The 131,580-nt window shown below is 37.0% G+C and overlaps 9 protein-coding genes, 1 long non-coding RNA gene and 1 other non-coding gene across 15 annotated transcripts; 5 read left to right on the top strand and 6 right to left on the bottom strand.

The window, feature by feature from the left end:
* Positions 1 to 2,409: 2,409 nt before the first annotated feature.
* Positions 2,410 to 44,850, bottom strand: LOC111072102 (tubulin polyglutamylase TTLL5). Its single transcript, XM_022363739.2, has 5 exons — positions 44,766 to 44,850; positions 9,196 to 9,241; positions 4,768 to 5,544; positions 4,488 to 4,701; positions 2,410 to 4,417 (listed from the first exon to the last, which is right to left on the bottom strand). Exons 2-5 carry the CDS (start codon positions 9,231 to 9,233, stop codon positions 2,669 to 2,671), a joined length of 2,778 nt encoding a protein of 925 aa, XP_022219431.1. The 5' UTR covers positions 9,234 to 9,241; positions 44,766 to 44,850; the 3' UTR covers positions 2,410 to 2,668.
* LOC111072101 lies at positions 19,871 to 44,850 on the bottom strand. The gene is made up of 2 exons (XM_022363738.2): positions 44,766 to 44,850; positions 19,871 to 23,542 (listed from the first exon to the last, which is right to left on the bottom strand). The coding sequence occupies exon 2, from the start codon at positions 23,418 to 23,420 to the stop codon at positions 20,067 to 20,069; it is 3,354 nt and encodes a 1,117-aa protein (XP_022219430.2). The 5' UTR covers positions 23,421 to 23,542; positions 44,766 to 44,850; the 3' UTR covers positions 19,871 to 20,066.
* On the top strand, positions 25,622 to 32,099 carry LOC111072105. The gene is made up of 2 exons (XM_022363745.2): positions 25,622 to 25,683; positions 31,417 to 32,099. The coding sequence occupies exon 2, from the start codon at positions 31,691 to 31,693 to the stop codon at positions 32,090 to 32,092; it is 402 nt and encodes a 133-aa protein (XP_022219437.1). The 5' UTR covers positions 25,622 to 25,683; positions 31,417 to 31,690; the 3' UTR covers positions 32,093 to 32,099.
* A 21,590-nt stretch (positions 44,851 to 66,440) lies between the features above and the next one.
* LOC111072094 (plasminogen activator inhibitor 1 RNA-binding protein) lies at positions 66,441 to 81,815 on the top strand. Its single transcript, XM_022363732.2, has 2 exons — positions 66,441 to 66,966; positions 80,942 to 81,815. Exons 1-2 carry the CDS (start codon positions 66,531 to 66,533, stop codon positions 81,517 to 81,519), a joined length of 1,014 nt encoding a protein of 337 aa, XP_022219424.1. The 5' UTR covers positions 66,441 to 66,530; the 3' UTR covers positions 81,520 to 81,815.
* Positions 80,326 to 80,397, bottom strand: Trnae-cuc. The gene has a single exon. It is a non-coding gene; the product is annotated as a tRNA-Glu (tRNA).
* A 9,002-nt stretch (positions 81,816 to 90,817) lies between the features above and the next one.
* On the bottom strand, positions 90,818 to 92,290 carry LOC111072069 (molybdopterin synthase catalytic subunit). 2 transcript variants are annotated; one of them, XM_022363694.2, is made up of 5 exons: positions 92,162 to 92,290; positions 91,775 to 92,081; positions 91,389 to 91,676; positions 91,070 to 91,326; positions 90,818 to 91,000 (listed from the first exon to the last, which is right to left on the bottom strand). In XM_022363694.2, exons 1-5 carry the CDS (start codon positions 92,288 to 92,290, stop codon positions 90,884 to 90,886), a joined length of 1,098 nt encoding a protein of 365 aa, XP_022219386.1. In that variant the 3' UTR covers positions 90,818 to 90,883. The 2 variants fall into 2 exon arrangements, with proteins under 2 accessions (XP_022219386.1, XP_022219387.1); XM_022363695.2 differs by having other exon boundaries at positions 90,818 to 90,994.
* A 10-nt stretch (positions 92,291 to 92,300) lies between these two features.
* Positions 92,301 to 92,674, bottom strand: LOC111072070 (molybdopterin synthase sulfur carrier subunit). Its single transcript, XM_022363696.2, has one exon. It carries the CDS (start codon positions 92,559 to 92,561, stop codon positions 92,301 to 92,303), a length of 261 nt encoding a protein of 86 aa, XP_022219388.1. The 5' UTR covers positions 92,562 to 92,674.
* A 1,137-nt stretch (positions 92,675 to 93,811) lies between these two features.
* Positions 93,812 to 99,309, top strand: LOC111072071 (nuclear export mediator factor NEMF homolog). Its single transcript, XM_022363697.2, has 5 exons — positions 93,812 to 94,081; positions 94,146 to 94,887; positions 95,887 to 96,776; positions 96,836 to 97,954; positions 99,046 to 99,309. The coding sequence occupies exons 1-5, from the start codon at positions 94,026 to 94,028 to the stop codon at positions 99,242 to 99,244; spliced, it is 3,006 nt and encodes a 1,001-aa protein (XP_022219389.2). The 5' UTR covers positions 93,812 to 94,025; the 3' UTR covers positions 99,245 to 99,309.
* A 336-nt stretch (positions 99,310 to 99,645) lies between these two features.
* LOC111072072 (FERM domain-containing protein 8) lies at positions 99,646 to 108,815 on the top strand. 3 transcript variants are annotated; one of them, XM_022363699.2, is made up of 11 exons: positions 99,646 to 99,817; positions 101,141 to 101,493; positions 101,553 to 102,181; positions 104,787 to 104,953; positions 105,028 to 105,374; positions 105,441 to 105,602; positions 105,654 to 105,842; positions 106,919 to 107,048; positions 107,138 to 107,236; positions 107,313 to 107,463; positions 108,167 to 108,815. In XM_022363699.2, the coding sequence occupies exons 2-11, from the start codon at positions 101,144 to 101,146 to the stop codon at positions 108,295 to 108,297; spliced, it is 2,355 nt and encodes a 784-aa protein (XP_022219391.1). In that variant the 5' UTR covers positions 99,646 to 99,817; positions 101,141 to 101,143; the 3' UTR covers positions 108,298 to 108,815. The 3 variants fall into 3 exon arrangements, with proteins under 3 accessions (XP_022219391.1, XP_022219390.1, XP_041449492.1); XM_022363698.2 differs by having other exon boundaries at positions 99,647 to 99,999; positions 108,167 to 108,814; XM_041593558.1 differs by lacking the exon at positions 99,646 to 99,817 and adding an exon at positions 100,008 to 100,022.
* LOC111072073 lies at positions 106,694 to 107,607 on the bottom strand. 2 transcript variants are annotated; one of them, XR_002607545.2, is made up of 3 exons: positions 107,285 to 107,607; positions 107,077 to 107,220; positions 106,694 to 107,004 (listed from the first exon to the last, which is right to left on the bottom strand). It is a non-coding gene; the product is annotated as an uncharacterized LOC111072073 (long non-coding RNA). The 2 variants fall into 2 exon arrangements; XR_002607546.2 differs by having other exon boundaries at positions 106,695 to 107,004; positions 107,077 to 107,152; positions 107,221 to 107,605.
* Positions 108,816 to 124,159: 15,344 nt separating the features above from the next.
* LOC111072086 (protein distal antenna-related) lies at positions 124,160 to 125,955 on the top strand. The gene has a single exon (XM_022363723.2). It carries the CDS (start codon positions 124,286 to 124,288, stop codon positions 125,549 to 125,551), a length of 1,266 nt encoding a protein of 421 aa, XP_022219415.2. The 5' UTR covers positions 124,160 to 124,285; the 3' UTR covers positions 125,552 to 125,955.
* Positions 125,956 to 131,580: the final 5,625 nt, after the last annotated feature.

The raw sequence follows: 131,580 nt of genomic DNA, 5'->3' as shown, positions 1-131,580 counted from the left end.
GGTTCTGAGAGTAATTGAGAACTAGTAGTTCGGTTCATGGTTCCAAATTAAACGGACGTGTTAGCAACAAATGTACCTCTTTCGGCAGACTCTGGGTAAATGCAGGGCCGCAACAACAACGTCGCGTTACCTCTGACAACACGCGTTACTACCACCTACTGGTCGCTCTTGATTCGGAGATGTCTGAGCAAACGGATGTTCTGATGGAGCCACCAGACTCCAATAAATATGACCAATTAAAGGCGACAATTATAACACTACCCGACACTATTTCGTCGCTTCGAACCAAACCAACTATTTTTTATGGATTTGGGGCTTTAAACATACATTAGGCTGTGGCCCAAAATGCGTTTTTCTTATAGATTTCGGAGTTTAAAAAATGTTAACGAATTATGATTTATTTTAAAGAATTTTTTTAAATCTGGTATTTTTAATGTTTTTTTTCAGAGGTAGTGCTTTTATTTTTCACATGATATAAGTATCTTATATTTGGTTGCATAGAACTTATCAGTTCCTAAAAGCTGACAAATGCAGCTATAAATCCGACCCAGTCACTTAGTATCTGCAGCTTAACGCCTGGAAGATATTAAGCTTTCAAATTCAAATTTCATCATTTTTTGAGGTATTTTTTCCCGTAGTTTTTACTTTTAAAACTCGGGAAAAGTCGAGAGAAAAATAATTCTTGGCATGCATTTTTAGTTTTAGATAGACGCATTAATTCGGCGTCGTTTAAGGTATTGTACATTAAAATCTATGGATAAACGGTGGAGCTAATTCGGAGTCTGGATCGGATTTGCATTTGTCAGCTTTTTAGAACTGCAAAGTTCTATGCAACCAGATATAAGATACTTAAGTTATGTGAAAATTAGAAGCACTATCTTTGAAAAAAAAAACATTAAAAAAATACCAGATTAAAAATAAAAATACATCATAAAAAAACCATAATTCGTTAAAAATAGTTGAACCCTGAAATCTATAAGAAACAGTTATTTTGGGCCACAGCCTAATTCTAGTCTTGACTAGTGTTATTAAAAAAAAAAATTATTTATTTTGCACTTCTTAAGCTGATAGCACGAAAAGTTAACGTCCAAACAAAGGCAAGTAAAAACATTGAAAAATTTAACGTAAAATAATGGAACTGTCCTGCTATCGATTTTTTTTAAGATTTTGCATCATGAAACAGAGATGCAATCGAAGCGTTTTTAAAAACTGTGCAAGAAAAGTCTTCCCAGCAAATGGCTAACATAAGAAAAGCGACAAAACGCAGATTTGTTCAACTTGCTGTTAGCTTCCCGGATGAGTGCCGTTCCGGACTTAAAAGTAGTATATTCCTTTGAAATGGTTGCCCGATTTGAAAATAGAGAAAATTGCTTCGTTAAATATAAAAATATTTAATTAAATGCATATGCATATATGTGTATAGGAAGGGGGCCAATGTAATTTGAATGTTTTTGTTAATTGTTAACTAGTTAGAATTTGAAGCAAAGAATATATTGAGCAACATCTCTGCAGCGTTCTGTAATGGCGGACTACGTAGGGCCGTTTAGTTAGCATGGGATGAAATGAAAATAACTAAAATCTCCTAAAAGGTGCAACTGGCAATGGTTTTTTCTTTTGTTTGTTTGCTGAATATCGCAACTATTTTTTCGTGCAGTCGAATGCTTGGCCAAATATGGCCTTTTTTATATCCCGCTAAAAATTAAAATTAGTGAACAAAAATACGTTTCTTAAAAAATGTAATAAAATATAATCGCAACAAATATTTCCTTTGTTTTTTAATTCTTATTTTAAATTTGTTCATTAGATTAGGAAAACAAAAATTTTCTCCTAGCTTGAGTACTTTTTGTGAAAAATACATTAACCTTTGCTTTTTAAGCACGGTTTTCTAAATTTAAAAAAAAACAGACCAGAAAATAAAAATGGTCTAACTTTAAACATTAATTATAAAATTTGGGTTTGAATAGCTTCATCAATTCCTAATTGAAGTGTAACAAAAGTTTGGCCAAATTCAACAACGCGATATCCGACTTGACCACACTACACAGAAAACGAAACACTTAAATTTGTGTACAAAATTTACATCAATTTTTTCGCACTTCAAAAACAGTCCAGATCCAAACCAGAGACCTCTCACCTACCGTTTACTTTTCTTAAATGGAAATTGCTGACCTTCAAATATTCACAATGTTTACAAGAAAACAAGAACAATTTTTCTCTGCACAAACAGAGTTTGTTGCCAAAATAAACAAAGGATGGCCAATCAAATCTGTTTTTATATTTTAATTCAGTGTGGAAAAATTTATAAAGGTTAAATGGATTATGAATTCGGCATGAGGACGATCGTAAGAAAACACGTCAGGTATTATTAGGTATTAGCATGATAGAGAATAGTGAAACCTTGAAAGTTTAACCGAAAATTATAAACCCTTCAGATTTCGAGAAACAATTGGTGCGTTTCGCATTTATTTTTGAACTTTTGATTTCATATATCTTTGGCGTACAAAGTATGGCTTAAGCAAAGAGGTAAATATGATTTTTTATCATTGTGGTTTGTTTTATAATTTAATTTAAAAGTTGCTTTAATTTAATAATTTTGAATACCAAAATAGTTCGACTGGCTTACCACCATATCCTTCATCATTGATAAGTAGATTAAACAAAAAATTATTCAAAATCGCCTTGAACTCCTGGGCCTTATAGATATATCTTGTACATTTTCATAATCCTTGTCAATATTTCTGAAATATCCATCATATTTGCTAACTTCTCTAGCTATACCCGAAGATGATACCATCGACGGAAGAGCTCTTAAAAACCCATGCAAGCCGGACGGAATGGGTGGCGTAGGTGGCACTGATAGCCCACAGCGATTATATAAAAAGGGCATAATTCCAGTAACATTAGTATGTAGAGTGAGCACTGCTTCTAAATCCGACTCTTGAGCGTGCGTTAAAAATTGATTATAAGCACTAGATGGTATCATACCAAAATGATCAAATGAGTCCACATATGCCTCTGTGTCTCTTTTATAATTTTCCAGAAAGTCTCCAAGAAGCTTAGCTACCATTGCTGAACGGGCTTTACTTATAACTTTTATGCTTTGAGTATTTCGAAATAATACAGGAGGTTTCACGGATCCTCCAAACTTGTTTAAAAATTTTAGAATAATTTTTTCATGATTGTCTCTGGGATCTTGGGTTAAGCGTCTTAAAACAGATTCCAGGTACAAACTGAAAGTTTGCCGCGCTTGAAACTGGGTTAGTTCCGAGCCAGTTCCAATTTTTTTAATCATCAGCTTTCGTTGCCTTCTACCTTCCTCTTCGGATTTCTCTACTGCAGGCTTCTTTACAAATGGGATTTCAGAACCAGTCTCCAAAGCTCGTTCGTATTGCTTAATACGATTTTTTTCTAAATTATTATCTATATCACTCGTATCATGGCAGTATAAATTTGAGTGAAGCATTTGGTTATAGTTATGCTGCATAATTAAAGTTTGGAATGTCTGTCCTTGTACGTTTGGAGTAGAGATCGGAATACCATTTGTAGAATCTAAAAAGTTACCATACCGCTGCATTGAGTCATCTGTAGGAAATATGCGTTCAAATCCTCCTCGACGGGAATATTGCAAGCGAGCATTTCGTAATATGCGCTGTTCTTCACCAGTTAAATCAGTGCTGACGGATCCTTTTTTTTTATTCTTTTTGACTTTATGCGGGCCACTGGGAACGTTAAGATTCCTTTGACAACTAGAACTGCGGAATCGCGACCATTTGCTGTCATAATGTGATCTCATTTCTGGACTATATGCTGGTATACCAACGCAAGTCAATAAATCAGCAATTAGACATGCCTTTACTTTTGTATCTAAGGGACTATCTACACCCATAGATGGCGAAAGATTCGCTTCCAGTAACCAAGGCTTAAGCGCATTGTCGATTAGAATATCAAATCCATAAAGTTCAAAACAGTTATTTCCATTGGGAACGAACATTCTGCATGCGGAAATAATGGTTTGAGCACAGGCAAGAATAGCTTTTATTATTAAATCTTCTATATTTAGCATTAGCTGATGAGTATCACAGCCCTGCATTTTGAGGTGCCTCAAGAGAGCCGATAATGTCCATTTATGGCCCACATCCTCATCTTGAGCATCTGAGGATCTTATGTAGTCGGAATGGTATTTATTGATGCTGTAATTGCAAAGATGCATACACGGATTCCATAGATTATCAGCGTGTCTATCGTATCTGACTGTGGCTAATCTTACAATACCCTCTTTGTAAAGGTAAATAATAAGAGGATCAAAAGATGTAACTAATACATATACTCGTAAATCACACTTGTGTCCATCAATACAAAGCGGGTCAACAATATACTTGGATACAAGCACTTGTTCATCCTGAGGAATTTGATCTGGCTGAAAATAAAAATAAATAAAAACCCGATAAGTGTGTGTGGTAACTATTGATCAAATATATTAATATTACCGAATTTACAATGAATATTCCTCTTCCTCTACTCGATGCTGCTGGTTTTACTATCCATGGGCCACGGTGTTTATTGTGCGCTATTATTAAGTCTCGTGATTCCAACGGAAGAATAAAAGATTGTGGCACAATGTCAAAATGTTTCATTCCACGAAGATGTTGCATACGCTCGATATTTTTATAGAGCCTATCTTTCCGGGTTAACTCGTAGGATCTAAGGAAGAAAAATCATATTTATTTCAATTATTTTTTTTTTTTGCTTCATTTTTTATAGAATTACCTAGGGAAATGGTTGACTCTTTGATACGGGGCTAAATTTCTTAGTATATCCAATTTCATATGAACCCCAGTCCATAGCAAATTGAAATTATTATCACCCTCAACTTCTCTAAGGCCATGCACATCAAATATCTTTCTTAGCAATTTTGTTTCAGTTTGAATAAACTTATAAGTGATTTTCAGTTTATATGCCGGCATAACAATACCACATTCTTCGTCGTCCTCGGTAACACATTCATCTTCCTCACTTGCGCTGATGTTCGTTATTGATTTGGTAGGTGTTGTGGAATCGTAACCACTTTCCTTTCTTACAGCTTCTGCTAAGTCAGTTATTTTTTCATTCGGATTCTTTTTTAGCTCCCGAAATTTATTTTTTATATTTTGTGTGGGTTCCTCTCCTTCGCTTGACATAGACGCATCGCTTGAAGAATACTGCTTATTGATCTTTTTTGCAGTGCTTTGAAAGTCCGAAGTTTGATTAATATTGACAGAATTTCTAATGGATACATAGATCTTTCGCTGTTTTGAACCGCTCAAGGCATCGTTACTGCAAGATGGTAGCGATAAAGAACTTATATCATGTTCACCTTTTCGGCACACAATAGTTTCCTCCATATTAGATCTGCTCTGTGACAATACTGGCGATGAATAGCTTTCCGATAAATTCTTTCTAGTTTTTGGATTGAGTATGTTTGTTCGAAACACCAGAACTGCTTCCCTTGAACCCATTCTTCCACTTGTAATCCAATCATCATTTTTTTGAAATTCTAAACTTTCTCTACAATAAAACAACATAAAGGGAAACATATATAATTAAAAGTCAGGTGGGGAAAATTTTGTTTAAGAAAGAAAAAAACCGGCTTCGGGGACCAAAGCTTTTAAACTGTTCTAGTCATCAGGAATAAAATTAAATCGAATTAAAAAAAACTCGTGTCAAGGTGTTTGTGTAAAAACTCTTTCCAAATGGCTCGACCGATTTATATCTATATTTAATAGGGGTGCGAATAGGCTATTACCCACCATTTTTTATCCAAATAGTAGAGTAGAATGAACAGAAGAAGAAATTGAACATGAAAACGAACATGTGCGCGTGATCATGTAGCATTAGCGTGAATCTCAATAACAAGACTCACGAGATGAACGAAATCAACAACGAAAATTTCAACAAAGACAAGCACGCCGGTACATAACTGTCAGGATATGGAACACATATGTATGGTACATCGAGTATTAACATATGCTTCCTTTCTTCGCCTCGCATTCGAGTAAGAGCAAGATTTTGAATATTCCGGACGTCCGAAAGTGCTGATTAGTGCTGTGGATTAATAATGTCCACTTTTTCATGCGCTCAAGCATAAACATTAGTCAAATGGTGTGTTGAACATAATGCAAAGTGCAACGGCGGCCTGCTTGGCTCTTTGGTACAGTCTGTTTTGGCTCGGGAATCGACTTGAACCCACTAAGTCGGTTAGTATATACGAATTAGAGCCCTCCATGAACGGGCATCCGAATCGATTTGGAGGCATTTGGTGTTCGCTTCGTCCGATCCGTTTGAATCAGCTTTCTCATAACTTTAAGACGCTCGCTCATTTTTACTGTTTCAGATCCGAACAGTTCGCTTTTGTTTCTCTCTCACTCTCCGCTTAATTTTCTGGTAGAGAGAACGAGAAAGCAATACACAAATTTACTGGTTTTGTGCTTTGCCCTCTGCCTGAAAATCGTTATTTGTGTGAGTACGTACGTTTTGCTGCTATACACTGAACCATTTTTTTCAGATTTAACAAGAGAATTTTCGTTAATGCGAACGGAAATTACTGATATTAATAATAAGGCAGTGCTCGGGTTCGGGGTAATTCGAATCTGACTGAAGGCAGGATTCGTAATGATTGAACGCATTGAAGGGGCAGTTATTTTATAAATCATGTGGATTCATGCAGAACTCGAAAACAGAATGCAATGCAAGTTTATGACTAATGTAACTTATATAACACTAGTCAACCCTAGTCAAAATTACTTTTTCTTATAGATTTCGGGGTCTAAAATATTTTAACGAATGTTTTTTTTTAAGGGTTTGGTTTTTTTTTAAAGAACTAATTTTTCTGGTAGATTTTGGGATTTAAAAATGTTTGTAGTACTTTTTTTTATGGTTTAATTTTTTTTTTTTTAAGAATTTTAAGATCTGGTATTTTTCATGTTTTTTCATAGGTAGTGCTTCTTTTCTTCACATAACTTAAGAATCTTATATCTGGTTGCAGTTCTAAAAAGCTGATAAATGCAGCTATAAATCCGACCCAGACACTTTGTGGCTGCAGCTTAACGCCTGGATGATATTAAGCTTTCAAATTCAAATTTCATAAAAATTTTAAAACTCGGGAAAAGTCGAGAGAAAAATAGTTCTTGGCATGCATTTTTAGTTTTAGATAGACGCATTAATTCGGCGTCGTTTAAGGTATTGTTCATTAAAATCTATGGATAAACGGTGGAGCTAAAATTCGTTAACCAAACCTCAAAAGTGAAAAAATAGACAAAAAATATTTTTTGGAAGGTTGCGGACCCAACTGCCAATTGAAAACAAAGCAAACCAAAAGGGGTTGAATTTTGGTACCTTAACGTGTTCCTTAGGCATTGGACCAGCAACGATATTTGTCAGTTGAATTATGAAATTTGAATTTGAAAGCTTAATATCTTCCAGGCGTTATGCTGCAGCTACAAACTGTCTGGATCGGACAGCATATAGCTGCATTTATCAGCTTTTCAGAACTGCAAAGTTCTATGCAACTAGATATAAAATACTGCAATTATATGAAAAATAGAAGCACTACCTCTAAAAAAAAACCTGAAAAAATACCAGATTTAAAAAAAAAAAAAAAATTAAACGATAAAAAAACAAAGTACTACAAACATTTTTAAATCCCGAAATCTACCAGAAAAAGTAATTTTGGTCCACAGCGGAAGGAAAAAGTTCAATTTTGTCGAGTAGTCTTTAATGGGATTGTGGTAGACGGCAAAGAAGACCAAGCATCTCTCAAAATTTAGCTTCCACTTGTCATGTGAGATGAGGGAATGAGAGGAAAGCGTCATGTATCGAATCAAAAATCAAATATACCCCTTTACTGAGCGTAGCGGGTATAAAAGGTCTGGCATCTGGCTTTAAACAGGCATTACTGGCTATGAGACTCCATCTCCGCTCAATTCCAACAAAACTCCAATATTTGTGTAAATTTATGTATAAGCCTGCATGAAGAGACAACCAAATCAGCTCGCATCCTTTGGTCACTTCGCTCACCTGCTTAGCTTTGCCTTTTGTCTAAAACAGCGATGCAAAAAAGATGGTGGTGGAGCCCAAACAATTCCTTGAGACTTCTGTAAATAATCCTCCACCATTGTAAAGCAACAAGTACTGCTCCGATGGGGCTAACATAGTCGTTCTTCAAATAACCACTGGAAACTGGGTTTCTTGTTAGAAGACTCAAGCTTACTCCTACGAGAAATATGGCAAACTACAAAATATTTGCACTTAATTTTACTCAAAAATTCCAGCTTTGAAACTCTATTTAACCACTTTTCACAACTAATAGATAGATAGATTCATGTTAGGATGTTTGGATAACTGTGTTCAGATTCATGTGATTTCACACTGAATAAAGTTTGTTCCTAAATTTTGCCACGCCTTTACAAGGGACGAAAGTCTGTGATATCCAACATTTTAAAGATACGAGAAAGCGAAAAGCGCTGTATTGTAGCGAATGACCATATCTACAAGATTGCCAAATATGGATCAGCTCGGATGATTATTATAGACCGAATGAAGATATTAATTTTCAGTTGCTAATCCCATCCCCTTCAGCGATGCAGCCTCTGTCGGAGGAGATGACTGACCGAGTGCGTCCACAGAAGCGACTCACACTTTCCTTCTCATTATATCTACATATCTTATATGTCTGGCTACTAGTCAAGCTATTTGATTATTTCCTTCTCTGCGTTACACACATCCACTTTTACCACAAATACAAAATAACTCTTAACTCTTTTTGAGTACGGGTATAAAAATTGTAAACTATTATCTTTTTAAAAATTAAACAAATTATAAGCTCACTTATACACTGACTGAGTACGCATATAAAAGATGAGTCGCGGACACTGCGACTCACAACGTTCCCTCTCGCTTATAAATATCTGACGCTAACATCTAACATCTGACGCAGCCCGATTTAGTTATCGATACATCGGAATGAAATTTGTTACACATAACAGAGGCAACACAACACTAAATTGTGCGCTTACAGGTATATGACACAATAAAACATATCGACAAACATTTTCGAAAACGGCAGTACCTTAAAACGAAAACAAACCGTTTTAGTTGAAAACGCAAACATAGGTGAACGCCGCCGGATTTAGATGGTATTTAAATTGATGTACAACTTACGCGGAATTTTGTATCGCTTCACATAGTGAAGAAGGCATCGTAAATTCTGAAACATATAAATAAAAATGTTAAAAATTTTCAGAGTTTTAAATAAATTTGGCATGAGATATATTTGAGCTTATGATTAATGTACATGGTTAGGTAAGGTAGAGGCTGTGTCAGGCTTACAAGGAACCTGACCAGTTTCGTCCCGTTGTGGTACCGCTTGGATCTTTTTCAATTCTTCCTTGTGAAACGCGGTGTAAACAGTTATCCAATCTGGAAGCTGGATTCAACCGTCTCCTCCTCTTCCTCCTCTCTACAGAAACTATGTTGCCTTCAAACCCCTCCTGTCTAATAACAAATTGCTAAACTATCTCAGGAAGAGATTTGCGGCAGTTTTCCACGGTGGCAGAATTGCATGAAATCTCATTTAATGATTTCATCGCATCTTGGCTGTCGCTAAAAATGTTTAATTGAGTTGCTGAAACGGCAACTGCTTGAGTCTGGGATTAGGGCCCCTTCCGAGCCTGATAGTCCTACGTGCCAGTCTTCTCTATGAGAGATCACTATCTGTGTAATACTTTGGAACGCAGCAATTAGCCAAACACTTGGTTAAGAAAGCGTCGCAGCATGAGCTCTACCTTTGACTGGATGTCCGATGTCTCTTTACTTTACTCTTACCATGTCCGCGTTAAAGTTCATAATATTCTTTGCAACCCTATAACACATAACACTATGAAACAGTGAAAACTTTGGCATCGAACGTGAGGCACGTATCCAACATCAGTCCCAAGGTTCTTATTTTATCGAACTTGATAGCCGATACATTTTTTATACCCGTACTCAAAAAAGAGTAAAGGGGTATATTAGATTTGTGGTAAAAGTGGATGTGTGTAACGCAGAGAAGGAAACGTTTCCGACCCCATAAAGTATATATATTCTTGATCAGCATCAATAGCCGAGTCGATAGAGCCATGTCTGTCTGTCCGTCTGTCCGTCTGTCTGTCTGTCCGTCTTGTTGAGCGCCTAGATCTCAGAGACTATAAGAGCTAGGGCAACCAAATTTGGTTTCCACACTCATGTGATATCACACTGCTACAAGTGTATTTCAAAATTTCGCCCCGCCTCCTTCCGCCCCCACAAAGGACGAAAATCTGTGGCAGGCACAATTTTAAAGATACGATAAAACTAAAAACCTTTATCTACCAGATTGCCAAATCTGAATCAGATCGGATCATAATTACAGAATGAAGAAATTAATTTTCTGTTGCTTCCCCTGCCCGCCCTCCCGCAAACGATATCACAACTCATTTTCCTTCTCGCTCGCACACTCTGCCGCGTTCAGTGCGCGAGCAACCCCTAGCGGAGGAGATGTAGAATCTAATTGGAACATGTACAATCTACATGTTAGATGTAGAATATACATTGTATATGTATATGTAGATGATAGCATATGTAGCAAAAAAATGTAAAATGTAAAATTTTTTTTTTTTTCGAAATTCTTAAAAATCATAAGCTCAAAAATGTATATACTGACTGAGTACGGGTATAAGTAGAGTCGCGTCCCCAGAAGCGACTCACACGTTCCTTCTCGTATTTTTTTTGGTACTGATCATGTTCCTTCGGCCTTAAATTTTGTTGACAGTTACTTTAACCTAATACCTAATATAAGGTAATGATATAGGTACATAACTACCTGTTCAGGTCAAATGTTGACCTTTATTTTTTCACAACTGCTGGTCCCCACGAATTAGATCTTGTCGCGACTGCGTAATCATATTTTAATAAAACAAAAGTAGTTGCTTCCCCCGGCTCCTACAGCAAGAGACCCACTACTCATTCTATTTGTCGCTCGAACACTCTGCTTCTGTGAAGATGTAGATTCTAAATGGTACATGTATAATCTACATGTTAGATGTAGAATATACATTGTAGATGTAGATGTAGATATCAGATGTAGCAAAAAAATGTTAAATGTAAAATTTTTTTTTTTGCGTTACACACATCCACTTTTACCACAAATCTAATATACCCCTTAACTCTTTTTTGAGTACGGGTATAACAAGTCGACCTCGATTGCTTTGTTTTTTTTTTTAATTCTTATTTTTGGTTAACGAATTTTAGCTTTAACGTCTCTTCATAGATTTTAATGAACAATGAGGCCAAAGTAAAAAAGTCGTAAAAAAAAACAAAATGTAAGAGTTATGTGAAAAAAGAGGCGCTATAACTAAAAAAAAAAACAGTTAAAAAGAAATTAATAAATTTAAAATTCTTCAACAAAAAAAATATCATCAAACAATTTCTAAGCCCCAAATATTTCACGAAAAATGTTGGTTTCTTTCACAAAAAATCTTGGTTTGTTTCCTTGAGGAAAAATCGTGTCGGGTAGTGCAATCGAATCAAATAACTTTGAAAAACCAAAATTAAAATCGACGTCGCTCAGTAGCTCACGAATTCCCTATGCACTACATTAAAATTCATAAGGTTTAACGTCGCCCATCGCGTTCAAATCATATTCACCAAATTTGTCCATTCTCCTCTACAGTAATTTGTCACTGTCGAGCCTCAGTCAAAATTCTTCAAAGTGCATGTCAAGATCAATTTGCGAGTGTTTGCGAGTTAATTAAGAACTATGTCATCAATTACACTAGTCAACACGACATTTAGGCTGTGGCCCAAAATGACTTGTTTTTTGTTTAGTTTAGTTTTTTTTAAGAATTTTTTTAAGTCTGGTATTTTTTTAATGTTTTTTTTTTAGAGGTAGTGCTTTTATTTTTCACATAACTTAAGTATCTTATATCTGGTTGCATAGAACTTTGCAGTTCTGAAAAGCTGACAAATGCAGCTATAAATCCGATATTGTATCTACAGCTTAAAGCCTGGAAGATATTAAGCTTTCAAATTTCATCATTTTTTTGCGGTATTTTTTTGACTTTAAAAACTCAGGAAAAGTCCGAAAAAAAATCTTGGCATGCATTTCAGAGCTGCAAAGTTCTACGCAACCAGATATAAAATACTTAAGTTATGTGAAAAATATAAGCACTACCTCTGAAAAAAACCATGAAAAAAAACAGCTTTTAAAAATTCTTAAAAAAAAAATTTAACTATACAAAAAAATAAAGTACTACAAAAATTTTGAAATCCCGAAATCTATCAAAAAAAGTCATTTTGATTCACAGCGCAAAGAAAAAGTTCAATTTTGTTGAGTAGTGTAATTTTTTTTGCGCTGTTTTTTCCTGAAATTTTTATTTTAAAAACTCAGGAAAAGTAGAACAAAAATATTTCTTGGCATGCATTTTTAGATAGACGCATTTTAAGGTATGTTTAAGGTTTAAGGTGTTTAAGGTATCGTTTGTATGAATCGATGAATAAACGGCCAAGTTAAAGCCGTTTGACCAAAACGACTACGGCTCAAAACTCATTTTATCTGAAAAAATACGCAAAAAACGCATTATTGTAGAGAATGACCATATCTACCATATTGTCGAATCTGGATCGGATCGGATAATTATTTTAGCCAGAATGAAGAAATTAATTTTCTGTTGGTTCTTCCGCCGCCTCCTGCCAGAGACCCGCTACCTATCTCTTTCTATCTTTCCTATCTATCACAGCTGCAAATGCTGTCACCTGCAACAACACTAACATATCTAATAAAACATCAATAATACTCGGACTCGGATAAACAACAAATGCAACTGAAACTCACAAAAACGCTCTCATCCCAGCACTTTCCAACAAACTAAACATCATAAAATGCTTAGCCAGCCCAAGGTTCAACTGCAACACCCACACTCTCCTAATAACAAATGCAATACCTATTTCTAAAAAAAAGCTACTATGGACTACAAATTTATGGACACACACAAAAAAGTAACCTAAATAAATTAAACTCCACATTTAACTCTGCAATACGAATAACACTAGGAGCATTCCGCACTATCAAAAACCAACTATATGAAACAAAAACACCAACAATATAACCAAAACGAGATCACATAAAAAATAAACTCTTTAAAAGACAACCCCATTCACAACTTCACAAAACCAAAGAGCACCAACTATACAACGTATAATAAAAGAATGTAGTCACTATAAAATACCCTACCAACACAAAAGAATCCACAAATTAAAACCGCCTTGGCAATTACAAAAGAATCCAAAAAATACATCACTACACATCCACACCAAAAATAACACCACCCGATATATACCAACAATTATTTAACGATATAAAATACAAACTAAAAACCACAAATTTATTTACACGGATCACAGCACAACTCTATTACAACATACGCAAACACAACAGAAACATATATACATAGTTCAACATGGAAGTCTACCAACTTACTCCTCAACACAAACAGACGAAATTATAGCCATCCTCGATGTGACAAAATTAATCACAAAGAAGAGAGCTAAATTCGTAATCTACAATCGAGGCAATAAGCAACCAGCATCCATCCAAACAATCCTCATAGCACATAACCCCAAAATAAAAATTCTATGGACCCCGGGGCACAGAAAAATCAAAGGAAATTAAAGGAAATGAATTAACGTTAAATATGCCACTTATATACCCCTAGAACACAAACATAAATGACATTAACAGATCTTTAAATCACCAACTAACCAAAAACACAAACAGCCTACTCACTAGATGCAGTACTTGGTATAGAATTATAAATACCAACAACACACACACCATACACTACTCAAATTTACCACAGCAAACAAACAAAACGACTCGACCAAATAAAAATCAGCAGACATGGTCATTCTCTAAAATATTGCGTTTTCAGTTTTATCGTAAAATTTAAAATTATGCCTGCCACGGGGCGAAATTTTGAAAAACACTTGTAGCAGTGTGATATCACATGAGTCGGGAAACAAAATTTTGTTGATCTAGCTCTTTTAGTCTCTGAGATCTAGGCACTCATCAAGACGGACATGGCTATATCGACTCGGCTATTGATGCTGATCAAGAATATATATACTTTATGGGGTCGGAAACGTTTCCTTCTCTGCGTTGGACAATCCATGAATTAGGCTACAAATTTACCCTCACCCACCCTGTTCTCTAGATTTAGTCCCTAGTGACTGTCTTTTGTTTTTAAACCTCAAAAAATGGCTCGGTAGAAAAAGATTTGAGTCTAACGATGATCCTATTTTTTGGAAGGGACAAAAAAATGGCGGAAAATGTATATTGAGCTTTAAAAAGATTATGTAGACAAATAAAAAATAATAGTTAAAAAAAAAGTATTTTTTTCTTAGATGGGTCGACTTTTTATCAGAACGCCCTCGTATGTACATATAAAGAACTCTATAGTCGATGGCCCTGGCAGCTAGCACTATTAAAAACACATGTCGGACTTAGCAGTGCAAGCGGTTGCTGACACCGCTAGATGTAGATGACAGATGCATAAAAAAAAAACATTTTAAATGTAAAATATTTTGGCCCATTCCTAGCCATTATACCCAAGCGAGTACAGAAAAAGACAGACAGAGAACTACGGTTGTTATTATTGAGCTTTCTTCATTGGTTCAGTAAATGTTTGGCTCTGTAAAAAGGGTGTTGCGTTATAATTGGACAATTTTAAGAAAAATATTCGTTTGTTTGTTTATATACGCACAGCCCAAAGTCTATTAAATTTCAAAAATATTTTTTTGTACTTTTAATTTGAAAAGTTTAAAATTAAGCCAAGTTAAAAAATTTAAGATCACTAAAAAAAAATTCCTCGAAATAGCCAAAAGTCCTGTATGACGCCCCTTTGTGCCATTGTACCAAACCAAAAAATAATATTAAAAGAAAACAATGCGTTTTTTTGTAATGATATTATATTTTTTTTGAGTTTCTTATGTTCCTCTTACTGAAATAACATAAATAAACACACTCGGCTCTTAATGGTTTAATATTTTACATAAATCATAAGCTCACATATTTATAAACTGACTGAGTACGGGTATCAAAGTAGAGTCGCGGCCACAGCTGCGACTCACAACGTTCCTTCTCGTTAAAAATTGTTTCAGTACAAAAAAATATCGTCGTAGCAAAAACTAAAAACAATATATGTTATAATAACATGGGGAAGATCAAAATTCTGCAATGAAACCCAACATTGGAAAAATTAAACAAATCAAAAATTAAATACGTAAATCTAGCTATGATTAAAAAGCCGTTAAGAAAATTGTTCGATAGCCGGAAGAGGGTTTTACATCAATATATATGGGTATTACTTTTTCATCTATCGTAGTTTACCGATCCGTCTCTAATTTCGTAATAGAAAAAACACATCAGGCCATCCTGTTCCCCAAGACAAGTGCCTCCGCTCTATTTTTAGGTACTCCTTGTTAAACGGATGTCTAGGATGTCTCAAGCGCTGCGAGGAAGCAGAGCGGCTGGTAAGTGCCCAGGCCCAAGGAGCCCTTGGGAACCCTGGCAGATGGCGATACCCAAATGTGAGGATTAGATTCGATTAGAATAATAAATAAACAAAGCCTAATTATTAAAAAAAAAAATTAATCATGAAATTCGCTCAATATTTCAATACGCTCAATACTTTTACGAAAACATGTTCAGATTGTAGGCGACTATTTTTTGTTGCAAGTGGCGAAGCTTTGAACATCGATAGGTTCTGAGCGGATTGTATTTACTAAGTCGCGAAAGTAAGGCATGCATTAAAGCAGGGATCGGCCCGCATACACTCTCATGCTTTAGTGCGTTTGTGTGCGAAGACAACAGATACGAATATGTTACTTATTTCTCTGCCGCTTCGGAAGACGAGCAATTCTCTGTCGAGCCACACGAAGCTTTTATGCCGACTGCGCTGACCGAAATTCACAGTCCATATGACTCTACCGGAACCTGCATTAGAGCCCTGCATGAATCTACATGATTCATAAAATCAGTATTCCCATGCCCCTGCAATGTGTTTGATCATTACGAATCCTGCCGCCTTCAGTCAGATTCGAATCACCCCGCCGACTCACTAAAAACCGAGTCCGAGCATTGCTGAAATTAGCTAGCTTCTTTCCCAAGTCTCAGAATTGACTCAAATCATGCTGAGGAATTGGGCGAGCGATTCGAAGTTATAAGAAAGCCGAATCGCTGATTCAATCGGATCGGTCGAAGCGAATACCGCATCCCTCCGAATCGGTTGCCCTTTCATGCAGGGCTCTAGAATGCATCATAGGCGTTTACCAGAACTCAAAACATGATGGATGAAATCTATCTATCCATCGTGGTGAACGCGCCAAATGTATCATGTATCCAGAAAATGTTCGTACTATTTTTAGTATCGTAATATATCCATCATTTATCGTAGGCATTAGAGTCATCAAGAGTATACGTATTTACGTTTCTGGCCTAACGATGAAAAAACCAACATTGGTGGTTGAAAACGGTTCTATCGGTTTGAACATCGCTCTCCTGGAAGTTGAAAGTAAAAGGTGGGGTGAAAGTAACCTTCTTGACCGACAAAATGCGCTGGTAGCGCAAAAAAATTATTGGTGAATATGGTCCAGGGCTCGGCACGGCCCATCTAATGGGTATAGGAAAGGGCGCTGCTGCCGCCCACATACACGTGTATTACAGTGGTTGGCATCAATACCATCTTCCGTTTTTCCTGCTGTCTACGCACACAAACGCATTGCAAACCATGTGATTGCAATACAATACGCAATACAGTGATTCTCCTTCTTTTTTTTTTTACCAATTTTTGCTTTTGAGCTGTTTGGCATTATGTTGCGTATGGAAAAAGACTATTTTCGATCTCTCATAAAACATAATTTTTTAAGAGTAAAAACAGCGAAGGAAATCAAACAAAAATTTGGTTAAATAATATGGGGCTAATACTCCTACCGATTACAACGTAAAATATTGGTTTCGAGAGATTCGTGAGGCCCTCCTATTCGGTTACCCAAGAGAATGTAAAAAAAAAAAACCAATATATGATCGGAAAGTGAAGGTGCGCGAGCTAGCAGATACCACACGGATTAGTACTGAGCGCTCTTATTTTGGACGAGATTTAATGACTCCGGACCAAAAACGCGAAAACGAGCGCACTTCTAAAGTGTTTGGCCATTCTGATGAAGAATCAGGCGGACTTTTAACGTCGATGGTATTAGTTGATTAAACTTGGATTCAGAAACTGCTCCATAAAACATAATGAGTACAAGGGCTCCGAAACGGCCGAGGGAGACTTAATGGGTCGGAAAGGTCATAGCGTCGGTTTTCTGGGATTGCCATGGCATACTCTTCTTGTATTACCTCGAATAAGGACTTTATTTCACTATTAGAAAATTCAGCTCGCGAGAGATCATCTGCGTCGCGGAGAAGTATTTTGAAGATCTTTCGGAAAACTACGTTTCGCACGGGAAAAAATTGGAAGCGATGGAATAAGTGTATCAGTGTATTTTATTTTTTCATTCCCAACTTTTCATCCCACCTGCTTAGTATCTCTAAAACAAGACTTAATCAGCCTCTTTCGGCGTCAAAAACATTGAACAATCAATTTTTTGTATAGCTGGGAACAAAAAGATCCCATTCGATGTGAGGACATTTCTGCAAGGCAGATGACCCCTTGATTCGATGTTTCGGATGCTCAACAACTCTGTTGAGTGGGGCGATGTGTGAGAGGTCGGATTGTGGTATTAGAGTACAATCCGTATTTGTAGGTTAGTTTTCCACAATTATCGTAAGGCCATAAAATAGGTTTTTGCCACTCAGAATTTATCTTCCTACATTTCTCTATCAAAAAGGTTGTGAAATCACCAGTTGCTGTTGACAAGTTCCCGACCAAACAGGCGACCACTTGATTGAAAATGGTTCGTTGCGAATGCTTTTGTCGTAATTGGTATGCGTCACTTATGTAGATGCTATACCTAGTTTTTAAACCACCACGATCATATTTTTATATAGTTTTCTTACAGCAATCGACACGAGACCCTTTTAAGCCGATTTTTCAATTGTGTGGGATCCCACGCGAACACACCTTTTGTACAACGAGGTGATGGGTGATGATCGATTGTTTCGCGCATGCTTCCAACATGGTAGAAAATCGTGACACAGAAATGTGCATGTGCTAATTTCAATTTCAATGTCATGTGTTAATTTGAATTTCTATGTTATTTCGAATCCGCGGAGTCTGCACATGATGGCTGGATCTTTTTGGCTTAAACGAAGTTTGAATCACCTCTTGCAAAAGGACTTCTGCGAGGCTGAAATCAATGATCATATCAATTTACAAGCCATTCATCCAACCTGACCTATCTAATTTTGAGGCGCTTGTGTCCCAGGCTGGACGTCCAGACCAATGCAATTATATGGCTTTCAGGTGGTAAGCACGGTCGGGAAAATATCTACGCGAGATCGCCCGTACATTATTTTGAGTCAGGTTAACCAAGACATTGGGCGCGTTCATTAGCACAACTTGATCAGCGCTTAGTAATGGATTTCATCCATCATATTTTGAGTGCTGGTGAACGCCTATGATGCATACCATACTATCGCGACGTCGGAAACACAATCGGCTCAGAGCATATCGATATTGCCTTCATGTATGATTTTGTATTACTCTTGCTAAGTTTTTTACTTTTTATTCGCGATTTAGTGCGTATTGTAATCGAAATGCCAACTATCGACCTATAAGCAAATTATCTCTGCAGGTGCTGGTATGTGCTATACAAATTTTTCATCGACGAAATCTAATGTGGAAGGAAGGCTTAATACATCGATGTCAACTATCGATCCAGGCCAAAGGCAATCCATAATGTTTTGAAACAATGGAGTGTACTATTTGTAGATAGCCTTGACTTTTTGAGCCGCATAAGCTTAACGATTCCTATTAGACCAACTAGAAACGTTTCCTTTGTCCTCTATACTTTGTAGATCGATTTATTCCTTGCATGAACCGTTTAGGGTGCTCGGTTTAATGCTCGGATTATAATTCCCTCTACCATATAATTTCCAATACTAATTGACTTCCTCTTCTTAAATCACTAATTTGTACTAACATACTTTTCCCGTAATTAGTATTATTTTTTGTTAGTTTTGCATGTTTAGCTCATTTAGCTGTGTTTAGCTCTAATATTAGTATATATCCTGCATGTTCGCGACCGATTTGGTTACACGCGTCTTTCGTCAGCGCCCCTCGGTAGGTTTGGAGGGAGAAGGTATACATCTCTGCCTGGGATTCGCGAGTAACAGTCTTCGGCTTGGTGTTGAATGTGACACTTGATGGTGCAGTCATTGCAACGTCCATAGAAGTAACCTTTACAACCAAAAACGAACGGAAAACATTGAGCCGCGGCCAACGCGTCGAAATTTTGGTGCCGTGTATGAATACAAAGCATTGCTTGCCTATACTCGGAGCAATTACAAAAACAAAAGAGCTCGCGGAGCAATGGGCTGGGCAGCCCTGTCCTATATTCTCTTAGAACTAGGCAAAAAACCAGACGGACAGACAGGCCCATGGCTATATGGCTTTTGATGCTGATCAAGAATATATGTATGTATATATACATATATGTAAACTCTTTCTTCTGTGCGTGACACAGATCCAATTCAACCACAAAAGTAAACTCTTCGGCTATCGGGTATAAACAATGACAAGTGGCAGAGCTGTTTTTCTATACAGTTTTTTTAACAACAAAATAAGCATAACAACTTGTGGTATTTTTTTTGTATGTTTTTATTATTTAAATGAAGATTTTATATATTATGCCACTCTTGCATAAGTTAAAAACCATTTTTTTAACATTAAATATTTGTATTTACATTACACTAACATTTTTTTGATTATTAACTAGTTGAAGTAGTACTTCGACAATGAATAGATTTAAACCAGCTTCGTTTAGAAAATCTAAATTGTTTGTAAATTACTATTGTTTTAAATGTGTCTGTTATTCCTCTGGTGCTGATCGCATGGGAAAAAAGAAGAGCGATTCATAGAGTTTTGCATAGTGTTGCTCTGATTCCTCGTTAATGCAGCGCTGTCAAACTGATTATACTGATATCCATCCAGTCCAAATCTATGTCGAAACGAAAATTCGTTCGTGGGGTTAGGAGGATTAAAGGTTGTATTATTCAAGTGAGCAGCATTGGCAGAAGAGTTATCACCAGTCAAATTTCTTATGGAGTTTTGTGTCAACACGTTGTTATTATGACTTGAGTTATAAACCAAATTTCCTGGTTGAAATGTCTGCGCTGTATTTTCCATTATGCCAGTATCTAAATTTTCGAATTCATCCAGACGTTTTTTTTTCTCAATCATAGAGTACACATGCAGTATTTTTTGAAGTTCATCCCTGTTTATAGATGTTTTGCCTTGAGAGATCAATGAAGAGGCTAGCTTTGCTGCTAGTTCTCTCTTATCAATGGGCGCTTGAACATTATATATATTTTTGATACCCATATGATTATCTATCTTTTCAGTTATTTGATGAACTGAGTTAAAGTTCTTTGAACTTAAATTTATGGTGCTTATTGAATTCTCTACGTTTTTAAGTACGGCTTCGGTGTCATTGATCGCTTTTTTAATGGCTCGTTCCTTGGCAGGATCATATATTTTGGAAATTAGTATTCCTGTAAATTTCTCTTTTGCCGTTTCTAATATGGCACAATTCTCAGATGTTAGCAATAGATTCTGGACATTATCTGGATCAGCCTTCTGCGTCAGCAATGCTTTAGTTAACATTTCTGTGATCGAAGGTCCCAAACTTCCTAAAAATTCCTCGAGAGCAGTTAAAAGACGAAGTACGTGAATAATCTTTGTGTTGTCATCGTCAGCGTGATTGTCCAGAAATACCTTAGATGTTCCCATGGTTTCCATACTAATATTCATTTTCTCAGGTGTACGAACGTGATAGTTTGTATTCATCAATTCGTCATTAGTCATTGGCAAACACAACCTATCTCGACATTTGAGTTTAATATTCTCCATGTCACGATTGTACAATTCTTCAAGACGCGCGTTAAAGAAAATAATCCATTCATTTTGAAAATTATAAGACCGATGGTTGATTCCCGACAGTATAAGCTCATCTTTGCGTCTCTTCCAGAAGGTTTGCCACTCTTCTTGATAAAGAGGATGCTGTTCCGGATCAGACTTGTACACCTCAAAAGATACGTTCAACTCGCGCACTTTTTGATCAACCATGTGTCGGTACGCCTGCCAAATATCACCATCTCTTAGCGGGGATAGTGATAACGATCTGCGTTCTGTGTTGTATTGCCTTTTCAGTTCTGGGCTAGGAATTTTCTTCCATCGCTCTGATGAATGAGACCGCGATCGAGCTCGTTTCAAATTTCGAGATTGCTGTTTCGATGAACCCAACGATTTCCTGGTATCTCTTAAAAAGTTTTCAACCAATCGTTTGTGTGTTTCATCATCAACGGTCTCCGTAAAAGGTGTTTCAGCAAACTTCGTGTAGTTAAAATAGGCGTTCGTTGCATAGCTTGCACCCTGAGATATATTTATGTTTTGAGATTCACATAAAGTGGCATTCGAGTTAACAACATTTACTGTCTGGTTGCTTTTTTTTCGAGCATTTTCCAATAGTTTTTCAACATCTTTCGAATCGATGACATGCGTAAACGTCGGTCCATTTTTTTCTGAGAAATGCCGTCTATTATAAACTTTTCCGACTACAGCTGGACGATTTTTTTTATAAAAGTTTTCATAGCAAAGGAAGGCTGTTTCCCGACCATGATGCTTCTCAACGGCCGTTGCTAGTTTATCTAATATGGGAATCATTACTTTACATACATCACTTTCAGGAACTTCCGAGACATATAGTCGGTACTGTCGCATGGCTGTAGGAAAATGCTTCTCAAAATATTTGAGGCGGTGATTGTAGCCAAGTAAGTGGGTATGCATCGTAGCCTCGTCAGAATTAATCTCACATAAGCTGCATTGATATCTGGCATTCTTATCATTTACGTTTCCTACTACTTTTATAACGTATTCGACGCCTACAAGTCCCAAAATTTTGTTTGGATTTTTCTTAGATTCAAAGGTAAAAACACTTGACCCTGATGATGATGTTTTTGACTCCTTTAAGCGAGAAGCTATACCTATAACCGGTATTATTTCATCAATCTTATCTAAGCATTTTTTGTTTGCGATTATTTCAACATTCGATAAGGATTCTTTTGTGTTCTGACCTTGTCTAATATTATTGTGTGCATTTTCTCTTTTGTTACTCTGTTTAGCTTCCTCCTCCTCCTCTATAATAATGACATCGCTTTTACCTTTACTTATTTCGTTGGACTCGGCGGCACCAAGAAGTTTTGCAAGCGGAACACACGAAATTTTCGTAGATAGTGGATTTTTGACTATGCTTGGTATATTCAGATTATTCTGGGACACTGGCGCTTGACTTTGTCTTATATTCTGCACCGTTTTCGTAGTTTCCAGACAGGGTTCTACTTCAGCAATCCCTTGAGAATGTGGTACTTCTTCAGAAATTGACTTGAGCGCGGAGTTTGACTTCTTGCTATCATTTTTCGGACCATCACAAAATATTGTCGGGTTTAGTGAAGCCGCGGGCGTGTTTTCTGTTGTGACTTTTTTCAAAGAATCTACAACTGTTCCCGAATTCTTTTTTTTCGGTATATTGTCATTAATAATTGGACTTGTTTTAGATTTTAATTCATTGGACGAATCCGTACTGTCTTTACTCTCGCATTGAACATTTTTTGCGTTTGTAAAACTTTTTGAGCCACTGCTTGTGTTCTTTATTATTTCCGCATTTGGAAATGCATTTTTTTTAAAAAGTTGATGTTTTACTTGCGATTTTGACATTTTTGAATTACTATTAGTGGGTGTAGTACCAGGGGTTAGATTCAAAAGTTTTTTATTTGCAACAGAAGAACTTTTAACAAGGCCTTTGTTATTTACGATAACGTTTGCTGCATTCAGTGATATTGAAGAGTCTGATCTCAGTGGAGTAGTAATTCTGTTGCGTATTTGGAGTTGTTTTATACTGGTCATGAGTAAGTTGTGCTTTTTTCCACACAGATGACTGAATAAATTCTTGTCTCCGTACTGAACAACGTTGCAAACATTGCAGAGATACATCTTCTTTAATGGGTTCGGACATACTACCATGATTTCCCATTTGTCTATTGTTTTTCGACGAAACTCAAAAATTAATACCTCTTCCAATGATATGGTTGACAACATCTCCAGAAATTGTGTCCCATCGATGGGCTTATGGGTTCTAATGTTATTGGTACTCATCTTTCGCTTGCAATACTAGTACACAAAGTGATATTCTGCGTATGGCTCACAGCAATTTTGAAAGTTATATTCAAGTTGTTTATTATTTGTATCTATTGATATTAACTTCAGTTATTGAGTTGCTATAAAATTGAAGGAAAAAATACTTTTATATAAAATTTAAACATTAAACAACCAATCTTAAACTTATTTATATTAATATTTCATTCGGTTCATAAATCTATATTTATAGTATAAACATTTCAATAACAAAAATATCTGTAATTACATATGCTATTTTTAAGAGTACTCGAACTCCATCATTCTGGCTTCTCAAATGATTTTTCCTAATTATATTAGGGTATGAAGTAGACAAATAACATTCACAATGGGCGAACAAATTATGGTAATATTGCCTGGGATAATTTCGTTTTGGATTCTACTAGAACTTAGAAATAAATCATAAGGTATCGATTTCTTTAATAGATCGTTAGAGGAAGCAACTAAAACTAAAACTGGCCTGTACTAGCTTTACATTTTCTTTTCTAAGTCTCTATTAATACGAGAACTATCTTTCGATAATTCGTCACTTTCTGATTACAATTTGAAGCTTCTTTTGATAAGATCATAACACGTCAATTCTTAACACTGAGAGTCCGAAAAAAAACATTGTTTTATAAACATAATGCAAAGGGGACATAAAAAGCAATTACATTTTTTTGTTTACTCTTTGGTTCTGTTTTTCGCTGACCATCGACCCATTAAACCAATAACACGGGCGAAGAGGAAATGCTTTTCGGGTCTGTGGGACCAGCTGTGCCTGGTTATTTTTTCAGTTTTTTCAGTGAGCTGATCACGGTGGAAAAATGGGTTCAGATTTATTTGAAAGCTGTAGTTTAGACAGACAACGAATCAAGCTATATATTAGTGTCACTGATGTCAAGAATTTGAACGCACTAAGAGATATTGCAACAAATTGTATTGCACAGAATGCAAGATAAAAGATTTCGCTCCAAAATGTGCAAACTGTCTTTGCTCTAAAAGCAGGATTATGAAAATGCAAGAACAGATCCTTAACATCCTGCCAGTCATCAATCTTGTCCTTGCGAACAATAAAGTTTCTGGACTCGACTGATAACCGCATCAAAATTGATTCCTTGCAAGGCAATTATGTTTCTGGTTGCATTATTCAACGCCATCCTTCGCATCGGTCACTTCACCACTCAGTGGAAGTGCGCCCTGATTGTGATGATCTTAAGCCAGGCAAACAAGCGACAGTTCTTGAGTCGTACAGACCCACAAGACCCATACGCAGAGTGTAGGCAGAGAGTGGCGTAAAGGAAGCATTCCACTGCACCAATTTGGATTTCAAAGGCAGCACGGGACTACTGAACAAGTACACAGAGTTGCTCATCACATTCTCAACGCTTTTGGATCAAAACAGTACTGCTCAGGTTTGTTTTTAGATGTCAAACAAGCTTTCGATAAAGTTATACAAACTAAAGATTCTCTTACCCGCCCCGAAGTATTCAGTTTTGAAAATCGTTCCTGACTCAAAGAACATTCATCAATTTAATCAAGGATTAGATTTCTGATATTAAAATGATCAGAGCCGGAGTTCCTCAAGGCAGCGTTCTGAGGCCAATCTTGTTTACCCTATTCACATGCGACATGCCCTTACCTCACATCAAATTTCTGGTCGCAACTTAGGCAGACGACACGACACTTCCATTCTCTCATCTTCCACATGCTACAATGCCGTTGCTGATCAACTTCAAATCTACATCGGATCCGTGGATAATTGGGCAAAAAAATGGAATATAACCATAAATGAATCAAAATCAGTGAACGTAATTTTCACTTTGAGAAGTACGCACCCACCTGACCTAACATTTAATGGAAAAACTATTCCGCGCAAGACAATCCACTGCTACCTCGGTGTTCACTTCGACAGAAGACTGCCCTGATGACCACACATTAGAGCTACGGTCAATAAATGCCAAATACCACTATGCTGAAAGAGATCTCCACATCCCAAAAATTGGGGATTTGATTCGACAGCCGATCATTATCGACTGCTGTAAACCATCACAGCATCAAACCATCGGCTGTCGAATCAAATCCCCGTAGACTTAAAAGTCTACAACCAGTAGGCTTAAACGTCAACACCCATCTAACATAAAATGTAAAAAAATTTGTTAAGAGAAAATTTGTTTTTTAACCAAATTTTGTTTTTACGTATACAAACGCATTGCTTGGATAGCACCACACACCAGGAAAGCCCGTAAAACTTGCATTTTAAAATTGACCAGCCAAACCATTTTTTTCTATCAAGTTGACTGCATTGCCGACGCAATGCTCGATACTATATTTACATTTTCTCAGTCAACAATCCACAGCCACAGTTGGCTCCAGTGACATGATTTTTATACCCGTACTCAAAAATAGTTATGGGTAATTTGTGGTAAAAGTGGATGTGTGCAACGCAGAGAAGGAAACGTTTCCGACCCGATAAAGTATATATATTCTTGATCAGCATTAATAGCCGAGTCGATATAGCCATGTCCGTCCGTCTGTCAGTCCGTCCGTCTGTCCGTCTTAATGAGCGCCTAGATCTCAGAGACTATAAGAGCTAGAGAAACCAAATTTGGTTTCTAGACTCATGTGATATCACACTACTACAAGTGTATGTCAAAATTTCGCCCTGCCCCCTTCCGCCACCATAAAGGACGAAAATCTGTGGCAGGCACATTTTTAAAGATACGATAAAACTAAAAACGCAGTATCGTAGAGAATGACCATATCTACCAGATTGCTGAATCTGAACCAGATCGGATAACTAGAATGAAGAAATTAATTTTCAGTTGCTTCCCCCACGTCCTCCAGCAAGAGACCACGCTGCTTATTCTCTTTCTTTTCTTTATTCTCCACCTACCTCGTTCAGTGCGTGAGCGACCGCTAGCGGAGAAGATGTAGAATCTAAATGGTCCAATTAGAATATACATGTTAGATGTAGAATATACATTGTAGATGGAAATAACAGATGTAGCAAAAAAAAAATGTAAAATTTTGTAAAATTCTACATAAATCATAAGCTCAAAAATGTATACCCTATGGACACCTATTGGTGTGCTTTTTTTTTCTTTTTCAAAATAATGGCGGATATAGCGGGTATTAGCTGCCAGGCACTCAATTGAATATAAAACAAGACCTAAAATAGTGAAATATTGATTTAATTTAAACATTTATCTTCGTACACCTATTATTGTGTCCAGACAAAATTGACGGATTTAAGGAAATATTTAATTTTCTTGTAAATTAAAGGGTTTGTGAAACTGTTTTTACTTTTTCTTTAAAGACAATTAATATAAGTTTTGAAAAAACTTTGATTTGCTGAGATTGAAGAAGATATTAACTAGAAATTAAAAGTTGAAGTTATTGTGTCCAGACAAAATTGACGGATTTAAGGAAATATTTAATTTTCTTGTAAATTAAATGGTTTGTGAAACTGTTTTTATAAAAAGAAGGTATAAAGAAAGGTATAAAAGTAGAAGTTTTACGCACACGAATGCTTTTCTTTGCTGCAACAACTTTATTTATTTTGTCACACATCTCCTTTAAAAAATATCAGCGAGTGAAGCTACTAAGGGCTTGCTAGTTAGATCATAGTTAAATTTAAAATAAAAATGGTGCATTTTCGTTAGTATTGCTGGTTAGTTGATTCACCCACACACAACTGTTCAAATCAACCCAATTTATATCATATAAAATACCGATGCAGGGCTGGTTAAGAGCATTTTTCAGGACATCAGATTTATGTTTGATAAGGGTCGCCCAATTCCTCTGCGGTAGTGAGTGTGAGGGAGGCATATTTAGAGACAAATGGAAATTGTGTAACGAGCAATAACTGTCTCAGAGCTCTGGTTTTCAATATCGAGAAAGTAGTCGCGTTTGAGAGTTTGCCCACACCACGAGCTGCTTTGTCAAAATGGCCGATCCGTCAGGAAAATAAAAATCCAACATATACAATTTCAAAAAAAGTGTGTTGGATAGGTCGTATTTTCAAATATGAATGTGTCCATCTATGGCAAAAACTTTTTGTTGACTTTTAGTTGACTTGAGTATTGCGTTTCAGCTGCGTTCATTCGATTTTCTGTGTATTTCTGCCCTTTTCTGCCTATCATGGGAACTATCACCATAGGCACATTTATAAACAGTTATTGATATGACAAATAGAGAGTGTAGATAAATATGCATATAAGCTGTGTTCATTGAAATAGTAGTAGTAGTTTCTAGACCACCAAATTAAACAAGTGATACCTTTTTAGAATCCCATTCCATTTGCAGGAGGTATAGGAGGTATAGGGGTGTATGTGAAAGTCAGCGTATACATTACATTCCAGTTGAAAAATGCTTCTAACATGATTTTCTAACGGGATAATGATGCCAAAAACTCCCAAAAGCTAGCTAGAAATTGTGTTTTCTTGAAAAAGATCGACGTTTTGCATGTCCAACTCAGTTACTCAAGAAACATGGAGAAAATGTAACCTCGGTTTAAGTTTTGCTGTTTTTTTTTTTAGATTTTCTTAGAACTATTGCTATACTATTTCAATGAATAGCAGAGTTTTTGGGTATTTGCCAAAAGTCATGAAAACAAGATGGCATGCAAATGTAACGGGATTTCTTCGGGTTTCTAATGCTTATATTCTAGGCAGTCAAAAGGGGTATCACTTCTTCAATTTGGAAGAATAGAATTTGGAAAATAGTATTCCTTAAAAAAAATACATATGCCTTGTGATACGAAACTAACAGCCCGACAAAATATCTGCGAGGTTCGACATGCAGGCTGAGCGAGCTGTAGAAGAAATTGAGGTGGACAAAAATGATTATTAGGCTCGTTAGTACTATTCCTTGCAACTATCGCAAACAAAATAAGCAGACATGCTCCGGTTATCGGAAATCGAAATTTTGACTTAAAACCATCTGCTAATATATGTAATATATATAATAAATTTATAATCACACCTCATATTGCGAATTCCCGTTGACACACAAAACATACAGTATATATGTAGATGTGCTAGTTCATACAAAGAATCGGTCACATTGAAGTTTGCGTGGAGAACACCCAAGGTCTTTGAGTATTATGACACATACAGTTGCGAAAAAAAATAATAGCACCACCACAATACATTTTGTTCTTGATAAAAAAAATGCGTTTACTCTTGCGATTTTTTTAAATTTAAATTTTTTTTATATATTGCTTGGTATTCCCCATAAACAAAAACAGTGCTACCGCTCTTTAAATTTCTGTCTATATATTTTTTTCGGATTTAAAAACAAAAACCCCCCCAAAAATAGCGAAAAAACGAGAAGGAACGTGCGAGTCGCTTCTGGGGACGCGACTCTACTTATACCCGTACTCAGTCAGCATATACATTTTTGAGCATTGAATTTTTTAGAATTTTTTAATTAAGAAAAAAAAATATTTACATTTTAAATTTTTTAGCTACATCTGTTATCTACATCTACATATATTATGTATATTATACATCTAACATGTAGATTATACATGTACCATTTAGATTCTACATCTCCTCCGCAATGGGTTGCTCGCGCACTGAACGCGGCAGAGTGTGCGAGCGAGAAGGAAAATGAGTAGCATGGTCGTTGGCAGGAGAGGGCAGGGGAAGCAACTGAAAATTAATTTTCTTCATTCTGGCTATAATTATGATCCGATCTGATTCAGGCTCGGCAGTCTGGTAGATATGGGCATTCTCTACGATAATGCGTTTTTAGTTTTATCTTTAAAAATGTGCCTGCCACAGATTTTCGTCCTTTGTGGGGGCGGAAGGGGGCGGGGCGAAATTTTGAAATACACTTGTAGCAGTGGGATATCACATGAGTCTGGAAACCAAATTTGGTTGCCCTAGCTCTTATAGTCTCTGAGATCTAGGCGCTCATCGGGACGGACAGACAGACATGGCTATATCGACTCGGCTATTGATGCTGATCAAGAATATATATATTGATGCTGATCAAGAATATATATACTTTATGGGGTCGAAAACGTTTCCTTCTCTGCGTTATACACATCCACTTTTACCACAAATCTAATATACCCCTTAACTCTTTTTTGAGTACGGGTATAAAAAATAGCACCATTAGCCATTTTTTTTAGTGAATCACCTGTTATTCGCGGAATCGCGATTTTTAATTTTTAATTCTTGAGGAACCTATTTATAGAAAAGTACCAATTTGTTTTTGCAAACGATGCCACATTCTCTGGCTATCATACAGCATGCAATTTGCTGATAAAGCCGCTTACACAGATTTTTTCCTACAAATTGATGGTATAGATACACTTAATATGTACAGTTGTATTCAATGAAATAGTAGTGCCGCACCTCACTACTCTAAAAACTCATTTTGAGAAATTTCTAGCCTTTCAAATTGAACAAGTGATACCTTTACGGAAAGCCTGGAATGTAAGAATTAGAAACTCGAAGAAACCCTGTTACATTTGCATTCCATCTTCTTGTTTTTCATGACTTTAGACATCTACCCATGTTATCTGTTGTTCAATCAAATAGTAGATCTGGGTTTAATAAATTTTTAAAAATAAAAAAACAAAACAAATTTATTTAAATAAGCTCAGTTTCGAGGATGGTCGGCGATGGTCAAAGGCAAGACCAGGCCTTCAAAATCCCCAAAAATTATGAAACAAATTTTAAATTGCTCTGTCAGTGATGTGACAGTTCGTAGACGGTTGATTACACTAGTCAACACTAGAATTAGGCTGTGGCCCAAAATTTAGATTCTTATAGATTTCGGGGTTTAAAATTTTTTAACGAATTATGGTTTTTTTTTATGGTGAAGTTTTTTTTAAAAGAATTTTTAAAAATCTGGTATGTTTTTCATGGTTTTTTTCAGAGGTAGTGCATCTATTTGTCACACAATTTAAGTATCTTATATCTTGTTGCATAGAACTTTGCAGTTCTGAAAAGCTGACAAACGCAGCTACCATATAATACAACTTTACTATCATCAGTCAAAAGTATTTTTGTCACTGTGACACAGGTCATTCCACATGCGTTTTTCCAAACTGAAGTTCTGCACCCATGTACTACTCTCAGATCCAAACTCGGAGCTTTCTGGGTTTTCTTGCATTCAAATAATGTGTAACACTACTCGACAAAATTTAACTTTTGATTTAGGCTGTGAAATTACTTTTTCTGATAGATTTCGGGATTTACAAATTTTTGTAGTACTTTATTATTTTTTTATGGTGTCATTTTTTTTTACGAATTTTTAAAATCTGGTATTTTTTTTTTGTTTTTTCAGAGGTAGGGGTTCTATTTTTCACATAACTTTAGTATCTTATATTTTGTTGCATAGAACTTTGCAGTTCTGAAAAGCTGACAAACGCAGCTACAAATCCGACCCAGACACTTTGTATCTGCAGCTTAACGCCTGGAAGATATTAAGCTTTCAAATTCAAATTTCATCATTTTTTGCGGTATAACTTTAAAAACTCGGGAAAAGTAAAAAAAAAAAATTATTCTTCGCCAACATTTTTGGTTTTGGATAGACGTATAAATTGGGCGTCGTTTAAGCTTTAACTTTCCGTTTTGAAGGTAAATCAAAAATCAATCACCTGCCTGATGATTTTAAAATTTGTGCGCAAGTAAATCTGTATAGAGTTTTCGTACCTCAGCATTTAGTTATACATCAATTAATGTATATATTCGCACAAATATAGAAAGTAAACAAATTTGATGTTTTTTTTTTATTAATGTTTTACTATTCGATGTTAGATAATGGTGGTATGGCTAAAAAGACTTACACTTATACATGTACAGTTGCGAAAAAAATAATAGCATACATTTTGTTCTTGATTAATTCGAATACTCTTACGATTTTTTATAAATTTTAATTTTTTTTATATGGTTTGTTATTCCCCATAAATAAAAACAGTGCTACCGCTCTTCAAATTGGTGTCTATATATTTTTTTAGGATTTTGAAAAAAGCCCCAATCCAGAATCTCACACAGAGAGTCCAGTTTCTAGAAAGTAGGCTGGGTGAGACTCAAAACCTTACAAAAAAGGTAGAGGATCTGGAAGCCCAGCTTTTGTTAAAACTCGATGCACAGGCTAAGGCCAATATCGCATGCGACCTGAGGATCCATGGAGTTCCGTACGTCGAAGGTGAAAAGCTGAAACATATCTTCAACAACTTGTGCCTCAGCCTAAATCACACGCCTGCGCCTGCTATTAGGGATATCTATCGTATGAGGCCGAACAAAAATCTTCCCCACTCCATCGTTGACCCCATCATCATTGTCAAGCTGGAACGGGTGCGCGACAAAGCGGCATTACTGCGCAACATCGGTATGTACAGGCGGGAAACCAAGCAGCCCCTAACTCTGCAGTTACTCGGCCTAAACTTACCAGCCCCAGTATATGTCAACGAGAAGCTTACCAGGGAAAACTACCAGATTTTTAGAGAAGCTCTGAAAATGACGAAGCATCGGAAGCTGCAATCCGTGTTTACGCGCAGGGGTATGGTTCACGTCAAAGTAACCCAAGAAAGTGAGATATGGGAAGTTCTCAAAATTGAGGATCTGAGAGAGATGCAAGCTGCTACTGAGAGCCCTGCAGCTGGAGACGAGAATAGCTCGTTTCGTCAATAATAGAACTATAGGCAAATTTTTCATGTTAGCTATAAGTATTACCAATCTAACCACCTTCCTGTATTTTATTTTTAAGTGGGCCCCTAACTGTACTTACTGTAATAAAATTTTTCGTTGTGTTAAAACACACTTGATATGGACGGTTCATTAGAAATAACAAATGTGAATACATCTCAGGTCCTCAGAATTCAGGTGAAGCAAAAATCGGGTCTGCAAATCTGCCATATCATATCTGCCATGCCATATCACAAAGCTTGACAAAAAAAATTGACGAATTCAGACATATGTTTATCGACTCTGGTGTGGATTTTATATGTGTGTCCGAGACTTGGTTTGTCCCTGACTTAAGTGACTCGTTAATTGAATGTAGAGGATACAATGTATTTCGTTCTGATCGTGTAGGGCATGCCGGGGGCGTTGCAATATATATAAATAACAAGATATCCGAAAAAATCCTCTGTAAGCAACGACCAGATAGTGCCATAGAATACATATTTCTAACGATCACCATATATCGACCAAATCGAAACATTGACTACTCAGACCTGACATCACTTATTACTGACATTTCCTTGACTTATACAGACGTAATCCTAGCAGGTGACTTTAATTGTTATATTCTTAGAGAATCCTCATTAGCAGATAGCATGTTGAGCCCTGACTTAAATATAGTGAACCACCAGCTCCCCACACACTTTACAAAAACAAGAAACACACTACTAGACCTATTCTTTGTCGACAGTACTGACAAAATTCTACTATATGACCAACTCACAGTACCAGGGTATTCAAAACATGACCTTATTTTCTTGACCTATGATTTTAATCCTGACTACGATAATTATGACACCTTTTACAGAGACTTCAAGAACATTGACCTTGAAAAACTACACACTGACATTAGCATTCTTGACTGGACATCAAAACATTATATGTTGTCTGTAAATTCTCAGCTTGCCCAACTTCAATCAAACATTGACTATCTTTACTGTGAACATGTACCTATTAAGAGAAAGACAGTCAAACGAACAGATAACTCATGGTTCAACCCGGAGATAAAGCTGAGTATCATCAAACGAAATGAGGCTTTTAAAAAATTTAAAAGATATAAGACTGAAAGCCACTTTAATATGTACAAATCATTAAGATCAGACGTAACTAAACTAATATACTCTGCCAAGAGCGCCTTCTACTCGTCAAAGTTTAACAACGCTCTGTGTAGCAAGCAGAAATGACAAGTGATTAAAAGTATAGGAATTGGCAAAAAAAAACAAGAAACTCACTAGTTGACATGGACGTAAATGAAGTTAGCAAACAATTTTTGCAATTAGTTGTACCGGGCCCACCACCAACCCTGAACTTGACATCAGCGCCCTATAATTATACTGTTCCTAGCTTTAGTTTCTGTTGTGTTAGTCCTTCTGATGTTCTAGAATCCATTCTTAAGATTAAATCAAATGCTACTGGCCTAGAACGATATGAACCCGAAATTTTTGAGAATAATACTCCCTACAATCATCATGCACGTTACTCACATTTTCAACACAGCCATTACATCAACGTTCCCGGAAAAGTGTAAGGAGGCTAAAATAATCCCTATCCCAAAAGCAAACTCTGCAGAATATAGGCCAATATCCATACTCCCGACCCTGTCAAAAGCGTTCGAGACCTTGGTAGCTAAACAAATAAATTCATTTCTTACAGAGCACACATTACTAAACAACAATCAATCTGGATTCAGAACAAATAGAAGTTGCACAACTGCAATGATAAAAATTGTAGAGGATATCCGTGAAAGAATAGACGACGGAAATGTAACGTTCCTAACTTTTCTTGAATACACTAAAGCTTGACCATCGCATCCTCATCGCAAAGCTTCGCGAATCCTACGACTTCTCTGACTCTGCAGTACGGTCGCTATCATCCTATCTGCTAAATAGGAGCCAGGCTGTTGTTGCTGAAAGGAAAATGTCGTCCTTTGCATATGTTAAGTGTGGTGTCCCACAGGAATCAGTACTTGGCCCGATATTGTTCTCCATTGTACGCCGTACAATGTACACATGTACGCCGACGACGTCCAATTATATGGTAGTCGACCGTTAAATCGAATAGATGAGTGTATAAATGTTACCAATAGAGAGCTTGAGAAAATTAGTGCGTGGGCAACCAAAAATCGTCTATGCCTCAATCCAACGAAATGCTTGATTATATACAAAAACAAGAAAAAAATAAATGAAACTATATTGAGACGTGTAGAAATATCAAACACTCCCATTAGCTACATAGAGAAGACAACTAATTTAGGCTTTATAATAAATAGTACTCTGTCGTGGGATGATCATGTGAGCAAAGCAGTTGGAAAAACATATGGGATCTTAAGGGCACTTTATATTACCAAGCAATTTATACCAGTTAGCATCCGGATGCAGATAGCAAAAGCATACCTAGTACCTGTACTCACTTATGGGATTGAGGTATTTGGAAACTGTGGCTACGAAAACAGGCAAAAGTTGAGCGTGTGCTTTAATAATATAGCTAGATACATATTTAGATTAAGGCGCAGCGACAGAACCTCTGCATTCTCATATAAAATTTTCGACATGACTCTTTTCAAATGGATTGACTATAAGATGCTTACGTTCCTACATAAAATAATCCTCACCAGACAACCATAATATCTGTATGAAAAATTAAGATTTACCAATTCCGCAAGAACGAACAATATTATCACCATACGATATAGATCACTAAACTCTGAGAGACATTTTTTTGTGAATATTATTCGCATATGGAATCATCTTCCACATCACATGAAAAAAATACGAAACCTTTCACAATTCAAAACACAGTTAAGTGCCCACCTTACACTAGACTAAGATTTAAAAATCAAATTCAATTTAAAATAAAATAACACGAACATTAGCATAAGAAAACAAATCAATATATGTAACCACTTATTAGTATGTATATACTATATTAAAAGATTCATTTAGATCTAAGTTTAATACCAAACTAATGTGACACCTAGTGACTAGTGCTCTAATTATAAGCCCCTTGCTTGTAGCACTAGGAAATACAATAAACAAACAATACAATACAATACAAAATAGCAAAAGAAAATCACCATTAGCCCTTTTTTTGGTGAATCCCCTGTATTTCGCGGAATTTCCTTTGCAGAATACACGTGCTCATAAGTTTCGACTAAGAACTCATTGTTTCTATCATAAAAGTTAAAAATAGTAATTACAATGGTACGTGGAAAGCACTGCACTGCGGAGAAGCACGATCTTATAAAAAAAATTGAGACATCCCAAAAATGGAGAAATATTTTATGGTCAGATGAGTCCAAAGTGGCTATGTTTGGTGGAAAGGGATCTCGATCATACGTTAGACGTCCAAAGAATACTGCATACAAACCCCAGTACACCACAAAAACTATTAAGCATGGAGGGTGTAGTGTAATGGTATGGGCCTGCTTCTTCTACTATGGAGTAGGTCCAATACATTGGATAAAAACCATCATAGATCAGAACGTGAACGTGAATATCATGGAGACAGTAATTCTACCCTTTGCAGAATATGGAGTGCCGCTCGTATGGGTCTTTCAACAGGAGAATGACCCCAAACACACCAGCAAGAAAGCAAAGGAATGGTTCAGGGCAAACTCTGTGAACGTTTTTGAGTGGCCTGCTTAGTCGCCTGACCTGAATCCCATCGAAAATTTGTAGTTCGACGTCAAGAAGGCAGTTGCTGCTTCCAAGCCAACCACTATCGGATCACTTTGGGAAGATATTAAAGAGTCCTGGTCCAAAATTCCCCTACAACGATGCCAGGACTTAGTTGCTTCCATGCCAAGACGCTGCGCAGCTGTTATAGATTTAGTATTAATAGTTCAAAATGGTCAACTAATGAATTCGTTACATATTGCTTATTTTTTAAATTTTAAAACCATTTTTGAAAAGTGGTGTTTTTTTTTGCCTAGTTTTATGAATTTCAATAAAGTTCCTTAAATAATTCAAAAACGTTACCAAAAAATTTGATTTTTTTGTTGTATTTCCAGGTTTGTTAGTCTCCCATTTCGAAAAATGTGCTTAAAGTTTCCTTAAAGAAAAAATGTGAGTTTGGCAATTATTTCAAAATTGCTTGTGGTGGTGGTGCTTTTATTTTTTTTTCACAGCTGTATGTATTTCGAATGTACCAAAAAAATTAACAGGAAAAAATAAACAAAATGAACAAAAATTTAGTGACACGTTCAGTTCACTAACTGAAGTGAACAACTCTTTTTTTGTTTACTCACTCATTTGCAACCTAACAAACTAACTAATTATATTCTCTGTATTCATACTTAATTTCCTATTAATATGTATTAATTTAAATATAAGATAGCTACTTAGCTACCTGTGCACACACATACTTAGCATGCATACATACGTACTTTAAATATCTTTGCTTATTGACACGTCGCACCTTGACTACACTAACGGACAATTCTTCGAATGTGAGGTCAATTATGATAGGGGAGTGTAAGGTATCGTAGCTTGTAAGGTATGGTGGCGGATTTGTCAAATCTGGCATGTAACGTCACATCTGAAACGTATTATCACTGTGCGATCACATGTCTTTTATCGTGATGACATTTTTTATGCAGTAGTATTAATGGGGGGACGTGTGCTTTGTACTTTCAATAAAAAAAAGTACTGAAAAAAAAACCAAAAAAGGGTTATTGGATATGTGTTTTAACTGTTGCAGAGTGAAGATTTTTTGAAAATTTAGTCAGGCAAGTGGCAACATATGTGCGCTCGCACAGGTTGTACTGGCTGTACCTGCGACTCAGGTGTCCGTCGAAAGAGCATTTTAAGCGCTTCATTTGAGCGAGAAACGTAGTTCTTTAAGTGCAGAAACTTTAAATTCCTTATTAGTTGTTAAGGTTAACCAAGAATAAATAATAATATATATGTATGTATTATATTCAAGATTTAAAGACCGTTCACGCCCACCCGCCAGCTAGGCGACGCGCGCTTGGTACATAAGGCAGCTGCAGACACTACAAAAACAAAATAAAGACAAAAAAGACCGTTTATGCTGAGCCTATTATTTTTCTGCTCTTCTGGTGACTCTTAATGCGCGTGCGCTCAGTCGGATCGCTCTCTATGAGTTTGTTATTGAACTGAGAACCATCAACCGAAAACCAAAACGAGGACAAACGAAGGGTTATGCTCGGAGAGAGCAAGCGTGCATGGGTTTTTCGGCTATGCTCGTGAGCAGACCGCAAAGGGAAAAACGGTCTACTGTTATTTGCGAGCTCTGGTTTTAATAAATGATTTTCACATTTACAATATGTTTTAGTTTCATACTCCAATACGCCACCATACTTTTCAACTTTCGAAAATGAAACGAAAAGGAACGTGTGAGTCGCTTCTGTGGACGCGACTCTACTTTTATACCCGTATTCAGTCAGTATATAAATTTGTGAGCTTATGATTTATGTAGAATTTTAACATGTATTACATTTTTTTTGCTACATTTGTTATCTTATCTACATCTACAATGTCGATTACACATCTAAAATGTAGATTATACACCGCAAAGGTCGCGCATTGCACAGGGCAGAGTGTGTGCAAGCGAGAAAGAGAATGAGTAGCGTGGTTTCGTGCTGGACGAGGTGGAGGAAGCAACTGAAAATCTGATTCAGATTCGGAAAAATATTGATTTTTGAGAGAGAGAGATGCAAAGAACAAAGTTTTCGAATGTTTTTGAATTTATGACTGCCAATTGTTTATATTCTTAAAGATTACAGTTTTGCCAAATATTTAAATCAAAAATGAAAGTTGTGAGCACCCTTAATTTAATTCTAAGCTTAAATTTGTGCTGGCTGTGCATATTTAATGTGGTCAAAATAATAAGTACACTGGAGGTATTTATGAATTTTTAAGGATTTAATTGAGATTTGGTCAAAGGATTGTTGGTTTTTATTGACTTCTTGCATATTAAAGTACATGAGAGTTAAACAAATTTCACTATATGGGCCGAAAAAGCATTGTTCTGCTGAAGAAGTGATGATTGTCTTGAATCTTAAAAAATAAGGGAAAAGTCTTCGGGAAACTGCGAAGTCTTTGACGCTTGGTCTATTTGGATCAGAATGCCTTAAATTTAAGATTTCCCACTGAAAATCGAAGAAGGAAGAAGAAATCTTCACAAGCAACGAACACCCGCATCGCCAGTCTTGCAAAAAATTATGCGTTCATGTCCTTCAAAGCCATTTCCGCTCAAATTGGCAATGAAATATCATCTCAGACCGTTCCTCGTAGGCATCAATATTCAGACTTATTAGAACGTATAGCCCGAAAAGGTTCCTTACTCCGAGAAAAAAATTTGGAGATGAGGCAAAAATTTGGCGAAACAAATTTTGCATGCTCTGAGCCAGATGGGTCTGAAAAATGAAATAATATATTTTAGAGCGACTAAACAAAACCAAATATTTTTGGTAATGACTACAGGAGATGTGTACGACGCCCCAAAGGCAAATAATTCGACGTCCAGTACAACAAAAATGTTTAACCACCGAGGCGGTTGCCTTATGGTCTCGGGCTGTTTTTTTTTTGCATGGCGTTGAACCAATACATCGTAAAAATGATCCTATGACCAAATTCAGGTATAAAAACATATTGACTGACATTATGCAACCATATGCTAAGGAAAACATGTCCTTGAGGTGGGTCTTTCAACAGGACAACGACTAAAAACACACCGCAAGGCTGGTCAAGGCTTGGTTTACGGAGGGCAAGGTAAACGTTTTGAATTATCCAAGTCAATCTTCTGACTAAAACGTCGCGTTGGCACAAATACATTTTGAAACTCCGAAGAATTATGAGAATTTGTCCCAAAAACTTGGTATGAGATTCCAGTAGAGACTTGGCGCAAAATTATTGCTGGTATGCCAAAAATAATCGCCAAAGCTAAAGAAAATAAGGGTGGTTATTTCAGATAATATCGTAGGATTACTAATAATAAGAAAAAAGTGAAAAAATGTTGATATTCTTTGAGTTTTTAACTTTGTAGAATTGCTGTATTTATTCATTTGACCGCCCCTTGTTTATGTTTTTTAGATAAAATTGATCAGAAACCCTTCATTTGAAGCGAAAATTGCGTATGTTAAATTTTTTTATATTCTACTGTAGGTTAGTAATCTTAAAGTTAAGTGAATTTTTTCTTTCTGTTTTTTAAAAAAGTTTTACGAGACGTGAAAGAAAGCTCATGAGCGTGTACTTATTATTTTGACCAGTAGTGTACATTATTTGTATATTTACATATTTATATCCATTTATCCATATATTAAGGCAGGCTCCGGTTTTCACACTCACTTTACGTTCTACTTTTCAGCTAAAAGTAATAATTTTAAATTTTTAGGCGATCTGGAATCCACAAAAGTGAATTTGTTTACTCCCTGTACATTTAAGCTCAAATTTTACTGCTGTTATACCCACGCGTTAGTGCCAGCTCATACAAAAAGATGTATCGATAACCAAATCGGGCTGCCACAGATGATCAGAAGAATTCAGTATTTTTTGTTGGACAGACCCATTTTTTCAGATCCAATTTTGAGGTTGGTTTAAAAAAAATTATTTATAAAAAGTTCACAAGCTCAGTTTCACTGGTAATGGTGTCAAATGCATGTCAATGCATCATTAAGTCATCTGTCAAATTTTCGAGTTCTAATGTATGCTGATGATGTGAAGTTATGTCTTTCCTATATGTGGTCCCCTTATTTCTTCAATATGATTTTTACGCCCTCAACAATTGGTGCTTAATAAACATGCTTTCTCTTCACATTTCCAAATGTAACGTCCTGAAATTCCATCGCAGCATATTTGATACTTAATTGATATTTAATTGGGACCCTTCTCGACATTTTCCTTTTATGAGAGTAGGCTGCGTCTCATTAATATCTACTCTTTCGTAAGCCGTAGGATCTCCACAAACTTCTCTCTGGTGAGGTCGATTTCATTGTCCTCCGTAGCCTTATTATTGCTGTCCCGCCCGACTAGGCATTACTTTCCTCTCCATCTACAACTCTTACTTATTACTCTGCCCATTAATCTTTCCGTAGCTTTTGCCGTAATTGTTGTTACACTTTTCCACTTGTTTTCCTTCAATACTTTTACTATTAATGTCAAATCTTCGTTAATTTATAATTTAATTTAATTTATTCTTAAATTTATAGGCTATCGTCTAGTTTTGACCTTAGAGGTGAACACGCACTAGCAAAAATTCCTAAAGATATTAGGCGAAGGTAGTCGAGTTGTTAGTCGAATTGTAAGGATATACTAGCCGGCATGAGTTGCGGGAGATAGCTCGAACTTTAGCCCCCTGTCGCTGGCTCAAAATTCCAAAGACAAAGAGTCGCAGTTCACGCTCATAGGAAAAGAGAGGAAAATGTATAAGTTACACATAAGTCCTAATCTGATCAGCTCTCGCCAAAATGTGACCCGTATACACAAATAGAGTATGTATATTATTACAAAAAATCTATGTCGGTGCTTCTTAAATATATAATGAAAAAGTTGAATGCCTTGCAGTGAATTCTGTCGTAAAACATTTGGCTTATACATAAATATTTTCATTTGAATAAGCGGTTTGCTATTTCAGACATATTCAAGTTTCGAGGATAATGGCTTCTTGTAAAGGGCAATCTGAAAATATTCATGTTGACAATGTCCAGACCCTTTTTGTTCCGAATTAATCTGAGTACTTTTCCACTATTAGAAAGAAATCTTTGCAATTCACGACTCAAATCTCAGTTTTATAGACAACTAGCGGACCCGGCGAACCTCGTTTCGCCCCAATTTAACACCTATACATAAACTTCAGTGATAATAAAACATAAATAGTTCAAATTTCAATATGATTATTTAAATGGAATCTAAATCAGATCTTCATTGAACAACAAGGTCGTTCTACATACACAATTTTTTGTTTTTTTATCAGGCGCAAGAACAACGTACAACTGGCCATGAGAAAAACATAGGTTTTTTTAAGTTTAGTCCACAAACAGTCAAGGATTGGCCTTGTGATTGATTTATCGTCATGGCAAAGGCAAGTTGAATCGGGAACTGAATTAGTTTAAACTCAATGGGTATATCCGTTTGGATCATTGAAATCCTCGGAATAAGGACTAACTCATCTTTAAATTTTCATTTGAGTATCGTCGCGTAAATCACATTACTCATCAGTTCCATTGTATAGTTTTGGTGGGTTTAGATTTCGAAGCATGATGACTACCGAGCCCGCCCTCAGTTTTAATTCAGTTCTATAATTAGTGGCTGCTGTGGCTGATTGGAGTGCATCAACGATTTGATTCTGAAATTTAAAGCTTGCGGGGCGAAATTTTGAAATACACTTGTGGCAGTGTGATACCACATGAGTCTGGAAACAAAATTGTGTTGCTCTAGCTCTTATAGTGTCTGAGAACTAGGCAGACAGACATGGGTATATCGACACGGCTATTGATGCTGATCAAGAATATATATACTTTATGGGGTCGGAAACGTTTCCTTCTCTGCGTATAAAAATCAAAAACTATGAAAATCAGTCCAGCCGTTCTAAAATTGCGATATAGATTTTGAATTGCTGAAGTTGCAAAAAGCTACATTGACTAAAACCATATAGAAATGAGTACATGATAAATCTTTGACAAAAGTGCACAGTAAATATATTTTGGTCCCGCCAAGCAGACGTGCACGTGGGTTTGTTTTTCTTGGCCACTGTGTGTCGTTTAATTTTTTATCACCATGGTAAATCGAATCGATCTAGCCATGCCCACTTGCATGTTTTATGTGTGTACATATGTACACATATCTGCATTCTTCGCAGATTACAGTAGTCAACACTAGAATTAGGCTGTGGCCCAAAACTTAGATTCTTATAGATTTCGGGGTTAAAACTAAAAATTTTTAACGAATTTTGGTTTTTTTTATGGTGTAGTTTTTTTTAAAGAATTTTTTTAATCTGGTATTTTTTTTGTTTGTTTTTTTCAGAGGTAGTGCTTCTATTTTTCATTAAGCTTTATTTTATACTCGTTGCATAGAACTTTCAGTTCTAAAAAGCTGACAAACGCAGCTATAAATCCGACCCAGACTTTTTGTATCTGCAGCTTAACGCCTGGAAGATATTAAGCTTTCAAATTTCATAATTTTTTGTTGTATTTTTTTTTAGAAATTTTTACTTTAAAAACTCGGAAAAAGTCGAAATTATATTCTGTAACCTCTATTTTTTTGTGTATATGTGCATTAATAAGGCGTCGTTTAAGGTATTGTTAATAAGAATCTATGGATAAACGGTCAACTTGCAGTCGTTTGACCAAAACAATTCAAAAATAATTTTACCTGAAATTAAAGCTTTTATTTTTCACATAGCTTAAGTATCTTACATCTGGTTGCATAGAACTTTGCAGTTCTGAAAAGCTGACAAATGCAACTATAAATCGTACCAAGACACTTTGTATCTGCAGCCTAACGCCTGGAAGATATTAAGCTTACAAATTCAAATTTCATCATTTTTTTCGGTATTTTTTTTTTCGAAGTTTTGACTTTAAAGACTCGTAAAAAGTCGAAAGAAAAAAATTCTTCTTTTTTTTTTCTTTTTCTATTTTTTCACTTTTGAGGTTTGGTTAACAAATTTTAGCTCCACCGTTTATCCATAGATTTTGATGAGCAATACCTTAGACGACGCCTAATTAATGCGTCTATCTAAAACCAAAAATATTGACCAAGAATTATTTTTTTTTTCGACTTTTCCCGAGTTTTTAAAATCAAAAAAATTAACGAAAAAAAAATACCGCAAAAAATAATGAAATTCGAATTCAAAAGCTTAATATCTTTCATGCGTTAAGCTGCAGATACAAAAGGTTGGTCGGATTTTAATAGCTGCATTTGTTAGCTTTTCAGAACTGCAAATGTCCATGAAACCAGATATAAGGTCTAGTTATTGAAAATAAAAGCACAACCTTCTGAAAAAAACCATGAACAAAAATTCCAGATGGTTTAAAAATTCTTTAAAAAAAAATTGCACCATAAAAAAAATAATAAAGTACTATAAAAAATTTTAAATCCCGAAATCTATCAGAAAAAGTCATTTTGGTTCACAACCTAAATAATAAGTTCAATTTTGTCGAGTAGTGTTATTGGACAGCCCATCCGTAAATCGAGCTATCCCTAATCACCAATTTGGGTTTAGGCTGAGGCATGGTACCCCGGAGCAGCGGCATAGGGTGGTGGAGCATATCTTGGATGGCTTCCACAGGAAGCAGTTCGTCGTAGCAGCGTACCTGGACATCCAGCAAGCATTCGACAGAGTTTGGCACGACGGTCCTTCCTTTGGAAGGATCCTAAAGGACAGAACGTTTCAAGTCGCACAGTGCGGAGCAGTTTCCACGGTGAAGGTGATTGAAGCCGGAGTCCCGCAAGGCAGCTGTAGAGCCTTTTCACGCGCGACATGCCTAAAGCTAGCGTTGACAATACGTCCCAGCCAATCGATGTGCCACTTTTGCCGTAGACACGGCAGTCCTGTCACGGCCACGGAGAACCTCCAGCGGTACCTTAAAAGGTTTGAGAACTGGGCATGTAGGTGGAATATCAGTGTGAACCCGGAACAGTGTGTGGTAGGGACACACACGCTTATGAAAGGTACGTGCCCTGGGGTCTTTCTTCAGGGCGAGCTGTTGGTCCAGCGGAAGGAACATAAGTACCTGGGAATCACGCTGGACACCCGACTGACCTTTGCCAGCCACACAAGGATGGTCAAGCTCAGCCTGGCTATCCAGGTCTATGGTATCGCAGCTAAAACGAACCTGGACAGGATCAGGGTGTTTCAGAACATGTGCTGAATGCTGAATAATAGAGACATCGTCAAAGATCATGGAGATCCCTCAGTCGGTGACATTATTAACGAGCAAGCAACAAAATACCTGACCCAACTTAGGAGCCACCCGAACGTACTCGCTAGAAGATTGGTAAGGAGCAGAACCAGGCGAAGGTTATTGTCCCGGACTCTTAACAAAAGTTGCAAATCAACAGTAACGGTACGTTAAATAATTGTACTGTAATTGTAATTGTAAGTATGTACATACATATATAAGTTTGTTCTATCTAAGGCCTACTAGTTATAACTTTTGCCGGATAAGGCCACTGTAACAAATGAGCAGCTGCCATAGCAGCGATAGGTAAGAAGTTACAGGCACTAATTTAAGAAGCAACTTTATTGCGAGTGGAACAAAACTTCAGCTACATACGTATCCTTATTTAGTAGTCAAGCTAATTTCAGACAACCTTCAAAAATATGAAAATAACTTTCTTTTACCCACACAAACACAGTTAATATTATTTTTTCATCAAATTAAAAAAATGTAACCAGCATAGCAACCGGAATATTACAAACAGTCCATTTTGAAAAATGTTATTACGATGCAAAATCTCTATCAGGCTTTTGTGGTTACAGAAGTACCATCTGAATATAACTGAATGTCGATACAAGAATAAAAAAAAATTTTAAAACTCCTATTGATTTATCTCTAGAATATGTGGTGATGCAGATTCATACGCTCCACATATATACATACGTAATTTCTAGACAAAAAAAGTTAAACATTTGTCTATAATTCTATTCATTTCGAACTTACCGGCTGATGAATTTTACTATGATAGGTAGTGCTCAGTGCAAACACTGCCTCCGTTTTCAACGTCCAAAACCTCGTCAAATTTGATATTACTTGTGTTTTAAACACGCTTATGCTTATATTGAAGAGTTCCTATTTTCTTTATAATGATTAGAAAAATGTGAATTTACTTAAATTTATTGCTTGCTTTAGGCCAAACATGAACAGAAAATTTCGATGGTAGCGCATCAAAAACACATTTGTCACATTTGAGTCCTCAAATTCCAAATAATTGTCTAGAACTAAGAGATGAGCTAAAAACGATATATTTTATTATAAAATACACAACATTAAGGGCATTCCCGTAAAAGTGGAAAGTCGCCAAATGTTCATTCTTGTTATGTTAAAACATATTACTCAGACGCGCTAAAGTTTACGTCGACCGAAAGTGCTATATATTCCGCTCGGTGTCCAAAGTGACCAAAATGTTCAATCTGCATGCTTTTCGGTTCCAATGTTTTGTGTTTTTTTAAGCAGAAATGTCCTATTTGTGGTCGTTGTGGAGCTGGAGGACGATAATGTACACTGCAATAATGGATAAATCCAATCCTGCGTGACAGAAATGCTATCAACATGCTTTTTATCTCCTATTAAAAGTTTAAAATGAGTACCTGGTATAAAATTGATAAATAATATCCATATTATCTGTATTATTAAATAATATCTGCCTTAATTAAATGGAATTTGTCTTCATTGTTGCACTTTGTAGCTGGCTTGTACTTGTTTCCTCGCATTCTTAATGCGTGTTTTGGTGTATTTTGGACGACGAATGCTAGAATATATTTATATATTCCGCTCGAGATTGGAAAATACAATCGCTTGCTTTACTAGTATCTATCGACTTGTATTTTTTCCGAACTAAGTACCGGTCTGTGAAAAGCCTGCTGCGAAATTTTCGGTCGACCGAAATACAGGTATGATTTTTATCGTTTCATACGAATATCATCCCTGATTCGGTCGACCGTAAATCTATCGTCTCTGAGTAATAGTCTTAGATCGAAAAATAAAAACGATAGATTGGCAAAAGTTTCAATTCCATTTGATCTTTAAAACTTTACTCAAACAAAACTTAGATGCTTAGTAGAACAAAGGGGAACGAAAATGGGCCCTACAATGTTTGAAGCAAATGAGGTGTAGCCTAGAACCCAGATCAAACTAAATTGCTGTAACGGAAGTAATTTATACAAAAAAAAAAAGGGGTGGAATTTTTTTTTGGTCACCGAACGATATCTTATTTTCTGTGAAGAAGAAAAGTGGCTTTGGGTGGGGGAGGGAACCCCTAATGTGCATTAGCGAAGATGTTGTAGTGTATGAATGTTATAGAAGAAGAGGAACGTACCCTGTCGGGTGTGAGTTAGAAGAAGAAGAAGAGGTTGGAGAATAAGGGTGAGTTGTTATAGGAAAATTAAAATATTATGGCTTACACGGAAATTCGAATGATTCCCATTTACATATATGTACATACATACATAATAACTTCAGCATGATTTGATTATCAACGATATGACATGATATTTAATATTTTTATGGCAAGGTATGGCATAAAGCCTTACTCCTGTTATCGCAAATCGCAAACAGATGCGATAAAACAGTTAAATCTCAAAAAAGCATGCTCCGCAATAGTTTTACGATTAATAACCGGTTGGTAATGAGCTCGCGACATCAAAACGAATTCCACATAGCATCTAAATAAGAACTTGTATGAGCGGGAAAAATATATAAACAGTTCTGGTGATGTTTTAAGTATATTATTAAATTTTAAATTTGTGTTCGTATACCCTAATATTCTTTAACAATTTATTTCTAATGGCACCCAAATCGTACCTCCCCAAACACAACTTAAACACTAACAAATTGCGAATTCCTATTTAAAGCATAGTATCCAGCACCACGGAATCAAAAAATTCCTGTCAAACTCCATATAAAAAACCTGTGGCAGGAAATATTCGCTTACGTTTTCCTGGAGTGAGTATCCAGCAACCTGAGCGACATCCACAGATTTATATCGATAGTTGCCTATCGGGACCGTATGTGGACTGAGAGAACAGCTGACACCCAGCTCAGGAAAATATTTTCAACAAATATTCCTGAAGTGAATGGTGCAAAAACTGTCCGCAAAACCAAAAAGAGAGATGAAAATTATTCTTTTTTGTTTTGCAACAATATATGCCGCCACCAACACAATCATTTCATCATCAGAGTGTTTTTTTTCCTTTTTTAATTTTAGCAGAATTTTACAGTTGGCACTGTTTACAAAACACAGCTGATTCATCAACCCTGTCTTAGCTATGTTCCACATCCTCACGGAATAACAATAACAATTTCACAACCTCACGGAACATCTAGCAAAAATATATTATATATTAGTTTCTGACATTTATACCCGTACTCAAAAAAGAGTTAAGGGGTATATTAGATTTGTGGTAAAAGTGGATGTGTGTAACGCAGAGAAGAAAACATTTCCGACCCCATAAAGTATATTTATTCTTAATCAGCATCAATAGCTGAGTCGATATAGCCATGTCTGTCTGTCCGTCTTGTTGAACGCCTAGATCTCAGAGACTATAAGAGCTAGGGCAACCAAATTTGGTTTCCAGGCTCATGTGATATCACACTGCTATAAGTGTGTTTCAAAATTTCGCCCCGCCCTCTTCCGCCACCACAAAGGACGGAATCTAAGTGGAACATGTATAATCTACATGTTAAATGTAGAATATACATTGTAGATGTAGATAGCAGATGTAGCAAAAATATGTAAAATGTTTTTTTTTTTTTTTTCTAAAAGTCGCGTCCCCAGAAGCGACTCGCACGTTCCTTCTCGTTTTTTCTGTAACTCTTCATCTTCTTCTTTCTCTAACTCATACACAGCGTGAAGGGTTTATAAGCGAAGCTGTTAATCAGGGCTGGCACTCGATCAAAGTGAGGCTTCCCCCTAATATTTAAAAAAAAAACATAAATAACACCACTCGACAAAATTGAACTTTTGATTTAGACTGTGAAACAAAATGACTTTTTCTGATAGATTTCGAGATTTTAAAATTTTTGTAGTACTTTTTTATTTTTTTTTTATGGGGTCATTTTTTTTTAAAGATTTTGTAAAATCTGGTATTTTTTTCCTTTGTTTTTTTAGAGGTAGTGCTTCTATTTTTCACATAACTTTAGTATCTTATATCTGGTTGAAAGATATTAAGCTTTCAAATTCAAATTTCATAATTTTTTGCGGTATTTTCTTTTCGAAACATTTTTGGTTTTAGATTGACCCATTTATTAGGCGTCGTTGGCCAAGAATCATTTTTTTTCGACATTTCCCGAGTTTTTAAAGTCAAAATTTCGGGAAAAAATATCGCAAAAAAATGATGAAATTTGAATTTGAGAACTTAATATCTTCCAGGCGTTAAGCTGCAGATACAAAAGGTCTGGGTACGATTTATTGTTGCACTTGTCAGCTTTTTAGAGCTGCAAAGTTATATGCAACCAGATATAAGATACTTAAGTTATGTGAAAAATAGAAGCACTACCTCTGAAAAAAAAAATGAAAAACATACCAGATTTTAAAAAATCTTTAAAAAAAAGACACCATACAAAAAATAATAAAGCACTACAAAAATTTTTAAATCCCGAAATCTATCAGAAAAAGTCATTTTGGTTCACAGCCTAAATAAAAAGTTCAATTTTGTTGAGTAGTGTTATTATTTCCTTATAATCGGTCTTCATTCAAATGCCCTGATTAAATTCGATCTGCCTTCATTATTAAATTTGTTCCCTCAATTTTTAATGTATCGCCGTGTTCGGAGCGGGAATATTCTAATATTTCTCTATTTCGCTCGTTAAAAGAAAAAAACCATGTCATGCTTTTTACTATTAATTGGTATATACTTTTTGTTATTTGAGTACGAATCGGCAAACAGCGCGCAGTAAAAAAAGATCAATGTATCAAATATCAAAATTTCGCATCGAATATCACTGCTGCTTTTTCTCGCGTGTACTTTTTTCTCTGAATTTCAGTACATTTGCATTTACAGCTGCTGGCTGAGTCTCCAAAGCGCAAGAAGTTAATTCCACGGGACTTCCGACTGCCTCACGTCCGCCGCCATCCGAAAACTTACTCCGACCACTCGTTCAGTCCAGCAGTTGATTACGTTTGCTACTCCAAGAGCAACGATCGCTGCTGGTGATGCAGATTCGGGAGCCGAAGTCACTTCGAAAAGTAGCAGTTAGAAATGTATGTAACGTCCGTGTCCGTCGAGTCCGCACCCAACTCCTTAACTATCCCATCAGTTTCGCTCCCACCAGCTAATGGACGTCCTTACCATCGGATATTGTCATCACTGGTACTAGGCATGTGGTGTCAATACCACTGGTGGGAGTCCCAACATAGTGACAAGTTTTTGTCTCGCGGCTAGTCCCTGACCTCACATCCAATGCTGTAACCGCTTTTAAACAAAGCAAAATAAAAGCCGTCGGCTTAAAGGTGGAAAAATTTAACTTTTCTTACGCCAGGGTTATATGTTCCTTCAAGATAAGCGTCTCCCCGACTCCTTTCGAAGCATTTTGCTCTGCCAAATTTTGGCTCGAGCACTTTGTTGTGAAAGAGTACAAGGCTGAGAAGAAGAATAGGCCCCCATAACTCTTCCTAGTAGTTAAACCAGTGCTCCATCTCCACCTTTATCTTCCCCCTCTACTTATACCCATCAAAAAACTACACAAAACTAACTTCTTCTCTTTTAATCCCTTACCAGAATGCTAGAGGCTTGTGTAGTAAGCTCAGCACTCTTTTTCTTGAGAGTCTCGCATTCTCGTCCCACGTTATTGTGTTTACCGAGACCTGGTTAAAGCCGGACATCCTTAGTTCCAAAGTTTTGGCAGATCGGTACATAATTTTTTAGAAATGACCGTTTGTCTCGACGTGGAGGTGGGGTCCTTATTGCAGTGGACTCAAACTTCACGTCGGAACATTTCATGGTCCAGGTCCAACAAGACCTGGAATTCCTGTGCGTAAAACTGATTCTCCCAGGCTTTTTCATTTTCATTACTTGCTCGTATATTCAACCTTCCTCGGATATCTTAATATATGAGCATCACCTGTCCGCTTAAAAACTGATTCTTCCTCGCTATCAGATAAAGACCATATGATAGTTCTTGGTGATTTCAATTCGCCAGGTACTGTTTTGGTCTTCGGTAACCGAGTCTAATAACCTTGTTCCCATGTCACGACATAACTTTATCGACGGCTTGCTAGACCTATCCCTGTCTCGAGTCAACCATGTGAAAAATTCCTTGGGTCGATTTCTTGATTTGTGCTTTGTCTCGAATCCGACCATAGCGTTGTTAACCCGAGCCCTTCCGCTCAGTATACCTGAAGACTCCTACCATCCTACATTCGAAGTGTCTGTCGATATTGGCCCTACTGTATTGGCACGAATGGGTAGGCTATCTGAACGTGTCCGCTGCTTTCGTAAAGCCGAGTTTACGAAGCTTAATAACCTTATTAGTGATTTTGATTGGTCCGCTATGTACTTGTACACTGACGTTATGAAAGGCACAAACATTTTTGAGAATGTACTTGACACACTTTTTGACTCCTGTGTCCCACTTTCTTGTCCGGTTAGATCTAGGAAGCCTCCTACCAAAGAGTTAACCAGTCTAAAAAACTTAAAATGTAATATCTCGGTCAACTTTCTCCGTTCTTAATTCGCGTTATCATTTCTCAATATGTCAGCAAACAATGATCAAGCAATGGCCGATCGTTTCGCCAAATTTGTCCAAACAACCTATTCTCATGAAAACTACTCTGGTCAGCCATTTCCATACAGTTTACTAAGGTCGAACGGTATTTTCAGCCCCTTGTTAAATGAAAGCCCACTGCTTCATGATCTTCGACTAGTTAAGCCGGTGTTTTCACCAGGTCCGGACGAAGTTCCCGGCTGTGTACTCAGGTACTGTGCTGACGCTCTGTGTGCTAAACTGCTAAACTATTCACCCTATCCATTAACTCTTCATGCTTCCCCCCAATCTGGAAGGAATCTTTTATTATTCCGCTCCATAAGAAAGGTAATGCAAAGCTGATGCAAATAATTATAGAGGTATATATAAGTTAGCCGGTACTCCTAAAATGTTTGAAAAATTTTAGCCGTACACTTGTAACATCTCTGCAAATCACCAAATCTCCAGCTCGGATTAATAAGGCGACAACCACAGATTCCTTTATCATTAAAGGCTTCCAAGGCTTCAGACGGATGTTATTTACACTGATTTCAGTAAAGAATTCGATTCTGTAAGCCACTCCCTTCTAACACAAAAACTTGGCCTTTTAGGGTTGCCGCCTAATCTTTTGAGATGGATTTCTAACTACCTTCGTTCTAGGGTTCAAAGAGTCCTCTTCAAAAACTCTTTCTCTTCATCTGTTAAGGTTACTTCTGGAGTACCACATCTAGGCCCCCTACTTTTCACATTCTTTATTAATGACCTGCCTTCAGTATTAACAAACTCTCGAGTACTCATGTATGCGGATGATGTTAAACTTTGTGTCCAGTATAAGGACATTTCATTTAACTCTCGCTTGCAATCCGATCTCAATAACTTTCAATCATGGTGTTGTGCAAATATGTTACACCTAAATGCCTCGAAATGCAAAGTAATGACATTTCATCGCTCCAGCCCCTTTTCGGCTCCTTACAGTCTCTGCGGTTGTTCTCTTGAGAGAATTACCTTGGTTGATAATCTTGGTGTTACACTAGACCCCAAGTTAAAGTTATCTAAACACATTTCTACAATGGTAAATAAGGCCATGGGCGTGCTTTGGTTTATAAAAAGCTGGTCAATGGAGTTTGAAGATCCCTATATAACGAAGTCTCTCTCTCTCTATATCTCGCTTGTTCGACCGATTTTAGATTACGACCCTTATGTAAGGTGCCCCCAGTACAAAGTACACCAGGAACGTATAAAATCAGTCCAGGAAAACTTTTTACTTTTTTCTCTGCGTGGCCCTAACTGGGATGCAAGTGTGAGACTGCCATCTTACCCTCGTAGATTGCTTTTAATAAACCTTACAACCTTAGTTAGTCGTGAAAAACGCTCGGGGTGATTTTTATGCACAACCCGATCAAGGGTGACGGAGATAGCCCTGACTTGTTTGGCCGCATAAACTTTACGATTCCTTTTAGATCTACTAGAAACTTTATTCCTTTGTTCTTTCCGCTGTGCAGATCAAATTATTCCTTGCACGAACCATTTAGGGTCCTATGATCGGACTTCAATTTCCTCTACCTACTACCACTAATTCCCTTCCTCTTCTTAAATCACTAATACTAACATACCTTTCCCGTAATTAGTACTATTTCTTCCGATCTTCCGATCGGTTTCTGCCTGGGTTCCGCGCGTAACAGGCTTCGGCTTAGTGTCGCATGGGCCACTTGATGGTGCAGTCATTGCATATCAACGTCCAAAAATATTGGCACTGGTTACTTCCAGATCCGAGTTTTTGCATACATCAAGTTTTAACATTTGTTAGCACAAACGTATCTAAAACTGGTTCTTGTATTGGCGCATTTTAAAGTCTTATCTCCATTTAAAAAGCTTACGCTTCGAACCACATCGACTTTTTGGGGCTTTTAATTTGTTTTAAAGAATTACGATTTTATTTCTATGGTTCATCTTTCTTTTTTTGTAATTACAAAAAAATTATATTTATTGTTTATATTTTTTCAAAGGTAGCGCTTCTTTTTTCACATAGCTTAGATAACTAATATATGATTGTAATGAAATTTGGCATTCTTAAAAGCTGATAATTGCAGCTATAAAGTGGCTTTATAGCTTCAATTTACGGTCTGCGAAATAATGAGCTTAAAAATGCAAAATTTATGATTTTTGTGCGGTATTTTTTTCAAACAAGAATAGAAGGGGCAATTTTGGACGAAATATCAGTAAGGGAGAGGGCCCGGTAGTGGACATAGTTTTGTTTTTGCCTCATAACTTTTGATTAATTACATATTATACAAACATATGTTTACCAATTTATAGCTAGAGGTATTAGCTAACTACACTACTCGACAAAATCGAACTTTTTTTTCCTCAAGGATCCAAACCGACTTTTCCTGATAGATATGACGCTTTAAAATTTTTTAAAGAATTATGGTTTTTTTTCTATGGCAGAAATTTTATTTGAAGAGTTTTTTGTAGTCTGGTATTTTATTTTAAAGCTTTTTTCAGAGGTAGCATTTGTTTTTTCACATAACTGTAGTATCTTACGTCTGGTTGTAAAGAACTTTGCTATTTTGAAAAGGATAAGCCCAAACACTGTGATTTCAGCTTACCGTCTGGGAAATATAAAGCATTGAAATGCAAAAATGTTGATTTTTGTGCGGTATTTTTTACGAAATATTGACTTTAAAAACTCAGGAAAAGTCGAAAAAAAATCCTGTGTCCTCTATTTTTTTGTGTATAAGTGCATTAATTTGGCGTCGTTTAAGGTATTGCTCATTAAAATCTATGGAGAGACTTTGGAGCAAAAATTCGTTAACCAAACCTAAAAAATGAAAAAATTTAACAAAAAATACCTTTTGGATGGTTGCGAGCCCATCTGCCCATTAGGAACAAAGGAACGCGATCAGGTACCAAATGTACAACCCTTTTTCATTTGCTTTGTTCCCAATTGGCAGTTGGGCCCGCATTTTTGCATTTCAATGCTTTATATTTCCCAGACGGTAAGCTGAAATCACAAAGTGTTTGGGCTTTACTTCTAGTTAATTATCTTTTCAAAATAGCAAAGTTCTTTACAACCAGACGTAAGATTTTAGAGTTATGTGAAAAAAACAAGCGCTAACTCTGAAAAAAACTTACAAAACTTACTTACCAGTTTTCAAAAACTCTTTAAAAAAAAGTTCTGCCATAGAAAAACAAAAATTTCATCAAACCATTTCTAAGCCCCAAATCTTTAAGAAAAAGTTCGTTTTGTTCCTTGAGGAAAAATTGTGTTGACTAGTGCTATCAGTAAAGAACTAAATTGATTCCTTCATTAAAAAAATTTTTATCAAGAATTCAGTGAAGTAACCTTTTTTCGAGAAAAACGAGAAGGAACGTGTGGGCATCTGGGTACGCGACTATAATTTTATCCCCGTACTCAGTCAGTATATAAATTTGTGCGCTTGTGATTTAGTAGAATTCTCAAATATTTTATATTTTACACTTTTTTCTAGGTGGGGAAGGCAGCTGAAAATTAATTTCTTCATTCTGGCTATAATTATGATCCAATCTTAATCAGATTGGAGCAGACACTCTGATAGATATGGCAATTCTCTACGATACTGCGGTTTTAGTTTTATCGTATCTTTAAAATTGTGGCTGCCACAGATTTTCGTCATTTGTGTGGTCGGAAGGGGGCGGTGCGAAAATTTGAAATACACTTGCAGCAGTATGATATCTCATGAGTCTGGAAACAAAATTTGTTTGTTCTAGCTCTTATATTCACTGAGATCTAGGCGCTCATCAGGACGGACAGACAGACAGAGACTCGGCTATTAATGCTGAGAAAGAATATATATTTTTTATGGGGTCGGAAATGTTTCCTTCTCTGAGTTGCACACATCCACTTTTACCTGGCCGGAACATACAATTTCTCATATACATATGTATTGCTTTCATAATCCTGAAATTCGAGTGGGTGTCCTCCCTACGCTATCTTCGGCCGCTTCAATTTCCGTCCGTCCAACACCATCCCTGGCATCATCACCTACACCGTCAAAACACTAAATACTACCCTGGCTCTAAAGATATCATATCAGAATGTTCGTGGCTTGTGTAGCAAGCTGAACAAGTTGTATACTGACAGTGCTTCTTTCGAGTCGGATGTGATCGCTTTTTCTGAAACCTGGCTGAACCCCTCAATTTATCAGGGGTGCCACAGAAATCACTTCCGCTGGAAAATCACCTCAATTCCATTCCGCCGTGCCACACCGATTTTTCAGCGGAATCAAAATCGCTCACAATTTATACAGCGGTTTGATTAAATACACCCATAAAACACACCTAAAACGATTCGAATCTTACTTTCCCATAAAGATTGTTAAATTGGTGGTTAACCCTCATCCAAATAATTTAACATTACACATGTTGAGTTAATAAAGTAAGCATTTTAGTAAATCACTATTCAATCCGCTGACTGAACTTTCACTTAACGATTCCGCTCTCAATCCGCTGCAGAGCGAGGTGGCCACCTAGGGCGATTCAGACTTTCGAAGTTAATACAGTAATGCCACCTTTTTTAAGTCGAATTCGGAGCAATATATCTAATATTAATTATATTGAAAGTATTCTGTTTTTCTTTTATTAAGCATTACAAAAAATAGCTCATTGTAGTACAACTTCCTTTACGTCAAACGTGTGCAAATTGTGAAAACATTTGTAGTCTTTTGTAGTTCCACCAGGTGGCATCGCTTCAAAACAAAACTAACAAACCATTTCTACACATTATTGCCATTGCATTTAAGTCAAAACCCCCTGTTCGGCTAAGTGTAGACCCATGGCAGCACAAATAAAAGCATAGCGATCATTATACCAAAAACTGGTAATTGTAATGAACTAAATTAGCAGTAGTTTAAGAAGACAATCACAAAAACCACATACGTATCTTCTGAACGTGAAAACAAGTCCGATGCGCACCTGAGAAGCCTGCGCTGCAAGGTTTGTATTCTAATATGTTGCCTCCGTAGTTCTTCGATGGCCAACAGTCTCGGTAAAAGCATTTTAATTAAGTTTACCGTAAAATTCAGATGTGTGTTTTTTTTTAACAGCTGATTGCTGCCCTTCACGGAGAGTTGACAGACAACTGCTAGAGTTGTAGAGTACATTGTTTTGTTTGACTCGCTCGATATGGGATGTTTTTTTTTGCTTTGAAATTACAAAAGTACAACTTTGAAAAATCAATTATTTTATACCATAAAAGAAAAAAAAAACCAATTGTTTTGATATGATAAAATCAATAAAACTGCAAAATGTACTCTATTCGAATTGAATCTTGAAAGGTGTCGAACCTAGCCTTAGTTCGAATTTGGTTTGTGACAATGCTAAGAAAAATGAAATCGCTTCTGTGGCACGGCGGAAATTTTGAAGTCCTCTGCGCGGTTTCCCATTTCACTAGTGATTTCTGTGGCACCCCTGTATAATTCCGAGATTCTAGTTGAGAAATTTAATATATATAGGTTGGATCGTCCAACTCGTGGTGGCGGTGTCCTGGTTGCCGTACGCTCGGACATAGCGTCTCAACTCTTTTTCGTCGAAGGGGAAAAGAACATTGAAATAATTGTAGTTAAACTTCGCATGACCTCTTTCAATCTTTTTATATCCTGCTCTTATCCTGCTTTCTTGCTCTTTCTCAGATTGACTGGTCATTCCTTGACGACTTTCGGGAAATTTAACCTGCTACTAAAGCATTATATACAAAAACTTTCTCCATATTCAATTCATTAGTTCCTTTAGTTTCCTCTTCCAGAAATCTCCACGTCTACTCCACGGTTAATAAACCTACGGAATATAAAATCACGCCTGTTCAAGAAGTTTCAACGGTCTTGGTTGTAATCGGATTTTCTGAGTATTCCATTGCAAAATCGAAATTTTCTCTATTTAATACATCGTGCTATGATAACACTAGTCAACACTAGAATTAGGCTGTGGCCCAGAATAACTTTTTCTTATAGATTTCGGGGTTTAAAAATTTTTAACGAATTATGGTTTTTTTTTATGGTGTAGTTTTTTAAAGAATTTTTTTAAATCGGGTATTTTTTAAATGTTTTTTTTTCAGAGGTAGTGCTTCTATTTTTTACATAACTTAAGGATTTTATATATGGTTGCATAGAACTTTGCAGTTCTGCAAAGCTGAAAAATGCAGCTTTAAATCCCAGACAATTTGTAGCTGCAGCTTAACGCCTGAAAGATATTAAGCTTTCAAATTAACATTTCATCATTTTTTGCGGGCCGAACTGCCAATTGGGAACAAAGCAAACGATAAGGGGTTGAATTTTTGGTACCTGAACGTGTTCCTTTGGCATTGGACCAGCAACAACGTACCGGACGGTATAAGAAAGCACTAATTTCAGGTAAAATTAGTTTTGAGTCGTTTTGGTCAAACGGCTGCAAGTTGACTGTTTATCCAAAGATTTTCATGAACAATACCTTAAACGACGCCTAATTAATGCATGCCAAGAACTATTTTTTTTTTGACTTTCCCAAGATTTTAAAGTTCAAGTTTCGGAAAAAAATATCGCAAAAAAAATGATCAAATTTGAATTTGAAAGCTGAATATCTTCCAGGCGTTAAGCTGCAGATACAAAGTGTCAGATTTTTAGCTGCATTTATCAGATTTTCAGAACTGCAAAGTTCTATGCAACCAGATATAAGATAATTAAGTTATGTGAAAAATAAAAGCACTACCTCTGAAAAATAAATTTTTTAAATACCAGAATTAAAAAAATTCTTAAAAAAAAAAACTAAAACATAAAAAAAAAGCATAGTTCGTTAAAAATTTGTAAACCCAGAAATATAAAAGAAAAAGTAATTTTGGGCCACAGCCTAAATGTCGTGTTGACTAGTGTAATGATTGCGACATTTCTAATCTATTTGCTTCATTTTTCCAACTTTGCTACTCTGTTCCTACAAATAACCATTCAACCATACATGCTTCATCTACCGAGCACTCATATCCTATTACCCTTGATAGTTCCAATTGTATCTATCCCCCCCTTCATCGATTATAATGGCCTCTTAGCCTGCTTATGTGTTAATCTTCGTTTACTACTGGCCCTGACTTGGTTCCCAGTGCTGTCCTTAAACTTTGTGTTAATTCTCTTTTTTTGCCCGTCTTAAAACAGTTTAATAGGCTGTTTACATTGGGACTGCGTCATGCTTCTTTGCGTCTTGGCGAAGACGCAGTTTTTTTTACATAGGTTAAGCATAGGGCCCTAGTGGTGGCAAAAAGTTGCGTCGGTCTCTGATTCATGTGCGTCTATTCGATATATTCGATTGCTTTTGCGCTTAACTGCACATTTTTGCACTTTTCTGCCTATCAGCGCAACTATCACCTCTAGGAACAACAAAACTTGTAGTTAAAAAATCAAATTTTGACGCTAAAATGAATGGTTGTGCAAAAAGGTGAAAATATACATAAAATCATGAAATAAAATACTTGAAACTGATTGTATTATTATCATACGACATTTTTGTGATCCCCTGATGCCAATATGACACTGCTGGAGACGAACTTCGATGGTTTTCATAATTTTAAGAAGAACTCCCACAAGCTCTACAAAGAAATGTCTGAAAATAATAAATAAATATAAGAATCAATTCTCTTTCGTCCATTTTCTTGTCGTCTTGCATAATTCTGTTGATTTCTCAAAATTTGTTTACTTTCCTTGTCATCAAGCACCCAAAACAAAATTCAAGACGCACGTCTGCCAATGTAAACGCCTTTTCTGCTTCACTGCGTCTATTCCGATATCGATAGCAGACGCGCCCAGTGTAAAAAGGCTATAACTTGTCTCTAGAGCTAGGTTATTTTCCTTAGGTCAGGAAGGAATCGTATATCGTTCCAATTCATAAAAAGGGGTCTAAAGCAGATGTTTCCAATTACACTACTCGATAAAATCGAACTTTTTTTTTCCTCAAGGATCCAAACCGACTTTTTCTGATATGGGGCTTTACATTTTTTTTAAGAATTGTGGTTTTTTTTCTATGGCAGAACTCTTTTTTGAAGAATTTTTGAAGTCTGGTATTTTTTTAAAGCTTTTTTCAGAGGTAGCGCTTGTTTTTTTCACATAACTCTAGTATCTTACGTCTGGTTGTAAAGAACTTTGCTATTTTGAAAAGATAATTGAAACAGCTAAAAGTTGATGCCAAACTTTGTGATTTCGCCCGCTGGTGGGGGGCACGGCCATTTTTGGATAGGGCACATTACGGGTAGCACACCCCAGCCCCCAGGGCCGGGGGGGCCCGCACCCGCCCCGCGGGCGCCAACTCTACCCCCCCACTCGGGGCGGCGGGCCCCCCACCCGGGGCGCGCGCGCGGCCGGGGCGGGCCGCCCCGGCGGGCGAGTGTGAACTTATGTTTTTCCTATAGTGATCCCATATCCCCTTTATTCCACCAAACTGATTTGGACGCCCTCAATAACACTACTCAACAAAATTGAACTTTTTCTTTGCGCTGTAAACCAAAATGACTTTTTCTGATATATTTCGGGATTAAAAAACTTTTGTAGTACTTTTTTTTATGGTTTAATTTTTTTTTTTTAAAGAATTTTTAAAGTCTTGTAATTTAAAAAAAAAAATTTTTTCAGAGGTAGTGCTTATATTTTTTACATAACTTAAGTATCTTATATCTGGTTGCATAGAACTTTGCAGTTCTGAAAAGCTGCAGCTATAAATCCGACCCAGACTTTTTGTATCTGCAGCTTAACGCCTGGAAGATATTAAGCTTTCAAATTAAAATTTCATCATTTTTTGCGGTATTTTTCCCCGAAATTTTAACTTTCAAAACTCGGGAAAAGTCGAATAAATAATTATTGGCATGCATTTTTAGCTTTAGATGGACGCAGTAATTAAGCGTCGTTTAAGATATTGTTCATTAAAATCTATGGATAAACGGTCAACTTGCAGCCGTTTGACCAAAACGACTCAAAACTAATTTTACCTGAAAAATTCCGTCCGGTACACATTTTCATCTGTTTTCCTTTTGACACTAGTACCACTAAGCTCAAATCCATGTTAACGAATAATTTAATTTAATCTTAACTGTATAGACTATCGTATAGACACAAATAGAACCCGTTCCACAACCGGGCGCTCTCCCCTATACATTTGCATAATTACTTTTTAACACAATTTGGCAGTTTTTAGTCCACAATACACAAACTCTTTGGTTCGATTTTTTCTAAAATATTAGATAACAAAGACAATCCACAACTACTACATTGAATGCACAATTCGAAATCGTTTAATAACAATTATATTTTGCATATCTTGACCTTTACATTCCATTTTTTCAATAAAGATTTGGGTACCTGGTGTTTCTACAACAGAAGCACAATTTTGACAGACCAATAGCTGAGCAAACATCTGACTTTGTTAGCGCTGCAAAAATGCAACGTTGCCACTTAAATGATTTTATTTATTGATTCAATGTACCCAAATTCAATCGCTTTTTTCGTTCTCTATCTCTCGCTTGCATTAGGGCACGGACAATTCGGTCCGCCTGCCCTCTTTTAGACTTTAATTGATCGTCATCATAATCGCACTCACGTTCTACCATCCTGATCTATCATTCACTTCTCTCGCATATTAAACAGACCCTAGTCTTCAATCGATATTGCTTTGATTTGATCAACCGACACATCTCGCTATCTCTTTCGCTACACCTACATACAACATATATCGCCTACTTATAACAAATAAATTGTACACACATAAACTATATTGGATCCTCTCGACTTTATATTTTACTCTAAATCAACAGCTAGTGAAAAGGCTCGCTAGCTTAACACAATGCTTGTTTTGAAATGTTGTAATTATATAAATACTCGAATGGAGTTTTTTAGATATCGGTGCATTAGATGCGGAGTGAAAATTACAAAAGCCACCAAAAGCAATTGATTTAATTTTAAAAAAAGATTCTCTATATAAGTATATTGAAAATTTTGAAGTATGCGGATGTGGTCAACAAGACCTTCAACCTGATTTTTGTCTTGTGCAAAGTAAGTAAATTTCAGAAGTTTAATTTTGTCGCAATGTGTTTTTACTGACAGAAAATATCCTTCTAAGCTGGCTCTTAACTATTTCCAGCGCAGAAAAAAAACAATATCATTGAAAATATATTTCCGAGCGCCTTTCCTAGTTAATTTCTTACTAAACTAAGGCGCCTGTAGCATTGTTCCATATTCTAGCCGTATCGTCCACTCATAGATGTCGCTCCGTCTCATGTTAATTCCCTGTTATTATAATTTAAGTCAATTCTTAAGCTATGTATACATGATGTTTCTTGTGATACAATGTTGAAATAAATGCAAATTTAACCCCTTAAAAAAAAAAGGTGTCAGCAGTGCTGCGAGGGGTGGGGCAACCGACTTAACTTCATTCTGGCTATAATATTGATCTCGTCTGTAACATTCGGCAACCTGATAGATATGGTCATTCTCTACGACACTGCGTTTTTAGTTTTCTCATATCTTTAAAATTGTGGATGCCACAGTTTTTCGTTTTTTGTGATGGCGAAAGGGGGCGAGGCATTTCGCGATGAAATTTGGAACTTAAGACGGTAGATGACTCCTCCAAATTTTATTCGAATCGGTCATAAGGCAGCTATAGGTCAAAAATTTTCAAATATATGATACAATCTTAAAGATAGTTTTATGCAATTAATTATTATTATTGAACATGGGCCATGGGCGTGCTTGGGTTTATAAAGAGGTGGTCAAAGGAATTTGACGACCCCTATATAACGAAGACTCTCTATATCTCGCCTGTTCGTCCGATTTTAGAGTACGGCTCTTGTGTATGGTGCCCCCAGTACAAAGTACACCAGGACCGTATAGAATCAGTCCAGAAAAACTTTGTGATCTGCGTGGCCTTAATTGGGATGCAGGTGTGAGACTGCCATCTTACCCTCGTAGACTGCTTTTAATAAACCTTCCAACCTTAATTAGTCGTAGAAAAATGCTTCGTGTGACTTTTATGCACAACCTGATTAAGGGTGACGTAGATAGCCCTGACTTGTTGAGCCGCATAAACTTTACACTTTATTCCTTTGTTCCTTCCGCTTTGTAGATCGAATTACTCCTTGCACGAACCATTTAGGGTCCTATGATCGGACTTCATTCCCTTGATATGTTGGACGTTGCAACGTTCAGACAACACATTGAATACAATTTATTTGTCAACTGCAGCAAACTTTTTGGTAGCGACCTTTTCGTTGTACCCAACAGAAAAAATAATTCTTCTTGGGATAGACATTTCCTAAAAATGCAATTATGTTTGTAATAGGCAGCCATAGGCAGATTATATTGGACATTCCGCATTAACACTAGCTTTAAAAACGTATATTAACGTATTATTATTATATTGAAACTTAAGCGGATTCCTGCAAAAAGTTACACGGTCATTAAGACAGACGGACGGATGAGCAGACAGACATGGCTATATGGACTCGGCTATAGATGCGGATCAAGAAAATATATACTTTATGGGTTCGGAAACGTGTTCTTCTCTGCGTTGCACCCATCAACTTTTACCACAAATACAATATACCCCTTAACTCTTCGAGTACGGATATAAAATGTCAAAACAAGCATTGATTGGCGGGCCGGCACTTTCCAAACGATAATTTGTGATTTTCGGAGGGTTGGTCAACCAAACATAGCTCAGCCGTTTCTCCATAGTTTTTATGAACCAATACCTTAACCCACGTCTTAAGGACCGGTAAAGTGTGATTTTCGTAGCGTGTTTCAACCAATATTAGATCAAACATATCTCAATAGACTTTATTTAGCAATACTTAAACGACGCCAAATTAAGACACCTATACACAAAAATATAAAGGACTAGTAATATATTTTTTTACTTTCCCTGAGTTTTTAAAGTCAAAATATCGCAAAAATTACCGCACAAAAATCACAATTTTTTGCATTTGAAAGCTTACTATTTCCCAAACGGTAAAAATCATAATTTTTGCAATTGAAAGCTTAATATTTCACAAACGGTAAGCTAAAATCACAGTGTTTGGGTCTAATTTAAAGCTGCATCAATAAACTTTTTAGAATGGCAAAGTCTTAAGATATTTAAATTATTTGATAAAAATGGTACCTAAAAAAACCATAATTTTTTAAACAAATTTAAAAAAAAGGCTTGATATTTTAATATTTTCACTTAGATTTTAATATTTATGCCATTGATTTTCATCCAAGAGTGGTTGTATTAAAATTGAATATTTTTCACTTAAACTTTGATATTAAAATGAAAATATTTAAATTTAATATATTTTATATTTAAGTTGAATACATTTCATATTTAAATTTAATATATTTCATATTTAAATTTAATATGTTTCATATTTAAATTTAATATATTTAATATTTAAATCTAGTATGTTTCATATTTAATTTAAAAATATTTTATGCCTAAATTTAATATGTTTCATATATATATTGAGTATATTTCATTTTTAAACTAATCGATTATTATTTTGCCTACGCGGACTACATTTGAAGTCCTCATGGTGTGAAATTCACCAAGTTAAAGTTTGCAACTAGAAATAATCGTAACATGAGTAGAACTGCATTTTTTGTGATTATGGCCCTGCGCAAAGATATTTTAAACTGTGTATTCAAGGCTGCAGCAGCGTGAACCAGTTGGGAATTCGAGGGACATAAAAAAAGAATATAAACAAATTTAAAATAAATACAAAAAATATTTAATTTAATTTAATATGGAATATTTAAAATAAATAATTTTGAAATCAAATCATAATAATATTAAATTTAAATATGAAACATATTAAACTACAAATTTAATATATTATATTTATTTTAAAGTGTTTTGTATTAAGATTAAATATGACCGTATTAAAAAAGCCATTTTAATACAATTATATTTTAATCAAAGTGAATTCTATTTAATTTTACTATGTTTGTATTTAAAAATCGCATTTTAAATTCAAATATGATTGTAGTTATTTTTAGTATGCCTTTTTTCTATCAGTGTAATCTATCAGAATAAGTTTGTTTGATTCGAAGCGGAAAAAAAAATTCAGTTGTGTCGAGTAGTGTAATTTTTTTAAGGATTGAGTGTTTCTGAAATCATTAATTAATTCTAACGTTTATTAACCTGAACCTGAGCTTTGGCTTTGACTTTGTGCAGGCAATTATTACTGCTTTAACCCATTCTGCTTTGGATCATCACTCTTATGTGCTCACTGCTCTTGCGCATCATCCGTTGCATTTTCTTTGGAAAGCTCTAAATTGCATGCTGCACTCGCTTTTGCTTTCTGGACTGCGGCTGCATTCTTGTTGAACTATTCTATCGGTGTCTCTGCTTTCGTGAGTTCACTGTTTGCTTCCTCCTCTTCGCTGGCTCATTTTGGTCATTTTCGTCAGCCAACCGATCTCATCTTTAAACGTATAGGTCTGTCTTGGTCATGTTTGGCTTGCGGTATACAGCAGGCAAAGCGGAACAGTGTATTGGTGCCAACCATTGTAATACACGTATACGCGAGCGGCAGCGCAGCAACACAGCCTTTTCCTAAGCACAATAGATGGGCCGTTCCGACCCCTGAGTCAAACTCTTGAGCGAATCGCCGAGACGGAGATCTCCGCACAAAAATAACAACAACCTCTAGCAGCCCTAAATGCTTGGAATGCCTGCTTCTCACATACAAGAATTCGCATCATTCGATACTTTGAGTGGTCATGTCTCACCGATGGCAGTCAATCCACAATCAGACGCTCCGGTCTTCTTCACATTTAATAAAAATGAATTTTTGTTGAACATCCGGTTGCGCTCCCTGTCGACGGTACTGATGTGAGTGCCTTCAGTGTGGGTGTTTGTTACTGGTGATGACCCTACTGTTCCTGTTCCTGTTCCATCCGACACTGCTGATGCTTCTGCTCACGTACAGCGATATATTTTGCGCGTGGCTCCAACATCTCGATCTCGTTTTTTGGGACTACAACTTAGAGCAGTGGTTTCTCAAAAAGCTATCTTTGTCTCCCGCCTTTTACCTTAAGCTAAACTGGATGATGTTAAACAACATCTATGCGTCAGACTTAAAGAATCGCTTCATGACTTAACTTTGACCAAATTTACATTTACAATATCTCCTCTTTTAAAACTCTCCTCCCTGATTCTTTCCTATCACTTGTAAAGTCCGAATGGCCTGAGGATACATTTAGGAACAAGTTCCTAAACGAAGATTCTAACCAGAGTCCCAAAATTACCAGCCCTATTACTTAAAAAAACAAGAGCTGGAATCTTCTCTAAGGAACTAGCAACCAACATATCCCCAAGACTACCAGAATGGTGCAGTGTATTCCAGGCGGAGATATATGCAGTATGGCAAGCGGCAAAGTTGGTATACAACTTGGAGATACCTCCGAGAAACATAGCAATCTGCGTTGACAGTCAATCTGCCATCAAAGCCCTGGTATGCTGTAAGACCACAAACAGACTCGTACATGATACGGTGGACGCACTAAACCAGATCAGCGCGCACGAATGTGCCAGAACTGGATCGGCCAAGCCAATGGCGGACGCAGTCAGTTACATACGGAGGCTACTACGAGACATCATCTCGCAGATGATGGGCCGAGCAAGAACATGATCGGACAGGAGGTGGAACACCACACCCAACTGTGAGATCTCTCGCTCGCTTTTGTCCCACTATGACCCTAAACTCTCCTAAGCTTCAAGATCAGTCGGAAGCGAACACTGAAGGGAGCTATAACGGGCCACTGTGTCATCGGCCGCAAGGTCATAAGGTACAGACTGCCCCACCATGACTTCTGCCGCAGCAGCAGGGACGAGGAGGAAATAGAGAGCATCCACCACCTTCTCTGCAACTGTCCTGCACTCATGGGGAGGCGTCACCGAATACTCGGCGGCGCCTTCTACGAAGACCTGGACAGCCTGGCAAACATCCCTCAAGAGAAACTGGTGCTCTTTATAGAGGCCTCGGGATGGTTCGTTGCCTCCCTAGGCAACGGACAAGATACCGTGACGAGTGTGGGCATCACAATGGGCAGACTTGCCTCCGAGTGACCTCGACTTCGGTCGAGCAGCCTTATAAACCTAACCTAACCTACCCCTCCCCACTCAGAGCAGCTCGCTCACACTCTGCCCTGTGCAGTGCATTACCTGTCACAGAGAAGAATTATAATATATATTGTAGATGTATATGACAGATGTAGCAAAAAAAATGTAATATATAAAATATATTGAAATTCGATATATATCATAAGCTCACATATTTGTATACTGACTGAGTACGGGTATAAAAGTAGAATCGCGTCCTCAAAAGCGACTCACAACGTTCCTTCTCGTTCTATTTGACTTGCTCTTACATTCCAAGTCTGATGCTGAGATTTACTTGCACCACCTTTCTACATACTGTTGTATGTATCTGCTTTAGGTTGCGCTGTTCATATTAATGTTATGGGAGATTTTAACTTACCACTTCTTGCTTGTCTGCATTTTGATGAATCAAACCTGTTGAAACAAAATTGGCACAATGATTTTATCGATGGGCTAACTAATGTCTCAAATATCAAAAATAAAATATCAAAGCAAGCACTTGAATTACTTGTTCTCAGATGTTTTTGTAGTGAATTAAGTAAAGTAATACATGAATGATTAATGCTGATTGATCGTGTGATCTTATTTATTGAATCTAAACCAACTTCATTGGAGCAATTGCGACTGTTCATGCAAATATTTATATTAATATCGGAATTTATGATTGGCCACTGCAGGAGTACCACTAATTTAGTATATATGTGCTAATCGTTTCTGCCTTGAATTGAAACGATTAATATTTTGCAGCCCTCATTTTAATACTAGTCTTGCATTTTGAAAAGTATTTTTAATTCGCTTTAGTGTATTTCTGTGAGTATCCCTGTAGAAGGAATTTCAGATAATTAAAATCTTAAAATATCATTGCCATCATTAGAGTAGACTGCAATTTGGAAATCTCTTTTCAATATGGACAGTTCAGGATATAATCGTTATGAACTATTGTCTTCGTATGATGAGGATGTCTCGTCAGATCTCTCAATAAAAACTAATGCCGGCATTAGCAATAAGAAACAGAAAGTTTTAAAAAAACTAGATACAACTAATCAGGAAAAGGAAAATAATCCAATGACTGGAAAAAATAATACTCTTGCCAAAAGAGAAAAAATCGTTAAAGGAATCGTAGGAAATCTTACAGCAAATGAAAATAAAGGACCAAGTTTTGCTAAGAACTCTGTGGACATTCGTTCGAATGAAAGAAATCGTATTGTTGGAGCAGAGTTTGGCAATGATTTTCCCCAACGTCAATTCAAGGATCGTGACAATAGGGGTCCACAACGTTTCCGTACCGGAGAAAAATATGGAAAGCGTGAATTTGATCGTCAGTCGGGATCCGATAAAACCGGTAAACACAAAAATCTTTAAAATTTATGTTAATAAATTTAGTTTATTTGCATGAAATGATTTGAAAAAAATAGTATTTTAGAAAATGTATTTATTAATACAAAAAATAGTAAAAGAATGAAATGTTCTCATTAAGAGCGGTTTCCTCTAAATGTCTGTTGTTCAAAGCCTAGTCAGACAAATATTCTGATAGAAAAATAATAAAAATCATTGCTATGATTTTTCTGACCAGCATCCCAAATTTCATCTGCGAAAGTTGCCTCTTGTATTCATAGATTAATAAAAATATTTTTTTGGTTCTTTAAATATCAATGAATCCACTTTGTCCCTCTGAAGTTGAGTACATATTTCTTGGAAGCTGAAAAGGTTTAAGTAAAGAAAGCAACCGTTGCGACGAGAATTATATCCTGACTGTTGCAAGGGCAGACAGCCCTAATTTCCCAATTGGATTTGAGTTTTGAGGTATTATGAAAATAAATCATATGATAAATAGATACACATATTAACATTAATAGTTATGCAAAAAATGTAATTGAGATTATATAAGTACATATGTATGTTACCTTATTTAACGTTAAAGAAAGTTTTAGATAGTTTTTTTTTATTATGACTGACATGGCATAGAATAAAATTGATTCTGCAAACGCTTCAAATCATACTTTTATAACTTCTTCTCAAAACTGATTACTTGACTGTGTGCGTGCCGACCACTGCTCTAGAGTCTAGACCCACCCGCACTTGCCTACCTTTCCGCTTACATTTCTGTGCGCCTAAATACGCTTAACATTATCCATTTGATGTCCTGCGTTATATTTACAATACCCTCTACCATACCTTACCCTAAAATATCCCTGCACTCAGCCCATCCTGCATAACGGTATTCATTACGAATCCTTCATTCAGTCAGATAGGGATCAGACCGGATCACTAAAAGCCGAGGGCAAGCACTGCGGATTATAATCAGCAAGTCTCGTTTACAGGTCTCTAAAATTACTCAAAACATACTCCGGAGTATATATAAGTGGTATAAATATGTATATTTATAATCACACTTCAAATTTTACTGCACTCAAACAACCCAAAACAAAAACAAACTGCGAATTCCCTATACATTCATAAGTATGTGTGTATGTAAGTCGTATCTTGAATCTTGATTCAAGAACACAAAAATGTTTTATCAAGTATCGCAAAACAATTTGGGAAAAAAGTACCCATAGAAAAAAGTTGCAAAACTGGATACGTAAAAATTTTTTTACAATATTAATAGCAAAAATTTGTGGAAACCGGAGCATATCAATTAAACCAACCCATTTTGGGTTCTTAATTAACACATTTTTCGCATGCTAACAACGCTATTGAAAAATCTTAGTAGCCAAAAAATTATCTATATTTTGAACTGTTAACCTGCAACCCAAAGAGGATCATCTAGGAGGCAATGTGAGCTCATAGCAATGGTTATGGAAAATTAAGGAAAGATGGGGTGGAGTTTTTGTAACACTTTAATTGTCATTTTAGTTATAGGTATATGCAACAAACAGAACGAAACATTTCGTTCGAACCTTGGGATTGAGAATTCGAAAATATAGAGATTTGTGTATAGGCTCTAGAGGTTTTGCTTAGAATGGAATTTATATGCAGCTCCAAATAACTCTGAACGGAGACTGCCTATGACATGAATCCTCGGCGTAATTTTCGAATTTTTATCACCCGTACACAAAAAAGAGTAAAGGGGTATATTGTATTTGTGGTAAAAGTGGATGTGTGCAACGCAGAGAAGGAAACGTTTCCGACCCCATAAAGTATATTCTTGATCAGCATTGCTAGCCGAGTCGATATAGCCATGTCCGTCTGTCCGTCTTGATGAGCGCCCAGATCTCAGAGACCATAAGAGCTAGAGCAATCAAATTTTGTTTCCAGACTCATGTGATATTGCACTGCTACAAGTGTACTTCAAAATTTCGCCTCGCCCCCTTCCGACTATACAAAGGACGCAAATCTGTGGCAGGCACAATTTTAAAGATACGATAAAACTAAAAACGCAGTATCGTAGAAAATTACCATATCTATCAGAATGCCGAATCTGATTAAGATTGGATTCCCCCACCTACTCCAGCACGAGACCACGCTGCTCATTCTCTTTCTCGTACTTTGTGGGAAAGGGCAGGGCGATTTGCGAATACACTTGTAGCAGTGGGATATCACATGAGCCTGGAAACAAAAGTTTGTTTCTCTAGCTTTTATGGTCTCTGATATCTAGGCGCTCAACACGACGGACTGACGGTCGGACAGAAGGACAGACAGACTTGGCTCGACTTGGCTATTGATGCTGATCAAGAATATATATACCTTATGGGGTCGGAAACGTTTCCTTCTCTGCCTTGCACATATCAACCTTTACTACAAATACAATATACCCCTTAACTCTTCGAATACGGGTATAAAAATACCGAGCAACTGCAGAATCCTGTAGAATGACGATATCTACCAGAGGCCGAATCTGGTTCAGACCGGATCATTATTATAGCCAGAATGAAGATAAAATATTCTTAAGTCTGACTGGCTAAGTGCCGGGTATAAAAGTAGAGTCGTGCCAACTGCAGCGCATCAAACGTTCCCTCTCGTTACTTCACCGCTCTCACATGAACAGTCATATATTATTTATTTTATGTACTTTCTGGACTTAAATTTAGGGACCAATTATTTGTTACAAAAGTGAATTTATTTATTTATTAAAGAGCCGTCCATGAACGGGCAGTCGAATCGATTCGCAGGGAGTCGGTATTCGCTTCGTCCGATTCAATTGAATCAGCGGGTTGAATCGAAAAAAGGTAGATCAGATTTGATATCAGCGACCTCAAATTAGCTCAAAAACTTTAACAACGTTTTAGGAAACATGGCGCAGTAATGGTTGTTTAAATAAAAAAGAAAAGAAAAAAATAATTTTATTTTCGTCAAGTTTATTTACTGGGAGGCAGTTGTGCTTTTATTAGCTTTATGAAAAATCGTATTAAAGAAGCTTTCTATGTACATTTAATCTCTAAACAAAATAATTATAATATAACAAAATCTTATAAAAGAAAATTTGTTGATTAGCTAAAAGTAAATTATAATATTTACAACTTTCTTTTTGGACTACCGATTGGAATGAAATAAATTTGATCTCATTTAAAATATGTTCAACTAAATGTTTTTAGACTAAAACGATGATTTTTGTGGCTATTTTTTTTTATTAATTTATAAACAAAAAAATATTTGTTGTTTTCGTAAATTTTTTTTTGCAAAAATGCAACTATTGCCGAGCTTTGGATTTTTTTAAGCTGAAGTTTTTAGTCTTGAAGTTAGTCCACTATATGTAAGGGAAGTGCCTTAATTTTGGATATAACGGTATATCGCGTAAACTCGATCTGATAGGAAAAAACCAAGTACAGGATTGGTTCTTCAGTTCTTAATCAACAAAACCCTTGTTCCCTTGAGTTATGATTAAAATTAAAGGAACAAAAGTTATAAAAAAAATAATTAAAAACTAGAAGATTGTATGTAATATTATATCTTACTGGCTATATTGTTAAGGGATAATTCAGGGGATAGGTTATGATAAACATTATTATAATTAAGTCATCAAATTGTAAAATGGATGGTGCTGAGGGTAATTCGACCTGCAGAAGGTTAAATGAAAGGGACGAAAGGTACGGACAGGTCTAAGGGAACAGAAAAGTCAAGCTGGCCAGGAAGAGTTTGTGAGTCCACAATCCCGTGAAGGAGCTTGTGCGCGAACATTGCCCCATTGCATATTGCAGGTAGGCCATTGGTAGGTCAATTAGTTGTAATCTAGATCAGTATGGTGGCAAGATTCTACCAGAGTACCAATTTGAATTACGCAAGGCAAAGATAAAAGCGTGTTGCTCAGTATACTGCGGACTCCACACACAAGAACAATACTCCAATATCGGCTGCAATAGCGAGATATACACTTATGGACAAAATAATAGAATCCTTTATTACTCGAGAGGTTATTATCCTGCTGGCACTTCCATAAAAGTGGCATATTATCCTCGGCATATGGTAGCATCACCGTCTCCAACATATCCTTTATTCCGTCAGTACGATAAATCGAACCAGCACAATACCATGAGAAGCAGCCCCATACCATTAGGCTACCACCTCCATGTTTCACAGTTTTACATTTGTACCTGGGATCAAATTCTTTGCCTTTCGGACAACGAACATTCCCTTTGGCATCATTTCCAAATAAATGTATCTTGGGTTCATCATTCCATTTTACGCCCTTTTTTCTCACCCTCCAGTCCGCACCAGGTTCTACGATCTAGTGCCATTTTTTTTCTCAGCCTTAAATTTGCCGACCGAAGAAAAGGAACCCTGCGAGCAATCCTACCTAGGTAGGTTTGCTATTGCCAATCGTCGCCGAACGGTTCGTGATGACACAATATTCCCAATTTCGTTGGCATTAGACCTGGAAGACTTGAACTAACCAACTGAACCATGCGATCGTCGGTCTTAGATGGTGATTTTCTGGTGATCCCGAGTTTCACCTATTTTTTCCGGTTTCAAGGCAATGGTTACGAAGTTTTGAGATCATTAACCTGGCAATGGATTTATAAGTTTTTCCTTCATATTGGAGTCGTCGAAAAAGCCATCTCTGCAGTGAAGCCAGTGTTAAGTCCATATTTGGTTATATTTTCCTAATACTTTGCCTTCTGCAACCAAATAATTATCCTAATAAACTTCAATGTTTTGCTTCACACACCTGTTATTGTGTCCATCCAAAGTTGGCGGATTTAAGGAAATATTTAATTTTGTTGTAATTTAAAGGGGCTGTAAAAGTGTTTTTACTTTTTCTTTAAAGGCAATTAATATTAGATTTGAAAAACTTTGTTGAGATTAGAGAAGATATGAATTAGAAATTAGAAGTTAAAAAAGAAAAAAATCACAGGTATTATTTTGTCCATAAGTGTAAAATTGTTTGGTCAATTGTTTGTTGTTTTCTATTGCAGAACTTTTTTTGAAGAATTTTTTAATTCTGGTATTTTTTAAGCTTTTTTCAGAGGTAGCGCTTCTTTTTTTCACAAACCTCTAGTATCTTACGTCTGGTTGTAAAGCACTTTGCTATTTTGAAAAGGTAATTAAAACAGCTAGAAGTTAAGCCCAAATACTATGTAATTTCATCTTACCGTCTGAGAAATATAAAGCATTGAAATGCAAAAATGATGATTTTTGTGCGGTATTTTTTTTACGAAACGTTGACTTTAAAAACTCAGAAAAAGTAGAAAAAAAATTATTTCCTGTGACCTCAATTTTTTTGTGTATAGGTGCTTTAATTAATTGGGTGACGTTTAAGGTATTGCATTGCATTAAAATGAACAAAAAATACCTTTTCGAAGGTTGCAGGTCCAACTGTCAACTGGGAACAAAGCAAACGAAAGAGGGTTGTACATTTGGTATCTGTTCGCGTTCCATTGGTATGAAATGTTGTTGACAGTTACATTTTTCCTTATCTGAGGGACCTGTTCAGGTCAAATGTTTCCTTTATATTCTCACAAGTGCAGGCCCACACAAATTAGACATTTGTCGCATCTATCTAATCATAGTCATGGATATATAACTGTGTGCCTATAGTGTCTGTGTCTTAGTTCAGTTCTGACTTCTGACTAAAACATCTTACAATTAATTAAAATCAATTGTCATGGATACCTCTACCTCATCATTTTCATGTGCTTTCCAAGCAGACTCATTTTGCTACATATGTGGTATGTACATGATGATCAACGAAATAAAAATCGCTTTTACCGAAACTCCAAAAACAGTATGGAGAAAACTTTAAAATCAATATGGAATAGTAGAGCTAGAGAACAGCATTACTCAACAAAACTGGCCAAAACGGGAGGAAAATTACAATATACAGAATGCAGCTCTCGTGAAATTTGAAGACGTTATTTTACCACCATTACACATTAAGCTGGGACTAATGAAAATTTTTGTTAAAGCACTGGATATGGAAGGCGAATCAATGCGTTACCTAAAATTTCTTTTTCCACGTCTATCGCTGGAAAAAGTGAAAAAGGAGTATTTGATGGGCCCCAAATTCGAAAACTACTAAAATATGATGGATTTGAAAATATTTTATCTACGAATGAAAAAGCAGATTGGAACTCATTCCGAATGGTAGTAACCAGTTTTCTTGGTAACAGCAAGAGTGATGATTACGTTAATATCGTCCAAGACCTAATTGAGAATTATGAAAAAATTGGAGCCAACATGTCACTAAAAATCCATTTCCTGCACTCCCACTTGGACTTTTTTCCGACAAACCTAGGCGACGTGATGAACACGGAGAGAGATTTCATCAACAATTCAAATCTATGGAACGACGGTATCAAGGTGTTTGGAATGAGAATATGTTGGGCGACTATGTGTGGACTCACATAAGGGAATCTGATTCGAATGACAAAGGAAGACATCCACAAAACTTAAATTATTTTAAGAACAGTAACAAGCATTAGAAAACCAAATTTATCACATACGTTTAAAAACTTGTAAAAATTTTTATATCCTTAAAATGTACTGAAAAGACTAAAAATTACTGATTGTTGTATTGGTTAGGGAATGAAATTCTATATATTAGGAAATATGAAATATGAATATGCCCCAGTTTGGCGGCACACTCTGCCGCGTTCAGTGCGCGAGCGCCCTCTAGCGGAGATGGTGGAGAATTTAAATGGTACATGTACAATCTACATGTTAGATGTAGAATATACATTGTAGATGTAGATACCAGATGTAGCAAAAAAAAATGTAAAATGTAAAATTTTTTTTTTTAATTCTAAAATTCTAAAAAATCATAAGCTCAAAAATGCATATAATGACTGAGTACGGGTATAAGTAGAGTCGCGTCCCCAGAAGCGACTCACACATTCCGTCTCGTTTAGGTTTATTTAACGAATTTTAGCTCCAAAGTTTCTCCATAGATTTGAATGAGCAGTACCTTAAACAACGCCTAATTAATACACCTAGGCAGTTCTTAAAGTCAAAATTTCTAAAAAAAAATACCGCACTTTTGCATTTCAATGCTTTATATTTCCCAGACGGTGAGCTGAAATCACAAAGTGTTTGGGCTTGACTTTTAGCTGTGTTAATTATCTTTTCAAAATAGCAAACTTTACAACCAGGCGTAGGATACTAGAGTTATGTGAAAAAAGCTTAAACAAAATACCAGAATTAAAAAATTTTTCAAAAAAAAAGTTCTGCAATAAAAAAAAACATAATTCTTTAAAAAAAATTAAAGTCCCATATCTATCAGAAAAAGTTGGTTTGGATCCTTGAGGAAAAAAAGTTGGATTTTGTCGAGTAGTGTTATTTGAAGCAGTTCATTTAGGTCCAGTTGAAGACATGTGTGTGCAAGTACCAATCAGAGTAGGGCGGACAGATTTAAACATCATCAGCATACATTAGTTTAGTAGAGAATGTTATAACTTTGGGTAGGTCATTCACAAATAAGATGAGCAGGAGCGCCCCCAGATGACTTCCTTGAGGTACTCTAGATGTAACATTAACTATATCAGATAACACATAAGTAAACAAAATCCGTTGTGTGCGACATGAAAGCTACGACGAAATCAAATTTAGAAGATGGATGTTGCGATGAAGATATCAAACTTGAGCAAAAATGTTGCAATTGCCGGATGACCAGTAACTCAAGGAGCTTGGAAATGTCGGAGAGCTTTGCAATATCTCTGTAATTTTCGATGTTGGATCTTGAACCTTTTTTGTGAAGCGGAATGATGTAGGTTTCGTTGCAAATCACTGGGAGATAAGACTGTTCCAAGGATAAGTTGAAAATGAAGGTCAAGGGTTGACAAAGTGACTGGTCACAATGTTTTAAATACAACTTGGCACTATATCTGGACCCGCAGAGAATGAAGTGTCCCATCAGTTTCAAGTATTCTAGAACAACACTTTCCGCAAAAAAAAGGTAGAACGAGAAGGAACGTGCGAGTCGCTTCTGGGGACGCGACTCTACTTATACCCGTACTCAGTCAGCATACATATACATTTTTGAGCATATGACTTTTTAGAATTTTAGAATTAAAAAAAAAATTTAACTTTTTACATTTTTTTGCTACATCTGTTATCTACATCTACATATATTATGTATATTCTACATCTAACATGTAGATTATACATGTACCATTTAGATTCTACATCTCCTCCGCTAGGGGTTGCTCGCGCACTGAACGCGGCAGAGTGTGCGAGCGAGAAGGAAAATGAGTTGCGTTGTCGTGGGCAGGAGGGGTCAGGGGAAGCGACTGAAAATTAATTTCTTCATTCTGGCTATAATTATGATCCGATCTGATTTAGATTCGGCAGTCCGGTTCTCTACAAAGGAGATGTATCAGTGCCTGTCAAGATTCTCCTTTGTGGGGACGGGGGGGTATTAGTAAAGTCTTGAAAAAAAAAATTGGTTTCCTCTTCCCCTAATTAAGGGGGCCACAAAGGAGGGGAGAAGGGAAATAATGCGTCGTACTGTTCTCATATATACAGCTCTTCCACTCCGTATCCTTACCATCTACCTCATGTTAACATAATTTTTATACCCGTACTCAAAAAAGAGTTAAGGGGTATATTAGATTTGTGGTAAAAGTGGATGTGTGTAACGCAGAGAAGGAAAATTTTCCGACCCCATAAAGTATATATATTCTTGATCAGCATCAATAGCCGAGTCGATATAGCCATGTCTGTCTGTCCGTCCGTCCGTCTTGTTGAGCGCCTAGATCTCAGAGACTATAAGAGCTAGGGCAACCAAATTTGGTTTCCACACTCATGTGATATCACACTGCTACAAGTGTATTTCAAAATTTCGCCCCGCCCCCTTCCGCCCACACAAAGGACGAAAATCTGTGGCAGGCACATTTTTAAAGATACGATAAAACTAAAAACACAGTATCGTAGAGAATGCCTATATCTACCAGATTGCCGAATCTAAATCAGATCGGATCATAATTATAGCCAGAATGAAGAAATTAATTTTCTGTTGGTTCCCTCTCCTTCTCCAGCGCTGCTGACGCTTCTGATTCTCTTTCTCGCTCGCACACTCTGCCGCGTTCTGTGCGCGAGCAACCCCTAGCGGAGGAGATGTAGAATCTTAATGGTACATGTACAATCTTCATGTTAGATGTATAATATACATAATATATGTAGATGTAGATAACAGATGTAGCAAAAAAAATGTAAAATGTAAACATTTTTTTTTTTAATTCTAAAATTCTAAAAAATCATATGCTCAAAAATGTATATACTGACTGAGTACGGGTATACGTAGAGTCGCGTCCCCAGAAGCTACTCGCACGTTCCTTCTCGTTTACAATGTACTTGACACATTTTTTGATTCTTGTGTCCCACTTTCTTGTCCGGTTAGATCTGGAAAGCCTCCTTGGTTTACCAAAGAGTTATCCAGTCTAAAAAATTTAAAATCAAGACTATAAAAAATTTCGAGAAGTTGGTTCTCCCTCTTCTCTTTTTCACTATGTAATAGCTCGGTCAAATTTCTCCGTTCTTAACGCTCAATGCTATAAAAACTACCTATCTCGATGCAGGATACGATTTTCACAGGACCCTTAACAGTTTTACAGCTTCGTAAATAGTAAGCGTAGAACGTCCGCACATCCATCCTCGTTATCTTTTCTCAATATGTCAGCAAACAATGATCAGGCAATTGCCGATCTTTTTGCCAAATTTTTCCAAACAACCTATTCTCATGAAAGCTACTCTGGTCAGCCGTATCCATACAGTTTACCAAGGTTGAATGGCATCTTCAGCCCCTTGTTAAATGAAAGCTCACTGCTTCATGATCTTCGACTAGTTAAGCCGGTGTTTTCACCAGGTCCCGACGGAGTTCCCGACTGTGTACTTAGGTACTGTGCCGACGCTCTGTGTGGACCCTTGCTTAAACTATTCACCCTATCTATTAACTCTTCATGCTTCCCCCCATCTGGAAGGAATCTTTTATTATTCCGCTCCATAAGAAAGGTGGCAAGTCTGATGCAAATAATTATAGAGGTATATCTAAGTTATCCGCTATTCCTAAAATGTTTGAAAAAATTGTAACTCCGCACTTGCAACATATCTGCAAATCACTTATATCTCCGTCCCAGCACGGATTTATAAGGCGACGATCAACAACCACAAATTTATTAGAGTTTACCTCTATTATCATTAAAGGCTTTCAAGGTAACTTGCAGACGGATGTCATTTACACTGATTTTAGTAAAGCATTCGATTCTGTAAACCATTCCCTTTTAGAACAAAAACTTGACCTTTTAAGGTTTCCGCCTAATCTTTTGAGATGGATTTCTAGCTACCTTCGTTCTAGGTCTCAAAGAGTCCTCTTCAAAAACTCCTTCTCTTCACCTGTTAAGGTTACTTCTGGAGTACCACAGGGCAGCCATCTAGGCCCCCTACTATTCACACTCTTTATTAAGGATCTGCCTTCAGTATTAACAAACTCTCGAGTACTCATGTATGCGGATGATGTTAAACCTTGTGTCCAGTATAAGGACATTTCATTTCACCCTCGCTTGCAATCCGATCTCAATAACTTTCAATCATGGTGTTGTGCAAATATGTTACACCTAAATGCCTCGAAATGCAAAGTAATGACATTTCATCGCTCCAGCCCCCTTTTGGCTCCTTATAGCCTCTGCGGTGGTTCTCTTGAGAGAATTACCTTGGTTGATGATCTTGGTGTTAAATTAGACCCAAAGTTAAAGTTTTCTGAACACATTTCTACCATGGTAAATAAGGTCATGGGTGTGCTTGGGTTTATAAAGAGGTGGTCAAAGGAATTTGACGACCCCTATATAACGAAGACTCTCTACATCTCGCTTGTTCGTCCGATTTTAGAGTACGGCTCTTGTGTATGGTGCCCCCAGTACAAAGTACACCAGGACCGTATAGAATCAGTCCAGAAAAACTTTTTTTTTGCTCTGCGTGGCCTTAACTGGGATGCAGGTGTGAGACTGCCATCTTATCCTCGTAGATTGCTTTTAATAAACCTTCCAACCTTAGTTAGTCGTAGAAAAATGCTTGGTGTGATTTTTATGCACAACCTGATCAAGGGTGACGTAGATAGCCCTGACTTGTTGAGCCGCATAAACTTTACGATTCCTATTAGATCTACTAGAAACTTCATTTCTTTGTTCCTTCCGCTTTGTAGATCGAATTATTCCTTGCACGAACCATTTAGGGTACTTTGCTCGGACTTCAATTCCCTCTACCACATAATATCAACTACTAATTCCCTTCCTCTTCTTAAATCACTAATACTAACATACCTTTCCCGTAATTAGTTATATTTCTTAGCTATCTTTGCATGTTTAGCTCTTTGAGTTGTGTTTAGCTCTAATTTTCCTCGAATTTTAGTCTAACACCTATCTTTCCTGCATGCTCGCGATCGGTTCGGTAACACGCGTCGCGCGTCATGCGGCAGCGCCCCTCGGTCGGTTGGGCGGGAGGAGGCCTGCGTTTCTGCCTGGGTTCCGCACGTAACAGGCTTCGGCTTGGTGTCGCATGGGCCACTTGATGGTGCAGTCATTGCATATCAACGTCCAGACAAAAAAACTTGAGCAGGTTTTTTACTGCCAATAACTGATTAATGACGATATGAATGGTATCAATATACATGCAATAGATTTCACCAATTATCCAACTCATTCAGCAAAAAAATATTTGAATTTTCTTGATTATAATTTTTTGTAAAATTCGGTAGCAACCTCTAAAAAATAAAAATAAAATAAAAACATGTTAATTACTATTAAATCCAAGGTATTAAAACTTGGGGGTGTCCCGTTTGACTTACGAAAATAAAATGTTAGACCCAGCCTAATGTATACCCTCCAATTATTGCAAATCAAAATTTATGTTGAACGTATTATTCGACTCACTTCTCATTCACGCAACCACAATGTGCCACAGTGAAACGTGCCGACCACGTACAGCTAGCTCAAAAATAAATTTGCAATCAAAAAATAAATTTTCATAGACTTTAATGAACAATACGCTTAATTAATGCGTCTATATAAAACTAAAAATTTTGGCCAAGAACAATTTTTTTTTTTCCTTTCCCGAGTTTTTAAATTCGAAATTTTGAAAAAAATACTGCAAAAAATTATGAAATTTGAAGTTGCAGATACAAAGTATCGGGGTGGGATTTATAGTTGCATTTGTCAGCTTTTCAGAACGGCAAAGTTCTATGCAACCAGATATAAGATACTTAAGTTATGTGAAAAAAAAACATTAAAAAAATAACAGATTTTAAAAAATTCTTATACAAAAATAGCTAAACCTTAAAAAAAACCATAATTTGATAAAAAACGAGAAGGAACGTGTGAGTCGTTTCTGGGGACACGACTCTACTTATACCCGTACTCAGTCAGTATATACATTATTGAGCTTATAATTTTTTAGAATTTTAGAAAAAAAAAAAAATTTTACATTTTACTTTTTTTTGCTACATCTGCTATCTACATCTCATCTACAATGTCTATTCTACATCTAACATGTAGATTGTACATGTTCCATTCATATTCTACATCTCCTCCGCTAGGGGTTGCTCGCGCACTGAACGCGGCAGCGTGTGCGAGCGAGAAGGAAAATGAGTTGCGTTGTCGTTTTCTGGAGGGGTGGGCAGGGGAAGCAACTGAAAATTAATTTCTTCATTCTGGCTATAATTATGATCCGATCTGATTCAGATTCGGCAGTCTGGTAGATATGGTCATTCTCTACGATACTGCGTTTTTAGTTTTATCGTACCTTTAAAAATGTGCCTGCCACAGATTTTCGTTCTTTGTGTGGGCGGAAGGGGGCGGGGCGAAATTTTGAAATACACTTGTAGCAGTGGGATATCACATAAGTCTGGAAACCAAATTTGGTTGCCCTAGCTCTTATAGTCTCTGAGATCTAGGCGCTCAACAAGACAGACAGACGGACAGACAGACATGGCTATATCGACTCGGCTATTGATGCTGATCAAGAATATATATACTTTATGGGGTCGGAAACGTTTCCTTCTCTGCGTTACACACATCCACTTTTACCACAAATCTAATATACCCCTTAACTCTTTTTTGAGTACGGGTATAAAAATTTAAACCCCGAAATCTATAAGAAAAAGTAATTTTTCTTTTTCAAACCAAAATATGGGGAAATCTTCCTATTAAAAAATGTATGTTTCTATATTTTAGTGCTCTGAAATAGATTTTTCTATTTTGATAATCCACAAATAAGTTTTCTTCATACTCGATAAAAATGAATAAATGGCGTAGAATAAAAAAAATAAACGTTTAACAGTTTCCCATACCGGGAATTGAACCCGGGCCTCCCGGGTGAGAGCCGGGTATCCTAACCACTAGACAATATGGGAGTTGAATTAATATCGGGGAAAATTTAATTTTGACTGAAACATCAATGAAGATCGTTTTTATGTCTCAAGATTTTTTTGGGTATTTGGGAGATTTATTTTAATCAACTTTATCCAATCTCTAAATTTATCCACATGTGTTTATGGGTAGCAAAGTGGACTGCCAAAAAATGATTTGAGAAAGAAGACACAAAATGTAATTAGCAAAAAGCAATTGGCAATATATTGATTTTCGCCAAACCAAGCAAATATATTCGTCAAACATTTCTAAAAAACTTGAGTATTTTACACGCTCTTATTTCAAGTTCAATTTTGACCACGTGTGTCTTTTCCAGCAATGGTAATAAGTGTATGTTTGATCGGAAAAACAAATGGGTGTCTGTCGAAGTAACACGAATTACAATGGGTGTGAGTAGATTACCTTGCCGTTCGTTGTTGTGTTGCCGAACAGCATATTTGAAGGATATATATGTAAATTTCTTCAATTATAATTTGATAGACTTGAATTATTAATTGACGAAAGTATTGTATTTATATTTTTTTATAGGTATAAAGTCGGTGGATAAGCGCGATGGCGCTGGTGCTCATAATTGGGGCTCTCCAAAACAAGACATTGAGGATAATAAAACGGGCGACTTTCCACTGCTTGAAGACAAAGAAGATTCGGGCACTGAACAATTGCCAGACCCTGTGAAAACTCTGGAGGAGGATGAGTCAAAGCAAATGACTCTTGATGAATGGAAAGCTTTAAGAGACAAACGTGTCAAGCCCAACTTTAATTTGCGAAAAGCTGGGGAAGGCGCTGATAACTCTGAATGGAAAAAGATGACTATTTTAAGCAAGAAAAAGGAAATAAACAGTGAAGATAATTTTGAATACGACCCATCGATGTATCCTCAACGTGTCGGCCGTCTTCAGCACGTTGTCGATATTCAATATAATTTTAATGATGCTCGCAAAGTGGGCTTCCGTAAGGAATTCCGTGGCCCACAACGCGGAGCCTCTCGACCTATCTCCTCTTCTAGTAACGAAAGGTTTGGAACAAATAAAGTAGGAGAAAAACGTCGTTCTGGTCCAAAACCTTTAAAAGTTGACGATGAGATTCAATTTCCTAATCTGTCTTAAAATAATTCCCGAGAAGAGAAATTTTCAACAATGACCCAAAAAAAAAACAATTGGGCTACTCCGGTTAATGAATAACCTTCAGGCGATATCTTTGAACTTTTTATACCCGACATTCAGCCACGCTTATTTGTATTCTTTAGTTTTAACGAAATATTTTTATAATTTCAATTTTTTATTTATTCATTTAAATCAACTATTGAGAATAGTTCAACATTTTGGAATAAATTTAGTTGATCTATATAAGAAAAGAGCACTTACTTGTTATATTTTTTATTACAATTTATTACCGAGTTTATTTTGAGTTAATGTTTTTGAAAAAAAATAAAGATACTACATATTAAAAATACTTTTAACTTTCTTCTGTACGTTTGATTAACAATTTTAATAATCTGCTGATCTATGTATGTGTTTATATTTGCTAAATACAATGGGCTGAATAACTTGACTTGTGATTTGTAAGGCACAAGGAAATCTGAGGCACACAGCCGATAGCTAGTTGCAGAAAATTAATTCATTTGAAATAAAAATAAAAATATGTGGTATCTGACCAAGCTGTGCTGGAGAGACAGCGGACGCATCGGACAGGAGCCGGTGCCTCACAAAGCTTCTGTAGCCTTCTTCCAGGTTGCATCAGGCAACCTTGATGATTTGATTTGATTTGATCAAGTTCAAATTAATACTTGCTAACTATTTTATTTAAAATATGAATACATTTACTATGTATATTTATACTATTCGATTTAATAAAAGAAATGTACATAAATACAAGTTAAAACTATCCTTATTGAAAGGAAACATTTTTATTTTTTTTTATTTTTCGTTTAATCGGCGTAGTGCCTTTATTGAGTAAAAGATTTCGACTGATTAATTCTAGAATATAAAATCTTAAAGTAACTTATGGTTGATCGCGGTAGAATAAATTCTGCAGCGGCAGAGGAACGCGTCATTGGCCGGCAGTGAAAAATAACTATAAGTCGCGGCGCATGTTTTAGGCAGGAAATGGAATTGCAAGTGGGCAATAACCTATTGTATAAGAGATTGTATGGTTTTTGGTTTATTTTGTAAATAAGATTTTTGAAGTCTTAGGGAGTTAACTTACATACATATGTATCTGCTCATTTAAGTATGTTGAACGCTAAGATAGCCATTCACTGTTCCACATCTCATTCCGTGCTGGAGTATGGTCTACCAACTCATCGCAACCAATTGCACCATCCTAATTCAACTGCTGAAATGGAAATCGAGCAATACTTTGCCATTCTAACAAAATAAAGGACAGATTTGCATTAAGCCCTCTAGAAAAGCAAAATAGTAATTAACCCACTCTAAATCATCGACCAGAAGATGTAATCCCTTGCACCTTTTGTGCATGTATGTATGGATGAAATACATGAAATTTAGATTCTTTCCGCACTATTATAATATCTTAACAGATTTTCCCAAGTTCCGCGATTACCAATTACCAGAAGGCTTAGCTTTTTATACCCGTACTAAAAATGAGTTAAGGGGTATATTGTATTTGTGGTAGATGTGGATGTGTGTAACGCAGAGAAGGAAACGTTTCCGACCTTATAATGTATATATTTTCTTGATTAGCATCAATAGCCGAGTCGATGTAGACATGTCTGTCTGTCCGTCTGTCTGTCTGTCTGTCCGTCTTGTTGAGCGCCTAGATCTCAGAGACTATAAAAGCTAGGACAACCAAATTTGGTTTCCAGACTCATGTGATATCACACTGCTACAAGTGTATTTCGAAAATTTCGCCCCACCTCCTTCAGCCACCACAAAGGACGAAAATCTGTGGCTGGAACAATTTTAAAGATACGATAAAACTAAAAACGCAGTATCGTAGAGAATGACTATATCTACCAGAATCCGAATGCCGAATCTGTATCAGATCGAATCATAATTATAGCCAGAATGAAGAAATTAATTTTTCAGTTGCTTCCCCCGCGTTCTGCACCACACAAAGCGCCGGCGCCACATTACAACAGACATTACACATATTACACTACTTATTACACACCAATTACACTCATATTATATTACACACATATATATTCCATACTATAAGGGACCAAAAAACTGAAGTTCCTTAAATAAATAATAAATAATAAACACAGTTGGAAAATTCAAACAAAGGGCGCGCGCGCCAAACCGACCCACGGCCACACTAATAGCGGAGCCGGGACGCGTTATGGCAAAACCAAAACGCGCTAGGCTCATATCGGGCCCCAACAGCTGAGCGCCGGCAATAAAAGGAGGATCGCCAGATCGAATCGGGGCAGTCCAACTCGGAAAGCCCTGGCCTAAGAAACCAGAATTTTTACAGCGGATCTTGTGCCAAAGGTAATATCTACCTTTCCACTCGTTCAGCTCAATACCTTACCTCTCCCCCCCAGAGTGTGTCCAAACCTCTGAATCCTCTCCAGAGTGTGTCCAAACCTCTGAATCCTCTCCAGAGGGTGTCCAAAACTCTGAATCCTCTCCAGAGTGTGTCCAAACCTCTGAATCCTCTCCAGAGTGTGTCCAAAACTCTGAATCCTCTCCAGAGTGTGTCCAAAGCTCTGAATCCTTTCCAAAGTGTGTCCAAAACTCTGAATCCTCTCCAGAGTGTGTCCAAACCTCTAGATCTTCTCCTCGGAGTGTGTTCAAACCTCCGCATCAATCTTCTCCTCGGTGCGTGTCCAAACCTCCGCACCAATCTTCTCCTCGGAGTGTGTTCAAACCTCCGCATCAATCTTCTCCTCGGAGTGTGTCCAAACCTCCGTACCAATCTTCTCCTCGGAGTGTGTTCAAACCTCCGCATCAAGCTTCTCCTCGGAGTGTGTTCAGACCTCCGCATCAATCTTATCCTCGGAGCGTGTGCAAACCTCCGCATCAATCTTCTCCTCGGAGTGTGTTCAAACCTCCACATCGAACTTCTCCTCGGAGCGTGTACGAACCTCCGCGCCGATCTTTCCCTCGGAGTGTGTTCAAACTTCCGCCTCCATACTACCGTCGGAGTACCCTCGAGCCACTCGACTTCCAAACCGACGCAGCACGCAGCAAACCGCCACGTGCGGCCGAGTAGCCAAAACCGAAGGAAGACCCAGACGAGTCACCACGATCCAACCTATTTCCAACTCTGTACAATTAAGACCAATAAAAAGAAAACCCTTTTACTATACTACTTGTCCTTGCTTTATTCTTGAACCGAGATATCCCTTTCAGCTACCACAGCCAGAAACCTAACAAATCTCTGTGAACCCGGCGCGGCGAGCATACCCCGGCCGAAGCGACATCACACATGTATGTAGCAAAAAAAATTAAAATACAAAATTTTTTTAAATTCTAAAATTCTAAAAAATCATAAGCTTAAAAATGTATATAATGACTGAGTACGGGTATAAGTAGAGTCGCGTCCCCAGAAGCGACTTACACGTTCCTTCTCGTTTGGTATTTATAAAAATGTCTCAGCCCTAACAAGGTTTTCTGCATTCTAATTCGGCGTTATTTAGTTTTCAGTGAATAATGAACAACAAAAGTGTTGGAGCTGGGAAGTAATTATTTTTTCGAAGAGTTTGGGAATGGCGGATAAATTGGAGATCCCACGTTAATTAGAAACATCCGATTTAGAGCCCTTTTTATGAATGGGAATAATATATGTTGACTCTTTCCAGACAGTGGGAAAATCGCCGAGCTCGAGAGATAGGTGAAACAGTTTAAGGAGGGGCAAACAGAGAAAATCTGCACAAAGTTTAAGGACAGCACTAGGATCCATATCGGGGCCGGTAGAAAAAGAAAATTTACATGACTTTAAATTAATTAAGAGGTCATTATAGTCGATGAAGAAGGGATAGCCAATGTAGATTACTAGCTTTAAATTTAAGTTGATTTCTCTTCGCTTCGATGTGTTTAGGGTATGGGCCAGTCTGCTAGCCATTTTTCTAAGGCCACGAGATGAGATTATAAGTGTTCCGTTGCTCTAAGAGGTTAAACGGTTTACTTGTTCAATTGTTCCATATTTTTCGTGAAATCCAAATTGGTGCATCGGGATGGCACCGTTGATGTGTAGGTGATGTTTGATACGATTCAGGAGCAGCTTTTCAAATATCTTTGATAGGAAAGGCAGTAGGCTGATAGGTCTATACGATGATGGCTTGGACTAGTCTCGATCATGCTCTTGTTGGTACGGACGCGTTCCAACATAGCTGTGAAAGACTGTGCAAAAACAATACAAACGGACAAGCCCACTACAGTGGCAAACACAAACATCAATTCTATTACCTTTCTCGTGCGACTAGTTCTAAGCGGGTGGTACTAGTGAGACTCGTGCCGCTCGTGGCCCTTAGGGCACGGTACTCGTGTGACTAGCGACGCTCGCGGTGATCCAATCAGCTCCGCTACTGCATCCGAACTTCAATCCCCGCTCATAGCCGAGCTGACTTTAACAAACTTTACTTGAAAACAACCCAAAGACCTAATTGTTACGGAAGGTCCATAAAATCAAGCCTCACAGAAAACAGCCGACTCTCACGTTCCTTGGCAGCAGTCAACAATAGTCAGCGAAATGATCAAAGCCCTATCTCATCAAATTAGTATGCACCCCTTGCGGCCCTTGACGAATCACCCACCGATCTCCCAGAGGATATGGAGCTCAGCCCTCCGATTGGGGGCACTGAATCTTCTTCCTCTAAACGCAATCCTCTGCCCCCTCCAATATTTATTCCTGGTGTAAATGACATCACAAAATTTTGGTCGTTGTTGGATGCGACGGTAAGCCCCGAAAATTTTCGAATCAAAACAAGTACTAGCGGACAAATAAGAATCCTGTGTAATGACTCCACCACATACTGCAAAATAGTGTCCGCACTCATAGAAAAGGGAGTTCTCTGTCACAGCTATCGGTTGAAAGAAGAAAGGACAAAATATTAATAAAAATCTACACCACTCCACTCCAATTGAGTATATTAAGCAAGATCTCATAGCAAATGGGCACCTCCCCAGATTCATTCACAATCCCCGTAATAGAGCAACCAATAAACAACTTAGCATATTTTTTGTTGACCTAGAGCCAATCGAAAAAAACAAAGAGATCTTCAACTTAAAAGACCTATGCAGGCAAAAGATATTGGTTGAGTGGCCCCAACGTCATCAAGCTATATCTCAGTGTCACCGCTGTCAAGAATTTGAGCACAATAAGAGATATTGCTACAAAAATGTGTCTGTGTTAAGTGTGGGGGCCAGATGCCACCATAGAATGCACAAATCCAGAAGATGTCGCTCCAAAATGTGCAAACTGTCTCACGCTCTCACACTTTACACTTTACCCACAAACCCAACCGAAAGAGGGAAACTCCCAACCGGCGTATCATAGAGGACTGAGTGCGCCAAGGCCCGCACAAGCTAACACCCGCTCTCTCTCTCTTAAAACTGCAGACTGAGGGACATGACTCGCGACGATACCCAGCAGTCCCATCTACAACAACAAAAAACATATATTACGTACACTGACGCTGCTAGAGGAGCCCAACATCAAGAAGTACAAGAAGAGACCAGACGTCAAACTACACTCGTCCAGAACCAGAATCACCTCAGAACACGTTACTGGAAAACAAGCTAATGAATTAAGCAGATAAGTTAGATCAATTCATGATAATGCATAGCAGGCTTATGAAAATGCAAGAACAGATCCTTAACATCTTAGCAGTCATCAATCTTCCAAAATGCCCTTCCGTGTAGGTATTTGGAATGCGTCTGGCATAGTCAACAAAAGCCTAGAGCTTAAATACTTTATCATAACAAAAAATATAGATATTATGCTCCTCTCGGAAACTCACTTTTGTAGCCGAACAACATTTAAATTACTGGGATGAGCTTTACACTGAAACCCACCCGTCTGATAGTTACAGGGGAGGATCAGCAATTCTCATCCGCAGTAGCATATAGCATTTCCCAATTAACCCCATTACCGATGGCCAAATTCAAGGCGCAAACATTTCTATAAATAGTTCCCTAGGTGAAATAACAATCTCGGCGATCTAATATCCCCCTGCTACCTTATGGTCAAGCTCCCAGTACCGTTCTTTGTTTACAAAATACATTGCGGCGGGTGATTGGAATGCAAAGCACCAATGGTGGGAAATCTTCGTTCCAGCCCCAGAGGTCGCCAAATCCACGAATTCATAGTTACAAACGGTGCCAACATCCTTGCCACTGGCTCAGCCACACACTATCCGTACGACTCCAGCAACCTAGTGCTCTTGATTTCGCAATTTATAGAGGAATTCCGCATAGATTTCTGGACATTCAGACGAATTTCTATCTTTTACCCTACCGCTTCTCGTGGAAATACACTCCTCCCCTGTCGAATACCCCGCCAAAAAGAAGTTACTGCATAGTCGAGCAAACCTTGAGATGTTTCAAACTCATTTGGAATAACATATTCGTCTTAACGCCAAATTGGAGTCACCAGAAGACATTGACGCAGCAGTACACACGCTAACCAACAAATCCAAGAAGCTCTCTTCGCAGAACCACACACAACGCATACGACCCGACCTGCTGAAACACGAGACCCTCTAATTGACGACTTGATGCGAATCAAGAGACGCTTACGAAAATTAATCATTATTATTATTCAATTATTATTAAAAAAGGCACTCGTTGAAAAAAACAGTAAACACTTCGACGAAATGTTAGAAAGGGCAGATCCACCCGAAAGTGGAATAGTAAATCTCTGGAAACTCACCCGTTGCATCAAGTGGCAGCCACTCTTCACAAAAGAATGACAACGTAACGTGGATAAAATCGGACAACGAAAAAGCTGAAGCGTTTGCTAGAAATCTAGAAACCCGATTCACGCCAGCCGAGTTTGCACCATTCACATTATCACATGAGAGCAGTCTCCTGGTACTTACTCCAAGAACACTCAATAATATACACGGCTAATCACTCATAAAAAACACAACAACAAAAACACTCAAAATGACACCAGCACCGAAACGCCAGCGGGAACAAACCTCCACCGACCTGAAAATCACTCGTTCGTCGGATGCACCTTCGCCCCTATTGGTTTAGCTCATCGACCCAAATATGAGTAAGCAGCTCGATCAGATCACGGACAGCATTCGTCAATCTGAGGATCGCATACTGCATGACCTTCAGGATAGGCTGAAGGTGATGACCCGTGAACTCCAAAAACTCACTCAGCTGGTACAGCATCTGGAGTCAGAGGTTGGCGTGGCCCAACAACTGAAAGTTCGAGTTCTGGAGCTAGAGACCGATGTTGGAGAGATGCACGTACTTCGAGGTCAGGTGGGTGAGATGGAGGCGAAACTGGCTGCGCAAGCAGCACAATAAAAACGCTACCACTGATCAAAGAACATATATACAACTGGAACATGTGCAAGATAAAGCCGCACTGCTGAGAGCAGTTGGTAGTTATCTTATCTTTTCTGTTTTCACACATCGAGCTGTCGTGCATGTAACGCAAACTGCGGGAGCGTTCTCCCTCCCTTAATTCGTGCTAATACCGAGCACAGTGAAGAGAATAGAGAAGAACCGGAAAACATTCGTAGTAAAGTAGTAAATCGTGATGATCGCTAGACTGATTCTCTCTTATCTGTCATGTTTAACGTTAGTTCTGTAAGTGATATATGTTTCAAACTTATTGTTAGGTTTTTATACTTATCTTAACTTGTAAATTGCGTGTGCTACTGATAGGGAAAATATGCACTTTAATATAAGTGGATCCACAGCGAATAGCAACACACTTATCAAGGTTCTTGCAAAGCAAAAGAACGGCTTACATATATGCCATATAAATGCACAAAGTCTTCGCAACAAAATTGAGAGTTTAGGTATTTGTTTGTAAAGTCCAATTTTGATGTGATATATGTTTCTGAAACGTCTTTTGTCTCTCAACTAAATGTCTTATTTTCTTGTGACGGTTTTATTTTTATATTGATCCGATCGAGAAGGCCATGCAGGTGGGGTAACATATATATTAACAACAACCTGAAATCCAAAAAGGTAAGCAAACAGACCACTGGAAGTGCAATAGAGTACTTGTTTCTCGAAGTCACTGGTAGAGGGAGTTCAACAAGTATTTTAATTGGCTGCCTTTAAAGACCTAATCGTTTTATTGATATTCAGATGCAATTGACACAATTATGACTTTATATCTATTATACGAAGACATAGTCATAACTGGCGACGTTAACGGCAATATGCTAACAGAACGACACCTTGCTGATGAAATATCTTCATTGGGTTTAAATCTTGTCAATTCGTCTATGACTGACTTCAAATAATATTAATACTCTACTAGATGTTTTTTTCGTTAATGATCCTAATAAAATTCTTTTATATGAACAAATTGATGTACCAGTATTTTCTAAGCATGATTTAAAATACCTGAAGTATGAATTCAACCCACATCTGACAGAACAAATAATAATAATATTTAAGGGACTTTAAGAACATTAATATTGTACTGAAATACAAAGAAAGAATACAAAGATACAAAGAATACAAAGAACATTCTTAGAAAATTTTGTTAGACCGTAGTCTCATATTATTTTGACCGATCCGTTTTTGAGGTACTTCAACATTTTATTTTCTTTCTGAAAATGTTGATGGTTTATTCTGAGTTGTTTTCTATTATTACAATCTGCAATTAAGGTAATCTCTAAAAAAAAAACTAAAATTATTAAGGGGAACTGCTCGTAAGTCCTTTTTTTTAGGATATAAGAAAAGTCATAATTGCACTACTATTATTATTTTTATTTTGCCGGCGGGACCCGCCCCGGGCCGGGTAAAGATGTGAGCGGGGGCGGCCCGGGGGGGCGGGGGGGGGGGGGGGGGCGCCAAAAAATTGAAAGGCAGAAAATATAATTAGAAAAAAGCAATTGATAGTCATAGAGAATGTCCATATATATCTAACCAGATTGCTGAATCTGGATCAGATCGGATCGGATCATTATTATAGCTATAATGAACAAATTGATTTGCACTGGCTTCGCTACCCCTTCCACGCGCTTACTCATTCTCTCTCTCTTACAAACTCTTTCTTGTGCAGGGGCGGTGTACAGAGAGAGTTAGAACGGTAGATGTTGGTGTAAATAGAGAGAAAAAGACTGATATAACAAACAAATGGGAACATTAGAACATAACTAGCGGTTGTAGTTCTGCTTTCTCTCCATAAGTTTCTCATATCTCCTGACACGTGCGAGCTAAATTGAGAGAGATCGCGTTCCGTGTTGACTTTCCTAACAAAATCCTCCTACCCTGTATTAACAAACAAATAAATTCGTCCTTTTTTGCGAACAGCGATACCAAAAGTGGGTTAAGATATTTATTAATATAATGTTTTCAAGTTTCAAGAACATTCCTTATTTTTTCTATGGATGTATGCACGAAGCTCGTGGGCGGAGTAGGTTTTTTTTGTTCTTATTTTGTGGTCCGATGGATCCATTCTCGACTGTTCAAACTGCGTCTTTAAAATAAAACAAGCTCAATCATCAAACAGCACAATGGTTATAGAACTATGTATTATGTTACTTACAAAATGCTGGTATTCTGGCGAGATGGACTCCAACAGTAAAATTCTGTCCTCAACATATTTTATACGATTAATAATATTTTCATTATCATTGCCAGTCAAGCCAATGTATGTTTCAATTGCATGTAAACGCGAATTGTGCAACGATTTTCCCATTTCATTAGTGGAAACACGCGATGCCATTAGCCTATTTAGTTCAAGTTTGTATTTGGGTCGGAACTGCATCTGTTGTGGTCCACAACGATTTGTAACACGCCGCACTGCGATAGATATATTTTATATACATAAGTAAATACAAGAATATTGGCGAGTTGATACACACCTTTCAAATGACAATTTGACTGTTCCTGTTTTGAAACAGTACTTTGAGTTCTAGCGCAAGAAACTTTTACTTCTGTTTTGGAATCAATGTTAGGGATTAAATTGGACTGCTTGAAGTCAATTACATTGTGAGAATTTATTTCCGCTCGTTTTCTTTTAAAAAAACATTCTAAACGCTTGGATAGCTCGCAGTCATTAGCTCTAATTTGTACTAAATTTCGCGGTACAACGTGCGACTCATCGACTTTACAGACACAAGCAGAATAATTAAAACTACTTAAGGATTTCTCTGTAAATTACATACAAACAAAAATATTTTTTAATTGTATATACATTTGTACATTGTATTTATAATCTGAAATAACGTTGTACTTTTTTATTTCTTACTAGGCCTGATCGACTCGGAATTTTCTTTCCATTCAGCATCGTAGTCGCCTTCGTACAATTCTTTTTTCCATATGGGTACACGGGATTTTAGTTGGTCTATAGCAAATGTTACTGAGTTCAATGCTGCGGAACGATGTGGTGCTGAAGCCGCTATAATTACACTTGCTTCGTTTTCTGGAACTGTGCCTAATCGGTGATGTATTAAAATGTGTTTCAACTCTGGCCAAGTTGCACGGAGGTCTGAGCAAATTTTATCCATTTCTTTAAGGGCCATATTTTCGTATGCTTCATATGTCAATGATACTACCTGTAAATTGAAGATACCATATACATTTACTTGATATGTATGCGACATTCGTTCAGAAGTAATTCAGTTAAAGATCTTACTTTTTTTCCTTGAAAGCTATCACGTGTGGTTCCTATAAAAACAGAAGAAGCTCCGCAACTCGGATCAGCTATCATTGTTATTGCATAAGTGACGTCGATTGGACCGTCTATCAATTTTATGTGGTTCATTTCGAATTGCTTAGCCTCCACTTAGGGGCGGTATTACAGCTAATTCGTCACCGTCCTTTAAAATTATACTCTCGTTTAAGTTTTCGATGTACGATTCGTTATGAGCTATGATTAAATTATGCCTTATGGTCGTTAGCCCAAATCGTAAAACAAGTTGCTCTAATAAATCAGCTGCTTTAATTTCAGATGGGACTGTAAAAACTGAGCGAGTAGTCTGAGCTAATTCACGGCACTTAGCAAAAAACAGCACGTGTACGTCAACAGATACCATTCTGCTCGTATTCTGCTTCGCGGCGACTTCGCTATAGTCGTTGCGCTTTTCATATGTTTGGATTGGCTGCTATAAAATACGAAGACACATTTATAAACAAATCGACAGGTGGCATCTAATTTTTACAATGGACAAGTTGCTAAAAGGTTTTAATGGTTTTTTAATAATTATTTGAGCCCGATACTATCACGATAGTATCGATTGTTTTTTCCAAACATTCAAAATACGATAATATTTTGGGAGGGTGTGTGGTGATGTTCAACGTGACCGTTTATGGTTAAATACTTTCTAGTATATTTCGAATGAAGCATTAAGGGTCTCCGCACACAATTTTGTATCGGTTTTGTTTATTTTGCTATTTTGTAACGAAACTCAAATACCAAATCCACATCAGCGAAAAATTTGGCTAAATGCAATAATAGTTTATCTATTAAATATTATGCAAAAAAAAAATGAGTCCATTTTTTGGGTGGAGACAAAAGCGAGCCTTATCATAATTGCACTTTTCTAACCGGCTTGAGCTTGTTACGCATGAAGGACAGGATAATTCTATAATCCGCTCGAGATAGGAAAATACCATCGGTTGCTTTTCCAATATCTATCGCCTCTCCTTTTTTTCGAACTAAGAACTGGTCTGCGAAACTCCTGCTGCGAAATTTTCGGTCGACCGAAATGCAGCCATGTTTTTTTATCGTTTCCATACGAACTTCATCCCTGATTCGGTCGACGGAAAGTTTAGCGCGTCGGACACGACTCATGCAGTATATTGCACACGCTGTTGGCTGACAGCCTTCCGACTGTTCTGTACTCAGAACAAATACTTTAAACTCATTTTATTATTATCATAAGACATTTCTGTGAGCCCCTGAGGCTTTCATACACTTCTGAGTAGAACTTCGTCATATTCATTTTCCATCGTCTTGCACAATTTCCCAAAATTTTGTTACTTTCCTCGCCGTCAAGCACTCAAATCAGCTATTCTCAAGACGCACATCGGCCATTGTGAACGCCTTTTCTGCTTCATTGCGTCTAAACCGATATCGATAGGAAACGCGCCAAGTGTGAAGGGGCTATAACTATTCCCATATATTTTTTGGTATTTTTGTGTAATTGTCGGTAATGAAAATGTAAATAATTACGAATTTTATATTTTCCAGCCCTTTTCGTTGGCGAAATTAAATACGATTGAATAGTAAATTCACTTTGCGTGCTATCAATTTTTCGACACTTGTCTCAACTATCGATATAAATTTAAAAAAGGGTCGTCCCTAACTACACGTACATTAGCATTAAAGAAAAAACATTTCAATTTTAATTGAATTTACGGGAAATTTACGAAACAAATCGCTCTCATATGGAAAAAGTATTTAACTATCCATATTAAATACCCTCGACTCAATCCAGAAATTCACAGAAACTTACATATAAATATTTCGATTCATATGACATCTGAGCGCTGGAGCTATGAAGACACGTTTCAGTACATATGATATAATTTGCGGAGTCGCAGAACTTCAAAAGTAGGCATACAACTAACACCTAATGTTTATATTTATTATATTAATTAAAACAATTTTATCATAGGTTGGTTGGCTTGCGTGTGAATCAAATTTACGATATTGATAACAAGACTTACCTTATCCGCCTGCAAGGTAATGGAGCGGTTCAGAAGATTACGCTTTTGATCGAGTCTGGCATTCGGTTTCACACAACCAGGTTTGAGTGGCCGAAAAATGTAGCTCCTTCTGGCTTTAGTATGAAGTTAAGGAAGCACCTAAAAAATAAGCGCCTGGAAAAAATTAGTCAATTGGGTGTGGATCGCATAGTGGATTTTCAATTTGGAAGTGGCGATGCCGCCTATCATGTTTTACTTGAGCTATACGATCGAGGAAATTTGATCTTGACGGATTTTGAACTAACAACACTTTACATCCTGCGGCCACATACAGAGGGCGAGAATATCCGTTTTGCTGTCCGTGAAAAATATCCCGTTGAGCGTGCTAAACATCAAGATGATGCATTTCGACTGGATCTTTTAGACGACCTACTGGAAAAAGCCCCTCCTGGTGAAAATTTGCGACAAATATTAATGCCGGTTTTAAATTGTGGCCCTGCAGTCGTTGAACATGTTCTTCTTTTACATGATTTGGAAAATCGTTTAATGCCGCAGGGGATCACTTCAGCCGTAGATGTAGCTGAAGAGATTTCAAAAAATGTTCAAAACTCAAAAAAACAACGAAAGCAGCGAAATCTAAAAAATGCCAAATCGGAAGTAAAGATTTTTGACATTGTAAAAGATTTACCAACTCTAAAAATGGCTGTAAAGGTAAGCAAAATTAGGTTAAATATTTTTTTTTACCAAATGATGCGAATGATGTTGCTTTTAAGTACTGCAGAGAGAAACCTCTTTATGCATATGTATGTACATATACTGTACGTAAGGGCGTACGCAGAATTTTTCGCCATTCTGTGACTTTTACAAACTCCTCCAAGACGTCTTCTCGGAATTCCGAATTCTTTACGAGCCTTCTGTGTGCACTCAGCACTACAAAATTTCAAGAAGAAAAACTTGAATGATATTACTATTATTAATTAAGAATATTTAAATTACTATTCAGACGTGATTCAGTCATCGTAGTAGGTCTTAGCCAAGTGTTCCCTCTTATCCACGTACTGAATGACTGTTCCACCTACTGAGGTACATGGTAAATCGCAATCTTTGTATGCACAAATAAAATAAGTAAAAGTTTCTTTCCTGCTTATTGAGTACCACACATCCATGTTCAACAAGACGCAAGGGGGCCAAGTTGCGCCGTCACATAAATCCTGAAACATTAATGCGACATGTACATATATTAAGTAGGTCTGCGCATAGGTCTTAAAATATTTGTGATATTCGTCATGCCGTGCAAATTGCAGAAATCACTGGCTGCAGAAATGTTGACTTTTGTCTGGACTAAATTTAAATTATCAATATTACTTGCAATTTCAATCGTAGTAAATTCAATCTATAACTTTTTTAAAACCTTCTGCATACGGAGCGCAATATTGTCTATAGCTCCATATGTCCAGCAATTTTTCGTAGCCATCAAGAATATATTTTTTCTCCTGAGATACAGCATTACTTGACATTCGCCCAAAAAATTCGGGAAAATTAGTTAAAACCAAATGTGTTAGAAACAGCTAGAACATTTATTATTAGGTATATATTATATACAAGGTTGATCAGTAGACGGATCTAAAATTTTCGCGTAAATCACAGTATCTATTTCCTTAGGCGTATAATCATATAATGAAAGTAATTTGAATTTTAATATATTTACAGAGCGCACTGAATCTTATTAATGATGGAAACAATGGGAAATCAAAAGGATATATTATTCAAGTAAAAGAGGAAAAACCAATAGAAAATGGGAAAATTGAATATTTTTTCAGAAATATTGAATTCCAACCGTTTCTCTTTGCTCAATTTAAAGATTATGAATTTACAATTTTTGAATCCTTTTTGGAAGCTGTCGATGAGTTTTATTCGTCTCAAGAATCGCAAAAGATTGATATGAAAACGCTACAACAGGAACGTGAAGCCTTAAAAAAACTTTCCAATGTAAAAAAGGATCATGCAAAGCGACTGGAGGAGCTAAATAAGGTTCAAGATGATGATAAAAAGAAAGCCGAACTAATTACTTCCAATCAAATCTTGGTAGATAATGCGATTCGGGCAGTTCAGTCTGCCATTGCAAGTCAATTAGCTTGGCCAGATATCCATGAGCTGGTTAAAGAGGCTCAGGCAAATGGTGATGTTGTTGCTAGTTCCATAAAACAGCTAAAATTAGAAATTAATCATATATCATTGATACTCAGTGATCCATATGTTAGTCAAAACGAAAACGAAAACGAGCATGGTACTGACTGTGAAGATTTGACCGTTGTTGATGTGGACTTAGCTTTGTCAGCATGGGCTAATGCTCGCCGCTACTACGACTTAAAACGTTCAGCAGCTCAGAAAGAACAGAAAACTGTTGATGCTTCTCAAAAGGCACTCAAATCAGCCGAGCGTAAGACGCAACAAACACTCAAAGAAGTCAGAACTATATCCAACATAGTTAAGGCACGAAAAGTCTTCTGGTTTGAAAAGTTTTATTGGTTTATAAGTTCGGAAAATTTCTTAGTAATTGGGGGAAGAGATGCGCAGCAAAATGAACTGATTGTTAAGAGGTAAGTAGGTTCAAGGGTAATGTTCTTCACAGACTTTCTAAATATACTTTACATTTTAGATACATGCGTCCGAAAGACATTTATGTGCATGCTGAAATTCAAGGTGCATCAAGCGTTGTTATACGAAATACAACTGGAGAAGATATACCTCCCAAAACTTTAGTGGAGGCCGGTTCTATGGCCATTTCATACAGCGTTGCCTGGGATGCCAAAGTGGTCACAAATTCTTATTGGGTAACCAGCGAGCAAGTCAGTAAAACTGCTCCAACGGGGGAGTATTTGGCAACAGGCAGCTTTATGATCAGAGGCAAAAAAAACTTCTTACCCTCTTGCCATCTCACAATGGGACTTAGTTTACTTTTTAAATTAGAAGACAGTTTTGTGCCACGCCACGTGGGAGAGCGTAAAGTGCGAAGCATAGATGATGCTCCCTTCGAAAATAGTTTCAAACAAAATGATTTAACGGATATGTTATTAAATGAAGTAAGCGAAGATTTGGAAACGCGACGCGTTGTGTGCACACCTGAAGAATATAGAAATGATAACTCTGACTTTCCCAATACTGAAGTAATGATTGAGCATGATACTGGCCGAATAACAGTTAAACCAAATGCATTAAATGCAGAGGAACAACAATCTACCGATGAGATCTTATCAAATAAGGCTATAAATGAGGAAACATCAATTATATTAGCTGGACCTAGTCGCAAAAAGCAACAAAATAATGCCAAAAAAAATAGAGCTAATAAAGCACGATCGTCTCAACCAGAAATTAAGCTATCAGATAACGCATCCGTAGATGCAGAGCCAAGTAGCTCATCCCAAGTTAAACGAGGTCAGAAAGGAAAATTAAAAAAAATGAAGTCAAAATACAAGGATCAAGATGATGAGGAACGTGAAATCCGCATGATGATACTTAATTCGTCCGGAAAAGTAAAAGCGTCTATCAATAATAGCAAAGACGTTGAAAATCCTGTTATTGTTAATGAAGCAGAAAAGCCTCCGAAAACTTCCGTTTTCAAACCTAAAAACCAAATGGAATTAGACGAAAATGAAGAAATGCCGGCTGGAGTTGACATGGATATACTTAACAGTCTAACTGGACAGCCGCTTGAAGGAGATGAGTTACTCTTTGCAATTCCAGTTGTAGCTCCATACCAGGCACTACAACATTACAAGTAAGTTGGTCTATATTTTACTAAGGTTTCAAAGACCCTTTGAAATTATCCATTTAATCATAAAAACAACTACGTAAAACGTAAAGTTTAGAATAGAATTTTATGCGCGCTTTGAATAACATGAATAGAAACTTTTTCAGAGTATTCAAAGCCCGAACTTTCACTTAAAAGGGGAAATTTATTTATTGTGCAAAAATGTATTGAACTTTTATTGATATACTCGTACTGCATCTTTTAGGTAGAATATTAAAAAGTAAACTGTGTAACTTATGAGTCTGTTTTTGGTATCGTTTGCTAGATGTATTCATTTGTCTCAAAAATTTATACAAAATTGGTCTTATTTTCGAAAAAAAGAAAAAATAAATAAAAATTTATGGATTAATTTTTTTTAAGTCAAGTTAAAGTTGAAAAAACCCAAAAACTGGGTCCGTATACTAATGATTCCATATATTTCATTTATTAGACATGTGAGATCACAAAATAGTTCGACAAATAGTTATTCAACAGAAATGTTAAGTTTATTACAACATCCTTCCAATGTGGAGACTATTCAATTAAAAACAAGTGTTTAATAAGTTTTATAAGAAAACAAAAATGTTTTTGTATATTTAAAAATATTATATTTGATTAGAACTAAAATTGAAAATTATTATGCGTAGCGGAAATGGCCATTAATCTTTCTTTACCAATCCAAAAAAAATGCAGCCTTTTATGCGCCGCAAACAGGCAAATATTAACCAGGATCCAAATTAAACTTTGACTATTTATTGTAAAGCTTCTAGTTATTGTAGCACCATGCAGTCTTGCAGATTATATTTAAAAATAATGGGCCGAAGACCCCACTGAGCGTCGATCATAAAATAAGTTAACTAACAAGAATATTTTTTGATTCGCAGGTGAATTGTAATTTATTTAAAAATTTTTAGCTTAAGTTGAATACTATATTTTAATTAAGAGTTTTAACTAGCGCAACATAGCCTTCAGGCAGACTCATTAATTATAAACTAATTATAGAACTTATTATTATTAATTATAGTACATTTAATACAGTTTTTTATGGTAACGGGCAATTGTGTTTTTCTTTGTTGCAGATTCAAAGTGAAGCTTACGCCAGGTACCGGAAAACGTGGAAAAGCTGCGAAAGTGGCACTCAATATCTTTGCAAAGGAGAAGACTTGCAATAATCGGGAAAGAGATTTACTGAAAAGTATAAAGGAGGAGTCTCTGGCCAGAAATATTCCCGGAAAAGTGAAAATATCGGCTCCACAACTACAAAAGTTGAAAAAATAAAATATCTACATGTTTACTATGTTTATCAATAATAAAGTTTTTTAAAAACAATAAACGGACGTGTCCATTTTAAAGACTGTTGTTTAGATGCGAGGGAAGATTTAATCGTTCATATGTGAGTAAGATTCATAACAATAATACATATGTATGTAAATATATTGCGTGAAGCACAAAAAGGATCTGCGCAAATTTTCTCTTTCCCGATTATTGCAAAATGAGATAGGATCGAAAATGCATTTGTGAGTGCGTTGCAAGCAATTGGTCAAAGAAAATCAACATCCTCTCCAAGAGAGCAGTAATTAAATTTGTATATGTTTTCCGATTCTTATCAAATAGTTATACAGAGGGGGCAGTATTGATTTTGGTAACTGTTGAGTCCCAGCATTATCGATAGTCAGTCCGCTGACCAAAGTACAAACATATGTACAGAAAATTGTGCGCATGCGTTTAATATAGACTCGAAGTTTGCATGTGTTTGTTTACCTCGTTTGTCTGCTTTAAGGCAGGAATTGTATAAGTACATAGATATTTGTGTGCTATGTTGCCTTAGTTGGAAGTTTTGTGTATAAAAAGGTTAATGAAGTTCATGTCATTGCCACACGTTAGTTTCTTCAGTGAAAGTCTTCCATAAATGAAGCCTCAAACAATAAAGATGTTGGGAAAAAAGTTACAGAAGCTTTAACGCGCAAGACAGCGAAAAATGTATCTTCCGAATGAAATCCATATAACACATGTTTTCAAAGATACCCATTTATGTACGTAATACATGTAAATTACAGTAAGAATATAGTTTTCATCAGATTTAACAATAAAACTAGCCACCAAAGTTCCACCCAGTTACGAATTCTCTGTATGTATGAATGTACATACAGATATGTGTGATTTGCAAGTTCGTGTACAAAAAAGTATATAAGTATGTATGTATGTACATATGTATGTGCAAACTTTCGCAGGCATGAATTGATTTAATTGCACTGTACGCATGTAAATATGTACATGTCCTTAAGTATTTCGATTCGCATGGTAACTTGTAAATATATATTCAAACTATGTGTATACATAAACAGTGTATGAAAACGTAAATAAATACATCAAAATGTACGATTGGATGTTAATATGTATGTGTATTTAGTTGGTAAATATATATATTCAACCGCTCAGCGGTGGCAGAATTGCTACGCAAAGTGATGTTCATATTTTCTATACTGTATCGTCAAAAATAGACAAATTTGTTTTGTAGAAATCCTAACACGTATGCTGACACATACATAAATACAAATTTATGTACATTTAGTCGGTAAGTTTTTGTAATAAAATAGAATGCCAGAAGCAATGAGGGCCTTTATTTTAATTTTAACTGAAACAGCAGTATACTTTTGAAATAAGTTAGCTTAGTCTTACAAGTACAATTTATGGAACCATCGTTCCTATATGATATAGTACATAAAACTGCAATCCATAAAGATTTCTTTGATTATACTAGTTAAAAAAAGTTTTCTTTTCTATATTATTGAAACTATACTTTGGGTTTGTTTATAAGCTCCTAATGATGAAAATACAAAAAAAGTATGTCATAGCCAGAAGGAAGCACATTAAGCCCGGCCCATTAAGTATACAATATTCTTGATAAAGCAATACGTCAAAGTCTATCCAAATTGTACTTTCAAAGTTTTTTTGCCGTTCCCCTGCTACCATATAGACTATAAAGACAAACCAGCGATGTAATTCTCACTTACACTGCCTTGCATTTCTTGTTTTTTCCCCCTTCCAAATTTGACCAATAAGATACATATATAAGACTTGGCTGAAAAAGATTTTTAATCAGTTTTGACAGAAATAAAATAGTTCAGATTTACACGTGCTAATAAATGTGCATAATGTTCTTTATTTTATAAGAATATGGAGCCGAATCATTATTACTGCCGGAGTGCTATGCAGCAGGATCCATCCACTTCGGCAATTCCACATAACGCATCAAACAAAATTAATTATGGATTGAATTCTGGACAGGAGTATGTAGCATGCAGCCCTTATCAATCGCAATCTGGCTATACACAACGAAATGCAAACAATCACAATAAATCACTTAGTGGAAACAGCAGCATGGGAAGTCCCTTTGGTTCAGGCTGCAACAGTAGTGGCCAATGTAACAAGAACGCAGCCAACGCAGGAAATTATATTAATATAATGACGGTTCCGTTGGGAACACTACAGTATAATAGAAAAAAGCTTTCTTCTCAGGACTATGAGTAAGTACGATGCAAAAGAACAATTTCATAATCTCACATCATAACTTTGTATTTTCCAGATCGCATTTATATTATAACACTACGGATTTCAAGTGTCGTGATAACTACTACAATACTAACAATGCTGGACACTTAAACACTGGATCAACCATACCCCAACATCAAAATCAGCAACAACAACAGCCCAACTGCCTCCACATACAGCATTCTTTAGCACAAAATCAACAGCTAAGTCATACTCAACCAATTCATCAATTGCCACAACTGTCGACGTCTACAGCAAACCCAATTAATGACTTTGAAAGTTGTGCGATGTTTCCGCCTGCAACAGAGAGTCATCAAAATAAGTCAAATGTAGCAATGTGCGAGCAAGCGATGTCGCAAGCATCAACGTCATTGGGTTCCGTCAATGTGCCTGCTCCTCCTATTATGTACACAGTGCATCGTGTGGTAACTACAGCTCAAATTCAAACAGCTATAGGAGGTTCATTTGCGTCATCTGCAAGTGTATCCAGTGTTGTAAGCACTGGAAAAAATGAAAGTGACTGCTTGTCATCAGCGCAGCTAACTTCAGCGATGACTGCATCATCTCATGGTCCTTGTCATAGTGGCCTGACTGACATGGGAACTAATATACTCAATAATGCAAGTGCTCTTTGTCCTATGCCTGATGTTCGAAGCCCCTCAGGTAAGAATAATGTTCGTTTTAAATTGCGTTTTTAGTATTTTGCGTGCGAATTGGAATTACTTATGGCTAGATTGACTGAAGATTAAGAAAATTAGCTAGATAAGTACCGCATTGAACTTGCTAACTTTGTGATAGAGACCAATAGTGCAGACCATTTCGTAGGGAAATGACATCAGACTTTAGGTTTGTGTACCCAACAGATTTTTCGTAGCGCACCATTGTACCAGGTTAAACAGTGAAGATGAGAGAGATGCAGAAGCATCTCAGGAAGAGCTGCATAGAAATGTTTGGTGGCCAAAACGGATGAAGCCAATGCGAAGACGCATTGAAATATCGCATACAAACTTCAGTTTATTTCGTTTAGAAATCTCTAAAACAGCACTGGTAATCCATGGTCTCTGCTATCTCCCGCACTTTAAATCCTCGATTGGCACAAATCGTTTTTTTGACTTTTTATGATTGTTGCAGTAAGCACTTTATTTGAACGACCTAACAATACACAGAAAGTCAATGTTAAAACTTTTAGCCTTTAGCCTTTTGAAAAATTATTCTCAAAGTTTCATTATACAAATTTTTGCATAAAACTTGGCTTACATGTTAATAGCCAATTCTTTTCCGTTCGGTTAAATAATGGCCCAACTTTCCGAGTTTGTAACTTTGTAGAAAAAGGTGAGACTCTTAGGGATTCTACCTCTAACAGCTAGTTCTGACTTTCCTTGGAATACGAACGAATGACTGATCGAATTCTTGTAAAAAAACAATTTTGGTTGTTAAAGCTATAACTGGAGGGTGGCTGATCATAAGCGTAACCCCAGCAAATCCTTGAATCCAGCAACTTTTGTACCCAGCTTACGAGCTCTGAGTCTACGCCTCAGTTCTGATGTGCCCTTTCCAAAAGCGCCCTCAAATAGACATCCGTAGTCTAACAGTGGATAGATGTCTGCTGGCGGGACATTCGCGTCCTTTTCGAGAAATGAGGAAGAAGCCTCCTTTCGGGTCGGAAGCGACCTGTAGGAAGGAAAGGATCGAAGCTTAACAAAATGACTACTTTAACAAAATAAATGAATATTTTATGGCACGTGCAGGATTGGTGTAGCTCATGTGGTCCTGCAGATGTAAACTTAAAACCTGTATCGATGCCCTCGAAATTTTGTTTCCTATTCTTAAGGAAACCATTTTTTACCAAAAATTGTATATCATAAAGAATTAGTTTAAGACAGATATTTATTTTATACACAAGCGCCGAAAGTGAAACGTGGTGATTTTTCTACATAAAAAATATCTTGATTTTCCCTCCAAATGTACGTGCACTTCATTTATGCAGATATAATCTAACTAATATGCTCAAAATGTACCTTTTTGGGTTCTATCCGGAATCAAAACACCCTCGTAATTTTGCATCATTTCAAAAATGATTTAGAATTAGAAAATGTACCAGTGAATCGTGAATTCTGTGAAACTTGTTTTGACTATTTTCCCCTTCAATGTTTTGTCACAAAGATTGTTTTCCTAAATAAATAGCAGATTAAAAATGATCCAAATCCAAAAACCAAATTCAGCGGAAGTTCGGAAATTAGAACCACTTTGTTCTAATTTCTGGATTTTTTTATAGCTTGGAACAGAAAGATTCTATTAGATGTGAGGACAAATCTGCAAGGCAGATAAGTCTTTGATTCGATGTTGTGGGTGCTCAACAATTTTTCTGAGAGCGGCGATGCTTGAGAGCTCGGTTTGTGGTATCAAAGTACAATCCGAATCGGGAGGTTGGTTTTCCTCGATTCTCGTAAAACTTCCGGTCAAAACTTGTTATTTACAACTCAGAATTTTGTGGCACAACAACTAAGTAAACATATATTCCAATCGATGCCTGTCTGTCCATATCTCATTTCATGTATGCGCATAATCAAATAATAATCTTCTATATATATATATATACATATAAAAATGAATCCCTATTTCCCTTGGTCCGGAAAAATTGAAATTAACACATAAACATGATTAGAATGAAGAATGATTAGATTAGCTTAGGGAAACTAGGCATTTCCAATACAAGAAACTGGTATCGAGAATTCAATCGTGGCCATCCTTCCTTGCAGGACGAATTTCGTAACTGTCGTTTGAAATTAGTTGTTGTGCCACAAAATTCTGAGTTGTAAATAACAAGTTTTGACCGGAACCGGAACCAACCTCCCGATTCGGATTGTACTTTGATACCACAAACCGAGCTCTCAAGCATCGCCGCTCTCAGCAAAATTTTTGAGCACCCGCAACATCGAATCAAAGACTTATCTGCCTTGCAGATTTGTCCTCACATCTAATAGAATCTTTCTGTTCCAAGCTATAAAAAAATCCATTTTCAACCACCAAAGCACATAAATGCAACTGAATATTGGATGTCGCTAAAAACATACCAGGTATAGATTCCACCGCCCTTTGTCTCGTAGAGCATCCCGGTAAGGTACGTCTATGAGAAATCCCAACCTTTAAATCACTTATTAACCGCGAAACACGTTCTGAACAAACACCTAATCTGAGGGTTGTGGTATCCGCGACAAACATAAATATGTGTATTATATTTAATGTCTTTATTTAATATACTTTTCAGGATTGCTTAACAATTCGTCATTTTTACAAGCACACCAAAAATGTAACAGTGGTAATGACGCCCAACCAATGTCTGCACTTCCAAAACGTGTTCTGGGAACCAGCTCAACTTCTAATTTAGCAAGTGCTGGAAAGCCTTCATCAAGTTTGGGTCGGGCTTTACAAAACGTAAGAGTTTGGTCTTTCTATCTTTAATATTTTATCAATTAATTGACTATTTAAATAATTTTTATGCACTTTAGGTAATTCCAACATGTGTATATCTTATGTCCCGAGTTGCTGTACACATGGAGATTGAGGGTACAGCCCAATGTCCGTCTCAGGTAATGCTGGCCGCTGCGTTGGGATGCGAAGAATTAGGAATATCGAATAAATTGCTGGCCCAAAGCGTTTTTGGATTGTGGATGACAAGTACTCTATTGGAGATGCAACTAAAAGCGCATCACTGTCCTTATATTGTACGTGTAGCGTGGCCAAACCTGCTTCAGAAATTCAGCAATGGTAGCCCAAGTGATCAAAAATATGATGAACCTATGATTGTATTAAAGCGAAATGTATTCTTTTCTAAAAGAGATGAGGAAAAAATCAAGTAATTTTTAGAAATAATTTTTAAAAGGATCCAACTAAACTAATATTATATTCACCTAATATTTAGGGATTATCGAATTTTGGAACTTCTTTATGAGGAGGCAAGAAATAATGTGCTAACCGGAAGATATATTATGGAACCAGTGCATTCACTCATGTTAGGTGGTATTCAGGCCCGAATTGAGCTTGGGCCATACAATTCTCATACCCACACAGTAGGATTTTTTCGGTAAGTTAAAAGTCATTAAAAATTCACCTTAAGTCTACTCTTACAATTTAGAGAAAACCAAGCTCGGTTTTTACCAGCACTTGTTGCCAAAAGTTCGAATTGGTTGTGGCTACCAATTAGCCAAAAGAACTCCGCAGAGGTTAAACTTTTAGAGCAATTTAAAAGAGTCCCCCAGACAGCAACCACACGAAAATTAATGCGTAAATATTTGGAATTTTGCTGGGCACTCCCATTTTACGGGTAAGTTTATGGGTAATCATAAAGTATATTTCTATATTATATAAAATAGTTTTGGGTCGTCGTAGCCCGATATTTTATTTCGAGTCTTCCGATTTCTGCAAGTTAATTTTTGTTAAGTTGCAATTTAAACAACGCCTAATTAATGCGTCTATCTAAAACTAAAAATGCATGCCAAGAATAATTTTTTCGACTTTTCCCGAGTTTTTAAAGTCAAAAATTTGGGAAAAAATACCGCAAAAAAATGATCAAATTCGAATTTGAAAGCTTAATATCTTCCAGGCGTTGAGCTGCAGATACAAAGTGTCTAGGTCTGATTTTTAGCTGCATTTGTCAGCTTTTGTTATGTGAAAAATAAAAGCACTGCCTCTGAAAAAAAACATTACAAAAATACAAAAATAAATAAATAAATTTAAAATATTCTAAAAAAAAACTAAATCTCAGAGCCTATAAGAGCTGGAGCAACCAGTTGCTTTCCCACCTCCTCCGGCGCTGCTGGCGCTACTTATTCTCTTTCTCGCTCGCACACACTCTGCCCTAAGCATTGCGCGACCTTTCGCAGAGAAGATGTATAATATACATTGTAGATGTATAATCTACACTTCAGATTTAGAATAAACATGTTAGATGTAGATGACAGATGTAACAAACGAACGTAAAATGTAAAATATTTTAAAATTCTACATAAATGTTAACAAATTTATATACGGACTGAGTACGGCTATAAAAGTAGAGTCGCGTCCAAAAAAGCGACTCACACGTTCCTTCTCGTTTACCATTAATATTAGTATAAATTCAAAATTATGATGTGTTAATCAGGCGCAGTGCGATTGCACAGGGGGCTTGCCTCCTAGGAATATTAACACAGATATGTGCGAGATGAAAACTGTACAACTACATTTATCTATGAAATATAGTTTGAAAAGCTGGTACTTAATTTTAATTCACTGATCCTGTTGTTATTCTGCATACTGTACATACTGTTCACCAAGCTTATGTTTATACCTTGATCTCATCTTTTGTTGCATTATATCAGACTCTCATCTTCAATCATTCAATGAGAAACGTTCTTTTCACAGGGCTGCATTTTTCCACGGACAAATGGAGCAACCTGTAAGGGGTATTATGGCGTTGGTCAACCAAAAAGATATGGAGGTCCTGATTGCTGTTAATGAAAGAGGAGTTTATATAATAGACCCATACGAAAGTGTAAGTACAGAACAAAGAAAATACGAACCGTTAATGAGGACTGTGTCGTGACTCTAAATAACATACATTTGAAATTGTTTATCTCATAGACGTTATTGTTGGGTCTGCGATATGAGGATTTGTCTTGGGATTATGCAAAGCCAAGTGCAACTGATGATGCGGAATGTCTTACCTGCATATTTTTGCAGGTACAAAGCTTTTTCCCATTTTTAAACTATAAGTACATGCATACATACATATCTATTAATACATCTCATTTTTCAGTTTGATGCCGTCGAAAACGGAATACAAGTATCAAAACTTGTGCAGGTGTTTTCAAAGCAAGCTGCCATGATTGATGCACTTATTTCACATTTCACGGATCAAATAAGGAATAAAAAACAAGAAGGAAACTCAACAGAGCCATTTCACGATGGTAAGATTATTTCAATGTAAAACAAGAAAGAAAGCAAAGCGTTCGAAACCTTGCATTTTTGATAATTTAAAAAATAAGAAAAAGTCTTGGAATATTCAGTAACAGAAAAGGTTTTTTTTCGACGTTGGTTCCTATGGTTATATGATATCCTGTTCAAAAAATAGCATAGACGAGGGTCTGTAAACAAAATGAAGGCAATGAAATGAAAAGTGAAGAAAAGAAAACAAGCAATACTTCAACTATCTATATATTCTGACAATGGCAACTTTACCTTATTGGTTCGATTTTGCCTAAATCCTTATGATTTATAGAATCATATACATAGTTATACAAACATCCATTTTCCTAGGATCGGCGTGCCGATCCGTTTGTGTGCTAAATTTCGTTAGAATAGCTTTTAAGCTAAGAGACTAGTTTGAGTAGAAACAGACTTAAGTATACCGATCTGGCTAGTTATGTAGATAAATAACGACATACGGTTTAACAACGTCACGACTGGTTAAATTTGATTTTGTATTTTTATCTACCTATGATATTGTTAGAAGCTACAAGACAAAGTAATGGGAGTGTAATAAATTATAAAATCGTTGTAAAAAACTGAAACAAATTGTGATACAGTTTTGCTGCTTGGTATTCTAAGTTTATTCTAATTAAATTATGCATAATACGTAAATAAATATATTAATAACATTTTTTATTTCAGAGCCAAATCCTATTCAAAATAATGGAAATGGGGTGTTATGCAATAAGCTTTCTCGATTGACTTTGGCCACTTTTGATGAAGAGGGGGGTCGTTGTATTGGACAAATGGGATCATTATCTATAAGCTATTAAAATTCATAGTTATTAAACAAATTAAATTAAGAGTGTTAAAAAAAATTTCATGCATACGAGGATATTCATGATTGTTAATAACTCATATAAGAACGTTACGTAGAGACGGCTGCCAGGTTCTTTGAGAACCTGTTGAAATTACCAATAAGGATACTCATATAAGGATACTCATATAAGAATACTCATACATCTAATTTAAGCAAAACGAATCAATATATTAACTTTAATTCCAATTTAATACATTTGTTTCCAATTTTAATTATGAGAAAATAGATGGACAGTCTAAGTTGATAGCATTTCCTGAATGTTGAACAATTTATACATTTTTTTTTTTTACTTTTGATACCTTGCATCTGCTATTCATGGTTGTGGGTAAAACCTACTTGTGTATTATTTGTGTACTTGAAACGCCAATAGGATGATAAAAGAGAAGAATGGGTTCCCGCTTCCGTAGTGCAGAGGCCGGCAGCGTCGTATGCACTGTGCATAGGAAAAAAATTTGGGCAGCGCAGTCGGCACACGTACAGCGTAAAGACTTCGTGTGGTTTCGTTATTCTGCGCTGCTCACGTAGCGGCAGAGAAAATTCTGCCCCACTGACGTAGCGGCAGAGCGGGCTATGCACAAACGGCTTCGTATTCTGCTCTCTTGCCTCAGCGACAGAGAAGCATTCGTGTGATCTATGCACAATTCCTCGGCTTTCGCAACGGCAGAGAAATAAGTAACGTATTTGACTTCGTGTCTGTTGTCTTCGCACACAAACGCACCAAAAAAATGTGTGAGTCTGTGTGCCGACCCCTGCCGTAGTGTACCAACATATGTATAATTTTGTGTTTAAAAAAATAACTGTTTTACATTTAATATGCGTTTTAAATGGTCACAATCTGATAGTTACACTGCACAATGGGCAAGATTCCCTTTTTTTTTGGCATAAAAGTCTAATATTATAGCTAGAGAGCTGAAATTTGGTGGAATTGATCAAGTCAATCGACCACGCCCACCTATAACGCCCATATAAGGAAACATTATTGAGGAGTAGATTTTTTATTATTATTTGATATTTTAATATAAACGAACTTGAATACTGCATTTTATAGGTATTAAATTAATACTATTGCATAAATCGTATTTTTTTACTTCCAAATCCAAATCTTAAACTTCGCAATTGTACGATTACATTTAAGTAGATTTTGTATATTATTAAGGCGAAACCTTCTTATTTTCTTGGTGATTTTGGCGTTAAAGTGTATTGATGAATTATTTAAATGTAATTCACCAATAACACTATCCGACACAATTAAATAATTTAAAAAGAATGGTATTTTTTGTATATGCTTCTTTCAGAGTAGCTCTTTTTTGCACACAACTTAGGTATCTTACATCTGGTTGTGGACCTCAACACTTTGTAGCTTCAGCTTACGGTGTGGGAAATATTATGCTTTCAAATGCAAAAATTATAATTTTTGTGAGGAATTTTTTCAAAATTCAAAATTTTGACTTTAAAATTGTGATATATAAAATGGGGTACATTTACTAAAAAAAATCGTACTGTTGTCATTCTTTGAACAATTTTATCAATATTAGCTTATTTTGTTAAGAAAAGATGCCGCCAAAAAGTTTATGTTTGAAAATAAGAACTTACCCTACGAAAATTTTTGCAGAAACTTTAGAAATGTTAAAACAAATTTAATTTTGATTCGCTATATCTCCAGATATATCCATTCTATCAGCACGATAAAAAAACTTGTAAAAAGTGGTAAAATTTTCTTATCAACGTTATGTTCTTGGTTGATATATGATATATGTACCAATTTTGAGTAAATGTTATGAAACGGCCCAGAACATTGGGCCACACGTTACCACAAAAATCATAATTTTTTCATTTGAAAGCTTAATATTTCCCAGACCGTAAGCTAAAGCTACAAAGCAATTAGATTCCCATTGATCATTCAGCTCTCACTACGTTCGGACGTGTTTTCGCTATGTCGCTTCATCATTGCTCGGAATGTAATTCGGACGTCACTGCCGCTCAGCTTCGTTGCTTTGATGCTGTTCGGTGTTCCTCTATATGCCGCCGTGCGTTTCATTTGACGTGCATTGATCTGCATTCAGATGTTGTTAAACTTTTAATAAATCTGCCTAACTTGTTATGGCAGTGTGATTACTGTGTGGTTGCAAATGACTCGCATTTCAAAATTGACGAGATTAGTGATAAGGTTCAGAAGCTTGAAAACCTTTATCGAGATCTCAAGTCGGACTTTCAATCACTTTCCGTCAATCCTAAGCGGGTGAAGCCTTCTAGGAAGGAGGCCAATAAGCCCTTGCCGGTGACTGATTTGATATCTCCGCGATTAGTGGCCGCCACTGCGGGCATTGAACCAGAATCAGCTGCTGCTCTCCCTTCTGAGTTGGATGGCTTTGTCACAGTCAGGAAGAAGGAGAGGAAAAATATAAACAAAAACACTAAGCGTTTTGTTGGTGTTGCTCCGAGCTGTGAGCAGTTAAACGTCATGCAGAGTAGCAAATACATACATGCATATCGGTAAATTTTCAACCGCGACGGAACCAGAGGCGGTGGCAAAATTTGTTGCCGAAAAACTTGAGGTGCCGGAATCGAAAATTTCTTGTACGAAGCTGGTCAATCGAGATGCCGATCTATCTGCGTTGAAGTTTGTTAACTTCAAACTTGGAGTCCCTGAAGCCCTATTCTCTGCTGTCTTTAATGACAAGTTCTGGCCTGCATCGGTAAGGGTTTCCCGCTTTGTACATCGGCACAGGCCGGAAGCTGACTGGAGTTGATCTTCGAGGAATGTTACCGTTGCGGACGTCCACGCCCACTCAGGAAGGTCCAGTTCCGTCCACTTCAAAAAACCCCTAGTGAGCGGCGCCTCTGGGTTCATGATCGCCGCTTCTCCACACATTATTCTACCTGCACTTATTCGCCTCTTTGCTATGAACAACCGCCCGTTGGAGAATTTATGGAATTCCTCTTCGATGCAACAACAACATATGGTTTTAGCGCGCTGCGCTTTGTGCGACATTCGGTCGGCTGCTGCTGGATCTAATGGCGATGCTCTTGCTGGCGCTCTCTTTCGACTGCGTGAGTGTTTAGCGTCACCATCACAACAACAAACGCTATTACACTGCTTCGTGTGCTATGCTTGCGTCGGCGCTTCCCTCGACGCTTGGGGAGAGTCGGCAGCCCGGCGCTCGCTCTTTAGTGGTGCACTCTCTTCGGTGACATTGTCAGCACTATTGACAAGATTGGATCTCCCTGCAGCGTTCCCGCATAATCTTCTGGATGAGGGTAATAGTCCGCTGTTCCGCACGGCGACGATTCGGCAGGATTCACATGTGGGTCAGGCCCCTATTGCCCATTGTGAACTGCCCGGGAATGCTCTGGAGCCTCCTTCCGTGGCCGCTGGCCGGACGGGATTGCCACTTTCTGTGAACCTGCCGATGGACGGAGCTAAATACGCATAAATTTCCAAAATATAGCTGGTATGCGCACCAAGGCCCTGGCTGTCTATCTGGCAACCTCTACGTGCGATTTCGATATCATCATTTTGGTTGAAACTTGGCTCAACTCGAATTTCTTCGACAACGAGTATTTCGATCCGAACCTTTTCCAAGTGTTTCGTAAGGACAGAGACTGGTCCAAAACGAAGCGCTGCAGAAGAGGTGGGGTCGTTGTGGCTGTTAGACGCACCCTGCGCTGTGATCCGGTTCGTCTGCTGGAAGACGACTCTCTCTTGGATCAGATTGGGGTGTCGGTGGCCGGTCAGTCGGAGACACTATACGTCTGCGCGTCGTACATCCCACCTTATATTATTAACGTTTATGACAATCTTCGAGACCGTCAGCAGCTCTGCGTTGTTGGCGAATTTAATCTGGGTTCGCTAGTATGGACCGCCGATCCTCAATCGTCGGCTATGATGCCCAGCAATGTTCACTTGCCGCAATAAATTCTTTTTATAGATTACTGCTTTAGTATGGGCTTACCCCAAGCAAATAATGTATTCAATAGGTTAAAAAAGATTCTAGACTTAGTTTTTGTTAGTTCTGATATCGATTGCTGTGTTACATGTTGCGAATTGCCTATTGCAGAATGCGACATGCATCATATGCCCTTGGTAGTTTCGTCTAAATTCCATCGGTATTCGCCCTGGGCGGAACGATTTTCTGATTATTTCTTTACTGATAAAAGTTGATGTTAATCGGGATGATTTGTCGAACATAAACTGGGCTTCTGTTCTCTCGCATCCTGTGGCTGACGCTTCTTATTGCAGTTTCGTAAATACAGTTCGACAAATTATTGAAAGTAGGGCTTCTAAAAGAGTGCATGGCTCTTATAGGCTACCGTGGTATACTAAGGGTCTAGGGAGATATAAAAATCTACGTAACAAGTTCTATAAACGTTTTGGTAGGACGCCTGTTGATTGGGCGAGGTATGTGCAGCATAAGCGCGAATTCACCTTTCTGAGTAAATTTTTATATAACCAGTACATTTCTGACGTTGAGAGGGGACTTAAAACCAATCCCAGGTCGTTCTGGCGCTTCGTAAGTTCCAAAAGATCGACGAGCTCGCTTCCTTCTGCTATGAGCTTAGGTGATTTGACTGCAAATACTGATTGTGGCATAGCTAACTTGTTTGCTTCTTTTTCAGATCAAATTTTGAACCTTATGCAGTTTGGAATGACTTAGGTACTCTAATTTCTATTCCTTCGGTCGTCAATATTGGTGCAGTAGCTATATCTGACGTTGACATCTTGGAGGCTGTTGCCGATTTCGACAATTCTAATAAGCCCGACAGTGATGGCATTTCTCCCTTCGTTCTTCGCAATTGTGATATTGCTTTTTGTGATCCTCTCAAAATACTCTTCACAATGTCTCTTGCCACGGGTCGTTTCTGTGATATGTTGACGGCTGCCATTTTTAAAAAAGGTGCTAAGAATTTGATCTCCAATTATAGACCAATTGCCAAACTTAGTAATGTGTCGAAGCTTTTTGAGCGAATCCTAGCCAAAAAATAACTTTCCTCCTCAAATCAACACGGGTTTATGGCGGGTAGATCCACGACCACTAATCTTGTCGCTTTCAGTAATTTTTACAATCGTGCCTTTGAGTTGCACACTCAAGTTGACGCTGTGCATACTGACTTTGCCAAGGCCTTTGACAAAGTTTCTCACAGTGCCCTTATAGCCACGTAATATCAACTAGGGATTCATTCCCGCCTGCTCGGTTGGTTCAGTTCATATATTGAGAGACGGGAGTATGTGGTGTTGATAAATGGAAAGCATTCGGACCCATATGTGGCTCCTTCCGGCCTTCCACAGGGAAGTGCACTTGGTCCTCTGCTGTTCTTAATATTTATCAATGACATATGTCCCAGCATAAACCAAAACTCTGAGTATCTGCTCTTTGCTGATGATTTGAAAATTTTCCGGGCTGTCAAAACCTTAGGCGACAGTATCCTGCTGCAGCGCGATCTGGATGGAGTTGCTCGTTGGTGCAGACTTAACTCGCTCCCTGTCAACATTAGCAAATGCTATTCTGTTTCTTTTAGCAAGTGTGTCTTTAGTGTGATGGCCTCATATTCAATAGATGGCAATCCGCTTCTAAAACAGACGGAGATACTTGACCTAGGCGTCTTGTTCGACTCAAAATTTCTCTTTGTCGAGCATTTGAATTTTATTCAGCCAAATTTATTCTGTTCGGCTTTGTTAAGCGCAATGCAGTTCAGTGACCCATATACGAGGCTCTGCCTGTACTCGTTCCTTGTACGCTCGCGGCTCGAGTACGCTTCCATTGTTTGGAACCCCACCGGGGCCGTGCAAATTTCGATCGGCATCGGACCAACTATGGCAATAATGAGCCCATCTCCTCTCCGCCAACACTATGCGCTGCCAGCAGGGATGCGGTTTGACTTTTGCCAGGGGAAGAGAGCCGTCAGATGGATACTTTCTGACTTTTTTCTTTTTCATGATAGATTTTTTATATTTTGTTGTTGTTTTTTTATTATTTAAGGTAGAATTAAGCTAGTTTAGCCAGTTAAGGATATTTTAAATCTGTTGGCCAATAAATGAATAAAACATTATAGCTGCATTTATCAGCTCTTAAGAATGTCAAAATTCATTGCAACCAGAGGTAAGATTCCTTAGTTATGTGAAAAGAAAGCGCTACCTCTGAGAAAAGCATAAGCAAAAAATACCATTTTTTTTAATACTTAAAAAAGTTCAGACATAGAAAAAAACATTATTCTAAAAAAAATTTGAAGCCCCAAATCTGTCAGATCTGTCTAAAAAGTTCAATTTTGTGGAGTAGTGTAATCCAGTCAAATACTCTTTTTTCATTTCCATTTCCATTGATCCATACATCCAGTAGGACAAAATGGCTTACCCCAAACTTGGCTTAAAATGCCAAATATGAAGAGAATGGGCCAAATTGGACAAAAATCGTTAATAGAAAGTTTATAATAACAGTTTAGGGGCTGTCCATATATTACGTAATCACCTAGGGGGAGGGGGGGGGGGTCAAGGAAATGATTATGTTTGATTACATGGGGGTGGGGGGGTCTTGGACAATGATTACGTTATCATTTCCAATATCATTCCAATAATAAATAATATTAAAGATTGGATTGCATCTCCGTTTGAATCCACAGATTAAAGCAACAAATTTATTTATATATTTTTTTTTTCTTGTGATTACGTAATCATGGGGGTGGGGGGTTCCTTGAATGATTACTTTTGATTATCAGGGGGGGGGGGGGTCAAAAATCATCGAAAACGTGATTACGTAATATATGGACAGCCCCTTATAGTATACATTTGCATAATTACTTTTTAATTAAAATTGGCAGAGTTCAGTTTTTAGACCACAATACACAAACACTTTGGTTAGATTTTTTCTAAAATAATACACAACAAAGACAATCCACAACTAAAAAATTTAATGCGTGATTTGAAATCGTTTAATAACAATTATATTTGGCATACCTTGACCTTTTTTTTCCATTTTTTCAATAAAAATTTGGGTACCTACGTGGTGTTTCTACAACAGAAGCACAATTTTAACAAACCAATAGCTGAAAAAACATCTGACTTTGTTAGCGCTGCAAAAATGCACCATTGCCAATTAAATGTTTAATTTATTGATTCGATGTATCCAATGTATGCCCTTTCAAAATATTAAGTTAAATTAAAAACAAATATTACAAAAATTTACGACTTTATGCAAAAAAAAAAACAGGAGTCTGGTCCATTGTGCACTGTACGACAGTGATTTTATATATTTCAAGAGACAAAAATTAGTTTGGAAACTCGGTTGAGTACATCACATATGTATGTATATAGAATTTGCAATATTGAAAATATCAAAAGTCTTTTTAAATAAAAAAAAAAACCGCGTTTTGCCGAGGTGACCGTAGGTGACCATCGCGAAGTTTTGTCGTGAATTGGAAAAAATACCGCAAGCTTATATTCCTGTAGCGTGCGATACGTTTTTCGACAGAAGTAGTTACATATTGAAGAAATTTAAATATTTTCGTATTAAAAGAAGAACGTGTACATAAATTCCAATTGTACATATGTATGTATGTACAGCTGAGAACATTGAATTAAATTAATTTGTTCTCTTTTTTTAATTTTTATGAAATATTTACACCCAGCACTACTATTTCTATGTGCAGCAGTTTGTATGGGTATTTGTGTAAAGTCATGTAAAACAAACAGATGAAATGCAAACGAAATATGATTTCTTCAGCGTTCTAATGATAACATTCGAGGCTTTCTAAAAAGGTATCACTTGCTTGATTTAAAAGACTGGAAGTGTCGCAAAAATAGTTTTGAAATTGATGAAGTGCGGCACTACTTCAGACTATTTCTATGTTCACAGCTGTACATTGTACATACATGCATACGTTCCCAATATAGGCTGTATTTATTTTAAAGACAGAATTGATAAATCAGTCTTGAAATCAAAAGGAAATGCACTGAAATTTGTATTCACTCATCCTGACTGCACTTTAACCGAATTTCAAGATGTTGGGGGCTCGGAACGGATTTTTAAATTTTTAATCGGTCTGAAAGTCGTAATCGTGTTGGTTTCTTTTTTGAAATATTTATGCTAAATTGTGCAAAACTGCACATTGTGCACATTTGGCTGGCATGACCAGCTTGATCAGCTTCAATAGCCGAGTCGATATAGCCATGTCCGTCTTTCCGTTCGTCTCGTTGAGCGCCTAGATCTCAGAGACTATAAGAGCTAAATCAACCAATTTTTTTTTCCAGACTCATGTGATATCACACTGCTACAAGCGTATTTAAAAATTTCGCCCCACCCCCTTCCGCCCACACAAAGGACAGGACTAAAAACGCAGTATCGTAGAGAATGTCTATATCTTCCGGATTGCCGAATCTGAATTAGATCGGATTATAATTATAGCCAGAATTAAGAAATTTTCAGTTGCTTTCCCCGCCTCGTTCAGCTGGAGACCCGCTACTCATTATCTTTCTCGCTCGCACACTCTGTCTCGCTATGTACGCGAGCGCCCTCTACAGATGTAGATGATGTAACAGATGTAGCAAATAATGTAAAATGTAAAATTTTTTAAAATTCTACAATCATAAGCTCAAAAATGTATATAATGACTGAGTACGGGTATAAGTAGGGTCGCGTCCCCAGAAGCGACTCACACGTACCATCTGGTTTTTTTTTACATTTAAAAGAAATTGTGAAATAGAAAGTTCCCCCCTTTAAAAAGGGTGTAAAAGCGTTTTCCCCAGTGTGCTTTGCCGAACCTTAAGCTGTAAACTGTGAGATGTAAAAGCAAACGACGCTGTACGCACAAACATTTATATGTGCGTATAAACAGACGAGAATTTATTAAACGTTCGGTTTTTTTTAAGAAAAAATGCAATGTATGATTTCATCATCGCCAGTCAAATTGTTAGCTGTATTAAAATTCTAGATTTTTACGCTCTTAAAGTAGTGTGAGCACGAGCGTATTTTGGAAGTCCTAATCACTAACCAATAGATTATCTTGGGCTGGCTCGTAGACAATGTGCAAGTTACTGATACTCTGCATAGTTTATGCCCTTTCACTATGAAATTTTCTGCTTAGACGCTTAGATTGGTTCCAAAAGGTAAGGAGGCATTGAAATGCTGTTGGTTACGGCTGCGCCTTGACGGAGCCCCAATGTTCTTATATAATGATGCGGCACACAAAGCGGTATTACACCTGTGGCGGCAGTGGACGTTCCTTAGGGTGGCGGATTCGGTGGTCCCAGAGAAAGTTTTTACACGCGGATTTAAATAATTGCTTAATGATTTATTATAGGTTAACATTAAATTACAAGATTCGGCACTGAGGGTGCGTTCTGCATTCCTAGACTGTCGCTCACAGACTGTATCATCGGCTTGCTGTTAATTACCGTCGATGTGGTTCTTGACCTTATGTAGTACTTATATACTATTCCCAACTGCACTTTGCGACGCGACAATAGCGTACAAGAGCGCCGTATAAGATCGTTACGAGCATATCGTTGACGTTTGCCGATCGCTGTAGCGCCCAAAGCAACTACGAAAGAGAAGCATAAGGCATACTCCCAAAACATGGGCGCAACGCCGCGAGTTCCCCGGTAGAAACACTGCGCTGCCTAAACAAATGCATTTGCATCTTTAGCGAACGAACCACCATTACCGGCGAATCCTACCTCAGCTACTGGCTTTGCGATATTTTTTTCGCTCATATAAAATGTGCTGGAGGGGGTGATTTTGGCCGTCTTAATGAATTTATATCTTTCTACATCTTTGCTCTTATCTCAAAGCACTTCCTGATGACTTCATTATAGCTTAATTTAATTTTACACATAAGCGTAGCATTTCTTCGTTCACAATTCTTCTCCCCGATTGAATTCTTTCCAAAGCCCTGGAACCGTCCGCATGGCCTGAGCATACTATTATGCATACATTTCTTCCAAGAAATTCTACCCTAGAGTCACTGTTCCTAAGATCTCAAAAAACTAAGTAACCATTTCTCCATCCAATATCAGACCGTATGCAGTCTTCAAGGTAAATTGACCGAAATACACAAGGATAGTGCCTCTTTTGATTTTGAAGCTATCGCTATAACTGAAACCTGGCTTATCTCTTCCGTCTCCGGTCATGACATTTTTGTCCACAAATTCACTACCTATAGAACAGATCGTCCATCTTTTGCCGGTGGCGTTCTTATTGCAGTAAATACTGACTTTTCGTTTCCATTTAACAACATCCACGGTATTGAATTTATGGCAGTCAAAATCCGTTTCGGAGCGTCATTTATCTTTTTGACCTGCTCATATATTCCTCCTGATCCCGTTGTTTTTAATTAAACCATCATCCAACGTTATCTATAGCTGTCGAGATTTCGAGTACTAATATCGTTTTAATCATTTTAATCCTTTCTTCGAAGAAATCGTAGTTTTTGAAGGTTTGCCATCGATTGACATCTCTTTCTCTGCGGGTCCAGATAAAGTTCCGAGCTGCATTCTAAAATATTTTGGTCAAGCCCTATCTCAACCGTTGACCTTCCTTTTTGATTAATTTCTGGAGCCCTCTCGCCTCCCCGTGATTTGGAACGAATCCTACCTTATTCCCCTTCACAAAAAAGGGTCTAGATCTAACGTCGAAAACTACCGCGGTATTGCAAAACTATCTGCTATTCCAAAGCTGCTAGAGCGCCTTGTTACTCGTCAATTGCAACACGCATGTCGTAGATCAATATTCCCGTCGCAACATGGTTTTTTTAGACATCGGTCTCTAATCTACATAGGCTAACAAAGCTGCTTTCAAGCGGATGTTATTTTCACAGATTTCAGCAAGGCTTTCGATTCTGTTAATCATATTTTGCTGATCCATAAGCTATCCTTATTGTGTTTTCCTTATCGTAGTATCTGTCGAACGGTACACTGCGTGTTTTGTTTACTAATGTTTTGTCAAATGTCGTTAATGTAAGGTGTTCCGCACAGAAGTCATTAAGGTCCGCTGCTGTTCAATCTGTTTGTAAATGACCTACCTCAAGTTATTCTGCACTCAACTACATTAATGAATGCTGATGGTGTTCGAGTAACTTACTTTTTTTGAACCATTCTAAGTGCAAAATTATGACCTTTCATCGCCGACCTCCTCATTTGGCTCCCTATTCATAGGACATCATGTTCTGGATCGAATTTTAAAATCAAAAGACCTAGGAGTGCTCTTCGATCACAACCTATGTTTTAACAGCCATATTGATTTAACGGCAAACAAAGCAATGGGAGTTTTAGCGTTTATCAAGCGCTGGTAAAGGAGTTTGACGATCCGTATGTCACTAAAACTTTATACGTCTCTTTAGTTCGTCCGATATTGCAGTATTGTTCTTGTGTGGAGCCCTCAATACAAAGAGCAACAAATTCAAATTGAATCCGTTCAAAAAAAATTTTCCCTTTTTTTGCCCTTAGGAATCTGAACTGGGACACTGGCAGACACTTACCACCATACTGATCTAGGCTTAAACTTCTCGACCTTCCCTCATTACACCATCGCAGAATTTGCAATGGGGTGATGATTATACATAAGCTTATTGTCGGGATTGTTGACTTCCAAACACTTTTAGGAAAGATAGATTCGCAGTTCCTTCCAGACCAACCCGTACTTTCTGGCCTATCCGATAACCCTTATGTAGGTTTAACTACGCCCAGCATGAACCGTTCCGTGTTTTATGTGGTCATTATAATTATCAAACGCTGGTAAAGGAGTTTGACGATCCGTAATTCACTTTACCATATTATATCCCCTGAAATATCCCTTAACATCTTATTACATAATATTTATTATCATCTAGATTTAGCGAATTTGTAATTTTAATTTTAATTTTTCCTCTTTTATCTTAACTTATTCTTAGTTATTTTCATCCTAGTCCATAATTAGCAGATAACTGTTAATAAACATCCTAAATAAAAAAAAGAAGTAATGAACCCCTTTTGCCACATTGGACTACAACTAAGTTTGGAATATTGTCTTACACGAATCCTTTATTAATTGTTGGCTCTCTGACAATGTAAGTCACTAAAATCGGGCAGCTTTAAATGGCAGATTAAAAGATCTTGTAAGAACCTGAATGAAATGAGACTATGAATGATTCAAATTCGGAGGCCATTTGAAAGACTGTTTAAAGAAGAGTTATATGGGCATTCTTTACGATACTGCGTTTTAGTTTTATCGTATCTTTAAAATTGTGCATGCCACAGATTTTCGTACTTTGTGGTGGCGGAAGGGGGACGGACAGACAGACAGACAGACATGGCTATATCGACTCGGCTAATGATGCTGATCAAGAATATATAAACTTTATGGGGTCGGAAACGTTTCCGTCTCTGCGTTACACACATCCACTTTTACCACAAATCTAATATACCCCTTAACTCTTTTTGAATACGGGTATAAAAACTCCGTTTCGTGTATAAAATGAGTAGGTATAAGCGGAGAAGACTCAACGGCTAGAGTTAGCAATCTGGTATAAGCAGTAAAAGACTATAATGGTTAAATCAACCGGATTTTGTTTGCAGGCTCCTTTGACACAAGTTTTCGATATCCAAAATTTGCCGTGCTCTATATTTTTATCTTTTCTTCAGCGTGGCATGCCATGGCGGAGTGAAAGTAATATTAGGGTTAAATAGTAATTCGATGGTGAAAAGAGAGAAAGTATTTTTAATTAGGTGAAAAGTTATTATAAGTTAAACTAGGGGGGCAAGCCCCATGCTTACTCGCTTCGCTCATTCCAACGCTCGCCAACCCCCAAGTCTTCTATATCATTTAATAGATCTTTATTAAAAAGGTCTTTATACCCGTACTCAAAAAGAGTTAAGGGGTATATTGTATTTGTGGTGAGACTATAAAAGCTAGAGCAGCCAACAACCTCTGCGGTTGAAGATGAAGACCTACTTTGTAGAGTAGAATATACGTTGTAGATGTAGATGACAGATAAAGAAAAATATTTGATATGTAAAATATTTTAAAATTCCACATATATGTATCAAAAGCTCACATATATATATACTGACTGAGTACGCGTCCACAGAAGCGACTCACACTTTCCTTCTCATTATATCTATATATTTACATATCTTATATGCCTGGTTACACTACTCGACAAAATCGAACTTGTTTTTTCCTCAAGGATCCAAACCGAATTTTTCTGATAGATATGGGGCTTTAAATTTTTTTAAAGAATTATGTTTTTTTTTCTATTGCAGAACTTTTTTTTGAAGAATTTTTGAAGTCTGGTATTTTTTTTAAAGCTTTTTTCAGAGGTAGCGCTTGTTTTTTTCACATAAATCTAGTATCTTACGTCTGGCTGTAAAGAACTTTGCTATTTTGAAAAGATAATTGAAACAGCTAAAAGTTGATGCCAAACTTTGTGATTTCAGCTTACCGTCTGGGAAATATAAAGCATTGAAATGCAAAAATTATGATTTTTGTGCGGTATTCTTTACGAAATTTTGACTTTAAAAACTCAGGAAAATTCGAAAAAACTGCCAAACTGCCAATTGGGAATAAATCAAACGAACAAGGGTTGTACATTTGGTACCTGATCGCGTTCCTTTGTTTCCAATGGGCAGTTGGGCTCGCAACCTTCCAAAAGGTATTTTTTGTTAATTTTTTCCATATTTTAGGTTTGGTTAACGAATTTCAGCTCCAAAGTCTCTCCATAGATTTTAATAAGCGATATCTTAAACGACGCCAAATTAATGCACCTATACACACAAAAATAGAGGACACAGGATATAATTTTTTTTCGACTTTTCCTGAGTTTTTAAAGTCAAAATGTCGTAAAAAATCCATCAGTTCCCGGCCAGGTTGCAGGCCTAGCACAACCAGCGGAGGCGCCACCCACAAACCACTAGCCCCACTAGGGTGTCCGGGGGGCAGGCCAGTTGTGCACCACCAACGACGTGGACTGGGGGGCGGCAAATTTTAGGATTTTGGCTGCATATTTTATGACGTATGTACATACAGGCAGGTATAGGCAGTTTGACTTCATAAGACTCCATTCCCCATAACTCTTTTTCAAAAACGAAACCCAAACATTATGCTCTTGTTATCACGCTTGTGAATAAGTTCTCTAATAAGAATTTACATTTCTTCTTCGAAAAACAGGTCTATATACGCGGGAACTGAGTCCGTCCCAGGTATCTGGACTCAAACGTTCCAACTTAGAATGTCATAAGTTAAAATAAATATATTTATGAAGTCTATCTGTCAGTCATTTAATTGCAGTGCTTTAATTATATATATTATAGCCATAAAAACTTTATCGTGAAGAGTATAGAAATTTTTTGAACTTTCATTAAGCAGTGTATGATTGTTATAATTAATTTAATTTCAACATCCGAATCGACTTCCTAATATTTGCATTTATTAGCGTATCAGTATTTGTGATTCATATTCAAACTAAGCTATTCTCATCTGTAAAAATCTTAAAAAAAGCACACAAATCTTTAGGGAATTTTATCTGCTGATTATGGAGCTGTTGAATAAATAAACTTTTCTCGTTATTTCCCATCATATTTACTCTCTGAAAATATATATCTAAAGTCAATCTGAGAAATATAACTTTTAGCCGACAATGAGAGCATGAACCAGTCGAAGGTTTAGTAGCCCAAACAATGTAGGTGCCTCAAGATTATAATTAAATTCAGTGGAGTAGCAGGAGTCAGCAGCGGATGGGGACGCCTTTATGGGGTCGGAAATGCTTTCTTCTTGTTGTTACATTCACTTAAACCAACTTTAAGCATAAAACTCATGGTCTTTCGCAATATCGATGAATTGGCCCGCTAACTATGCTCTTCGTTGGAGAATGCTCTCCCAAAAGCTTTGCTTTTTGGCTTTTGTCGGTTCACCAAGATCGGAACTACTACATGTATCATATACATATATACATACAATGACTAGTCAATCAAAGATACATACTTTTTTATATGTAGCTATTAAATTATATACCAAATCCCTCAAAGGAGCTGTCAATTTGTTTGTAGCCGGTTTGAAGTGATTTCTTATCGAGCAGGACATATTTTACTCCTATGTACATTTAACCAGTATTCGAAATGATGTACCATTTTGTTTATAAGCAAAAGAACAGAAACATGTAAGATGGACACCTAAAATTTATTTAAATACAAATTTTGCCGACTATATAGTACAAGTATACAACTACATATATTGTACAATAATATAGTACAAGGAAAGAATGGCTATACATAAATAAATATGTGTACTTGCATAATGAAATATTGTTTGTGGCACATACATACATACAAATGCATGTGCATACTCGTAGTGGTATGAACAAGCGAAAAAGCCTACAAAAAATAATTTTGAAATGTGCATCCACCTGCGTATCAAGATGGTTGGTTGAAATAGAGAACAAAAAAATGTAAGCTCGCGTTCGTTCTCTGTTCGTTAAAAGAGACCGCAGAGAGAAACGAATCTTCTGTTAAGGAGAGCTTCGTGTCCTTTCTATTGTTGTTCGCTCTTGCATAGAGTTTGCGCAAAGCGGCTTTTTGTGAGTAACAAGTTGTTGAAGTGGTGTGGCAGTGTTGTTTGTATTATTTTCGCTAGGTCCTCTCACAGCATCTCAGAGAGAGAAGCGTGATTCTCTATTGGTTGTAGATGTATTTGTGTGTCTGTTTGCCTTCTCGCTATGTTTACGCTTATGTTTAAAGTTCTCTTCGCCGCAGTTATCTTGGCTTCGGCTGCTTCTCAGCTGCTTCGGATATACTATGAGAAGCTCCGATGCAGCAGGGTTCGTGGTATCAAAATCATATCCTTCTGTTAGTTTGAGGAGTAAACAACGGCGGCAGCAGAGCTCGGATCAAAAATAAACACCCGCGTTTAAGTCGTGTTGACTCGATACGATATCACACTAGAAGTCCCTAAGTTTTCTTGTTGGAAGTTTGTGGTTTTGAAATGGATATCTCAGCGTACCAACACATGAATATCAGAATGAGTACGCGGGGAAAGCGACCGCTGCGAAATCTCACACCAAATGACAAGGTTCGAGCCATTCAACGCATCCATAATGGTGAAACAAAAGCAAGTGTATCCAGGGATCTGGGAGTTCCAGAATCAACCTTGCGTGGCTGGTGTAAGAACGAACAAAAATTAAGATTTATGTGTCGTCAATTAGGTCCAGATCACTTGGGGATTGACACACCTCCCGAAAAACGTGCCAAATTCGAGTTGCAGTTGCTGCCACCAAAACACGCTACACTCCCCAACTACGACGATCTTGGTTTAACTAACTTTCTGTTTTCGGCAACTGAATTTCCAACCCAAAACGAATCATTATTAGAAAAATTAAGTTTCGTGGAATTTGTGAAAAAAAATGGACTGCATCCAAACGCAATTCGAGAATTGGGAGACGCCCACTCGCTGAGTGCAGCGAATGCCCTGTCAGGTGTGGATTATTCAACAAACAATATGATACATCAGCTAACCCTTTTAGCGCAGCTAAATTCAAAACTATCGTACCAGACGGGCGAATCAGTGGCCACAGATATTCAAAGCTCCCAGATCACAAACATTGCCGATGCACCAAGAGAAGAAAATACAACAAAAACCAGCTGCCCCTTACTGAGCGTTAAAAATTGGGCAAAAGATCCAGCAAAACGTGCGCATTTCAGTCAAGAAACACAACTCAATAATGATAAGAACAACAACGCGGTTGACCCATCCTATTCAAACTTGACCACGACGCAATATCCTCTAATAATGGAGCCAGTGAAGTCAATTTATCCCGAAACTATGGTTTCCGCGATACCGCCAACATTTTCCACTCATTCGGATTTAGCTCCTGCTCCAACTCCAACGACGGATAATGATTGCCAAGGGGCTGCCTTGCTGGATTGGTGCAAACTATTTAATGCCAGTCTTAATTTTTTGGCTTTTGCTGCGGCCGCCGCTTCAATGCAACCCTCTGGGGGAACTGTCCCGAAGCATACAACACCACAGCTTCTAGCCACTGAACCTGACGAAACATATCCTTTTAACAATGCTCTTGTAAAAAGACTTAGCCCGCTGGCACATAGTGACGCCTCGAATGAAAGTTACTTCGACAGCGAGCCAGAAGATCTTTCTGTGCGCTCGTGTGCCTCCAGTCGTAACAACAGTAGATCTCAAACTCCCGACAAAAGCATCGCGACAGGCAGATTACAAAGCGACGGGGAGCAGTAAAAACTTGTAATCTCTATAGAAATATTTGTTTGTACATATTATAATATTTCTTAGTTAATTATTAATAGCTTTATGCTATATATTTATACTTCTAAAAATATCTATTCCTGGACATACAAATATTTATATTTTACAGGAGTTTATTTAAACCATATTTATTATTTATAGGTACTTATCAAGAAATCAAACTACTTATATGTATAAGAAAAACTGGTTTTAATAAAACTGCATACCGGATAGTATTATGTAGAAATATCGACTGTGTGAAAACTTGTATAAGTAATAAATTAATTTCATCTATAATAAATAATTCATAAAATGTAACTTATTGTGTTAAATAGCCTAATAATTTTGAATGTTCGGTAAGCAATTAAATTAAACAACATTTGTTTTTTAACTGCTGTAATCTCAATTATTCTTAATAAATATATCAACCATATACACATATGTAAACAAAATAAATAAAAAAAGGAATCATATTTAAACATGATTAGCGTATGTAAACCTTAACGGAAGTTTTGAATGTTTCTCTCAATAAATGTGTAATTTTTCAAGGTAAAGTTTTCTCGTTTTTTCTCAGTGTCTCTGGCTAAAACTAATCGAATTCAGGTGACTATGAATATCTTTTAGCTGTGACTGGAACACTACTCCTTTTTGGGAAGAATTTGTTATGTCTATCTATACATACTTATGTATATACATATGTATGAAAAGTAAATTTTTTAATGTTTTCACATAACTCCGTAAGTTGGTGAAAGTCGGACTTCCAAGAGCCATAGCATAGGGGGGAAAATAGTTCGGTAAAATGTCGCGACGTCTGCAGAAAAATATTTTTACCACTGATGATACTCTAAAAACAAGAAATAAGCTAAGTCATACAAAAAATCGTATGAACATACATATGAATCGACCTATCTTCGAGATTATTGTATTTTTTCATTTCCGACGCTAGCCTTTCTTTGCTGCTGATATTTGATGATTAAACATATGTAGATGACTGATCAAAGCTGACCAGGAGAACGTGTTGGTTTTCGAAATATCAATCTCGTTGCAAACATCTGCTAAAAATCATAATATACTCTTCAAGGGTACAAAAACACCAATAGCAACTGCCAAAGAAACGGCATGAAGGCGAATTATTGGTTCGCCTTTTGGAAAAATTAAATATCGCGTGTTGGTAATTTCCGCTTGGCTTCTCGTTGTCGCTGCCAACGACTGAAGTTGAGGCGAATTATTACGATGATTAGGAGACTGACACTGCTTCCAGGCATCCATGTCGACCATCCGGCCTGCCAACCGTGATCTGTATGCATGTGGGCACATCGCATGTGTTCTTTGCAGTCTTTTGGACATCTTCGTGTCTTTCTGGTTCTGGGCGAGAATTAAATTACAAAAATCCGAACCTCTGGGCATATCGGCAGGCCAGCCGCTGTCAATATTGTGTCGCATCCAAAACGGCATGATCGAAGTCGAACGCGGTAGAAATATATACAAAACAATACGAGTATGTACGTACATATATGTAAGTATACATAATTATATTTAACGAACAGCCTCACTGCGAATTGTATGAGTAATAGAAAGTATCAAGAAATATTTTCTAATCTTCATTCAACTTTTAGCTTTGTATAAACATTAAACCGAAGGCAAGCTTCGGTGGCCTACGACCAATCGATTCCATCAATGCTGATCTAAAAAAAGATCTCACAAATACTGGATTTTACACCGACGGTTCTTATGGCAGATACATAGTGTTGGAGAAAGCATGGGTAACCGTCTATCACATTCAAGTAGTTGCGTCACAGAAATAGTCAAGACAAAAAACTCAAAAGAAGTCGCGGCTCCAAGAAAGCCAAAAAGTCGAAAGCCAAAACACTTGCATATCGAGCGTTCCTAGTTCAACTACAGCTGCGTTCATGGAAATAGTAGTGGCGCATCTCACCACATTCAAAACTCTTTTTGAGACATTTTTAATCTTTCAAATTAAACAGATTATACCTTTTTGAATAGACTGGAATGTAAGCAAGTTATTCCGTTGCATTTGCATTCCATCTTTTTGTTTTTTAAAACTACTTTTTCCATGAACACAGCTGTAGAAATGCCCATATCTACCGTTGCTTAGTGGTTTTTGCCGTGGTTATTTTAGGTGTTGCCCCCGGCGCGCGTCATCCGCAGGCAGTGGCGGCCCCCTAGGGGGAATGAATGGAACATGTACATTGTACAAAAAAAATTTGATATAGTTTTTTTTTTTTTCTAAAATTCTAAAATCATAGCTCAAAAATGTATAACTGACTGAGTACGTACAAAAGCCACCCAAAGTCCCTCTCGTTAATACTTTTTCATGCACAGCTTTTGTTTGAACTTCTTCAGAAAAAGAAAATGTTTATATGTCTGCGGCAGAAATATTTGTTTTTATGTTTTTACGGCACATTTCATGCATTTTTTAACTTGCAAATTCCCCTATGTTTTTACGAAACACTGTATATTCACGAAAAAAAGGAGCAGAGATTCCAATAATACCTACGCCTGGAATCTTAGGAACAACAAACAGATTATACACACATACTGAATGAGTGTATTTTCTAAATATTTGGTCATTTAATATAATACAATCAATTTTTTTTTTACAAAATCCTTACATATATTATAAAACCTAGAGGCTGTTATCAGCTTACATCGGGATTGAACAGGACATTTAATAAACCCCTACATGCATCAGAAATCATGCTCGATTTGATTTGCTGCTGATATTTTAGCGAAAAAGAAACAGAGTTTGTGGCTTAGCTTAAAATATAACCGTGTGCTCTATTATTAGTATAATTATACCCGTACTCAAAAAAGAGTTAAGGGGTATATTAGATTTGTGGTAAAAGTGGATGTGTGTAACGCAGAGAAGGAAACGTTTCCGACCCCATAAAGTATATATATTCTTGATCAGCATCAATAGCCGAGTCGATATAGCCATGTCTATCTGTCCGTCTGTCTGTCTGACTGTCTGTCTGTCTGTCTCGATGAGTACGCAGTATCGTAGAGAATGCCCATATCTACCAGATTGCCGAATCTGAATCAGATCGGATCATAATTATAGCCAGATTGGCAAGATTAATTTTCAGTTTCTTCTCCTGCCCCCTCCTGCCAACGACAACACATCTCATTTTCCATCTCGCTCGCACACTCTGCCGCGTTCAGTAAGCGAGCAACCCCTAGCGGAGGAGATGTAGAATCTAAATGGTACATTTACAATCTACATATTAGATGTATAATATACATTTTAGATGTAGATAACAGATGTAGAAAAAAAAATGTAATATGTAAAATTTTTTTTTTAATTCTAAAATTTTAAAAAATTATATGTTCAAAAATGTAAATACTGACTGAGTACGGGTATAAGTAGAGTCGCGTCTTTAGAAGCGACTCACACGTTCCTTCTCGTTTTATATATGATTTGTTTCGCTATAATAAGCAAAATCCCGCTACATAAGCGAAATCCTGACTGACTGTAAGCATCTGTCTTTAGTGATCTTTTTTAATTTGTATTCTTTTAATAAAACTCCACGAGTCAATAAAATTTAATTACGCTACTATTAGAGATTGTATGTCAATCATTTTGGGAATATTCATTTGTTCTATTTGGGCTACAGTCATCAATAACAGTCGAATTCGTCCTTATTTTAATCTTTGTTTAAAGTAACGAAGTTCACTAGTGCTACTGGTAGCGGTACTTGACACAGATTCGTCCGGCACCTATAGAGTGCAGTAGCATATTAAATTGCTTAAGTGTAAATTTGTATGTAACAGCCAGAACAAACCACGTGGCATTCCGACTGGTGTTAAATAAAAAATATTTATTATGTGTTGGGTCGCTTTCATTATCTTTTATCAACAATAGCAACAATAGACCAATGTCCTTAAAGAAAACAAAATGCAGGCCACAGCTGTACAATATGTTGTAGCCAAAAAGTATAACCTCTAAAACTGCCCTTTTGATTGTCGGGAAATAAAATAAGTCATAAGCATTAGTCTTAGTCTTAAGTCATAAAATTAGTCGGGTTCCAAGGCGGATGATCCATTAGTTAGATACTATTGACGCTTGTCAGAAAAGTAAATGCAAGTAGACCGTGGAATTCTTCTCATTATTACACTACGCAACAAATACATTTTCACATACATACATATCTTCATATTTATACAAAAATATAATTATTTTAAATGAGAAAGAATGAGCAACTCGTTTTTGTTGCTGAAGCCATTAAAAACAAAAAGAGCTAATATTTATTATTAAAAAAATACGAGTATATTCGAATACATATGTACGTACATAAATACAAGCTTTCGACGTCCTTTCTACGATTGTTCTTTTATTTATTTTAACTTATACGAAGTAATCTTTTTTAAATTCTTAATACAATACATGTCTGTCCTTTCGACTTTAACACATTCAAAACACAACGATGTATTCATTCCGCGGTCTACATACTTCCATTTAAGGGTTTCAGCTCTCATGCAACTAATCTGATTGTAATTGATGCATGCTTGAGGAAGAAGTCCAAACACGCAAAATGTGGAAGGTTTTTTTCGATATCGTTAAGGTTACTTGCTACCCATTTATTGACCGACTGAATAAGAAATAAGTGATTTGTAGGCTCTTGTAAATCCACAGTACCAGCTACAATTTCAAATTTTTTTTAGATATAATTTTTTTTTATTCAATCCAACAAAAAGTTGATTAATGTGGCTTTCAACCGATTGGATCCAACTCGAACATTGTGTCATCAATTAGTACAGGGATTCATCTGAATAGAATATGGGTTTTTATACCCATACTCAGGAGGGTATATTAGGGGGGTGCAACGCGAGGGCGTTTCGACCCCATAGTATATTCTGAAGCACAATAGCCGAGCTATATAGCCATGTCCGCTGCGTCCGTCTGTCCGTCTGTCCGTCCGTCCGTCTGATGAGGCCTGGATCTCAGAGACTATAAGGCTGAGAAACCAAATTGGTTTCCAGACTCAGTGATATCACACGCTACAAGTGTTCAATTTCGCCCCGCCCCCTTCCGCCCACACAAAGGACGAAATCTGTGGGGCACAGTTTTAGTCGATATCGCAGATCGTAGAAGCCCATACTACCAGATTGCCGACTGAACAGATCGGATCATAATTATAGCCAGAATGGTAATTTTCAGTTGCTTCCCCCTCCCGTTCCAGACAACGCAACTCATTTTCCTTGCCACTGCCGCGTTCGTGGGAACCCCGGGAGTCATTGGAACAGTACACAGTTAGATGTGATTCAGTGATGTCAAGAATGTAAAATGTAAAATTTTTTTTTTAATTCTAAAATCTTAACATGCTCAAAATGTATATACTGACTGGTACGGGATGTGAGTCGCGTCCCCAGAGCGACTCACAGTCCTTCTCGTTTTTTTTAATTTTTTTCTCACCCCTACCATAACCGACAATATCGAAATCGTGTGGCAGAAAACCAAAATCGCAGAATGGTGGACAACGGTAATATCCAGAAGGTAGCAGAGTTTGTATTAGATCGGTCCATTATTATTTCCAGAATAAGGAAATCAATTTCCCGTGGCTGATTCCGCTCGACGCTCTCGCTCTATATTTCTTCCTCGTCCAGTCGGAAATGCTAACATAAAAGCTATAATATTTTTCATTTAGTAGAAAGAGGATAGACGGATTACAGGAATATATTGTATCAATTGTGTACATACATAAGTCATAACATTACATCGATATTACCGGATAGCATAGTGTCATGGCACGTGAACCACGACTCTCACTGCCACGACTCTAATAAAACTGAGTCGTACACAAATTGGACAATGCTTCTCATCTCGTAAATGTAAAACTGAGTTATTGCTTTGACGGATATGAATAATATTTATTTATTATTATTATTATTATTTATATGCATGAAAGTCAAATCATTTAGAGCATTTCCAAGGGACCGTAATCATTATAAGCTGCATACAAAATCTTCGTTGATAATAATTATTTTTCAACATTTTTTTAATT

This window comes from Drosophila obscura, unplaced genomic scaffold, assembly GCF_018151105.1.
Source record: "Drosophila obscura isolate BZ-5 IFL unplaced genomic scaffold, ASM1815110v1 contig_192, whole genome shotgun sequence".
In the NCBI taxonomy this organism is placed as follows: domain Eukaryota; kingdom Metazoa; phylum Arthropoda; class Insecta; order Diptera; family Drosophilidae; genus Drosophila; species Drosophila obscura.
This window is presented reverse-complemented; position numbering and strand designations above follow the sequence as displayed.

What these genes read in the sequence shown, in the direction of transcription:
- LOC111072102 (XM_022363739.2), bottom strand. Translation starts at nt 9,233, where the DNA reads ATGCCTTCTTCACTATGTGAAGCGATACAAAATTCCGC. An exon ending in GAAGCGATACAAAATTCCGC is followed by an intron (nt 5,545 to 9,195) that starts GTAAGTTGTACA and finishes GTTTTATTGTAG; the next exon opens with AGAAAGTTTAGAATTTCAAA. An exon ending in GAATATTCATTGTAAATTCG is followed by an intron (nt 4,418 to 4,487) that starts GTAATATTAATA and finishes TTTTATTTTCAG; the next exon opens with CCAGATCAAATTCCTCAGGA.
- LOC111072101 (XM_022363738.2), bottom strand. Translation starts at nt 23,420, where the DNA reads ATGAGTACCAATAACATTAGAACCCATAAGCCCATCGATGGGACACAA.
- LOC111072105 (XM_022363745.2), top strand. Translation starts at nt 31,691, where the DNA reads ATGAGGCCGAACAAAAATCTTCCCCACTCCATCGTTGACCCCATCATC.
- LOC111072094 (XM_022363732.2), top strand. Translation starts at nt 66,531, where the DNA reads ATGGACAGTTCAGGATATAATCGTTATGAACTATTGTCTTCGTATGAT. An exon ending in GTCGGGATCCGATAAAACCG is followed by an intron (nt 66,967 to 80,941) that starts GTAAACACAAAA and finishes ATTTTTTTATAG; the next exon opens with GTATAAAGTCGGTGGATAAG.
- LOC111072069 (XM_022363694.2), bottom strand. Translation starts at nt 92,290, where the DNA reads ATGAACCACATAAAATTGATAGACGGTCCAATCGACGTCACTTATGCA. An exon ending in ATAGCTTTCAAGGAAAAAAA is followed by an intron (nt 92,082 to 92,161) that starts GTAAGATCTTTA and finishes TTCAATTTACAG; the next exon opens with GTAGTATCATTGACATATGA. An exon ending in TTCCGAGTCGATCAGGCCTA is followed by an intron (nt 91,677 to 91,774) that starts GTAAGAAATAAA and finishes TGTAATTTACAG; the next exon opens with AGAAATCCTTAAGTAGTTTT.
- LOC111072070 (XM_022363696.2), bottom strand. Translation starts at nt 92,561, where the DNA reads ATGGTATCTGTTGACGTACACGTGCTGTTTTTTGCTAAGTGCCGTGAA.
- LOC111072071 (XM_022363697.2), top strand. Translation starts at nt 94,026, where the DNA reads ATGAAGACACGTTTCAGTACATATGATATAATTTGCGGAGTCGCAGAA. An exon ending in GGAGTCGCAGAACTTCAAAA is followed by an intron (nt 94,082 to 94,145) that starts GTAGGCATACAA and finishes ATTTTATCATAG; the next exon opens with GTTGGTTGGCTTGCGTGTGA. An exon ending in CAGGCACTACAACATTACAA is followed by an intron (nt 97,955 to 99,045) that starts GTAAGTTGGTCT and finishes TCTTTGTTGCAG; the next exon opens with ATTCAAAGTGAAGCTTACGC.
- LOC111072072 (XM_022363698.2), top strand. Translation starts at nt 99,976, where the DNA reads ATGTTTTCAAAGATACCCATTTAT. An exon ending in AGAGATGAGGAAAAAATCAA is followed by an intron (nt 105,375 to 105,440) that starts GTAATTTTTAGA and finishes CCTAATATTTAG; the next exon opens with GGATTATCGAATTTTGGAAC. An exon ending in AACAGAGCCATTTCACGATG is followed by an intron (nt 107,464 to 108,166) that starts GTAAGATTATTT and finishes TTTTTATTTCAG; the next exon opens with AGCCAAATCCTATTCAAAAT.
- LOC111072086 (XM_022363723.2), top strand. Translation starts at nt 124,286, where the DNA reads ATGGATATCTCAGCGTACCAACACATGAATATCAGAATGAGTACGCGG.